Source organism: Haemaphysalis longicornis, unplaced genomic scaffold (genome assembly GCF_048455015.1).
Source record: "Haemaphysalis longicornis isolate Haplotype H1 unplaced genomic scaffold, Haemaphysalis longicornis Haplotype H1 scaffold_8, whole genome shotgun sequence".
Lineage (NCBI taxonomy): Eukaryota > Metazoa > Arthropoda > Arachnida > Ixodida > Ixodidae > Haemaphysalis > Haemaphysalis longicornis.
Window position 1 is genome coordinate 157,893,504 of NW_027526445.1, and position 128,710 is coordinate 158,022,213.

At 48.0% G+C, this 128,710-nt stretch overlaps 4 protein-coding genes, 23 non-coding genes and 2 pseudogenes across 30 annotated transcripts; 26 read left to right on the plus strand and 3 right to left on the minus strand.

Moving 5' to 3' along the window:
• Positions 1-4,808: 4,808 nt before the first annotated feature.
• Gefmeso (Guanine nucleotide exchange factor in mesoderm) lies at positions 4,809-40,509 on the plus strand. Its single transcript, XM_077681923.1, has 14 exons — positions 4,809-5,539; positions 10,096-10,260; positions 16,055-16,219; positions 18,297-18,406; positions 25,221-25,321; positions 26,260-26,376; positions 27,287-27,344; positions 27,591-27,683; positions 30,132-30,545; positions 30,784-30,907; positions 31,886-32,011; positions 32,106-32,116; positions 33,501-33,590; positions 37,192-40,509. Exons 1-14 carry the CDS (start codon positions 5,479-5,481, stop codon positions 39,037-39,039), a joined length of 3,483 nt encoding a protein of 1,160 aa, XP_077538049.1. The 5' UTR covers positions 4,809-5,478; the 3' UTR covers positions 39,040-40,509.
• Positions 40,510-43,180: 2,671 nt separating this feature from the next.
• Positions 43,181-50,975, minus strand: Ype (yippee zinc finger protein). 3 transcript variants are annotated; one of them, XM_077681926.1, is made up of 3 exons: positions 50,873-50,975; positions 50,369-50,538; positions 43,181-49,194 (listed from the first exon to the last, which is right to left on the minus strand). In XM_077681926.1, exons 2-3 carry the CDS (start codon positions 50,527-50,529, stop codon positions 48,999-49,001), a joined length of 357 nt encoding a protein of 118 aa, XP_077538052.1. In that variant the 5' UTR covers positions 50,530-50,538; positions 50,873-50,975; the 3' UTR covers positions 43,181-48,998. The 3 variants fall into 3 exon arrangements, with proteins under 3 accessions (XP_077538052.1, XP_077538051.1, XP_077538053.1); XM_077681925.1 differs by lacking the exon at positions 50,873-50,975 and adding an exon at positions 50,688-50,856; XM_077681927.1 differs by lacking the exon at positions 50,873-50,975 and adding an exon at positions 50,741-50,764.
• A 157-nt stretch (positions 50,976-51,132) lies between these two features.
• On the plus strand, positions 51,133-71,838 carry LOC144150109 (eukaryotic initiation factor 4A-III). Its single transcript, XM_077681924.1, has 10 exons — positions 51,133-51,313; positions 53,447-53,519; positions 53,604-53,866; positions 55,828-55,908; positions 56,405-56,546; positions 57,295-57,433; positions 63,764-63,879; positions 65,338-65,445; positions 71,545-71,672; positions 71,751-71,838. Exons 1-10 carry the CDS (start codon positions 51,169-51,171, stop codon positions 71,765-71,767), a joined length of 1,212 nt encoding a protein of 403 aa, XP_077538050.1. The 5' UTR covers positions 51,133-51,168; the 3' UTR covers positions 71,768-71,838.
• A 4,245-nt stretch (positions 71,839-76,083) lies between these two features.
• Positions 76,084-76,148, plus strand: LOC144150367 (small nucleolar RNA U54). Its single transcript, XR_013318520.1, has one exon. It is a non-coding gene; the product is annotated as a small nucleolar RNA U54 (small nucleolar RNA).
• A 156-nt stretch (positions 76,149-76,304) lies between these two features.
• Positions 76,305-76,369, plus strand: LOC144150369 (small nucleolar RNA U54). The gene has a single exon (XR_013318522.1). It is a non-coding gene; the product is annotated as a small nucleolar RNA U54 (small nucleolar RNA).
• A 156-nt stretch (positions 76,370-76,525) lies between these two features.
• Positions 76,526-76,589, plus strand: LOC144150387 (small nucleolar RNA U54). Its single transcript, XR_013318537.1, has one exon. It is a non-coding gene; the product is annotated as a small nucleolar RNA U54 (small nucleolar RNA).
• A 156-nt stretch (positions 76,590-76,745) lies between these two features.
• LOC144150362 (small nucleolar RNA U54) lies at positions 76,746-76,810 on the plus strand. The gene has a single exon (XR_013318515.1). It is a non-coding gene; the product is annotated as a small nucleolar RNA U54 (small nucleolar RNA).
• A 156-nt stretch (positions 76,811-76,966) lies between these two features.
• LOC144150370 (small nucleolar RNA U54) lies at positions 76,967-77,031 on the plus strand. The gene has a single exon (XR_013318523.1). It is a non-coding gene; the product is annotated as a small nucleolar RNA U54 (small nucleolar RNA).
• A 156-nt stretch (positions 77,032-77,187) lies between these two features.
• LOC144150371 (small nucleolar RNA U54) lies at positions 77,188-77,252 on the plus strand. The gene has a single exon (XR_013318524.1). It is a non-coding gene; the product is annotated as a small nucleolar RNA U54 (small nucleolar RNA).
• Positions 77,253-77,408: 156 nt separating this feature from the next.
• On the plus strand, positions 77,409-77,473 carry LOC144150372 (small nucleolar RNA U54). Its single transcript, XR_013318525.1, has one exon. It is a non-coding gene; the product is annotated as a small nucleolar RNA U54 (small nucleolar RNA).
• Positions 77,474-77,629: 156 nt separating this feature from the next.
• Positions 77,630-77,694, plus strand: LOC144150373 (small nucleolar RNA U54). The gene has a single exon (XR_013318526.1). It is a non-coding gene; the product is annotated as a small nucleolar RNA U54 (small nucleolar RNA).
• Positions 77,695-77,850: 156 nt separating this feature from the next.
• On the plus strand, positions 77,851-77,915 carry LOC144150368 (small nucleolar RNA U54). Its single transcript, XR_013318521.1, has one exon. It is a non-coding gene; the product is annotated as a small nucleolar RNA U54 (small nucleolar RNA).
• A 156-nt stretch (positions 77,916-78,071) lies between these two features.
• On the plus strand, positions 78,072-78,136 carry LOC144150375 (small nucleolar RNA U54). Its single transcript, XR_013318527.1, has one exon. It is a non-coding gene; the product is annotated as a small nucleolar RNA U54 (small nucleolar RNA).
• Positions 78,137-78,292: 156 nt separating this feature from the next.
• LOC144150376 (small nucleolar RNA U54) lies at positions 78,293-78,357 on the plus strand. Its single transcript, XR_013318528.1, has one exon. It is a non-coding gene; the product is annotated as a small nucleolar RNA U54 (small nucleolar RNA).
• A 156-nt stretch (positions 78,358-78,513) lies between these two features.
• Positions 78,514-78,578, plus strand: LOC144150377 (small nucleolar RNA U54). The gene has a single exon (XR_013318529.1). It is a non-coding gene; the product is annotated as a small nucleolar RNA U54 (small nucleolar RNA).
• A 156-nt stretch (positions 78,579-78,734) lies between these two features.
• Positions 78,735-78,799, plus strand: LOC144150364 (small nucleolar RNA U54). The gene has a single exon (XR_013318517.1). It is a non-coding gene; the product is annotated as a small nucleolar RNA U54 (small nucleolar RNA).
• Positions 78,800-78,955: 156 nt separating this feature from the next.
• On the plus strand, positions 78,956-79,020 carry LOC144150378 (small nucleolar RNA U54). Its single transcript, XR_013318530.1, has one exon. It is a non-coding gene; the product is annotated as a small nucleolar RNA U54 (small nucleolar RNA).
• Positions 79,021-79,176: 156 nt separating this feature from the next.
• LOC144150365 (small nucleolar RNA U54) lies at positions 79,177-79,241 on the plus strand. The gene has a single exon (XR_013318518.1). It is a non-coding gene; the product is annotated as a small nucleolar RNA U54 (small nucleolar RNA).
• Positions 79,242-79,397: 156 nt separating this feature from the next.
• Positions 79,398-79,462, plus strand: LOC144150379 (small nucleolar RNA U54). The gene has a single exon (XR_013318531.1). It is a non-coding gene; the product is annotated as a small nucleolar RNA U54 (small nucleolar RNA).
• Positions 79,463-79,618: 156 nt separating this feature from the next.
• LOC144150380 (small nucleolar RNA U54) lies at positions 79,619-79,683 on the plus strand. The gene has a single exon (XR_013318532.1). It is a non-coding gene; the product is annotated as a small nucleolar RNA U54 (small nucleolar RNA).
• Positions 79,684-79,838: 155 nt separating this feature from the next.
• LOC144150381 (small nucleolar RNA U54) lies at positions 79,839-79,903 on the plus strand. The gene has a single exon (XR_013318533.1). It is a non-coding gene; the product is annotated as a small nucleolar RNA U54 (small nucleolar RNA).
• A 156-nt stretch (positions 79,904-80,059) lies between these two features.
• On the plus strand, positions 80,060-80,124 carry LOC144150382 (small nucleolar RNA U54). The gene has a single exon (XR_013318534.1). It is a non-coding gene; the product is annotated as a small nucleolar RNA U54 (small nucleolar RNA).
• Positions 80,125-80,279: 155 nt separating this feature from the next.
• LOC144150383 (small nucleolar RNA U54) lies at positions 80,280-80,344 on the plus strand. Its single transcript, XR_013318535.1, has one exon. It is a non-coding gene; the product is annotated as a small nucleolar RNA U54 (small nucleolar RNA).
• A 156-nt stretch (positions 80,345-80,500) lies between these two features.
• LOC144150388 (small nucleolar RNA U54) lies at positions 80,501-80,565 on the plus strand. The gene has a single exon (XR_013318538.1). It is a non-coding gene; the product is annotated as a small nucleolar RNA U54 (small nucleolar RNA).
• Positions 80,524-108,216, plus strand: LOC144149627 (uncharacterized). Of its 2 annotated transcripts, none has more exons than XM_077681279.1 (3): positions 80,524-80,682; positions 82,275-82,331; positions 82,496-108,216. In XM_077681279.1, exon 3 carries the CDS (start codon positions 105,470-105,472, stop codon positions 107,516-107,518), a length of 2,049 nt encoding a protein of 682 aa, XP_077537405.1. In that variant the 5' UTR covers positions 80,524-80,682; positions 82,275-82,331; positions 82,496-105,469; the 3' UTR covers positions 107,519-108,216. The 2 variants fall into 2 exon arrangements, with proteins under 2 accessions (XP_077537405.1, XP_077537406.1); XM_077681280.1 differs by having other exon boundaries at positions 82,496-101,839.
• Positions 82,151-82,215, plus strand: LOC144150366 (small nucleolar RNA U54). The gene has a single exon (XR_013318519.1). It is a non-coding gene; the product is annotated as a small nucleolar RNA U54 (small nucleolar RNA).
• On the plus strand, positions 82,375-82,437 carry LOC144150385 (small nucleolar RNA U54). The gene has a single exon (XR_013318536.1). It is a non-coding gene; the product is annotated as a small nucleolar RNA U54 (small nucleolar RNA).
• Positions 87,852-88,711, minus strand: LOC144148552 (uncharacterized; annotated as a pseudogene).
• Positions 88,895-91,547, minus strand: LOC144148553 (uncharacterized; annotated as a pseudogene).
• Positions 108,217-128,710: the final 20,494 nt, after the last annotated feature.

Sequence of the window (128,710 nt, forward strand, 5' to 3'; positions counted from 1 at the left end):
CAATCTTGGCCAATCTCCCTAAGTGGGTATGCTTGTCTTTACAAACGGGTTCAAGGGACGCTGGGCCGTCGCCGCGAGGCACGCACACACGCGCGCTCGGTATTTTCTTGTTTTTTTTTTTTTAACTGACGGGCGGTCGCCGCAATCTTGGCCAATCTCCATAAGTGAGTATGCTTGGCTTGAGGAACGTGCACAGGGGACGTTGGGCGGTCATCGCGAGGCACGCACACACGAGTGCTAGGCATTTTCTTGGTTTTGTGAACTGCCGGGCGGTCGTCGCGGGGCCCGCACTCGCGTGCGCGCACTCGTCAATTTCTCGGTATTTTTAACTTAAGACACGAAAAATTACGATTTGCCAAACAGCTTCGCTGTTAGAACTAGAACCGCAGTTTGCTTGGGAACACTTAGACATGTTACCTCGCCGCTGGTACTTTCGATGAACAGAATTCGAAGCAAGTGAAGGGCCATAAAGCCCCAACCACATGGAGCGATTTTGCGAGCGACTTGGGGCGCGACGCGACTAGCGACGAACTACTTTTCGCCGCGCACCAAGTCGCTCATCGAATCGCTCGGTTCTGGGCCGCCAGAAACAGTCGCTCGCCTCCCGGAAGTGGCCTCAGCGACTAGCCAAAAGGAGAGCCCCTATACGTAAGCACGCAACCTCCGGTTTAAAGACAACGGGGGGAAGATCCACGCAGACGACGTTATTTGCGGTGCAGCGGCAAAGAAAGCTTTGCGTGGCAAAGCTTGAGTACACGCTGAAGCAGAAGCAAGAAGGCTCCCGCTCACACTGGGTGAGACCCGTGTGGGAAAAACGACGTCAAGAAAGCGAATTCTTTTCACGGCGTTCATGTTGGAGCCGAGAAACGAGGCGCAGAAGGAAAAGCGTGCGCTATCGCTAACCCAAACTAGTTTTAGAGATGCAATGAAGTGCAAAAAGCAAGGTAGAAAGGCGTAATACTTTTTAGTCATGCTTTTTATGACAAATGAACAAAAAAAATGTTTGCAAACATCCAGCGTACCAAGCGCGTTACTATGCGCAGTGCGGAAACATTGAAATCGCCATCCTCAGTCGCATGCTCAGTCGCTCGAGCCGTCGCTGTCATGTGGTTGCCTCGGCGAGCGACTTCGGTTCGGCGACTGCGGATCCTAGTCGCGTCGCTCGTCGCGTCGCTGGAAAAATCGCTCGGCAACACGGCTACGACTACGGAAACAGACTGCTGAGCCTGTTAGACAACAAAAGAAGTACCGGCACGGTGTCCAAATACGTCTCGTGAACGACACCCCGGACATGCCAAGTATTAAAGCTGGGGCAAAGCATGCCCGTCTTACCGATCCTCAAGTTAATGAGGCTAAATATGATGCGATTCCAATGCATGCTCAAGTATCCATCAATTAATCTTTATTTGTTGCTGTTGCGTTTTTGTTTATTTCATAGCCTCAATGCTTAGTGGATACGAAGATAGTTCCGGATATATCCAGGAAGCTAGTTTAGCATGCAGTCCAGCAAGGAACGGTAGGAAGGACCATGGAGCAACCGATGGTAATAAGTGTCTTGCTGCAAATTTAGACATGCCACCACCAGATGTACTCTTTGAATGTCCTTGGTGTCAGGGCATGTCCATAATTTTTTATTCAGACAGATTCCCTAAAGGCCCTTGCGGGCATTGCAAAGAGGGGGGGGGGGGGGATAAGAACAAGATATTTCAGACATTTAAATGAAATTCGCAGAGAAAGGCAACTTATAACATTGCAGAGGTTACAAACAATGAAAAATAAAAATAAAAGAGATAAAGCAGGAAAAAGAAAGGGTTAGAAAAATAAAAACACCCAATACAAAACCTGTAAATTCACTTCATGTTGTAATAAGCACACAAGTCTGTTTTTGATAGGCATGCGCGTTCAAATCGCGCTTCATTTGGGCAACAAACGAGTCGTGATCACAAATAGCAGCAATTTCTTTCGGCAGCTTGTTCCAGCTAGAGATAAATGGCCAGGAAGAGCGGTTACTGTCGAAGGAGATTTGTACGTGCAAACATGGGGCGGAATTTGAAGGGATGGTCGAGGCGCGGAAAAATTTGATGCGGCTTGATATGGGATGCAGTGAAGGATGATGGGATGTGATACCTTCTTGGAAGTGAGGGAGCAGTGCTAGCAGACGTCGTTTTTCTAGGGAGGGTAATTGGACGGATCCTATGACAGCCGTGATGCTGGATGTTCTGGAGTAGTTCTTGGTAATGAAACGCGCTGCATTATTTTGTAACGACTCGAGCTTGTTTATAAGGTACGTCTGATTTGGATTCCATAATATAGAAGCATTTTCAATCTTTGAACGAACTAAAGCTGTGTAAGCTAATAGTTTAGTTGACTGATTTGCTAAGTTCAAATTACGCCTAATGAATCTCAGTGTTTTATTTCTTTCGAAATTATTTCATCGATGTGATCATTCCATGTAAGGTTAGAGCCTAAATGAACACCTTAATATTTTAAGAATAACATAGAAGTTTGTTGTCGCATTTATTTTCAGCGTCTGAAATAAATGCCAAATCGCATGACGCGCTTCCCTACCACTGCTGGAAACTGGCAAGATTGTAATTACTTCATAAAGTTGGAATTATTTCATAGGTTTTATTACAGATTATCAACCTGTATCTTACCAGATTCCTTTCGTTGCACTGATATTGCACGAATCAAGCCATAGAAATACTGTGCGCATTTGCTATACTATACTAACACGTTTGCACAATAATTTTTATTCATACCACACAAAAACAGAAATATATTCCAACACATGGCACAAATAAAAAAGAAGAAAACTCACACTAACGCGTTAAACTTGAAGGTGGTGAAGCTGTTCGCAAAATTCATGACCATCACGACGGTTTAAGCCCACGATTGCAGCCGATTTGCTTCTTCGCTGCCGCAGCGACCTTTACTCTATCATTGCTGCATGCTATAAGTATGAGATTCCTTCATTTTTTGGAAGTGATAATTATCGGACATCACCTTGGAGGGGCGTACGCTATGACGGGTCTTTCTCGTTCCGAGCAAGCGTTGCCTCGAATAGGGCGAACGCTGGAGTTTTTTTATTTATTTATTTATTTATTTTTTGAGGTGGGGGGGATCTTGGTCAGTCTTCCTAAGGGGGTGCGCTTGGCTTGACAAACGTGCGGCGGCTACGCTGGGCGCTCGCCGCGATGCACGCACACACGAGAGCTCGGCATTTTCTTGGTTTTTTTTAACTGCCGGGGGGTCGCCGCGAGGCACGCGTTCACGTGCTTTCGGCATTTTCTTGCTATGTTTAACTGCGGCCACGAAAAATAACGATTTGCTTCGCTGGTTAATAACTTTGGTGCGTTCAAATCATCTCGCTCAACGCTCGGGATAGCTTGATGTAATTAGTGCCTTTCATTTTTTTTTTCTTTCTCACAGTCAGTTCTGTCCTTGGGATGGTCTACCATGTCTCAATAATTACCTTTTGTGTTTTCTCGTTGCACTTATTCTATCCCAATTTGCTTTTATATTTTTATTGTCCTTCAGTATTTGTTTTTTTGCGTGTATTAAAACTATTGTGCTGTATTTGATGTAATCTGTTGTAAGGCTGATTAGAATATGAATGCAACCATGTTCTGACCATCTATTGTCTTCATTTTTTGTGTTCCGTATTATTTTTTTTTATGCATTGACTGCACCTCGGATCCCCCTCCGTGATTGTAAAGCTTAACCACCCTTCCCGTAACGCCCCCACACCACCTTTGGGGAATGAAAATAAATAAAGAAAATAAGTAACAGTGCGAAAACAACGGGCTACTACGGGCATTCAGTTTCAGCGGACCTGTATTTCACAATAGCGGAACTAACGTACATGACAGCAGTTAACATCATAGAGGCTAACAGAAACACAACAGAGCAGGGTTACAAGTCTACTGTAACCGGTTCTACGCGGTCTAGTAATCTTCCTGATGTCTTTTTGACATCCTACTTTCACTCCACTGATTGTAACGTTCTTTGTTTTATAACTAGACTGGACTGTTTTATAATGAGTCACCAGTGTTTTGCTCTCTGGGCGCAGCTGTTTATTTTGTCAAGCACGTGCGTTGCCCTCCAGACGCCCTAACCAACGGTGCCGGTGCGCGCATCGTTCGCATAGTTTAAATGGTTGCAAACAACGTTGCCAGAGTTTATGGTAAGTCGGTAGTAAAGCGTTCCCTGTGTTTTATGTTGCGCGATGCACGCCATTCTCTGCATGCAAAGGGCACACAGCATTCCGGGATTCACAGCCGTGCTGACGGAATCAAAGATTTAGAACTTCTCACACAGTCGTATGCACCTTTGGAAGTGAAATGAGAGAGTTTGTGTTGATCTGTTCGCTCCCAAATAAACGCCACGGCTGTCCGGCGATAGCTGCTGGAGCGGCTAATACCGGTATGAGAAACTCTACGCTCGGCCGAACCCGACGGTGTTGCGCATGCTCACACTATGCACCCGAGAAGTGCCGAAAACTGCGGTTACTTCTACTAATCTGTACTCTCCGCTTTGGGTTGCGAATACGTTAACAACACAAAAAATTCAAGCCGTCTGTGCCCGAAAATGTTCAAAATGCGCGCCAAGAATTTTAAACGGTGGCTTTGGATCGAGTTGGATTGTTCTGCGTTTTTTTAGTGTGGCCAGACTTCTTTAATTTTTGGTTTGAAAAGTATGAATAAAGAAAAACTATTCTTTGTTAAATGTTCAACCATCTCTTTTTTTTTTAATGTGTGAGTAATTGAGTGAACTGTTACTCGACTTTCTTGCAGTGCTCGCAAAAGTATGCTGGGGTGGCCTTCGCCTCGGGCGCTCGGTCGGCTTGGTGCCTGGCTGCTTGGTGAATGTGGCGAAGACGCGACCGACGTTTGGAAAGTTTCTGCAAGGCCACGCGCTGTTGACGCTGCCCGTGCATGCAGTGTCGTCGTGGGCATTTTTGTCACCTTCCTACTCCGTGCGTGCCGTTCGACCGCCTCGTGTGTCGCTAAAAGCCCCAGCGTTCACGCACATGGCACAGCTGTGCCTGCGTGAGCGCTGCTCCCAAGCTTTCGTTTTTTCTTTTCTTTCTCTCACTCCGCACCCCCGTGCGCGTTGCGCAAGAAAGCGGCGCCTTGCTGTTTCTGTGTTTGCGGCGAGACGAAAACTGCGATGAGGCGCGGCTCGAGCTCTGGCGCGGGGCAGCGAGTGCCGAGAAGTTTCAGCGCACGGACGGAAGAGTTGACCGACGCCTCCACGACTGTGCCGCCGTGCCTTTGTAACAGGCCGTGGAAGGATTACGGCGCACGCATTCCCAACTTTTGCCCCGGCGGCGGCGGACGATGGCGAGGAATGAGGCCGATGGCTCTCGCGGTCTCGGCATCGTCGGGGATGCCTCGGTGACGCGGCGTGGATTTGACCGTGGTGTGACGAGGCTGTTGGCTCGGCGACGGTGACAGGAGTGCGCCCGTCTGGAGTATGGGCCGAGGCGACGCGCGCTCGGACTCGGACGATTCGGTTCAGTGGGAGGACTTTTTCGGTGAGTTTCATCGAGGGTGGAAAGCGCAAAAGCAGCACGCGCTGTTTGCTGAGCCAGCACGCGCAGGGAGCGACGGCCTTTGACAACAACTTCCCGTATCGCCGCGCACGGGGGGCTAGTCGAAAGAATGCAGCGCGGAGCCGGACGCCAGCGTCGTGCACTCGCAAGGCCGCGCAGGGGACCACTTACATTTTCCTCAAAAGGTCCTTGTAACCACTTGAGATGACGCCCGCCTCGCTGGTGCCGAGCGTCGGCCACGCATTTCGGTCCACAAAAGCGGGTTTAAACGTTGACAGTTAAAATGCGTGTCATTTTAATCCGAAATTCCCCCGACCCGGTTTATAAAAAAAACTTTACACGGGAATCGAGAGTGTGGATTTTCGTGGTTAACGTTGATTTAGGACAGCTTCATGCAGTAAGTCGACTGCTACAAGCATTGTTTCTTATTTAAAAGTTGAGCTGGCTCACAACGAACTTGTGTGGGGTTGACATTCAGTGGCAACGCTGGTCAGGCTGCTACTGCCATTCGCGCTGTCAAAAATTTTGCAGCTCGGCACGAAAAGTGACAATGACGCGTGTGCGTGTTCGACGTTGTCAAACAAGGCGGCAGTTTCATTCACTCGTTTCTTGGGAAGGCAGCGAACGAAGCAGTATGCGCACTCAAGGTCGTTTTGTTACCAAGTGGTTGGCACCGTTCCATCGCGTCCTTGTTTTTGCTAGCTAAGCTAGGTTCCGGTCTTGTTAATATTCACCGCTGCACCGCTCTTCATTGTCTCCGACTTCATTAACAAGCGCTTCAAACAAGGGGACAGGTAGTCCTTATGTTTGTGGACACTAGATAAAAGTGGGGTAGGTCATTGGAAGTGAGTTTGGCGGGAACAGTGGAGAGAGAGAGAGAGATGAAAACGTGCGGCACCCAGATAGATAGCCAGTGAAAGGAACAGGGCCAAGCAGATAACCTTTCTAAGTTTGATAAGAAGTCCCCCCTCGAAGTAAACGTTGCCGAGCCCTTGAGTAAAGTTCACTAGAGCGGAAGGGGTTATGTCGGCTGAATGGGATTGTGGATAAGATTCAAGTATGGTTCGTTAAGATTCAAAGATAAACTGAGTCCGACCTGTTAAACTGACCTGGAAGCTTAATTGCTTCTCTTACAACAACAAAAACGGCTCTGGGTTTCCCATCCGGACAAGCTTTGTGCTATATAAGAACTGGCTTGTTATTATTATTGCTGTTATTATTTTGAAGCAGACACATTCATTGCATGAGAAACAGCTGATTGGTGGACATGCTTGCTTCGTGTTTATCGGTTCCTCCTTTCTTGATGGCCTTGGTGGGTTTCCTTGTTGTGCAAATCACCACTTTGTCAGAGCAAGCTATGCAATGGGGAAAAGATTTAATAGCCGATTTTTTTTGTTGTTGTTGCTTCAAGAAGGTTTGGCTTACTTGGCCTGAATATCTCATAGTTAAGCTACTGGCAAAGGATTTGTTCAAGGAGGCATGATTTTAGTCTGAATGTACCCTTTTGTGTTGACAGAAAAAACGCTTGCATACCTCTCACTCTTATTGAGAACAATTTTAGCATTTTAATGCCTAGCTACTGCTTTCCCGCATTGCGACCTTAATTAAGATACGTGACACTGGCTTAGAAAAACCATTCCGACTGTATGTTGTGATTTAAAGAACAGTTGTGCATGAGGGAGCTTTGGTCTAAAGACGATGTAGAGAACAACGAAAAGAGTTTGTTGAGCACTCATTTGGGGCTGCGTTGTCGATATCATCAAAGCATTCTGACGGGCTAGTTGGTCTGACATGATTCAATTCAATTCAATTCAATTTTATTCAGGGATGTATACATATTTACATATGGGTTGTAATACAGACGGAGGTCCCAAGACCGAAGCCGTACGCGGGACCTCCGATGACGATACACAAAATATTACGAGCGACGTTAAAAAAAAATAAAAAGGTATACAGAACTATTGAACCATAAAGAACTACATATACAAAGCCAAACTATAAAACTATACAGAACTATTGAACAATACCTAACTATGTTTTCAGAGACAAAATATAAAACTAAATAGAACTTTAGATACAGTTATAACAAGTAGTAGATTTCAAGCAAAATATAAACAACGAGATACAATAAAAAAATGGAACATTAATATACCACAAGAAATTTAAATGTTAAGCAGGTAGTTCCTAAGTACAGTTTTGAACTTATAGAAAGAATTTGTTTTAATATAGCTGGGTAAAGAATTCCAAAAAGATATCGCTGAAAACTGTATTGTATGCTTACCATAATTAGTTCGAATCTTCGGAAGCAAGAAATTGTTTTGACTCGAAAAACGCGTGTGATTCGTATGATGGAAATAAAATTGCGCTACAAGGACGGGACTTCTTCTGTCGTCCCGTCTTTGTAGCGCAATTTTATTTCCGTCATGTCGATATCAGTCGTGGCAATGTTTCATTTTACAGTGCAGTTCATCTTGAGGTGTAGCTGCATTCTTAAGTGCAGAAGAGGAGGGAATGCCAGATGCTCACAAAGCACTACAGCGACATTTCACAAGTTTTCAGCATTGTTTTATGCCATTGTGATTTCGATAGGCTAAACTTTTGCAGCGTCTGCAAGCCCACAGCCATAGACCGGTTAGGACTTGTTTAATTTCCTTACTTCATGTGTTCTTGCTTTCTCAAACTTGCCTTCTCACTCAGGGGGATTGGCCATAGTTTGGGGTACGAAAGGGTTAACTGAAATAGCTCAAGAAGCAGTATTCCAGGCTAATGCTGGAGTGAGTACCCATACTGTGTAAGAACTTTAACAGCTGAGCAGCGCTGCTTCTTGTTCCTTGTTTTAGAAAAGCTTTGACGCGGTGAAACCCTGCGTACGCTGCGGAGGCGAAGCATCAGTGCAGTGCTCAGGCTGATTGATTGTCCTTCAAACAGTGCCAAACAAGAGCTGAGCTCTGCGAGAGTGTGATAAATGGCTTGGAATGCTGGCTCGCTTGAACGCATTTGTCGTGCACGAGTTTCAGCTAACGAACTTGGTACTCCACTTTCTTTTTCTTTTTTTGAGTTTTCAACATTGTGTAAAAGGACACAAGCCAAACTTGCACTTTTTGTTAGATTTAATTTTTTTTTTCAAGTTGCACCAAGGAATAGATTTCTGAACATTTTTCCTTTTTCTTTTTTTTGACATTTCATTCACATCTATTGTTAGTATGCGGGCTTGCATTGAGTGACCTTTTGGGACACAGCCAAGACTTATGCAGCATTCAATGAAAGCAGGTTGAAGGAAAAAAAGGGAGTCCGATTATCCAGATTTTGGCCTAAGTTTTATTAAAATTAGTCCAATAGTCCGCGAGGTTTTTTGCATTCGTTCTGAAATGGGAGGTGTGGGGTCGAAAACCCTAGTTTAGGCGTCATTTTGTTAAACGTCTTTTCTGCGTGTTTCGGAAAGTCTTCCAATTGACAGAGATGCCCCTTACATGCGAACTCTTGTTGCTTTATGCTAGAGGAAAGTTATTCTAAAAACTACAGCACCAAAAACACGACACACAAGCACAACGGGACAAGTGCTCGCTTTAAAATAAATTTACTGGAAGCATTGCAACATCTAGATCAATTCTCCTTGGAATACCTTAGTTATGTAAATACAATTGTTTATCACAGGAAGGATGCGAAGTTTGACGAAAGAGTTGGAACCACCGACAAAGCTTCAGAAAAGGAAATCTCATTACCACACAGAAGCACTGACGTGTCGTTGATGCAGTGTTCACCCTTTTTCTTGATACGGAATGGAATGGATGACTTTATTAGGAGGAGGCCAGTAGGTCCTGTTGTGGGACATGGAAAAAAGAGGAGGGGAAGATGGTTCACACGAGTCTTTTCCCTGCACTGTGGACGCTCGCCATTTCCCGGTTCAGTGTTCTCACTTCTGCTTTCGCACGTTTCACATTGCACACGTGAACGTGCATGTCTCACTGTTTAGGCATGAATTATTCTGACATGCCCCTTTTAAAAAAAGAAAAAAAAATGACTTGGGGGTAAAAACTACAGTCTGGGTGTTTACCCCTGTTTATTTATTTTTAATTGGTTTTCAACCTACTGTAGCTTGAGTGGGTGTTCATTATTAAGTTGCGCTACCTATACAAAGACAAATGGGAGGCTAATGAGACTGGGCCTCACTCCAGTCCTCTTAGCGTCCCATTTGTCTTTGTATACGTAGTGCAATTTAAAATGAAACATCACCAACTAGCCCCATTCTACGTCCTTTTGGGTATTGTTTCCCAGTTTAATTTTCTTTATTGTTTTGAGGGGATGGGGTACAGGACAGAGAAGCGGAATTCGGTTTAAGAATACCAGTAGCATTAAAACTTAGCGTGGTCTACATTTTCTAGACTCTAAATTGCTGGCGTAATTAGACAGTGCTCTTAATTCTCACCAGTGTCTTTTTAGCTCCCAGTTCCCCGGTATGCTTTTTTCTCTCCTTGCCAAAGTTTTCTTCGATGCGGGATTGAAACACAGGGTAAGGGTTGTTCTTGTTTCTGTTCCAGGCCCATCGCTGGAGATTAGTGGCACCCTGCTGGCCATGTATGATAGCTTGGCCTCCGAGCTGCGCTCGGACCAGGCCCCCTCACGTCCGCCTGCTCGCCGGCCCCTCAGCTCGAGCTCAGACTGCTCGTCGTCCTCGTCTTCGTCCTCGTCTCTCCTGCCTGCAGGTATGTCAAGAGCGTAGTTTAGGCTAGCTTCAGCGACTTCATGCCTGATTCTTTGTGGTCAGGTACAGAATGGTCATTGCACTAACTTGATGCTATCAGTCCGCTGTGCGGTTAAAAAGGAGTACAAGCGTGATCACTCAGATTGTGTTTGTTGGTGTTAGCTTTTTTCAGCAACCGCCAGTCTCGCAAATGAGTCCCCGTGATGTTATAAGAATAGTGTGAGATAGTGGCCATTGAGTTGCCACTGTTTCATTTTTTTTTCTTTACAAAAGTTTGACTGAAATTTGCTGGAATGTTGTTTTGATGGAGCAGTCCTTGAAATTATTGATTGATTGATTGTAGGGTTTAACGCGCCGACGCAACATAGGCGATGAGGCGCGCCGTAGTGGAGGGCACCGGTTTAATTTTGACCACCTGGGGATGTTTAACGTGCGCCGAAATCTTGTACACACGGGCGTTTTTGCTTTTTTTGCTTTTTGCCTCCATCAGAAAAGCGGCCGCCGTGGCCGGGAATCGAACCTGCGACCTCACAGTCAGCAGCGCAGCGCCTAGTCCTTGAAATGAGCCTAACCTGCATTGTGTCGTGACTGTCCCTTTAAAGGCCAACTGCACTCAAATTTCACCCTGGCTAAATGCCTTCGAAATGTGTAGTAGGGACCATGAGAACTACTGCGACGCGACCGGTATCTCTGTGCAATGCGTGGTTATTCAGTTTCAGGCACTCAAAATACCGTCCTTGCAGACGGCAGAGCACCTGCCGGCGTGTCGCGCAAACAGCCATTTAGCGGAAGTGACATGCCAGCCGTCCAGGCCGATCAGCCTGCCTCGCAGCGGGAGAATCCAGGAAACTCTTATTTCACGCCGCCGGTACGCCTGGCTTTCATGGCTCCGAAGAGGCTTCGTTAACCGTACGGTTCTCTCCTTTTCGAGTGTCGTCGCGACATCATGCCTGCGCGGTGTGCTGCTGTCGGAGCGCACAAATAGTGTTGTGCTTGCGGGACAAAAGCTCGCTTTTCCGCGCGCCTCCCACACCCCCGCACGCGCGCGCTCACATTCTCCTCCTGGCTGACCGAGTCGGCCGCGTCGGCCGGTCCGCACAGCTCACGCCGCCAGGCCAGGCCGTCTGGCCGCTCGCGCCGACGGCTGGTACGTCACTTCCGCCTGTCCATAATGGCCGCGTTTTGCCCAGTTTCGTTTTCAAAATCATCGATTTTTGCTGGTCGCTTGCGGCGTAATTACACACATTTTAGGCGTCATACTTCGTACGTCGCGGTCTTTTTAAACATACTATGCAGGAACAGTGATTTCGCGCGATCAAAATTTTGAGTGCAGTTGGCCTTTAATGTTGAGGCCATGCTGCTTTGTGAATTTGAATTAAATTTTCTTCTTCTAAATTTCGGTCATGTGTTATCTGTGTGTGCTGTTTTCTTTTTGTTTTTGTCTCCTCTGCACGATAGAAGCTATTGAAGCAAACACCTAATGAAGTGTACATAAATATGGAAATAAAGGAAAGCTAACTCTGGCAATACGGTCGAATGCCTTGCCAACCAATGACCGCAAAAAGAAGCTGTCTTTTTAAAAAAAGCCTTCTTATTGCAAAACATTAGGGCCATATGAAATATGAAATTTGATGTTATGAAGTACTATTGTTATGGCCAAATTATACCACATTTTATACTTGTGCTCTGCAAGGGCATAGTTTTATGGGGCTAATATCTGATTGATTAGCTTTCGAATGCAGCAAGAATTATGCTGATCTGGCGAGTACATCCGAAGATACAAATGGCAACACTTGGTTCCACGAGATAAAGTTGCTTTTCTGAAAAGGAGTAAAGAACTCCAGCAATGTGGGCAAAACATGGTCATCTGGAGAAGTGTCACTAAATAAAGGCTTTATTTAGTGGCTCTGCTTTGGAGGACTTTACAGTAAGGTGACACGGCTTTGTGAACGTTTGTGATAGCACTAATAATGTGCAAGTATTTTCTTTAAAACTTGTTGATTATAAATGAGAATTGTACATAAAACTGTCTTTTTGAGAAAGAGAGAGTGGGGGGGGGGGGGGAGTATAGGGAGACGGGACAATTTTTTTTTTCTCTGAAATGGAGCAAATCACACTTACCGAGTGAGCCGAAATTCTCATCGTCAAGCAACTTACGAAATTGAAAAAAAGAATAGCCTGGTCCGGTATTGCACTGCTAGAGTTCCGTACACGTTACATTTCAATAAGGGCACTCGCAAGCATGCGTTAATGGTGGTTCTTCATCACTTCTTGCATGTACGAAGCCAAGTATAAATAGAAGTACGGTTATGCCCTCATGGCTACATCGCATTTTGTCATTGATGGCCTCATTTGGCAATACCAAGAAGTGCATTTTAGCATGATCACCGAGACACTTAGCAGGCTTGTTCTAAACTATGGGTGATGAATGCGTGTTGGCACTTGGGAGTGGGAGGAATATGTTATTCGTGTCTCCTTGATGAAGCACTATAAAAGATGCATGTTGGAGCCAGGCATCCAGGCAGTACTTGTAACTGAGCAAGACACAGAGCAGGCAATCACGACCTGTCATCTGAGCAGTTTATTTTGGAAACACGTTCCTCGGGGATTTGTAGTGCGCTGTCAGAGCTGCGAGTCAGTGAGAAGAGTGAAAGCAGATGAGAGGAAAATTTAAGGCAAGGAGGAAATGAAATGCACGTATGGGTTGGCATGAAGCCACAAGACAAGATGAATCAAGAGCTGTCAAGAAACGAAAAAAAGAACAAAAAAGGAAAATAATCCCACGAGTCATGCTTCTCTGAGCATTGCCCAATGTTTTGAAAATGTTGCTTTTGCCGTAAGAGTTGAATGGATAGCAAATGAATGTCGCCCTTGACTGCGCACGGCTGGGCAGTTTCCACGTGTCTATTTTATGTCCTATACCGTTAAGGGGAGTGGGGTCAAATTTTTTGTTTTGTTGTGAGTTTAATTTTTAGGAAAAAGTTTAATGCAGACATTTTGTAAGTATAGGTGGGTGGAAGGGTGGCAAATGTTTATTGGGAAGGAGTAGGTTTTTCTTTTTATGGTCGTATCAGGCTCAGATCCACAAAAAAATTAAGGTAAAGTAAGAAATTAAAGGGACAAGGATTTTATTTTAAGAATTGCAGGCGAGGAAATGTTTATTTGCTTTACGGGGCTGTGCAAGTCGGCGTACTGAACGGCGCTATATTCCACTGAGCACAACACTCTCCGAACTCCAGTTAGTTAATGGAAACAGAATTGATGACTCAAAGTCTGGAGGCAAATGTTTCGAAGTGCGTCTGAAACTGGGTGCTTAGGCCCACACTATTTAGTTACCTTTCCATCACATTGCCTCTCTTCAATGTAGGTGGTGGCTAAGATTTATGGTAAAGCTCTGTTCTGAAAGGCGTGACTCTGGAATTGTGGTAGATCCATTTTCGATTTGTCTGACGGGGGGAATTTTTCTTCAACTAGACCACTTTTTTTAGATACCTGTGGCATGATTCTGTGGCCTTCTGATTGAATTTTTCGTGACTGGCAATCATTGCTTTTTAAATACTAATCCACCTTGTGACCTTCGATAATTATTTGACTAAACAAAGGAGAAATCTGTAAAGGGCAAATGCAAAGTAGCAAAAACTGTGAGTAGCCAGGGTAAAAGCCCTTCAAACACGCCTGTAATGCAGAGGTTTGCGAGGGCTTGATGTTCAGCAAATATATGCATGTGTTTGTTTTTCTGTTGTTGTCTATTGATGCCCAAACATTGACGTACATTCCATAAGAGTGGCTACTCAAAGCAGAATCCAGAAGCTAAGTTTGAGGTTTGACACGCATAGAGTTGACCACAAGGTGTTCAGAGAGATTGACTAACGGAGATGCAGTGTTATTCATTTCCGTTCGTGAGTGGACCGTCTTCCTGTGCTCTGGGAGGAATGTGGTGGGCATTGAGGTGACAACCAGGCAGCACTAAAGCAATTGTTCCCCATGCTTGAAGAGTGTGCAAGATAGTAGAGGAAAACCAGGAAAGCTGCAGTGATATTTATAACGGCGGAAGTGATGCGTGCGTCAGGTCTGAGATAAAAGGAGCCTTTCTTCACTGCGAATAATCCGGACCTTTGTGCCGTGGCAACCGTGCTCCGTGTGTTTGTTTAGTCTCAACTCGCCTTATCTTTTTCATGGAAATTTATCTGTCTCAGGTGTTTCCTACGTGCCCAGTAAACTTTTTCCTTTCTTCGTCCGTTCTCTTGGATTGCAGAAGTTCTTTTAACTACATCACATTGCTTCACTTCCATTTAAACAGGTTTTCACAAAGTGCTGTGAATAAGGCGGTGATTTTGTGACTGGTGTTGCTGTACTCGTTTGTTTTATGCCGCATTATTATTGTCGTTATTTCTCGTTATTTTAACGAAACAATTAAGGACCGATATGACCTGCGCAAAGGTCACGTGCATAATATTTGTCAGTCAGATGATACTAGAACTTTTGTCCTCCAAGTTTATAACCAATTGCTATTCAATCTAATTCCGGTAAGGGCATTGAGTGCACACCAGATTTAGACCTTGTTATGTTGTATGTGCAAGCTATCAGCGCAAGCGCGTGCAGTTTATCTATTCGCCATTCGTTTCTTTATTTGCCATTATTTGAGGTTTCTTGCCACGATTTGTGTCGAGCTTTGCCCAGTTTCTTTTCTTTTTTCGTTTCTACAAGATCTTCGCAGTAGGAGACACACGATCTTTAGTATGTTTTAAATACCTCTCTAGTATGTCACCTTGCGCTTTGTCAGCATGCTATCATGCACAGAAAGCACGAGTTTGCTACAATAAAAGGCGGAAGGGAGCATTGGATGGTTGATTTTCAAATTGCTGCTAGTTCTAACTTGAGAAACTAATCAATACACTGCTGTGGTCACCACTGTTCCAGTTTTAATTACAGTTGGGCGTGTCACATTGGCGTACAGTTGCAACCAGAAGTGCCGCAACGCCGAAGGCACTATTTATCATCATTTTCTACTGCTGGTGGTGGCTGTTGCATGTTGGGAAGGCTGAGTGCGAGGTAGTTACCAAACTAGGTGACGCCAAACCGACTGTGCTTCCCATTCACTTCATAGACGCTACACATTCTATCAGATGGAACCTTTCTGTGAATAGTCTGGCCAGTCTCCCTTGCAGTCTCGCTTGTGACGTTTGCCTTTATGTCAAAGCGTTGGAAAGGAAATGGGAAAGTGAAACCCTCCCAACATTTCTTTACTCGAGTACGAGTTCAAAAACGGTAGTCGTTATCGTTAATAAGGTATGTCACTCTTCCGAAGTGATGTACCCGAATTACAATGCGTGCACGTTTTGAAAGGAGGTTGCGCTTAATGTGCGATGGCATCTGCTTTTTCTCTCGTAGTTCGTTTTCCGTCACTGCAGTAGTTCATAATCACTGTAAGTCCAAACAGTCACAGAAACGACTCGTGTCACATTCAAAATACCCGTACTAACGCAATGCATTTTTTGCACCGCACGGAGGAATGACCAACTTCGGTGACGAGGCACAAAGGCAAATTCCATTGTCATTCTCAAGTTGTGCTCTAATATAATAATTTATTTTTGAAAAAGTGTAGAGTTGTTTGTTGTTGAAACAGTATTGCGAAACTCTACGAAAGGGTTGATCTTTTTGTTTGAACAAACAGTCAATGAGCATAAGCGTCCTTGTTTTAAGGTTTTTAGGCCCTACAGCTTGCAATCACGCAATGTCAGCCCGCAAAACAGCCGGACTGAAAATGGAGGCCGTTCTCTTCTTCCTCCTCGCAGGCCTGGGTGGCGTGAAGAAGTCCTACCTGGCGAGCGTCGAAAGCCTGGAGGAGGACGATGCACCGTCTGGTGCGCTTCGCGGGAACCGAACCTTGTGTCGCACCGCCGCTTTCGCTGACAGCAACGCTGTGGCCATGCACAGGGGTCTGCTGGGCCACCCACACGGTGAGGGTCCGCCTTCTCCTGGCTTCTTTAGAGGGACAGCCAACCGCTTTTAGGGGCAAAGCCCTTTATGGGCTTGTGCTGTTGGCGTCTCCTGTTGTCGTCGTCGTTTCATGTAGTCATGGTACTAAAACACCAGGACACACGTTTTGCGATTCCTTGCACTAGAATGGAATGTTCACTAAAAGAATTCACCGGGACACTCGTTTTCCGTCTTGCGCTAGAACGTTTCATCTCCGTGGGCGAAAAGGCATACTAAAAAGCACACCAGGACACTTGTTTTCCAATGCCTTGCGCTCGAATGCTCAGTGCCTCAAGCAAAGCTGTGTACCTCTCCTCCCCCTACGGTTTCATCTCCATGGGCAAAAAAATCACCAAGAATGCACTTATACACTGCATGCTTTGCCCCTTGCCAGGTTTCACATTAGTGGAGATGGCCCAATATTTTCTCCAAAATACGTACAATAAAATGAGAGTTCCAGAGCATTTGGGAGAAACTGGTGGCGAAAATTTTTTGTGGACTGCATCTCCTCTAGTTCATATGAAATCCAGCATTTTATATAGTGGGGTAACAACTGGAAATACCTAACCAAATTGCAGAAATGTCTTTAATTTGTCACTAAACTTTCTAAAATCTCAAAGGTGGTGCCACGTGGTGTCTAAAGTTGACACTGCACTTGGTAGTACGCTTTACACTACGCTTGGTCTGAGCACGAGGCCACGGGTTTGATTCCCGGCCGCGGCGGCCGCTCTTCTGATGGAGGCGAAAAGCAAAAACGCCCGTGTGTACGAGATTTTGGCACACGTTAAAGATCCCCAGGTGGTCAAAATTAATCTGGAGTCCTCCACTATGGCGCGTCTCATCGCCAGCGTTGCGTCGGCTCGTTAAACCCTACAATCAATCGACACTACACTTGGTAGCGCTTGTGCCTGTCGCCTCCTTCTGTCCTTGCTTGTTTTTTGTGCTACACGAAGTCATACAGGCAGCTGTACGTGTACATGTAGTCATACGTAGTCATACATAGTCATACGTATTGCTTTTATTCACTGGCGAGGCGCGCATGCAGGCAACCGTGTGAGTGCGCCGTCATCACTGGTTACGTCGGGCTCCGCTGGATGGCGGTACTTGTCCGTGCTAAGCACATGACTGTGTTGCACTCTACCTCACCGAACGCAAAGTATTGCCTAGAGTCCAATGTGAGTGATTAATAACATCTCTGTTGACGCCACTGTTGAGAATCAGGTTGAAACAAAGCAGACGAAGCACTGCGGTGTTTTTTTTTTTTTTTTTCTTCGGCATGCGGGTGCAGTGGCCCAAGCCGCGCCGTGTCTGTGGCACATCGGCCATGTCTGTGGCCATTTCCAGTGTTGCCAAGCGAAGAAATTGACTGCTTAACTATTCAACGAATACCACCTATACGTAGTCATACGTTTACAGGCAGCTCTGTCAGTTCCGATGCGTGATGCGAAAAACGCATAAAGGAATACAAACACTTCACTTCATTACTGTTTAGTTGTTTTTAGATACTGCTTTTCATCTCACGCACAGTTAAAAGTAGGTTGCTTCGGCGGTTACTGTCATGGTTGCCAGCATTTATATTGATATTGTTGTTGATATTGTTACCAGCTTTGATATTAATATTGACATTGATATTGTTGCCACATTATGCCCCTCCTGCTTGGGCCACTGGCCCACCGTGTGTTCTTAAATAAAATTACCAAAAAATAATAGAAGTGACACGAAGAGCTTCGCTGTGGAAAGTCTTGTCCAAGTTGTCCAAGTACAAGAAGCAAGGAACGAAGAAACAGTATCAGTGGGACTCAGGCCTTGGTTTCTTGCTTACAAGTGTCGCGCGTTATTGGAGCAGCATGGAGCTGATCAGCTGGGTCCCTGCTGGGTGCTGTAAAGATGGGCTATATGTTCAAATAACATTACCAGGTGGTGCACCACGTCAGTGCTCTATGCTTTTGACTGGTTGGAAACGCGCTTAAAACTTGCTTAGTACATTGATGATGGCTGGGAATTTGCCTTGGGAACATCAACGTTCACTGACTCCTGGCCGGTCCTGTTGTGCACCAGGGGCAGAGGCACGCTGCGGTCCTGACCAGCCCAGCTACCTCGACCGTGTCCTGCTTGAAGTCGTGGACACCGAGAGGACCTACGTGCGAGACATCGGTGCCATTGTCGAGGTCAGTGCAACCGCACTTTTGCGGCTGGCGGTCTAGTTCTTGCATCCTGCCTTTTTTTTTTTTTTTTTTTTTTTAATCTCACTCCACTAACCCTACTGGCACGCTGATAAGTTTAAGCTCGTCCTGCACGCTTTTGCTCGTCGGTCTTTAAATGGCCACGTGTGGATGAAACCTCCCAAGGGCTAAGGGTCAAGAATTGCTTGATTGGTACTCACTGTTTGCAAAAGGTGTTGCTTAGAACTGAAACTGGATGCGCGCATACACATCAACCATTGGCCTGCATTGTCGGGAAAGTGGATGAAAAAAATGAAAATGAATGGGAAATGTGTGAATTTTATTGCTTCTGGATAGTGTTTATAATTTTTCACTGCCGGTAATATCGCTGAACTCTTTTTCTTTCTGCTGTCTAAGTTAAGCTAAGTGCAAGTATGCCTTTTGCCACAGTTTGGCAATATACCAGCAAGTATGATGAGCTGAAAGGGTACCATGTTGGGCATGTTGATGGTGAGATACCAAGGTACGAGCAGTGCACATTTTGACGAAGGACGGACAGAAAGACACGCCACAAGCGCTGACTGTTAACTGATCGCTTTATTGCAACTTGCAAAAAATAAAATAGCACGCTTAAGAGACAGGCGCGTACAGAAGAGAGGAGAAGATTGCCTAACCTGGCAGACCATTATCACATCACTGAATTCATCGCCACATCCGCTTTTCCCTGGCCTTCAAGAATGCGGTTTCCTTTTGCGCGATAGTTATTGAGGGTGCGCTGACGCAGTTATCAGCTCTTTCAATAAGTTCCGTCGCGGTTTTATTTCTGCTCTTAAAGATTACTGCTCTTATATCAAAATCGGGAAGACGACCAGCACAATGCAGGCAGTCACGTACGTGCTGCTTCACACGGCCTTGTGATAGCTGTCGGAAATTAGTCATGTTCTTTCAGCCGTTCATTTAAGCATCGGCCTGTCTGGCTTATATATTCCTTACCACAGGCCATAGGGATCCGTTACACCACATTGTTTTTACATTCGAAGAATTTTTTTCTTGTGCTTTGTACTGCACTTGTTTGCTGTTTCGCTGTGGGCAGGGTTGCTTCTTTTGTTTAGCTGGGACAATTTGTTTCGCACGGAAAATGCGACGTTGACGTCAACACACTGACCAATCTTCTTAAGACTGTGGGAGAGCTTATGGAAATATGGGATTACCACCACCTTTTTCCTGGGTTCAGTTGTGCCTGCAGGCTCGTCGTGGCAGTTCGTGCTGCGTTTTTTTACTTTACCAATCAGTCCTTCAGCGACTGACACAAGCAGCGGCTGCTGGTACCCAGCATTGCCGAGCCAGCCAATTTGTGAAAGGAAACTTTCCCGGGTCATGTGTTCACATGATTTCGTAAGTGCACTTGCGAGGGAAGAGTGCACTATGCTTATTCTTACAAGTTTAGAATGGCTGAATTAAATGGTAACAAGGGCATTTTTTGCACGAGGCTCATACAGCCAGCACACAAGTTCAATGTGTTCAAGATGGATGGGCGAGTATAAAAAATGGATGCTATCATGTGAAAGCTATTTGTATCTTTCCATGTAAGTGTGCTATTTATTTTTAACAACTTGCGGTGAAGTGATCAGCTGACAGTCAGCGCTTGTGGTGTGGGTTTTTGTCCGTCCCTCGTCAAAATGTGCGCTGTTCGTACCTTTGTATGCTCAGCTGAAAAGTTCTTCTGAAGTTCTTGAACTGCACCTCAACGTGCAGCAGAGAGCCACAAAAGTTGTGACCAAAGGGGAAGATAAGAAACCAAGGGGGATATATAGATAATGGGACACAATAGGCAAGCCGTTAGCTGGCCGTGTGCAAGGCAAGCCACGTAGCCTTTCTGCAAGCATCTGGGCCACCATCAAGAGATGAGACAATGGAGGTCTGAAAAACACTTTCGACTAGGAGCGATGCTTGCGTACTTGGGCTTTCCTTTTTTTTTGCATATGTTGTTCCAATTGCAACAGCGGGACAACACCTGTCGACTCAAGGCTTTTTTTCCATCCCCTGTTATCAAAGTGTCTTTTGACACCATCAAGGTCTTTGCAAGCGTTTTCTGCGGCGTACCACTTCATCAGCGTCAGCTCGGCCATTCTTTGGCCATTTTGACCTGATAGTCACAGGCGACCTAAATTTAACTGTAGCCTTTCATGCTTCATGAACTGGGTCACTGAACTTTGGGTGGCACCAGATTGACCTGTATTGAAAGTGTGTCGTTTGTTGTGGTCTACTGATTGGAACATGTGGAACAGCGAGACCATCAAGAGTAGAGGAAGTGGGGTGCTCTAGAACACTGAGATGATTCGAGCACTAGTGGCGAAGTAGTGCCATTCGATGCAGTCAAGCGCTCTTGCGCTGACCATGGGTAGAGCGTATTATACCCTCTTTCAACTGTGTGAGAGGATTAGTTAAAGCCATGCTCAGAATATTGTACGTTTCACAACTAACTACAATGCCGAGAATTCGTGAAGCTCCCAGCACCTGTGACAACAACCAAAAAACTACCGACTTCTTCCTACTGCGGTATCTGACTCTACCACTGAGCATGTGTGGTGGAAGGGAAGTAATTAGCATCATCTCAACAGCAGTTCTCTAGCTGTAAAGAAAGGCCTCCTGTCTGCCTGCTTACTCTTTGGCCAACACCGCCACCCTTGTGTTCTCTTCTCTCTCATTGGCGACATACTGAGACATCAAGATGAAGGTAATATGAGCATACACTCTTAAAGGGACACTGAAGTGATTTGTAAACATTTCGGGATTGCTTGCGCATATTGTAGTCTGGAGTCTCTAGGTCATGTTTCAACCACTCTTACTGCGTTTGCGTGACTTTAATCAGTAGAAAAATCAATTCGAAAATGCTGTCCTCCCCTCTGCGTCCTCCTTGCTGATTTCCCATGACATTTTGTGTGACGTCAAAACAAGATGGCTTGGCTTGACTGCGCTACTACACAATCTGCCAACCCTTCGACAGAATCAATCGGCCAGACGTGTTTAGTCGGCCGGCTGCCGGAGGATCGTCGCAATTCGTTCGCTCACTTGAAACTAAACCACAGCACGTTTGAGCCAGGAAGAATGCGCCCTTAGTTTGTTCGTTTGTAGAAGGTATCAAGCTCTAAGTTCAAGTCGCCACACACAAGCGCACATGCGACACCCCGCTGACTGGTTCGCCATGGCTAGTGATTGTTATGATTCCAAGCCATGCTGGCAGGCTTATCTGACGCATTTAACAGCTGACAACATGCCAGAAGCGTGGTATGCCAATCACTGAAATATCGAGAATGCCCATCCAACGATAACGTTTGATGCCAAGCATGTTGTTTCACAGAACCGAAACTGGTTAGAATTCTAATCTTGGACATCGTCCAATCATTTAGTACTGTACTTACCCGATTCCAACGCGCACCTTTTTCCGCAAAAATAGGTCGAAAAATCGCATGCGCGTTAGAATCGGATACGAAACCGCAACTGCCGAAACAGCTGAAATTTCGTTCCACCCATCGCCATCTCAAGATGGCGCCAAAGCTTTTAGCAACAATTTTTCGGATCTAGGCGCCCAGGCTTTTCTATTGGCGGTCACAGAAAGCGTCAAATTGCTGCACTTGCACACTTGATAACAGCAATGGCAGCAATGGCAATGAAGGTGCGCCGCTTCCGCGGCTTACGAGCAGCTCCCACGCGTTCACAACGAGCGGGTGGCTGAAGTGTACCGTAAAAACCCGCGTATAATACGAACCCGCGTATAATACGAGGTGTAATTCGGGGACATCAAAATCAGAAAAAAAGTTTTCATCCGCATATAATGCGAGGTAAAGAGCACATAAAACATTTATTTGCACTGCAGTTACCGTTCAGTCTTTGTCAGTTTTCGCTGGCACCGTCTCCCGACGTCCGTTTAGTCATCGTCAGGGTCGCTGCCGCTGTCTGCTGAAGTCGCCTTGTCGGAAATGTCTTCCCACAGAAAGTGGTCCTCAGTGCTATCAAGGGCGTTCGAGATGCCGCATTTCTTAAAAGAGCGACTGACAAGCTCCTCTGGAATGCTGGCCCACGCATCCGCGATCCAGCCACAAAACACCGCTGGAGAAACCCGCGTCAGCCATTCGGTAGCTGTCACTTACGGGTATCCTGTCCTCATCCACTCTTGGTAGCAGGACCCGATGCAGTCTTTGAGAGGCTTGTTGATGCAAATGTCTAGCGGTTGCAGCTGCTGGGATGTCATTCCTCCTGGCATGACAATGAGTTCGGTGCGGGGTTCGTGCAACAACTTCTTCACGGAATCGGCCAGGTGGCAGCGAAAGGCGTCCAACACGAGCACTGACGGGAATCCCCAACAGTGCTCCAGGCCGCCGACACCACACAAACTTTATCCAGTCAAGCACCAGTTGCTTTCTCCACCCACGAATGCTGCCTTCGGTAACGCCGAACTGCCGTCCTGCAGCGCAATTTCTGATGGTCTCGGCACATAAAATAACTTTTCTTTTAATTGCAGCCGAATACTGTTTTAGTGCACCCGACATCTTGATAGACTTGCGGTGAACGTGCCGAGATCCTTGGCGTAGTCAAAACAATCAAAATGGCGCCGGCTGAGAGAAGCAGCAGCCAGGTAACGCCGCAGCAAGATGGCGCTCCCTCCGCTGAAACCGAAAGTGCAAATTCTCGGGGGAAAACTTTGGGATCCACATATAATACGAGGCACAAATTTAACAGAGTAAAATTTGGAAAAAAACCTCGTATTATACGCGGGTTTTTACGGTACACCTCTGGAGAAGCTCGCGGGGTGGGCGTGCGAGGCGTGGGCCACGACCCCATCGAACATGGTTGAACGTTCGCTCAGAAGTGTGGCATCGCGAACGCACTTGACGGCACCAAAGACGAGATGTTGCGGTCAGCGGAAGGCGACAAGGAGCTCTCGGAGAGCGACGAGGAGTGAGATGAGTGAGATTACTTCGGGAAATAAATCGCCCGTTACAGTCGGAGGTGCAAGTTTTTTCTGTTTTTTGCCTGGAAAATTGGGTGCGCGATAGAATTGGGGGGCGCGTTAGAATCTGGTAATTATGGTACCTTGTATTAAAGTCACTTCTGCTAGTTGTTGCAGCCGCCACAGACCGTGCATGGTAGTCTTTCTTCTTTCGGGATTTATAAAATGAATGCTGCCTTATCACCCGTACAAACGATGAAAAGTGTGTTTATGTGAGCCAGCCTTTTCAGTGCAAGTAAGAACAGGAGCTTGACAAATTCACTTCAGTGTCTTTTTAATAAGGCAGCTGATGCAGCATACCGGGTATCAGTTAATGCATTGCTTTTTCGCGCAGTTAGTGCAGGATATCCTTGCTGTTTCCGGTGTTCGGAGCCTTATAAAACACACACAAAAAAAAGGCTAAAAGAAAGGTGCGCTTTGGAACGAAATCTGATTCTTTCCACAGTTCATTCACCTCCTCACGATTGCTGCTAGATGGTTGTGGCACATTGTTGTTCAGTTTGGTGTTCTCCCTTGCAATCCTACAGTTTTGCACCGAAGAAGCTTTTCTCTTTGTTCCTCTGATGCAGTGGAATCAGAAGTGAGCTAGTGAAGTAAATGCATTACTTCATTGCCGTATTCTTTCTGTGCATTGTTGACGTTTACGAAACCTGTTTTCACAATGTGTTTGTGCATCTGCAGAGCCAGAACAGCAGTGGTGCCTCAAGTCTAAAATTCAGCCCATTAGCTGTGGTTTTTGTGTCTTTTGCTTAAAGGGGCCATGAAGAGAAAACACAAGTTTGGTTAATTCATAAGATAACCTCGTTAGAATCATACGGACACCACTTTTAATGTTAAACGTTGTGTCATATAATGAGGAAAAAAGGGAACGGTCATGCGACCCACAAGCTAATTTCCCGCAATCTATGGCGTCATATGTGCCAGCTGTGCGATCGGCTGAGGCCACCAGAAGCAAATGCAAATTAGGCAGGGCTTACAAGCTTGCTGAACGAGCTATTTGCGCTTAAATTTAGGGCACATTCTTTTTATAGCAGTAAGAATGGTGGGACAAAGAGTGGAAGTCACGAAAGCACACGTAAACATTTAGAAGTACCGATGCGTACTGCTGTTGGTACTGTGCGCGCTATGCCTGGTTTAGCTGCACAGGACTGCGAGGCTTTGGGGTTGTCTCAGACAATACCGTACTTGCCGATTGACGCAAGAAAGGGTGTCTTACGTGACCACATTTGTCGAGCGAGCACTGTGTTTCCCAAAAGCATTATTTTCTCCCAGAACAAAAACAGGTCAGGTTTAAATACGGTCAAAGTGGCACAATCTAGGTTCACTAACGGTAAACAAGGCTTCCCAATCGGCTGCAGAGCTGTCGGTTGCTGTGATGTCATTGCTGACCGCGAAAATGCACGATTTAGTGGGAAAATCAAAATTTTAACCTAAATTAATTAATTTCTCAGTGAATAAAGCATCATTTGCATCCGGACAAGCGCTGGGGGCAGTATAAAACATGAAATCTTTCGAATAACACAAACTTGTATTTTGTCTTCATGGCCCCTTTAATTATGGCATCTCTTGTAGAGCTAATTCGTAACGTAAATCCGCTGTACACAGGTTTGGTCATATGAAGCTATTGAACACAGAAAAAAAATTGTAACGCGCGCTACAAGTTTGTACATTCAAGTGCCTTAGTATCCAGGCAGAATTTTGCATACTACCACACCCTGACAACGGACTTCTTAATAAGCATTTTTGCCCAACCAAGGGGAATGTGATTGCCATTGGTCTTTGCTTGAGCATGAGCTTTTACCTTTCTAGGGGTACCTGAAGCCACTCTCACAAATGTCCGACAGCAGACTCAAAAGCTCGGAGCTGAAGAGCCTGTTTGGGAACATTGAGAGCATCTACGTATTCAACAGGTGAGCCTGTTTCTTCACCCCTAGGGAGCAAGCTTTTCTGTCTACCGTACATAATGGGCACATTTTGGAAAGACACTTTGGGGGGGGTGGGGGGGGGGGGGGATATTTTTGTGGCTGCAAACCTCTACCATTGCTGCTGGTTTAAGATGAGTGTTGTGGAGTTATATCTGCTTATTAGAAACCCTGCTCCCCTGTGCCACCTCTACCATTGCTGCTGGTTTAAGATGAGTGTTGTGGAGTTATATCTGCTTATTAGAAACCCTGCTCCCCTGTGCCACCTCTACCATTGCTGCTGGTTTAAGATGAGTGTTGTGGAGTATATCTGCTTATTAGAAACCCTGCTCCCCTGTGGCTGGCACAAAATAACGTAAGAACTCCTGTCTTTCTCTCTTTTTTTTTTTTTTACAGCCAAGCTGTCTTGTGCTAGGCTCTGACCAACGTTGTGTGCATCTATCGCATCATGTCAACAAAGGATCACACGTGCTTGCCCCAGAGCTCTCTATCTAGTATGAAACAAGTCATACTTAAATTGGCTGTAAGGATGACTTTATCATCACGCTGAGTTTAGTTTACCCGAGTTTAGTTTACCCGAGTTTAGTTTACCCGTCATAATTAGTTCACAGTGAAGTTTTGTAAACGTTAAAGAATTCTCATCTGTTGTCAGTAAGTGGCCATCTACGGTGGCGGGGCGAGTATGGTTACAGAGGATGGCTGAAGTGTTTGTTTTATGGAAACTGTCCCGAAACAGATTATATGAGAATTAATTTGAAATTAATTCTGAGAAAGCTAAGTGTATTTGCCTCTATTCGATCAATATAGGAAGTCACCATAGATAACTCAATATGTTTATCCACCAATACAGCCTTGCTGGTCTTACATCCTAACAGTAGTGGAAGGGCTCTAAATTTTTCCCCCTCCCCCTCCCCCGTCCCTCCCAGTGGGTTTCTGGAGCAGCTTGAGAAGTGTGGCTTCGACCCGGTGTCCATTGCCCGCTGCTTCGTGGCCAACAGCAGCGGGTTTGCAGTCTACACGGAGTTCTGCACCAGCTATCCCACGTAAGTGTCGTGTGTGTTGTGATGTTTGGCTGGGCCTGATGAAGTCCCCGAACCAAGTTATTACCATTTCTCTCCCTCTCTTTTCTTTTTCTCATTTTGTGCAGGACAATTTTTCTTGTACATTTTTCAGTGCTTGTGAAACCTTTTCTGCGTGGTTGGGTAGCGCTGTTGGTTTCCAGATTTTGAAACTTGTGGTGGTCAGCGGAAACTTGCATCGATGGGTAAAAAAAAGCATGCGACAGAAGTAAAATGTTGCACCAGAGTAAACAGAACGAAAAGCTGGAACTTGTTTCCTTTTTTTTTTTTCCCCCTTTCCTGTGCTGTTTGTATGAAATATCCAGTGTGGAAGCAGCCGAGAACTTGGCTTTACTTGCCAAGTATTTAGTGCACAGCGTTAAGACAAAGAAAGACTTTGCCCTTTGCCGACCTTGAGGCGTGTTGTTCCCAATTGTGCACAGCAATTTTCCACACTTGGGAAACAGTTCGGAACAAGTGACCCTTGTACATCGCTTTAGAAGCAGAGAGTTCCCACATTTCATGGGGTTTAACTGTGCCCAAGCAATTTTATTCATCATTTCCACAGCATGCTGCAAAAGATGCTCACTGTACTGTGGTAGTGCTGCTGTCCACCTTTACAAGCTCCTTTCCATCTGAGGCGACTAGCATGGTGGCCAAGGTGTGACGTGTGTGCTCATATGCCAAATGTTTGGTGCTTGGCTGTTTCTCTGGTGGGGAAGAAAAGGGCCCTAGTGTACTTTAAAGAATTCAAGGATGTTTAATATAATCTATACATGTCCTTCACCATAGTGTGGCTTGCAGCCTAATTTCTGGCACGTTCAGGCATCAACGTTTAAAACTCTAGAGGTTGCATCAATGGTCGGTTAAAGCTCTTGTATTTTTTTCCTTGCAGGACGGTCTCAACTTTGACGGAGCTGGTGGGAAAAGCAGAGACTGCTGAAATATTCAAAGTAAGCGTGCTCTTGCATACACGTGTGTGATTTCCTGTAGTTGGTGGTTGGCACTACCAGAAACAATGACAAAAGATGTTAGAGGACAAATGGCACAGGTTGTTTCCAGCACTGTAATTGCTCCCATTCCCACATACCTCACGACACTTCGGGGAACTTGCTGTCCAGAGGATGCGGATCGAAGAAGTTGTTTCTGTGCTGCAGCTTATTGGCTACATAGTGGACTTGTGTCGGATTCTTTTGCAGGCACGCCAGGCATCCTTGCACCACAGCCTGCCATTGGGCTCGTACCTGCTCAAGCCCGTACAGAGAATCCTCAAGTACCATCTCCTTCTCCAGGTATACTAGTTGGAAAAAGCAACGAATCATTGCATGCTACGGATGGGCCCTGATTGCATAATGTAGGTGCTCTCTCCAGATGACGAGTGGCTTGTATACGCAGGAACAAGTTAAGAACGGCAATAGCGCATGTACGGTATCACTCCACCTAAGCGACGGACCCGGATGTCAACAAGCGCTCATATTTTGAAAGGAGATTGCTGTGAATGCGTGATATCATCTGCCTTTTCTCAAGTAGTTTGTTGGTCGTCGCTGCAGTAGTTTTAAGCATATTAAATCGAAATACAGTTGAGCCCACATATAATGGCCTTACTTAAAACGAACTTTCGCTTATAACGAACAAAACGCGCGTGACTGTCAAAATATACGTTATTTCAATAGCATAAAATTCCACGTACAACGAACGTCTTTGAGCTCTGCCAATCGGTTACAGCGAACGGCCGGCGCCGCGATGTGGGTTGAAATGACGGCCTCTGCCCAGCTCTGCCGGTGCAGGTCGCTTTCCCGAACCTCCTCGCAGGCAAAACGGGCAAATCGGGATTTTTCCGACTTCTGCCCAGGCAGTGGCTGGCTACATCGCTTCAAGGTGCGGCACGGCATTGTTTTTAAGTTGATTGTCGGCGAGGTGGCGTCCGCAAGTGACCAAGATGTTGCAGCGTGGCTTGAAAAAAACGGAGAAGTTATTTCAAGCTATGCGGAGCACAGCATCTACAACGCAGATGAAACTGCATTATTTTACCAGATGTTGCTGGATAAAACGCACGATATGAAAGACGACACATTTACTGGTGGGAAGCATAGAAAAGCGCGCGTCACAGCTCTTCTGTGCACTAACATGGATGGCAGCGACCGCCGCGTGCCCTTTGTCATCGGAAAGCCGAAAAAGCCGCGTTGCTTTAGGAGCTATGTGCCCATGCGGTACAGGCACAACGGTAAAGCGTGGATGATGCGCGATTTATTCGCGGATTGGCTGAGCGAGTTCGACCGTGACATGCAGAGGCAAGGCAGGCGCGTGCTGCTCGGGATGGATAACTGCTCTGCGCACCACGTGCAAACTTCCCTGACGGCTGTCACCCTGCTTTTCCTGCCACCCACTACCACTTCGAAAGTGCAGCCCCTTGATTTGGGAATAATACGTGCCTTTAAAGCTTCGTATAGGCCCCGCGTTGTGGAGCGCTTGGTCATAGCTGTTGAACGCCCGGCAGCGAACTTGCCGCTTCAAGGTTCGCTGTATTCAGCTGTAGTGATAATCAAGGCTACCTGGTGAGAGGTGACAGCCACTTTCATGCAGAATTGTTTCCGCAAGGCCGGCTTCGTCGACACACAACCTGAAGCCGAGCCTGATGCTTCCAAGGGTCAGTCCGGCGGCGATTTGTGGCAGGGAGTCATCGACTCAGACATAGTGGCCATGACCTCGGCTGGGACGATTTCGTTTATGCCGATGAAGATGCTGACACTGCGGAACCGTGCACGGACGAGGATATCGTTAAGGAAGTTATGCGAAGGAATCGGACACGAACGACGATGAAACTATTGAGCCTGCGCCTATAAGCGCGCCTGTTTCAATAGGCTACGTAGAGGACCTTAAACAACTTGTTTACGCCAAGGCCCTCGACGAAGATCACGCGGCTGCTCCAAATAAACTGGAGACCGCCCTAATCAAGTCTGCACTGCAGAAACAAACAGCCATCACTGACTTGTTTGCGAAAAAATAAATTGTGTTTTGACATTTGTTTACTATGATCCATTGTAAGTTGCTGCTTCCCCATTCTTTGTAAGGCGAGTGGATACCAGCTTGTCCTCAGTAAGTGCTCACCCAAAGTACAGTCTTTGAGCTGTTGGCTAGCAAGTCACAGTTTGGTAACATTTTTTGGTTTTGTTTTGATTGAACTCATTGTGGAGGTGTATCTTGTGCAAAATTCAACCCTTGTGTAAGAAGTTTTGGTTTGTTATATCTGTGCAGGTTTTCCAGGTCTCTCTCTCTCTCTCTCTATCTCTCTCTCTCTCTCTCTCTCTCTCTCTCTCTCTCTCTCTCTCTCTCTCTCTCTGTCTGTTCTTTTTGTTTAGTTTTTTATTAGGCACCAGCTGTATTGGAAGTGTGCAAAATTCTGCGGGAAGTTGAAATTTGTTCGTTGCGGGCGATGTTCATTCATCTGCACACAATTGCACTAAACATTCAACTGCTTGCCTCAGTGCTGTGGAGAACAGGAGATAACACTTATCAATCTCAGCCCGAAACACTCATGGCACTAACATGGCTGCTGGTTTTGTTACTCTGCTTATTCAAGAACTCTGCGCTGCATCATCCATCCTGGTCCCCCGCCGTTTAGTGGAAGAGATTATAACTATGCTGGAGTTCTTTTGATGACAGTGACAAATACTGTGCAGAGTGTGCCTATTCTTTCACTTGCTAACCGCTGTCTGTGTCTTAATGACTTATACTCGCAGAACATTGTGAAGCACGTGGATAAGGAGAGCCCCGGCTACCCCGATGTGAAGAACGCGCTGTCGGTGATGACAGGCATCGCGTACCACATCAACGACATGAAGCGGCGTCACGAGCACGCCGTGCGCGTCCAGGAGATCCAGTCTCTGCTGTACGGGTGGCAGGGGGAGGACCTGACAACGTACGGGGAGCTGCTGGCCGAGGGCTGCCTGCGGCTGGTGGGGGCCAAGGGGACGCGACACCTGCTGCTGTTCGAGCAGCTGCTGCTGGTGGCCAAGCAGCGGGAGGGCGGGGTGCTGCGCTACAAGAGCCACGTGCTGTGTGCCAACCTCATGCTCATCGAGAGCATCCGCGGCCAGCCCCTCTGCTTCCAGGTGGTGCCCTTCAACAGCCCCGACTGCCAGTACTCCTTCCAGGTGGGAAAAAGAAAAGCGGCGGCCATAGGGCGGGTCCTTGCGGGGTACCACTCTGGGCACAATTCAGATTAATAGGTTGACTGAAAAAAAGACGACGAGGACACCATGATCCAGAAATGGATCACAAACACTGTGCCCTCCCTGTCCGTTCTTAATTTTCATTCCTGTACCTATAGTTGTGCTGTCTTCTGTTTGGTTTGGAGATTCCCCTCGTGTGACTGTGTGACCCTGTGTGCAGGCCCGCAGCCTGGAGCAGAAGCGCGAGTGGTGCCTGCAGCTGAAGCGGGCCATCATCGAGAGCTTCAGTGCCGTCATCCCCAGCCACGCCAAGCAGCTGGTGCTGGAGCTCGGGCAAAACGACCGTACGTGCGCTTGCATGTGCGGAGCTTGGAGGCTCTTTCTAGACCATAATGTTGTACACACAATGATGTAGGGCCTTTGGTCCAACTCACAGTTGCAGGGTTTGTATTTGTTACTCAGGGAGGAAACAAAAGAATAGGCCTGGGTTAGATGGTGTACCACCCTTCACACCTTATTGTGGCACGCCTCTTAGCCGAGGTGTAGCTCCGACACATTTAAACGACACTGACGCGACAGCAAGGCCATTTCACGGTGTGAAAGGTGTCTAGCGATTGTGGTTCGACCTCCCAGTTTATCGCATGGACAGGCTAGATAACAAGGTTAGTTCACGGAGGAGGGAGAAGCATCAAAGTGTGCTCATATTTAATTTCTTGTTTATAGCCATGTATGATTCCTGCAGATATCATTCATGGCGGCAAACAGTAAGCGTGAAGTTGGCCACTAGTGTGACATCTTTTGCTCCATGCACTTGCTTTGTTTTTTGTCTGATGCTAGTTAAAGGGGATAAGCTGCCTTTGAATATTGACTCCTTGTTTCTTGCTATATCTGAGTGAAATTGTCAGGGTGGTCCCGTGGCATGCACATGAAAAATTGGCCAAATTTCGTTGCGCTGTGCATGCCAGCACTGAACTTATATCTGCACGAATACATACCTTCCCTTGTCACCAATGCTTCCTTTTCGAAAACCGCACACTTTGTCACACTGGCCACGAAGGCAGTCGGTTGCATGAAAATCTCCTTAACCTTGTAGATACATGACGCTTGCGTTGCCCTAGCTGCAGCAAATGCTCGACGCGCTCCTTCCTGCACGTGGTCCCCCTTGTCAGCTTTCTATACCCTTGTCCTTTCAAGCATAGATGGTATACGAGCACGTATACACAAAAAAAACCTTGGAAGTGTGTGTGTCTCGTAACCGCAAAAAGCATGAATGTTTGGAGTCTGTAACAAACTTCTATCCCTCCCTCCCTCCCTCCCTGTAGGAACCCTGCTGCGCGACCAAGGGCCTGCGAAAAAGGCGCTGGCACCACCGGAGTACCTCAAGAGGCGGAGATACGATCGGCGGAAATCTGAGAGCAGTCTGCACAGGGCTCTCCACCTGTCCAGAGGTGAGGAACCCCTGTCCCCTGCCTTCCACCCTTGTTAGTGTTCACCCGCTCGCCCCAGTGCATTAAGTGCGGTCTTCTTCTGTTCTCTGTGCAGGTCCGAGAAAGGTGAGCTCTGTCGTGTCTGTTTGCAAGGTGCTGTCAGGTTGGTGCACCGAGAAAAGTGTGCCCTGCTTTGTTAAAATCTCTCTTGAAAGCTGTTATGCCTTGAGCTGCACTTAAACCTGTGTGTGGGTATTCATTCCTGCGACGATGCCTGCGACGTCCTCAACGAGTTAGCAATGCATCTGAAACACTCCTAGTTCTTATCTTCTTCTCCTCCTTGTTCTTCTTCTTTTGATCCTTCTTTCACCTTCTCTTCGTTTTCGTCCTCCTTATTCTTTTCCTTAATTTTTTGTTTTGCCATTCCATTTTTGTTTCATCAATAGGCACGCATCGCTAAATTATAGGCAGTACCAACAGCATTGTATGTAGCCTTGAGAAATACTTCAGCTACCTGCATTTGGTGGTCGGGCTTGATATCATGGTATCAAGTGCTAGCCACAGCAGGTGCAAGGTGCTGGTACACTAAGAGTGTTGCTTCTACTAATGCTTCTTTGGCAGAGGGTGTAACTACGCTACGGAATGACAGAAACTGGTGATAGGTGGCGCCACCAGCCACGGCGACAGAAAGTTTCATAGGGAAACATGTGAAGTTGGGCTCATTAATTCGAACACCGTATTGGAACACCGCATTTATTTGATTATGAGGCGAAGTTTCCTTTTTTTTTTTTTTCCCCAAAGTTCGTAGTCTCAAAGTCATACCCCGCCATTTATATTCGAAGCTGAATATATATTGTAGTATATGGCGATTATATCTCAGTATATGGCTATTTTTATGACTCTCCAAACTGCTCCCCCACCTTATAATCATGACCACCTTATAATCGAATAAATACAGTAGTTGGCTTGTAAGGGGGTGCAGTGGAGAAAAGGCTAAGGTGTCAGTTGGCTTAAAAGTTTGCAGACCACTGTAACAAATATCAGCTCAAGTGCAGCCCAGCATTTGGTGTGCATGTAATTTGTTTTATTCAGGAAGCGAAGTCACTTGCATGGACACAGGCTGTGTGGCTGCTGTAGGAGAGAGAACTGCTTTCCATTTGCCCCCCCCACCCCCCCCCCCCCAGGGGCCCATGAACTTTTGCAACTGACTTTGCATGCGAGGTCCGGATTGGTATGATGTCTCGTGTGGACAGTACAGGCATTGGATTCGTGGCTCAATTTGCACTCAAAAGGTGCAAAAGCTCTGGGTTGGGGTCGGGATTTGAAAACGCTATCACATTTCAACCTCATTCTGTTTCACTGACTTCTTTCCGCCCCTCTGATTAAGGTTTTCCTTTGTTTCTATTCTTTGCACTAACCACACTAACCCCGGCTGGCGGCACTCTTGTTGCTCGGGGCTTTGTTGCAGATCAAGAGATTGTGCGCGCTGCGAAACGTTCCCCTTGCACAGGCGCTGCTCCGCAAGTCATGTTCCTGCCAGCCTGTCTCCTACCAGAGGATCAGCACCTCGGAGCCGGCCGAGTTCAAGTGCTGTACAGAGGTACGCTTTCCCACTTTCTGTCTACAGTAGCAAAAAAAAAAAGGGATAGAGTTGCTTTCTCGTCCAAAGAGTACAGTCGAGCCCGACTATATCGAACGTGTTTTTACATCGAATTAACCTGCATATCGAACTATTTCTGGCCACGGTATTTGCAGTGAGAATACGTAGCAAGAATTCCGCCTATATTGAACAAAAATACCAACAACTCCCGATATATCAAACGCCATGTGCCGCAGCGCAGAAGCCCCCCCCCCCCCCCCCCCCCCCCCCCTTTCACCCCGAAGTTGGCTTTCCCTCGCGAATTCCCGCCTGCACACCCCTAAAAGTGGTCTAGCCGGACCAGCAGTCGTCTCTTTCCCCCTTTCCTTCCCCTGACTCTTTCTCAAGTGACTGCGCCGCTGCACTAGACTAGCCATGCTGTGTAGGGTGAGCCGTCGACACCCCCATGCGAAAAATGATCCTGGCCCTCCCGCCGTGCCTTTTCTTTTTTTTCTCTCTTTTTTCGTTCATTTGTTGTGCTTGCGTCATTCGCACTTTCTTTGAAGGATTTATTTCGAAGTGTAGCGGTAGTGGCTAGTGTTAGTGTCACTAAATAAAGGCTTATTTGACAGCTCTAGCTAGCGCGAAGCAGCGAAATTTGCCTTTTGCCATGAAGCTGGCAGTCGTAAATCAAGTCAAATGCAATGAGAAGTCGGACGTACGAGATTGCCAAGAGCACCCTCAGCACAATGGGCAGGGAACCTAGACTAACCTTGTTGAAGTAGGTTCTGCGCGGATGTTACTGAAGAGACCGCCTGAAATTGCTTTTTATCTGCCGCTTCTGCGTGCCAGTGATACCGTCGAAAATTTTTAGGAGTGCAGCGAAGCCACCACAGCTGGTGTAGCCGAAGTGTAGAGCGAGCTGTCGGAATTTCCAGATGCCCTTTCCGGGTCAACAATGGCGAGTTTGTGTGTGTGGATGATGGTGTTGCAGCCATAGGATAGTTTGTAAGGCTACATTGCTGAAATCGTACTGAGCGCAAGCAAAAGCAGGTGCAACGAGAAAAGCAACGGCGATCCTTTGCTCACAACCTCCACGGTAAATTGTGCTACTCACGAGTCCGGAGCTTCCTCACGAATGGGAAAGGTTGCTGCCTCGGCTGCTACGACTCTTTCGACATTGTGGAGAAGTTCATACTGCGTCAGGCAGCGAAGTTGTTAAAGCAGAAGAAGGTGCAGCTGGCTATTTTGTGTGAAAGTAAGGCAGTTTCATCAGTAAGGTGTTTTTATAAATGGTATGTACTTTTATGACGTCCAACTCTTTAGCATGCTTATACTGTATCGAACTGATTGGTGTTTTCTTGCGAGTTTGACTTAATCGGGTTTGACTGTACTGAAAAGATGAGGAGGCTGCTGCTTCCTTTGTGCTTCCTTTTCTGCTTGTATAACAAAATTTTTTGCCTAATTTACTCAGCTAGACAGTGTTTGTAGTTAAATGCCTATGCTTTAGTCAGTAGCCTTACTTCTTGGCATGGTGACCTGTTGATCACAGAGCTTTTTAGGGGTGTGCGAATATCAATTTTTTAATTTCGAAGCGAATTCGAATAATAAAAACAACGTTCGAATCGATTCGAATATTTTTCGAATATTTTTCGAATACGAATACTTATTGTTTTTTGTAAAATTAATGTTTTCACCATCTAGAGACACAAAAACTGCAGCTTTATTGCACAACAAATCACAAAGTAAAATTAGGAAATACACAATACCATTGCACTGAACAGGTTAAGGTCGGCACTCACTTAAATGTTAACATGGAGAAAGGTTAACTGCTCGACATGTTCAGGGAGCGGTGACAACCTCCTGCTCGTCACCACTTTACCAGATACCGAAAACAGCCGCTCACTTGAGAGACTAGTAGCTGGCATGCCCGAGCCCGTGCACATTGCCGCGCGCTGATACAGTAAAATCTTGATGATACTAATCTCGCGAGACTGCGAAAAATATTCGTATCATCCGAAATTCGTATGAACCAACACAGACCAAAAAATTTAGCGCTGAAAAAAATGTTCGTTTATTTCTTTTCCTACTTTCGCGTGAAGAAATTCGTGATTTTTTTCTGCTATTTTTAACCCCCGTGTCGCAAAGCAGTCCTTTCTGGAGCACGTAAAGCTTCGCGCTCGTCTCCTCGCTCGCTGTGGCCAAGCTCGCTACGCGCCGCAACAGCCAAGCGTGAACCGCATGGTGCGTTTTTGCACGCGATTCGCTCGCCTCGGCTCTGCGAGCGCTGTATTTTCACGCCCACATCGACGATTTCGCGCCCGCGGTAGCGCCTACCTCGGTCAGAAAATGACGCACGACGCGCGCGGCAGAATGGAGGAGCCTGACTACTTGCGATGAGATCGAGACAGCCGGCTTGGCTCCGCCGGAGATGGTTAGGCTTAGCACCCCGGCAAATATTTTATGGGCGCTTTCACTCGGCGCGGATGATGTTTTATAGTACCGTTTTCGCATGCATTATCAGCTCCTTTACCGCACAAGCAACTTTGTGTCTCCCTTGAGCCGCATTGTAAAGAGCGCTTAGAAGCGGTCGCACGAGCGCCCGCGCCACTTCGCGGCTGGAGCCGACGCCATGTTGACGCCGCCGGCCGCGCCGCGCGCAGCGTGGGGGTGGTTTCGCGGCGGTGTCAGCGCGTTGGGCGTGCGCAGAGCGTTTTCGCGAGCAGAAAACAACAGCCCGGCCGTTTCTGTAGAAAGAGTGACAAACAGGGGAGCGAGAGCCGTCACTTGCTCGTTCGGCAGTCGGGTGCCTCGCCGGCTCGTTCGTATCTTCCGCCGAGCCGCGCAGGTCCGTTCGTAACAGCCGAAATTTTTCCCATTGCAAACGATGCAATTTAGCCGGGACTTTTCGGAAATTCGTATCATCCCGAAATTCGCACCCCCAGAATCGTATAATCGAGAGTCCACTGTAAATAAACACCGATACAGACACGCTCTGAATTTTTTTTTTTTTTTTTTTTTTTAGTTTTGGGTGGTTCGAATATTTCGAACAATAAAAGTGTCGTTCGAATCGAATCGAATACCAAAAAATTCGAATCGAATATTCGAATTTTCGAATATTCGCACACCCCTACTTTTTAGTCAAAATTCTTGTCAATAAGAGTGATTTTGTTTTGTAGCCTAGGACGACTAGATTAGGCTTAATCGATAGGGTCTCCTTTGCTCGTGAATTATGTGTACACTCTTCCAAAGCAGCAATGTCTACAGTGTGAGATGCACAGTTACAGCTTGTACATGTTTTTAGCTAACGCTTAGTTTCGGTCACGATGTGCGACGTTGGGAGCTGCAGTGCCGATAAAGGTGCCACCAAAGCAACAGTTGAACGAGAGAATGGTATTTGACCATTGATAAACTTTTCATAGCGCGGCCATGAAATTCTGCACTTTCAGGCTTTCAGTCAACAAAATTTGATGCCAATTAGAATCATGGATGCGTTAGAATTAATCTAGCATGGTACCTGAAAGACTTTTATTCCTTGTTATAAGCAACAAAACGCAAATTTATTCAGTGCACCCTTTATAGAACATTTGTTCCTTTTGAATTTCCCGCCCTCGCATTGCAGTGCACTCCACCTGGCTCTCCGACGGTCGCTGACCAAAAATCAGGGTCAAGCCTGGCAACCACATCCAGATCCGAACTGACCCCCGCAGCCAAGCCTGAGACGAGGACGCAGCAAGAGCTCCAGCCCAGAAGTGACGGTGAAAAGATGCGGCATCCACGTTGGAAGGAGCTTTCTGGTAACAGCGTGGACACCAGCGATACGGAAAATGAAGACGGCGGTGCCTGCGTCGTGGACGTTCGACGGCTCCTTCGGTACCGGCCGTCCGTGTACGCCGCCACAGGCCGCCGCTCCGAAGAGGAGATTCCAGGAGAGTACGTGACCTTTGAATTTGCTAGTCGACACATCAGCCAGCAAAACTATAATGATGGCCTTTGCGCTGCTGGCACTGGCAGTGGTGGTGGTGGTGGTGACCTGACAACCTTGTGGGCAAGACTCGGTGCTCGTTGCACAGCTTCCACATCGGGCAGCTTAGTCCAGCGAAGTCACTCATTCACTGAAGTCCTAAAGTGCGGAACGAGCCCTCGTTGTTCCGAAGGAACCAGCTTGGGGCACCCGAAGCAAGTGCGAAGGGAGAACAGTGTACCCGAAGACTGGCTGAACAGTCTGGAAGAACACCTTCCGGCGAACGCCTGCAAGAGGTGCGGCTCGCTGCCGCCGAGTTTCCGTCACGACATCTCGAATTCTGGAGCCGGAGGGACCAAGTCGCATCAGCTCCGGGCTCGCATGGAGCGGCTCGGACTTCCAGGACCAGAACAGCAGCAGCGGCCGTTCACGATAGCGTCAGACCAGCCGTCTCGGGCGGACTTCATCGACGGACCCAGACAGTTTGCACCGCAAAGCGGCGGTGGTGAAAGCCAGTTCAGCAGTCAGGAGTTCAACTCCGGCGTTAGCGTGGAGAACTTGGCATCGTCTTCCGTGGTTCACCCCGAGCACCGGATTTACCGGCGGGACACAGTGCACGGTGGATCGCTGCGAGGCATGCTGTTGGGACTCGGCACGAAGCTGACGCGCGCGCTGTGGTCACCGCCGACGCACGACGACGCCGACGACAACCACTTGAACAACGGGTCCAGCCAGGACAGCGTCCGGAGCACCGAGTCGAAGTTGGCGCAGCTCAAGATCATCGGCTCGCTGAGCAAAGCGTGCGCGAGTGTGATACACTCCAAGACGAGGCAGCTTTCTCGCTCCACGAGCATGGGCGGCGGAGTCCAGGGCAATGCCAGTGCGGCGGCACGGATCGCACGGCAGAAAGAGCCCGACTACTGCATTCCACACACCATTCTCGCTATACTGAACAAGAAAAACCCACAGCCGGAACAGGTCGAGGACCAAGTTTCCAAGCCTCCTTTGCGACCGCTGACACCGCCGTCCGCGCGACCTTTGAACCCACCGGAAGGTGCCGCCATGTTAGAGTTTCTGGATGATGACACCGACTCCGACCACAGCGATTCCTCAGCGGACAGTTACTACGAGCGGACCTTCGAGGCAATCGAAGACGTGTTGGCGGAGGACATGTTCCGCGACTCTGCCATCTACAGCGACCCAGAGGAGGTCAGCGGCAGCGAGCACGAACTTGCCGCCGTGAAAGTGAGCTCGTTGTCGCGCAGGGTCAGTGCCGGTGGTGTCGGCGAATTGGCCGACAAGCCTCCAGTGGGGGATCAACAGTGTAGAGACTTGCTGACGGCCGAAAAGGCAACGCCTGTGGTGGAATCAAAACAACAGCAGCAGCAGCAGCAGCCTAGTTCCTGTGCCTCTTCCCCTGGGGTAGTGCCCAGGTCTTGTCGCCAGAAAGGCTGGGTCAAGCACCTTGTGGACAAATTTCAAGCTGGTATGGGGCCCAACTCCTAGCCCTCTATCCTAGTCTCGTCTCGTGTTGTAACTTTGCGCCCCTCGTAAAGAAGCTTTCTGCGGGAGCTAGTGAAGGCTGGCTCCGATGGGGCAGCGCCAAAGAAGGCAGAAGTTTCGCTTAGGCAGTCTTCCAAAAGCCAGCTCGGTGGGTGTGGCGATCTAGAAGCGCTGTTCACCTTGAGAGTTGACTAGAGCGGCGGCCAGGGTGATCATTTGTTTTTTTTTTTTATTTTTCGCAGCATACCCAGTGTTGTCTAATCATCTGGAAACTTTTCAAGCTCTAGCTAAGCTAACTCATTTTAAGATTTTCTACAAAGAGTGAATATGACCACAGTCGGCAACAGCAGCAGCCTGCATTGAACCCATAGAACCTAAACGGACAAAAACCAGTTCCCTGTAAATTCTATGCAGATAGAATATTTTTTGCTAATGCAACAATGTGCTATGGAAAAGTGTACTAAGGAATTTCACATCAGTGTCTGTTATAGCCGAAAACCAGCTATGATGGACTAGCTTGTCCAGTGCTGTTGTAGATTATGATACCGATTTGGTTTGGTGGTGAAACTTACACCCTAAATAATATGCAACGCCCGGGTGTCAGTGACATTGGGTAGTTCTAGAGTCGAATGCGCTGCAGCTTAGACCTCCTACTCGTGTGTAGATGTCACCCTAGGAGTCCATTTCATTGAAATGGCCGTATCTAGTGCCATTGCGTGTTGCTGGGCGTTAAGCATCTTTGTTTAAATCGTAAGCTATTCATGCTCATTCAGGGGTAACGGACGGCGATCTTGTAGCAGCAGGTACTTGATATATAGAACAGTACTCCGTCGTCAATCAAACAGCGACCATGCCGAATTTGAAGACAGTTTGAGCCAAGCTATTTAGGATAATATACTCTACGTGTTGTATTTACTGAACGCACAACGATTTTAGCTCGGTGCGTTCCTTTTCTAAGCAGATTTTATTTCATACGCTTGGCGAGAGTTGTGCGCGGCGATAAATGCACAATTTGCCGAGTAATTTTCTCACGCAGTCGTCACGGTTTGTGACATAGTAGCAGCTATATTTTTTTATAATCGTGCGGCTTTTGCACGGCGTACAATTTTCTTATACGTCATCTCGTCCAGTTTACATTTCGCTGGGCATTTGATAGAATTAGTAACCCAGGGAGTCAGTCCAGTGCCTGCAGGTGAAACGGGGTTCGGTCCAGTTTCAGTTTGCTTTTCGACATTTTTTTTAACGTATTCGTTCAGCGTTACGCAGAAGTAAGCAACCACAGAGTGCCGTGGACCAAGGTTGCTTGCACGGAGCAAGATATAAAGAGGAGCGCCGACTGTGGCCCAGAAAAAATCTTTTGCTCGGGCAGATAATGTCCACGCGCCGCCGGCCGCCCAGCTTTCCCTTTGCTCTCTTCCTCCTCCGTTCGCCCTCTCGTCGCTGTGCCTCTGTACATGGCTCTTCCCTTCTTCGCTCTCCCCAGAGGCACCTTTTCTTGCGCAGCGACGTCTGTCTTATGCCTGTCCTACTATGCAGGAGGCATGCGTGCACGCGCGGAATTTAAACACCCGTGCGTGGCCGCAATAGACGGCGCAGATAAGCGCACGCCGCCGCATACATGGCGATCGCTTATTCCCGGAACGTTTAGTCTGACATTATGAATATCCACTAAAAATATTGTACTAACCCAGCACATGTAAGACGCAACTGAACGACGACGACTTCAGAAGCACCAAAGAATGAGCAAGAGTAATATGGAACGCCACAACATAGTCTAGCGTGATTCTGCTTACGACGAATCGATGCAGCGCAAAGGTTACCCTCTGTTGTTATCCCGCTCTCCGGCCGCGTGCTTAATTATTTATGCTGCTTCTGCGCACGAACAACGCTTACAAGGGTCGCCCGGAGTCTCCATCGGCAAACGGCAATGAGACACATTTCTGTGCCAATGACTGAATTGGACGGCTGCCCTGTTGTATCAACTGTACAAAAACACTGTCAGCTTCATAAGGAACCCAAGAATATCAAACGCATACTTCATTTTAACTCATGCCGCAACTTACCGCCCGATGTTCACTGTCGCTCTACGGTCGTGTTATCTCGTCGATAACACCGCGGTCTCCAAATAAAATGCTGCGATTTGTATGGCTGCAATTTTTTGGCCTACCAGGGTTCCCGGCGTTTTTTTTTTTTTTTTTTTTTCATTAAGCGACTGACCAGCAAAACAACCGGCTCGTTAAACCTTTTCTTTCGGCGAGTTATCGCGAAATGAAGGCTTGTGAAGAGACCGCACTGTCAGGGACTTGATCTTGAGCAGATTGCTACGTCGCGGGCAGTCGCGGGTGATGTTATCGCATTTCTGTTCTTTTCCGATGAGCGCGTAAGTGCCGGCCCGTGTTTTGGCCCGTGTTTGGCCCGGCCCGTGTTGCCGGCCCGACTCTGTTTTGGACGCAAGTTGCAGAACTGCGAGAAAGCTGAGGGAACTTTTATAATCGCCAGTGATCAGAACCAGTTACTCCTTTCGCCTTTTGTAAAACCTGTTAAAACAGAGCCAAATTGGTATTCCCAAATTTACAAAACGGAGCCACATTTTCGGCAAGCACCGCGCAAAAGGTAGTGTTTGTATAGCAGCCATATGTTTGTATGTGGTCTGTATATTTTGTTTTCCCGCCATGGAAACCAATCCTTAAGGTGTCTTTGCCGTACGGCCACTCAATTCCTTCGGGTCCGGGTTACCCGGAAGGTGCTGTCGAACAAGTTAATCAACTGTGCGAAGGAGGCGCGCAATGAACGCGAAGCGGCGCCAAAGCAGGCCCAAAGCAGTCCGTGCCCAAAACTACCGTCGCCGTAGCAGACGACAGAGCCGACGAAATGCGTTCCGCCAACTCGCCCGCCGGCGCACGGGGAACGCCGGCCGCTTAGCCGCCGCCGGCTAAGGCCCCTTTCGCTGCGCCATCTACATTGTGCTCCGCGAGTTATGGACATTAAGAGCCCGCAGGAGAGAGCGAAGTCGGCGCTCCTGTTTATCTTGCTCCGTGGTTGCTTGCTTGGATTTAATGAGTAGATGTTCAGTAGCTTCCCATGCTGACGATCAATAGCCCAGGTGTAGGTTAATAGTCAAGATAGACCGAAACGTAGGCTAGTGTTGCTTACAGGGGCTCTCTGGGAGCCTCTTTTGGCTTCATTTCTGTTTCTTTCTTTATGCAGCCATAGAGCTGAGACTGAACTAGAGGCAAAGCTGAAATGGGTAGTCGATGCTTTGAACTCGAGAGTGTTTTGTTGAACCAAAGTGCCATTGTCGTGTTGCAGATGTCATGTGTGGAAAGAAGGCGTAGCACTTATTCAGCTACTCTAAGAGCTGCTAGCTAGGCTTAAGTTAGGCTTAGAGCAATCTTGTTTCTTCTTAAGGCAGAGCATTGGGTAAGAGTGCCTTTTCTAGTGGGGACAGTTTCTAATTGCTCAAAGTACTTGTACGAAGGTTTTTTTTTTGTTTGTTTCGAAATGCTAAAAAGCAATGAGCTCAGGATGATTCCCTATTATTTGTATTTTAGATGCCAGTTGGAGTTCAGATCAAGCTTTAGCTTAACTGTGCCTTCAGCAGTGCGAAAGAAATAATTTCCGATGACCAGTCAAATGCTTCGAGCAAAATCGGCACATTAGCTTTACAACATAGCGTCTTGTGAAGTGCAGTACATATGAAATTACTATCGCTAAGTCTGGTAGTAAACAGAATCGTTACCTCCTGGTAGAAATTGTCCGTGTGCCTTTTTTTTTGTTATTGTTTCACTAGACCTCTAAACCTAGCGCCAATTAATGCAAACTCAACAATTTAGCAACGAATGTGGTTCTTGGTCTGTAAGTTGGCGTTCCAAGTTTTTTAATACCACTGCAATTTTCGGACCTCATTTCTGAAATATTTACGTCCATCCTTCATTTCCTTTTTTTTCATGTAAGTCGACTTGATGTTAATAACTGGTTCAGTGACTGGCAGGAATATTCCCCGCAATAATTTTGGTGTATGCTGAAGATTTCATTTCAGCTTTTGTCGCACAATGTCTCAATAAGCAGCTCAGTTTTTGTACAGACTTGCGCTCCACAGTTGATGTTCATATTCCACCACAGTTCATGCAACGAGACATGGGAGAACATTTCTGGCAAATTTTATTTTTGTAAAGCACTTTCGCACAGAGAAAATATCGGGGAAACTACTCTGTATGTTTTGTGAAGTGAAACCGTGTGCAGGGCACAAGTGAAAATAGGAAAACAAAAAATGGTAGAATGTCTTCCTGTCTGACATCGAACATTGATCTCAGTTTCTTGTTGTTTTTTTTTCTGCACTGAGAATGCACAAAAAAAAATTTATACAAACACTCTTCACCTTGTTACATGCTGAGATGCAGTGCACACTACTATTTTTAATCACACACGCGAGTTCGTCGAAGGCTGTTCCCGTGACGGTTTGAAGCACGTGAAAAATCACGTGCGAGTAAGTTCCTGCGTTATGGAAGGAGTTGACTGTGTCCACCTGGTGTCATGGTGCAACGAGACTGAGACTGAATGCACTCTGGAGTCGCCACTTGTTGGCAAACATTGCCTCGGCATTCGGGAAGGCAAACCAAACTGACTGCTTACTCACTTCTGAGGCTTTGGTACTTCTGAATCAACACTTTCTGATGCTGTCTAGGATATAGTTAAAATGTACGTAGCTAGACGATTGTTTTATTGCCCTGTTAAGCCTCAAACAGTCTCCCTTTTTTGGTGTCATTTTCCTTTCCCCTTGTATTGAGTTTGCCAAGATGCCCTCTACGAAACTCTCGTGCTTATTCCGGTGATTAGCCACACAGAGTTGAATGGCGAGAGTCGCTGCTTGCCGGGGTGCAGCAGCTTTAAGACGCGTGATTTTGTAGGTTCTTCCTCTGTATTTATTACATTATCGAGAGAGTATGCCCGAGGTATGGTTTGAGTTTTACAATTTCGTGCATTTGCATTTTGTGTGCGTAAAAAAACGTATAACTAGAGATAGTATCCGCAGTCATTCAAAGTGTAGCTCATCGTTACAAAATGATCAAATATATCTAGGTTGGTAGCGATTGAATGAGGCAACAATACAATCGATTGCGATTTTGTGTTTGTGTGTGTCAATTTTGTGAACCATGCGCATTGAGAGACAAGTTATTGCGCGTAATTTGGGAACAAATCTTTGGCAGCTTGTTCTGCGTGCACTTGTTACACTGCCATGCGTGTCCTCTGCTTAAGCAGGATTTTTTTTTCTACTTTCCCTCTGTTAGTGGAATTGTGTGCCATTAAATACTCATAGAAACCATGTCTCCCTGTCATTGTTTTTTGCAAGAATTGCCTACATCTCCACAGAGACCATGCGCCTGCCCTAAAAATGGTGATCGACACTCCTCAAGCAATTGGAATACCCTTCAATAGCAATTTTTGATACAAGAAGCATTGCAATCTTGGGTGACAATCTCCTGTTTTTAACGTAGCTATGAAGACAAAATGCAAGCTTGGTTCTTACAAAAGACTGCTCTGTACCAATAACGACGATACCAGTTTCATCGCAAACTTCATGCCCCTTGAAACGCCAGTGACAAAGCCTATGTGTGGGTGGTGGTTTGGCTCAACTTGCCTACTGCCTTCTAAATTGACTCGAGCTTGAGTGAGTCACCGCACCAAGCACTTGTTCACTGTGCAAAAACTGACCTTGCAGCTTTTCAATAGCGAAACTCATTAAATCGGAAATAGCATGTTTTTTTCTTGCTGCATGAAGGGTCAAGAGCAGTGTCTTACTTTTACAGCACAAGTGCAAAATGCTAGTGCTGCTGGGTTGTCTCATGCCTGTCATAGGCATCCACAAAAAATGGTCAGAATCGGGACGACCCATTGCTTTCTCGCAAGGAGTACATACAGCACGTTAACGGTGTGCCACAGATGTTACACAAGTGTGCGTTTCACAGTCTTTCTAAACTTGTGATTAACAAGGACTCGAGATAGTGCGGGACATCAACAAACTTTCGTATACAGTAGCCGACAGATTTTTTTGGACCTGGAGGGGAGCTAAAAATAGTCAGAATAAAAGAGCAGTTGGAAAAATCTGAGTCATTGCTCCTATTGGACAACTGGCGAACCTTGGGAAAGTCCAAAATAACCAGCAAGTCCAAATTTTTCGAGTCTGAAAAAAACTGTCGGCTACTGCACACGTGCACGCAGCCTCAATCGGGCTTGTCGCTGCACGCTAAATGTTTCAGACCATAGTTTATCGACTACAACACGCACTCGCAAAACTCTCTGGCCAGGTTGCTAGGCAATGTGCTTGGTTTTCGACATCATGAGGATGGGGAAAGATGAGACGTAAAGTGCAGTGGTTTTGGAACTTCAAATAGAAGCTGTAACATTCAAGGGGTAAATACCTGGCATTTTACCCCCACCAAGGAGACAAAAACTTGCGATAAAAAAGTCGTAGTTGGGAAAAAATTCGACACTCAAGTGAATTTTACACATTTTGAATGCGAAAGCATTAATGTCGACTTGAACCCCGCCAAGTGCTCCTTCAGAACGAGAGTTCGATTCTTGGCTGCAGGGGCGGCTTTTCTGATGGAGGTGAAAAGCAAAAAACACCCATGTGTTCGAGATTTCCGCGCACATTAAAGATCCGAAGATGGTCAAAATTATTCCGGAGCCCTCCACTATGGCGCGCCTTATCGCCTGCGTTGCATCGGCGCATTGAAGCACAGTGTTCAGCACGGTCTTTCTGGATTCCAGAGTGTTTTCACGTGCACGCTGTTTGCTGCAAAGCATGGCCGCTTCCTCAATATGCTGTTCTACGGTGGTGCACTTAGAGAAAGCAATGCTGACTTCGGTGAGGAGGAGAACTGAGTGCCTCCATCAGTACGTGATAACCGTGATTCGACAGAGGCGAGTGACGAAGACCTTGAGGGCTGTAGAGACAGAACCGTGCGGATTATTACTCTGTGAGCTATGCATGTTGTCGAAAGACAATTAAACGGTGGCCAAAGCTTTTTTCTGGCATAGAGAGGTTTTCATTGTCCACAGCTTTATGTAGAGGCGCGCACAGCTGCAAAATCATGGTGAAAAAGAGCAAGGAAACCTGCACTACTTCCTCAGCCTCATCCAACAGCTAGCGGGTGTCCCGAGGGCTTGAGCCGAAAATTGGGCCCTATCTGCAAGTATGGAGTGTGAGTAAAGGTCAGATGGGACGAGCCATTTCATCTACAAGCTCCCAGGGTGAAGCAACAAGGACTGTGCCGTTTTTAGCGACAGAAAAACAAAAGGAGGTAGGAGGGAAACTGTCGTGGTGCAAAACCTGCAATAAAAAATTACACCATCTTCCCGAGGGGAACCCTGAGGTGATGCGAAGCATCGCAGAGTTCCAATCCAATCAAATCAAATCAAATCCAATCCAATCCAATCCAATGCCCCTCGCGAGAGAGTGTTCGCTATCGGAGAGGAGAGGGGGTGAGCGGCGGAGAGCGCAGCTGGCGCGGCGAGGAGAATGGGGGAGGGGCGGACGCCGACAACAACGCCGGCTGGATGCAGGGGCAAGGCGAGTGAATGAGAGGCGTCGCATCTAAGAACCCTGGCCGGCACCGAGGAGCCTGCTTCAAGCGGTCTCACACACTGCTCAAATATTGGTAAAGAAGTTGCAAGCAGAATGCAAAAGAAAAAAATTGGTTCCAATCCACGCTGTGAAGGTGGTTGGAAAGCAAAGCTTTAAACGACACCCACAATAATTGCCCATGTGACGTCAGTTGAATTGACACACGTGGCTCTACAAAGAGTGAAACCAGAGATTCTGCCAGCCGCTACCTAAAATTCGCGGGGGCGGAGTCCCGTACACAGAAGCATCGGCCACAGCCAGGCTAAAGCGGTGGAGGCCACCGCTGTAGCCCGGCCGTGCGTCAGCGGAAAGAAAATGGAGAGGAGCGTCTTTCGAACGGTGAGACAGCAGAACCTAGCCATCCTGATGTGCTAGCTCGAGGCTACACCACCACACAACACAAGCACAGATGCCAAAACAATTTGGCATGCGAGCTCAGTGAGTCCCATTTATACTGAATTAAACTAGTTAGTTTAGCAAGTTTGAGAATCGCGAGAAAGCTTAGGGAACTTTTATAATCGCTATTTATCAGATCCAGTTGCTACTTTTGCCTGTTGTAATACCTCTTAAAACACGACCGAATTGGTATTCACCGATTTAGAAAACGGAGCCTTATTCGTGGCAAGCAGTGCGCAAAAGGTAGCATTTCTCTAGCGGCCAGATGTCTATGTGGTCGCTACATTTTGTTTTCCCACCCTGCAAACCAATCCTTAACGTATCTTCACGTACAACCACTTAATTCTGTCGGGTCCGGGTTACCCAGGAGGTGCTGTTGAACAAGTTCATCAAGCCGTGCGAAGGAAGCGCAATGGACGCGACGCTCAGCCAAAACAGGCCTAAAACAACCGTCACTAAAGCAGACGACAAAGGCGTACCGCCAATGTGCCTGCCAGCGAGCAGGCACCTGCGCACGGGGAACGCTGGGTAAATTCGCCTGAGTGGAACCCTCTGCCTCCCCCCCGCCCCCCAAACGTTGGGAGTTTATTGTCCCGCATGCCGCGAAAGGCCCGTTGGCTGGTAAAGGTAGAAAGTTTTGCTTTAAAAATAAATATCCTGTGAGGCTTTCTTGCGCAGTTTGTGGTTTTCTTCACGGTGCCAGAAACGGGCAAAATAGCTGCAGACCGGAACGACCGGAAATTGGGTAAAAGGTCCGGACTGCAGAGCAGAGGGTTAACAGTGTGTGTTCCTGTGTGTTTAACACAAAGCACGCGCTACACCCCCAATGTGAGGATTTAGAGCCGCCTTACTCCTACAGACGGAATGGGACATTTAACCTGCTGGCAACTGCTGGTCTACACCCCTCTGCAGGTATGCAACACTGCAAATATTGCGACTCGCACGAAACAGAAAATCCTACCAGCATTTATGTGGGTATTCCTGCAAATATTAGCTACATGTCGCAGCCAATGGGAGGTTCAGGAGCCATTTCGCTGCTACAGACGTGGGATGCCAACTTTTTTGCTCAATGTGACAGTTAATGCTTTCGCATTAAACATTTCTGGTACAGCACAGCACTTGATGTGCTACAAGCTTCGTTTTCACAGCAACGTTCCAATTTCAGCAAACAGCATGTCTCCCATGAACTGCAGTCCACACACCTAAACAAGATTTCTTTCACAGAAAATTTGAAAATGTAAAACGACACAGATCTGTGGAAGCTGGCTCAGACAAGGACCAGTGCCGGAGGGAGTCTGGAGGGACAAACACCTGCACCCTCGAAACTATGACGCCGACTCGAGTGCAACAGACTCCCATAAGCCTCCCGTATTTATTCGATTATAAGGCGGTCACAATTATAAGGCGAGGGTGAAGTTTGGAGAGCAAAAAAAAATGCCATATGTATATACTGAGCTTCGAATATAATCTACCGATTTTGGAGAAAACATCGCCTTATATTCGAATAAATACGGTAGTTCTCGCACCAGACTCAGCCAAAATTGAAACTTTTAAATTTTAATCCACAACTTGCAAGCGGGCTTTTTTAAAATGCCATTCCCAATGCCCGACACCTCGCTCCGAATCCCCAACTTCAAAGCAACCGAGCAGCAGAGAATCACTGAACATCTAAAAAGCACCGTGCAGCTTCAGTGATTGGTATTGTGCGTGAACCTTGCTCGACAATCAAGGATGACATTCCTCTAACTCGAGGGCCCTGGCGATCCACTAAGCGGCATTCAGTTCCCTTTGTGATGACAGTCTGGGAATTATCAATGCAGCGATCAAGTGGGCAGAGCTGGCCCTGCAGAGGACCGTAGAAACAAGGTCAAGGCGAACAGTCTCTCGCACTGTGGGGGTAGTTGTGTCTCTTCTTGTCGGGTGCGGCACTGTGGTCGGGTCAGTTCCCCACGTGCTCCTCGATGCCGTCGCTCTCGGTGACGAGCGCCCGTTCGAGGATCACACGCCCCTCCTTGTACCGCTGGCTCTCCTCGGTGGCGAACTCGTACACCCAGCCTAGCTTGGTGTCGCAGTTCTTGCACGAAACGTCGCGCACCATGTGGCGCCCCGTCAGCATCACCCGGTCTTGCACCTCACTGGGCAGGGGAAGCGGGGTAGGACGGGACAGAGTCATAAATATCTAATAGACGGCACATACTGCCACGGAGCTGAAGATGACACAGTTGTCTTGAAGGAAAAACAAGTTTATTGGAGCGAACTTGTGCTCTCCCTAACGACTCAAAAAACACACAGGCGGCGAAGCAGCCGTCAACAAAGTGATGTGCGCAGGCAAGTGTCGGCGAACCGATTGCCATGGCGTCGGCTCTACGGGCATTTACCTTTCGGCGCGAGTGTTTCTCGAAATTTCGAAGTACATCAAGAACACTCTACATCAAAGAAGAGTATTATATATAGGGTGGTGATGTTAGGGCGAAACACTCTCCCTATCAAATGAAATAACTCGTGCAGCATAAAAAATAAAGAATGGAACAAGCGCTTCACTTGGCACACAGATAACACAGCCCGGCGCAACCGGGCGGTAAAAACGAAACATAAACAAACAAACAAACCCAATACAAGGTTCGTGTCAATATGTCTAGTCCCTGACATCCACAGTTCGCAACCATGACTCTTGAAAGCTATACCAGGAAGATGCCACCTTGACCTTGCATTGGATAGAGTGGGTTTTCTTCAGCTGCAAAGTTTCTGAGAAAGCTGTATAGCTTTCCTCTGAAGCTGTACAGCTGAATTTCAGGTGGTTCCTTCGCAGAAACGTAGTGCACCCCAGGACTAGTTGTAACTACAGCTGCAAGTAGCTTACAATGACCTGAAAGTGTTATAACAAACGACAACGCCCTTCGTTTCCCAAATGGAAGGCACTGTTAACTATGAGGCCGAGAACATGGATGCTTATCTAAGCCCTGAGTCACTGCTTCATTTGAAAAGCTGCACCAAAAGGACTGCAATTTGGTAAGCTAGAAAGTAGCTTACTGTTTGATTATGGTAAACTGTATTCTCATGTGCGCATAGTTATGTAACCGCATTACGGCGTTGCCATTGCACTGCATCTACTTACCAGCCTACTTAAACCACGTATTTCTTTGTGTTTTACTTTGAGTAAGCTTCAATGAGTCGCCCGTACAAATGCTAAGTAGCTCTTCGATCCCTCCCTCAGACCGCGCACGTTACCTTCGCGCCCAATGAGAGAGAGAGAAACAACTTTATAGGGGGCCAGGGAGACGAACGTCGCAAGCCAGTTTCGAGCGTTACCTGAAGTTGAGGTTGACCACCTTGTTGAAGAGGAACGCTCTTCCCGTGGCTCCTGTGAACCGCGTGCTGATCAGCTCGCTGCGATTCGTCAGGATGGTGTCGCAGCTTGCGCAAGAGAAGAGCCGGGAGCCCCCAATGTGCTCTAGAAATATGCGGCCCATGTCTGCGGCCTGCGAGGCGAGAACGAGGAAAGAAGCGAAGTGATGTGACGAACCACGCGCAAAACCCGCTGTTGTCAACTGCACGTGGACCAAGCTGATATATTTTCTGAACGAAACAAGCACTCATAACTTAAATGTGGTACGTGAAAACAATATACCTAGAAACATGCGTTACAAACACGCAATCATGCCAGGCAAGTGCGTAGCCCACCCGGTTGCTACACGGTGGCAGCCGATGACCGCAATGGTGACACCAAGACGTCAATACAGTGTGAATACAACCGCTGGAAAGTTTAGGCGCCAGGTATACGCTGTTCGGCAGAAAACGCAGTATCGCACGCACCGGTCAGTGCTGTAATGATGAATCAAGTACCACTGGAGTGCTGGTTAAAGTGCCTCGTTCTGCCAACAGCTGTAGTGGCTGTAGTTCCACAACAAACGGTGATTACGTCACGAATACGTCATAAAATACTAGTAGTTTTTATGTTGTCGCTTTATGTCTTATGACTACTGAAAATGTTCATTCTTTAATGTTTTTGCTGAACAAATTTATACGCTTTATTTTATTCCGAAGTTCTGTTCTGTGGTATTAGTCGCATCGTCATCACAGCAGCGTGCGTCCCATTCGATTCATCCAAAATGGCCGCGCCTGCACGTCGCCGCGTTGTGCAGGCTGAGGATTTATCGAATGTTGAGTTTGAAACAAGTGAAGATGTGGAAGTGATACCAACGTTTGACGCCGTCGGCCTACGAGAAGACCTCCTCCGAGGCATTTATTCATATGGTAAGTGCATAAGCCAACTGCGCTGTGTTCCAATGCTGGGCCTAACCCGCTGGCACTCGTTCGTAGTACCCGCTAAAATCCGCTTATGCGGGCGTTTTTGGCGCGGAAGCATGGATCTAGCGGTTTTATAATTGCACCGGAAAGTGTGTCAAGCTTTGGGTCGGTGTTTGCGTCATAACCTTTGTGGTTAACTTATGTACCGATCTGCGTAGCCTTCAAACGTTCTTCAATGGGCATGGCCAGCCTTGGTTGCGGTCTGTTTCGTGCGTTGTGCTAGCTTTGGCCACTGTTAGTCACGCTTCATTGATTTTAATCTTAAAATATCGTTTACCGTGTAAACGGAGTGTCAATGTTTCCTCTGCTTGTTTTTATAATCAAACCTGGACTACGCGAAGTTCAAGTCAACTCCCGACTCTAATATGCCCCGCGTGGCGTCCTTCGTTGATTTTCATTTTTTAATCTGTTTCTTTGTGAACACGTAGCACAAGGAATCGGACGCGAATGTTTAAGGCGTTGGCGATACTAACTTGGCTCTACACAGCAGGGTTTGGAGACGGCTAGAACTAGCGTCACGAGCGTAGCTTATTTAGTGACGCTAGCTAGAACGTGCCGGAGCCGATGCCTGTGACGCAGTTATATGACAGTTGTTAGGCAAGACGAATCTTTTACCAAAACGCTGTTTGTTCAGTGGGAGGTTTAACGAGAATACAAAAGGCGAGCTTCAGAAAACACCATTTTTTTTTTTTCCTTTCAAAATAATCGTCCGCATTCAGAAATGCGTGCACGCAGCAAAAGCCGAAATGGTTGTTCATTGCAGCATCCATACAGCGTATCAGCAAAATGAAACTTGTATCTTTGGAGTTTTTTTTTTACCTTTTTAGCGGCTTAATAAAGCAACAGCTGGTTTCACAGAGAACGGGATTTCATAAGTGCAGCAGCACACTGGGCAAAAGATGGGCTCTTTTGAAAGAACTTCGCTCTTCCAAACTCCTAGCACTATCTAGTCTTGTTTCAAAGTAGCTATTTACAGCAGACGAGCTATATTTCCAAGATACTATTAAAATTACCCTGCCATGGCCTCGTGTCTGCCGAGCATACGGAAAGATTCAGGGGGCATATTGGTTGCAGTTCGTGTTGGGCGTGCTGCTGTGGGAAACGAAAAACATTGCTGACAGACACTGGAGTATTCACAACCCCACTCTTTTTTTTATCCTACACTGCCCATGAAGTATGTGGTCTGGGCTGACCTTTGTTAGGGCTACGTGGGCTTTGGCCATGTTTCGGTGCCAGGTGTGTAGTAGCAGACGTGATAAAAAGCCCCTGGACCAGCGCAACATGTAGGGGTGAATGAAACACACGCCTTGTAATTACGAGAACAGGGATGTGTCGTATGGGCGGTTGGTCTTTTGCTGTAATTTGCAACTTAGAGGGTTAAAAAGTGACATTGCATTCTCAGATGGGTGCAAGCTTAGCACTTTCTGTGTATACCTGGCACCATCTATTGGTTTTCTTGGGCATTCCCTCCATTCTGTTGAACTGAACTAAAGGAAGCCCGCTGTTCAAGTTCTGTGGCCTAGGGGCAGGCACTTGTTCCCACGCTAACGGCATGGGTTCGCAAAACACCAATGTAGGTTAGAAGGAGCATAATGTATTCGAAGTGTGTAGTGCAAAAGCTTTAAGGCAAGAAATATTTCTCGTTTTTGTGGCAGCTTACAGCATACTGTATCTAAGGGCTTAACTTCCCAACAAGATCTTTTCCCCGGAGGTCGGGAAGAGAGTGGCTAGATGAAAGTAGAACCTTTTTACAGAACTTTATATGCAGTTGCTTGAAATAGCCAGCTGGGTGGCGGAGGAAATTAAAAGTTGCGAAGGTTTATCTCAGAGTCCTAATACTAACTTGTTACAAAGTGCATCAGACCTGTAAAATTTTCACTTATTATAACCGGGCCATATGCCGTGACACAAGTTTGCGGGACAGGATTTCACGCTGCCTATTGTTCCATGAAGTAATCTGCTTTTGTCTACATTCTCTTCTTCCTTCCAGGTCGTATATATACATTATGTGTGTGTGTGTGTGTTTATATTGCAGTGGATTTGTAGACTCAAGCTTACTTTTTTTTCCCTCCTCCTCAGGCTTTGAGAAGCCATCGGCCATCCAGCAGCGCTCCATCAAGCCTGTCATCAAAGGCAGGGATGTCATTGCTCAGTGAGTAGTGTTCCCACAACAACACCCCCTTCCCCTACTCTTGCTTTTTCCTTACCTATATGATGTTTTCTCCCCGGACAACAGGGCCCAGTCGGGCACGGGCAAGACGGCCACCTTCTCCATCGGGGTGCTGCAGAGCATCGACGTGCAGACGCGGGAAACGCAGGCGCTGATCCTGTCGCCCACCCGCGAGCTGGCCGTCCAGATCCAGAAGGTGATCCTGGCCCTGGGCGACTACATGAACGTCCAGTGCCACGCCTGCATCGGCGGCACCAACCTGGGCGAGGACATCCGCAAACTCGACTACGGACAGCACGTCGTCTCGGGCACCCCCGGGCGCGTCTTCGGTGAGACCCACATGGCTGCACGTTCTGAATGTACTCTAACCTCGGGGCATAGAGTTTCGTACTAATACAGTCAAGCCCGGTTATATCGAACTCGCAAAAAAACGCCCGCGAGTTCGATATATGGCATAATTCGATATATGCATGCTGAAGAATTGGACAGCATAAAAGCACCTGCCGTTTATGAAAGCACTTTATTAATGAAACAAACTCACTTCCGCACGAAGTAGTCCTGAATTTTCTTCGGTTTAGCTTCGCTGCCTAAACCGAAGGCAACGACGGCCTTCTTCTCACCACGTTCCACTCTGTTTATAATTTCCAGCTTCACGGCGAAAGGCAGGTTCTGCCGCTTCGCGCTAGCCATCACGGCTACACAGTACAAGTCCAACACACGCCAACAATTCGAACACTCCGAACGCAAAAACAGCAAAAAGAACAACGCGCGCCTCTCCAGCGACGAGAGAACTGGAGTGGCAACAGCCTGTGACTGGCTGTCTGAGCAAACGGGGCGGCAGGGCCAGGATAATTTTGTGTTGGCGGTCGACGGCGGCTTCCCGACGCGGAAACAGCCAAAGAGAGAGAGAGGGAAAAAGAGCGAGGTGAAGGAGCTGCACAGGAACCGCCGGGCTAAACCACTTTTCGAGATTGTCGGCGGGTTTCTCCTCTGCGCGAGGGAAAGCCAACTTGGGGGGGCACTTTTGCGCCGCTGGCGTTCGATATATCGGTAGTTGCTGCTATTTCTGTTCTATATAAGCGTAATTTTTGCTATACATTCTCATTGAATACATTCCGTGCACAGAAATAGTTCGATATAGAGGATAATTCGATGTAAACGGGTTCGATATAGTCGGGTTTGTCTGTATATCTATACTAGAAGGAAACCTTGCACCACTGTCTAGGGGGGCCGTGTCTCAGCGAGTGTACCACCATGTACCGGGCGGGCACGTTTCACTTGTCCTTGGCATGGCTCATGAACAGGCGGAAAAGTTGGCTCTGGCTGCAAAAAAGCAACAATATTACTGTAAAAGATTATTTAATTTTGCTTTGTTGTTATGAAATTGAAGCTCCGAAAAATTTATTTGTCGGTGAATATTTAGAAGCTTCATGCAAGATGAACAAGAAAAAAATGTTCCCCTTCTTTATTGATTTTGGCTCGGCGACTAAAGAGAAACCATGTGGCTAGCTAGGCCAAGTAGGTGAGGAACGTCGCTAGCTGCAATGGTGCCACCCACAGCGGCCCGTGACTACAGCGCCAGATTTCCCTCTAGAATATATTAGTAGGAAACTATGCCCTGAGGGTTGCCAATTCAGATTGTTGGAGGACCAGTTGGTGCAAATCTGAACACAAAAGAGTGTGAAAAAAAGACAACTTGAGAGCGTATGGACACTATGCTGTTCTGTTCTTTTTTTTTTTCCCCGCTGTTTTTCATGCTTATTTGCTAATTCACTCAGAAGAGGAGTTCATCCCTTCAACTTTTTCTGATCCCAGCAGTTCTCAGTCATCCTTTTGTGAGCGCACATTGTAGTGTTGCTTCAGGCGGTTGCCATCTTCCTTGGCAGTTGTTTATGTTGTTTGTAGGTCATCGCAGTGTTGTTGAACGAAATGCCGCATCGAAGCTGGAACTTCAGTACTTGAAACTTTGTCCTAGGTGTTCATACGTGTCGGGGGGTACTGTAAGAGTTTTTAAATAAGCTTGTAGATTTATCGATAGCAGGCTGTTGATGCTCAGTGGAGGGGAATAGCTGACTCAAACTCGCCCATGCATCTGAACATTGCTAACAAAATTTCAGCTGAGTTGCCTTGTCTGGAATAGATTGGTGTACATGTCTAGTGGTGGTGCGACGGTGCACAGCCAATATATGAATAATCGGCCGTGGGGGTGTGTAGAGAGGGGGTCTGGTGCTTGCAGCTGTCCCCAGTCCAAGTACCGTATGCATTCCTCATACCAACAATTTCATTGCAGACATGATCAAGAGGAGGAACTTGCGCACACGTGCCATCAAGATGTTGGTCCTGGACGAGGCTGACGAAATGCTGAACAAAGGTGCGTCTGCATTGCCATTGGTTTCCGAATGCCAGTAAGCAGCTATACTTTTAGAGGGGTGTGCAGGTCTTGTTGGGAATGATTATTCGAGTGCACTGATATTTTGTGGAAAGTGGGTCACTGTGACAGAAACTGTCATGCAATAGAGTCAAGTACAAATTGAAACCGTGCTAGTGATGACCTGTCGTTACTGACCGTGTAGGGCAACCATAGTTGCACTTGCCCAAGCAAAGGGTCGATTACTCCAGTCTTTCCTCACACCAAAAGGCCTGGGAGGCAACTGTATTTTTGTGCACACACTTGGGTAGAAGAAGCTGTGATCCGAGACTTCTGAAGATATGCTGTTGTGCAGCTTGTGCCTGTGCTAAAAGATTTTGCTGTTCCCTTTTTTCTGTGAGAATCACACGTGCATTAGTAATAAAGTCAGCACGGTGTTTGTGCGTTTTGAGACTGGGAGTACGTCCAGCACTGAGACACCACCTTTGTGTGCGTGCAGGCTTCAAGGAGCAGATCTACGACGTGTACCGGTACTTGCCGCCGTGCACCCAAGTGGTGCTCATCTCGGCCACCCTCCCCCACGAGATCCTGGAGATGACCAGCAAGTTCATGACTGACCCGGTGCGGATCCTCGTCAAACGGTCAGTCTGGGGGAACCTTGGAACAGTTTCTATGCATTGCTTTGCAGCGAGGTACACGCATGCATGTTTTTAGTGGTGTCAGAGAGAAATGTTATGCACTAGAAATAGAGGAAAAGGAGCAGGCCACAAGGAATGGGTGAATGGGATTGGCTTACTTCTCTTGTGGACACGGGTTCTGAGGCCTGGATACGCAGTACAAGTAGCTGACATACTGAATCGGGACTGCCCCAGGCAAGTGTGATCGCTGCTGAGGAGAGAAGGCAGTCAACTGACAGAGTTGCACTTAGCAGCTTGCTCTGGCCATGACTACCTCCTTGGTGGTTACTCAAGTTGCAAGTTTTCATGAAGATTTCCCGAATGTTTTCACTGACTTTCATGAGATTGTTCTTACTGTCTTTATCTCGGTTTCAACTGCACCAAATAATCCCATTTTTAGCAAGCAGAGCGTGTGCTGCTGTTAACACTGCTAAAGCTCCTAGCGATACATTGGGTTCAGTAAACATTGTACAACTCTGCTCGAGGTATAAGTGCAGTGCTTGTACAGTTGACTCTAAGTGGTCCATCAAAATAACCCCAATGTGTGGCTTTATGCTATAACACAAGAGTCTTCAAATTCGATCAAATTGATTAGGGTCGACTTTATGTGCGGGGGGGGGGGGGGGGGGGGGGGGTAGTTTTGGGCACACTTTTTTCATCATTAGCAAGTGCGGGGAGCTGGGTTCTAACGGCGTGTCTCTCGTTCTCCCAGTGATGAGTTGACGCTGGAAGGCATCAAGCAGTTCTTTGTGGCCGTGGAACGTGAGGAGTGGAAGTTTGACACCCTGTGCGACCTGTACGACACCCTCACCATCACCCAGGCGGTCATCTTCTGCAACACCAAGAGGAAGGTGGGTGCGCGGTCTCCTCCCCCTGCATTGTAGATCTTTCGTCATTTCATTCGAAGCACGCTCCACAGTGAACTGTGCCTAAAGAAGCGCATGATGCGTGGCAGTGGGATCACACTCGGTGCCCACGAAAAGTCCTGCATCAGGGCAAGGAGCAAAAGTAACATGGTAACAATGGGATTTGAGTTTAGAGAATGTCCCAATCTGGGGCATCATCTTTGCTCTACAAGAATCCCTAACCCTGGGAGGGTCGATTTTTTTTTTTTTTAAACTTTACCAGATGGTCAAATTACTTCATTGCGGATTTTGAATGCACAGAAGGTGTGAAGTCGGCAATAAATTGTAAAAAAAAAAAAAAAACCAGGAACAGTAAACCAGAGTGAGAATACCTCGTGAGCACCGGTGATAAACAAGCTCCAGTATAAATAAAAATCAACTTTGCCAAAGCCCCTGCAAGGGAGTGCTGATTAAGATAAAAATCAAATTTTGCGCACCTCCGTTGCGATCACGCGGCAAAACTGAAACCACAAAAGGGTGTTGGCACAGACCGTGTGGTGTGCTGACGCTAGAGAGTTCTGTTCATCTACGTAAGAAGGAAGTACAATCGAATTTCAAATGCTTCTTTAAAATCCCAGGAGGTGGCAGCACCTCCCGTGAGCATGCATCGTAATTATGGCGCAAAATTTCAAATGGAGGGTCGAAACCGCACCCGTATGGCAAAGACTTTGGAGGACAAAAAATTGCCGTCGTACACAAATGGCTAAAAACCTCAAAGGGTTTAGAGGTGGCCTTTACCTCCGGTCACCAGGGCAATCTTCGTAAGTTTGGAGTGGAGCTCTGCTAAGTTGCTCTAACATTGCATGCTTCTCTCATATTCTCCAGTTGCTCTAGCAATATTTGATCTCTTCTGTTCTTCTTGTTTATGATAAGTTAGGTGCTGTAAGAGAATACTCACGCCCAGCTACCCTGCGCCTCTTGTGGTGAGGTCAGGGTCGTTTCAAGCGTGAAAGATCAAGCTTTGTCGTCCCAAAACTCTGCATTTGCCCTCTTTTTGTTGGGCACCTGCAAACCAGGGGCGGGACATTTCCTTGCCTCACTTGTCAAAAGCCAAGCTGCAGGAAGGGTTTTCAATCACATTGAGCAGGCTAGGCCAGCTCATTTGATCGCACATGCAGGCTCACACCCACTCATTATACCGTGCATACCTGCCAACTCTCCTTAATTGTCCGGGAGACTCCCGAATTTTGACCTAATCTCCCGATTGTATGAAAGCTATCTCAAATCTCCCGAAAAGTGGCCGCCACAGTAGAGGTGTTTCTTTTTTTTTTTTAATTATTATACATATCACGCGCGTACGTCAGTCTTTCCTGCTGCAACAGTTGGGGTGCTGCGGGTGAGCACTCGCCACTATACTTCTAGTGTATTGTAACCTTACCGTAGAGTACCGCTAAGTATATTCTAGGCACTATAGACTGCTATAAAGTACCGCGCGTCTGAGTGAAGGACGGCCGCGAGACGCGCTCGCCACCGTACCCAAAGAAGGCGAGGGAAATGGTACCACAACTTTCGCATCTGTCTGTCATAGCCAACGTTCCACGCATAGTTTTGGCACCAAGCGTTGCTGCGAGTACTTCGAGAGTCCCTGCGTTAATGCGGCGTGTTGTCAAGTTGAAATTTGTAGCAACGCCGGCCACTTCGGATCACCAACTGCCAATGGAGATCGGTTGGTTCGGTGGAAGGGGGGCATGCGCGCCACGGCGGCGGTGCGATCAAGGTAGCTGTGGCCGTGTGTGCAGAAATCTGTTGCGAGCGACCTCCACAAGGATCGCTAGCTAGCACCACCGAAAACAGGTCTTTCATGAATGCGGCAGGCAGGCATCTTGCTATAGGAGTCGTTGTTTAGAGCACGACCGGGTTTGGAGGACGTGTGAGTGCATTTTGTACGCTAGGCCTACGCTGCCTGCCTAGGCGTCAGTTGCATGTTTTCCTGAGTTCAGTTGTAAGATCGATGGCGCTGTCAAAAGCAAAGAAGTAGTACTCGCAAGTATTTCTGGACTCGTACACAGCTGAGTGCGGAAAGAACAAAGCAGCTCAAAATAAACATCCTTACCCCTTTCTGATGTCAATCTCCAGTCTATCCCTCCCGCCCCCCCCCCCCTCGCTGAAGTCTCCCAAATTTTCTTGTTGCTAGGTTGGCAGGTATGTATAATACGGGTCGTGGTTGCCAAGTGATTGAACAATACCTGTTGAGTGTGGGGGTTGCTGTCTTTGTGCTCTGTTGGTCTACTCCAATTTTGGTCTTGATTTTTTTCACCCTGTTACTTAATCTGGCCGAGTTGCGGAAGCATATGGGTCTATAAAGATGTGCATTTCAAAGTGTTTAACTTGCTGTACCTGATGTAAACATAAGGTCAAAAATGCTGGCTTTGTGTGACAGATTTGTAGGTGCCTGGAAAGCCTTAGCCAAGGTTCAGTATAAAGTTGCAGGTGTGGCTCTACACTTGATGTGCCAGAATTACACTGAATGAGTTGTCATTGTTTGCAAGGAAAACCCGTTTTATGTTGTAGTTAAAATTGTGCAAAAACAGCAAACGTGTACAAGCTGTATTTACCTCAGTTGCATGCAAGAAGCACAATCTTTGATTAAAGCCTAAAGGCCAACTGCAACGAAATTTTTGCCTCCGTAAATGCACTATTTTCCGGTAGTATAACTTTAAAAGTTGCTACCTGCAAAATTTGGAGGCCCAAATGTGCTTCGCTGCATTGTAAACGAAAATCAAAAACGCTCTTTTCAAACCGAAACTGGAAAAAAAGGGGCGGCCATTACGGACGGCCGGAAGTGACGTTACACTCAGGAATCGAGTTGGCGCAGACGGCGGATTCTCGCACGGCTGCCTGTGAGAAAATGGCGCGCATTCGATGTGTTTCGGGTCGTCTGTTGCCTTAGACATTTAAAACATGCGCGAAAAGGGGTTGGGAAGTTCGTGCAACCATTGTTACTTCGTTGTGAGCTGCGGAGACGTGCCTGTAGGCGTTCAGTAAAATGAAAACGCAGGCATCGCGAGACGTCGTGGCGAAGCTGGGTGCACAAAAGGCAGTGGTTTAGCACTAGATGGGCGCCGGCACAGCTAATATGCCCTGTGCCGATCGAACCATCCTGTGTTTGTGAGAGAAAAAAAAAATAGCTACCGTGGGAGGGAAGTGTAGAAACATGCCGGCTAGGGTGTAGGTTTCAGCGCATGTTGTGAAAGTTCAAATCCAGAATTTTATTATTTTTGTTTACGCGGGCAGTTTTGTTCCTGTTAGCAGGGTGCCCGCGCCAAATCTTTAGATAATGATGCCACGCAGCGATGAAAGCACTGCAGTGTCTTCACTCGTGAAGCAGTGACCTTCCCCGAGGCTCAGTACTGCGAAATGGGGCCTCGTTTTTTGTTTTTCTAACTGGCGAGAGAAATGTAGCCAACAGCGGCTAGTATTTATTTGTTTTTTGACGAAGTAGTTTGAGCTGAATCGATTCCGTGTAGTGCGCCGCATGCTGTACTCGTCCGCGCCCCGACCGGCGCGACGAAGTGACAACAGCGTATCACCTCGCCTCGGCGGAGAGCTCTTCGATGCCGTCGGCGTACTCGCGCTCTCGAAGAGTCCACCGGCTGCGATCGGGCATTGGGCCGCACAGCTAGCTGCAGTACTCGTTCACGCCCCGACCGGCCGCGACAACAGCGTATTGTATCGCGCCGGCCGTTCTGCTCGTCGAGACGCCCGGCCGCGAGCTTGCAGCGCGCCGCACAGCCGCCGTAGTTGTTCACGCGCCGACGCACCGAGCGGCCGCAACAACAGCGTATCGTCTCGCGTCAACCGTTCTACGTATTGCGCACTCGTAAAGATGCCCGGCCGCGAGCTTGCAGTGCGCCGCACAGCTGCCATAGTCGTTCGACCACTGCCGCACCGACTAGCCGCGCCAACAGCGTATCGCCTCACGTAGGCCGTACACGCGTTTCGCGTGCTCATCGAGTCGACCGAGAGCCTCCTGCCGCCGTCGCGACCACGAAATCGGTCGCTGCGCTACTGCCGTATTTGCTCTTTATGTATCGGCAACCCAGAGTTTCTTCAGCTTCTCGCATTATGGAAACCAATTATTCATGCAAGAGGCACGAAATTATACTGCTCACTCGCTTGAGGCCGCACGTAAAAAGGCTACAGAGGAGAGGCGACGGCCGCACGGGAGTCCTGACTGGCACGTCACATCCGGAAGTCCGCCGCAGTGGCGACTAGTTGCGGCGACACTCCGCTAGCTGCTGCGGCGGCTGAAGTGGCGTGTTTGTGAACGGCTTTAATAAAAAAAATTCCCCCGCATTTCCCCGAGGGGGAGAATGTGAAAGTGCGAATGCACGGTTGTCGGCCCGCTTGCGGCGCTTGCGCTCGGCCCCCGCAGCCCACCGCCTCGCCGCCTTCTCTTCCATCTCTTCCATCGGGTTTGTAGTATCACGTGTACACCACGCAGTTATCAAGCCGCTATAACGCCGCTGAGTCGCCAACGCACGCCGCTGACGACGTAGTTTGAATGCGTTAAAGATATAAGGCGCGTTACTGACAATATCAGCGTCGCGTCCGTGGCTTATTCGGTAGAGCGTCGGGCTGCGGCCCGCAAAGTCCTCGGATCGAAACCTGGCGCCGGATGCTGTTTCTTCTTTAAAGAGCACTGCGGACGCCGCCGCCGCCGACGCCGGCGGTGGATGGTTTGGGGTCGCTTATAAAGTGCATTGCACTTAAAAACTGCGTGTTTGTGGAGTTTAAAATTGGGTTACATGGGACTTTAGAGGTGCATCCCACACATTGAAGCACAATTTAGGGCAGGTAAATTTTCGTTGCAGTTGGCCTTTCCGGTCACCAAGGCAGTCTCCGTAAGTTTGGAATGGAGCTCTGCTAAGTTGCTCTAACATTGAGGAGAGCTACACATGGGCTTGCATGCTTCTCTCATATTCTCAGTTGCTCTAGCAATATTTGATCTCTTTTGTTCTTGTTTATGATAAGTTTGGTGCTGTAAGAGAATACTCACGCCCAGCTACCCTGCGCCTCTTGTGGTGAGGTCAGGGTCGTTTCAAGCGTGAAAGATCAAGCTTTGTCGTCCCAAAACTCTGCATTTGCCCTCTTTTTGTTGGGCACCTGCAAACCAGGGGCGGGACATTTCCTTGCCTCACTTGTCAAAAGCCAAGCTGCAGGAAGGGTTTTCAATCACATTGAGCAGGCTAGGCCAGCTCATTTGATCGCATATGCCATTGAAAAGATGTGCGGGCTCACACCCACTCATTATACGGGTCGTGGTTGCCAAGTGATTGAAACCCGTTGAGTGTGGGGGTTGCTGTCTTTGCGCTTATTGGTCTACTCCAATTTTGGTCTTGATTGTTTTCACCCTGTTACTTAATCTGGCCGAGTTGCGGAAGCATATGGGTCTATGCAGCCGTGCATTTCAAAGTGTTTAACTTGTGCCTGATGTAAACATAGGGTCAAAAGTGCTGGCATTGTGTGACAGATTTATAGACATCAAGGCACTTGAAAAGCCTTAGCCAAGGTTCAGGATAAAGTTGTGGGTGTGGCTCCACACTTGATGTGGTAGGGTTACACTGAATGAGTTGTCATTGTTTGCAAGAAAAACCCGTTTTATGTAGTAGTTAAAATTGTGTAGAAACAGCAAATGTGTGCAAGCTGTATTTACCTCAGTTGCGTGCAAGAAGCACAATCTTTGACATGGCTGTAATGCAGTACTGTACTGTTACTGGAGAAAGGGCCAGGAAATCTTTATTGCAACCTTCTGGTTGCGGCCATGTTCACCAGTATGAGAAATCAAGTATCCCGGGTTTGCAAATTCAAATAAAAAAAAATCTGCTCCCGACTAGAATTCACCACAGTAGGCGCATTCTCAAACTGATGTGGAGGGTTAAATGTGTGGTGGATTCTGCTCTAGGCTTTTTTACAAACTTTTAGTTGTTGCCACGTGTGAAAGAAGGCATGTAATAATGGCTGTTTGTGCTTTTCATATACCGCCTTGGTAATGCCAAGAGTCGATGGCATATGCTGTGGTTGGGGTGCTGCCTGGTCTATTTTAGAAAGCACTTTTTTATGGTTCCAGGCCAGGCCAGTTATGTCGTAACTACAAATCTCTACTCTTCCCATCGCTCTAGCACTGGCTGTGAGGTGCCCTGTAAGCGAGCAATGTTGACACACGCCTTTCTAGTAGGTGTTTGAGAGGAACTCCTTGCCACCAAGAAACAGACTGCGCATGCGTTCCTGTTTTCACTCACTCGGCCACTGTCCTCCTCTCTTCTCATCCCGCAGGTTGACTGGCTGAGTGAGAAGATGCGAGAGGCCAACTTCACCGTGTCCTCCATGCACGGCGACATGCCGCAGAAGGAGAGGGACGCCATCATGAAGGAGTTCCGCTCAGGCTCCAGGTGAGGGCGCCGCTCTGTTCACCCAATGAGGGAGGCCTTGTAGAACACTGAAATGGAACAGAGAGAGTGGGCAGAATGGCCTTGTCTGAGGGGGCATGAATGCCCGAGTGGGGAAGGAGAGGAACACAGCAAGAGGAAAGAGTGATGGAAGAGATGTCACTGTTCGGGTTACATGGTCCATGCAGGGCTTGTAAGGTCACAAATCACTAGTGATCATTTCGTAGTCTATGGGTTCAGTGTTGTGTCGTAACAGAATGTTTTGGGTCTTGCAATCACGCCCAGCTACCCTGCGACTCTTGCAGTGAGCTCAGGGTCGTTTCAAGCGTGAAAGATAAAGCGTTCTTTGTCGTCCCAAAACTCTGCATTTGCCCTCTTTTTGTTGGGCACCTGCAAACCAGGGGCGAGACATTGTCTTTGCATGTTTTTCAAACTGCAAAAAGGGTTAACATTTAACTACACATTGCAGTCGCCAATAGCAGTTTGATAAATACACCTCAGCATCCCACCCAGAAAAAAAAAACGGTTATGGCAGTTTGAGTTTGAGCTGATTGGTCACAGCAGCCCCCTCGCTCCCCTTTTTTTTTTCTATCAGTGGCACTGTTGACTGGAGGCTCGCAGCAAGCATTTTGCCACCCCCATTTCTGTTATATTCGCAGTGCTCAGTATTGCAGGACAATTTCCACACTGAACATATTGAAGGGGGCATGTAGTAATATGTTGTCTACAGTTAAACCTCGGTAACGAAATTAGACTGAAGTTCACTTTGGTATAAGTGTTTTTCTTTTTTCTTGTACTCTCACTGAAAGACTGATTGCTACGGAGGGAAGGTGGCAGCCTGTCGCACAATTTAAACCCTGTACAAAATCGTCGGTGAATGGTTCATTACTTCTGTTAAGCCAAATTTTGCTCTAGTACTGTGAGATCGGGTGTCTATGGGAATTTCTAGTGGAGTTGCTATTGCTTCTTTATACTGAACAGTTTGTAATCTGCCTCATAATTGAAATAAAGTCTTACTGTGCGTGAGAAAAACACGGTTGCCGGTTGACCCGTGATCAGGACTGGCATTCCCTTAGTGCTGACTTATCAAGCAGTGCCTTGAGAAAGAGAATGGAGTGTGGTATTTGTGACGAGGATATCTACATCGTGCTAGAACACCTTCATTAGATAAAAATAACTACTTGCACGTGATTACACACTGAACACGTGTGCTGGCCGCCATCATTCTCTTGTACCCCAGTCAGCGCCAACTTGTTTTTCGGTAGGGAATAGCGTTTCAACAAACTACACCTTATTTTTCATTTAATTGCCCGTGTGAAGTGAGAACTATTTTGCATTGCGTCGCTTTTTCTGTTAGGCTTCCTTTGAGGCTGCTCATTGATTCGTGTTGCTTTTGTTCAACCCGTACGTTTATTTGGTGCCCTCGACTGAGCTCTCTCTCTCTCCCCTTCTCTCGCATAGCCGCGTGCTCATCACGACTGACATCTGGGCTCGAGGCATTGACGTCCAGCAGGTGTCTCTGGTCATCAACTACGACCTGCCCAACAACCGAGAGTTGTACATCCACAGGTATGTGTTGCGTACCACCACTTGCGCTGCGCCCTTTCCCTCTTTGAGGGCATCTTGGTTTCTCGGAGAAGCGCCATTCCTGCATGCGCTAAGTTTGCTTGGGATGCTCCTTTTAAGTGCAGAGCACTTTTGGGGCTCGCCTTGTCGTCGTAGCTTGCTCGCTGGACCCAAGTGATTAGAGCCACACAGCATTCTGTCGTCGTGGCGTCCCACAGGGGCTTCGAAAGCCAAGCGGTTCATATAGTCATAAGCTTTCGAAACTCGTGAGCAGCTGGCACTTGTCATACATCTCCCCGCTGTTTAGCGCCAAGAAAACTGCAGGTACATTTGGGGCAAAATATGCGTAATTAACTGGCAGCCCCTGCATTCTTTAAGTTATAAACGCTCGTTGAGTTAGTTTAAGCAAAAAAAAGTGGCAGTGCATTGCTGGCACATATGGGAGGAAAAGCAAGCACAAAAAGAACAGAACTCCCGCTGGTGCAGTTTCAGGCATGGGGAACGCGAGCACTGCAAAGGCGGGAAATTTGAATTGCATTGGGTGGCAGCAGTGAGCGGACATTGGCGCTGCAGCCTGTTATGGCGAACCACTGCTTTGCACTTCCAACAGCTTTCACATTGAGGGGAACGGCTTTAGTTTTTATTCTTTTATGCAGCTGCTGAAAAGCTTTGCTTTTCTGCTGCGGTAGCCTCGGGGTAGAATCGTGGCTTTTGGAATGAACACTCCGGGTTCGAGCTCCAGCAGTGTGGCTCTATCCCAAGACCCATGATATTTTTATCGTAAATTGTTCTGTTAGCTCAGTTTTGTGGAATTTTTTTTGTAAGTAAGGGTGGTGTGGTGTGTTTGAGGCAAGTTTAACAGTGAGGCACAGCATATCAACACATTTAATTAATGTTTCGCATCGTACCGGAAGTTCCAGGCTTGTGCCAATCTTGGAGCGGAATATCGCCTCAGAGAGACAGGGCAGTGCGTCAGCCTGACCTTCAAGCCTTGCATAAGTGGGTGCCTCACATTGTGACGTAATCAGTATTGACTAAATGATGGGTGCCTTCACGCAGTATTTACAGTGTGTATTCTTAAAAGCGGCACATTGACTACAGGTCACAAAAATTTCAGAGCAAGGAGCAACCATTACCGACTTCGTTTTCTGATGTCACTGTAAAACCTTCTTAAACACTGTTACAAGAGACACTTCGTTATAAGAGACGTTTGAATGAAGATGGTTTGGTTGATTTTCTATGTTTGCCATGTTAGCAGCATTGCATACAAGAGACCTTGGTTACAAGCGACATGTTTCTTGGCTCCCTTGAGTGTCTTTTGTAACGAGGTTTATCTGTAATTAAAAAAAAAGCAGAGAGAACTCCAAAGCTTCATTTTCAGTTCTCAGACTATGCCACCACGACTTTTCAGACGTTTAAGGGGGGACGCGGGGATCAGATGGCGAAAAGTGACCAAAAAATCGTTTTTTCGGAAGTCACATTTTCGGATTGCACGTTTTATATTCTATGCGTCTGCAAAGTTTCCCCGTCGAAAACGATCGCGAAGTGCCAAAGAAAAATATTTACGTCAGCTGAGGTGACAAATTATTTCCGCAAAATGACGAAAAAACGGCAATTTTCGCAGCGCTGTATCTCCGGAACGACGGCACCGGGCGCCGCCATCTTGGTCGCGTTAGATTGGCAGAGTCTTCAACTTCCGATTTCCTGTCGCTGCTTTCATTGTCGCTCATTCACAAACGCACAAACGGCGGAAAATGAGAGACGGTGAAACGAAGCAACCGATAGAATCTAACACGCGATTGGCTCTCCGGCCGCGTTAGCTAAGACGGCTCTCCGGATTGGGTGCCGCCATGGCCACAACAAGATGGCCGCCGGGCGTTTTGGCTGACGCGCAGTTCGCACGCACTCCGTGTCGCTCGGTTTCGCGGTCGGCTCGGTTCCCGTTCAGTGGTTTCATGCTTTGCGATTCCGTGCAGTGACGCTATCGTTATCGCGGCGATAATGCTTGAGATCGTGCGCCAGATAGGGAAGTGCGCGGCTCGAAAGACGCATCGAAAACGTGCCCGCGACATCGCCGTGGTGCGTCCTTGAGTGGGAAACTCGGTGCGTCCGTGTACAATTGGTGTTCGTGAAGTGAACTTTTGGACGCATTGCCGTGTTATAAAACGCTTAGTTATTGCTGTGTTTTACAGCGAGCTCGCGAGCTTCAGGAATGGAATGACCGGCTCGCCAGAAGTTGCGGCGCGCGCTGCATTGGCGCGACGTGTTCGGGCAGCGGCCGATAGCGGGATCAGTTGCTATTGCGCGCGAGTACTAATAATTGATGTACGCAAAGTGTAATTTAATGGCAAAAGTAAAGTTGCTAAACATAGTAAGGTTACCTAAATTACGATCGTGGTGAACGTGCGCGTCGGGGATTGTAGGGAAGGGGGGGGGGGGGGGGGTGCAATGAACCACGTAACCCGGCTTATTTGAGAAACTTTTTCCGTGGCTCTAAACTAGTTCGTACAACCAAGTCTGGGATTACACAATTATATTTTCAGTATTAAATTAATTAGAGAAGATGCCGTAATGTTACTGCGTTTAAAAAAAATTTAGTGTCACTATTTTTTTTCTATTTTTGCAATGTTTGCAATTATAATGTCCATTTTGCAATGCTTTTTTCGCCTGAAGAAGAGCATGGCATTCTTATAATATTAATGTTGTAATTATGTAAAACAAATGTATATTCTGCCTTCAAATAGCTCATCTTATGCGTGTGATGCCCTGATATAATTTTTGACACTGAACAGCCTCATGTACTAAGCTGTAGCTTCATCAAGGTTATGACACCCAGAAATAAGCTGAAAGTCTGCTGGCACATTAATAAAAAAAAACCATGCCTTACTCTTCATTTTGGAGACAGCTATGCATTAGGCATACATGAAGTAAAATATAGGTACCCTAGTAGCCCATAGTAAACTTTTTGGTACACTCTGCGTAAAACTGGTGCTTCTGCCATCTAAAGGCCTACACATAGAAACCTCCAATGAGCCAGGAAGGCATCCCAGATGCACCAAATCAAAGGGCAAAGGTATGCGAGGTTGTCCCCAAGCAACGACAGCAAGGACTATGCTGCTGGTGCAGTTTGAAAATTGTGACATCATCGTAAACTTTAAGAGCCGTTTTCTCAAAAGTGCATTTTACGAGTTCTTCGTTGCTCGTGGAAAGGATAGCGTGGCAATCACTGGGCAGATTTTGACCCTGTCTGTTTTATTTCGATCCTTGAAGAGTTCTGCAGGGCGAGACAGTCTTGGATTTTCATTTTAGGGCCTCGTTATTTTTTAATGTGGAATTTATGGCTAGGTCAATTATGTCCTATAGGTTACAAGTGAAATTATTCTTTTCTGTAAAAAAAATGAAGGGTGTAAAAAAAATTTGAAGACTGTCTTGCCCTGTAGTGTTCTTTTGACTATAATTGAGAAGTATTCAGAACTTCCTAGCATGTGTCAATACCTTGCTAGGCTTTCCACGAGCGGGCAACATGTAAACCTCTGTAACACAAGAACTACTGAAGGTATCATCATGAAATTTTAAATTTCACCATTTGGAGTGCTTTCCAATGTGCTTGCCGAATTTCATCACTCTACGCCAAAAAACAAAAAAGTTCACTCCGATCCCCACGTCCCCCCTTAACTTGAATGGTAGCACACCAAGCCGAAGAAATTTTCTGCGCTGCATCTTTCTCTTTTCCATTTGAAGCTGTAATTAGATGCATGTGGACGCTTGCCTCATGTCAGATCACAGCAACTTGGTATTTGCACAACTTTCATCTCAACGAAATATTGCACGTTGTACAGTGTAGACCATTTATAACGTAACCGCTTATATTGCGGGACCGGATATAACGCGGGTTTTCGTGACCACCGGTTTGCCTCCCATAGAACTCAATGCATAAGCATACCGCTTAAGATGCGGTTGGCCGAAGCACAATACCGTTTATAGTGCGGTTTTTCGGCGGGTCTGCTCATCGACCGGCGCAGCTGGGGCATCGTTTTAGGGTAGCAAAAGAAAAAAAGAAATGATGAAATCGGCCATCTGACGCAGCGCGCACCCCTTGCGCTCCTCTAACTTCGACACAGAAGCAAAAAATAGGCACCCTTTAGTTCGCGCGTACGTGATAACCACAGCTGCCCTTGCTTGATGCACCTCGGAAGATAGCGACCGGCTCCCCGTCCGCGTGTGGCAAGTTGTTTCTATTAATCGTGAGCCGCATGGCCCGTTTTCGCACACAAATTGTGCACGTCAGCGTTGCGCGTGCGTTTTTTTCATGCTCGCGTCTACGATTCCGCGCTCGCGGTGGCTTCTTCGCGTGGCAGTGGGAGGAGCCTGACGACTTGCACCGATGGAAAGACGCGCACCTAATGGCGGGAGATTCGAAGCGCTCCGAGCCGGCTAGCCGCGCCAGAGGTGTTTAGGCTAAAGTCCCTCGATCAGATGAAGGGACTTTAGTTTAGGTTTACCGCCGCGGTATTTTTTGATGGGCGCTTTCACAAGCAGCATGGATGGCAGTTTATATTCCACTTTGCGGTCACATTATCAGCTCTTTTCTTGCACGAGCATCTTCGCTTGCGCCTCGTGCGGCATTTCAGCGAGCGGTTGGATGTGGTCGCTGGAGTTGCCTGCACCGCTTCACGGCCAGTGCCGACGCCATGTTGCCGCCTCTTACCGCGCCGCACACATTACGTCAGTTGTATCCGCGCCGGCGTCGCCGCGCCTGCGGCGTGCGCTGCACGTTTTCGCGAGAAATCGCTCCATGCGGTTCACGCTTTAGAACGTTGTGCAGATAAGCCACCGCTCTCCCCAAACAAGCGAGCCGCGCGAAGATTTCCACCACCAGTACGTTGCGCTGATAAGCAGCCGCCTTCGGCATCGTGAACGCAAGGTGGGGTAAAAAAAAATCCCGCTGGCCTTTCTTATCATGTCCTGCGGCATCTTCATAGACGCAAAAAACGCAGCCATGGTCCTTCAAAACACATACACAACGGAAGTTAAAGCCGCACTCGCCGTTTGTAAGACCGCGCTTTTGCAATGTGTGAGACCCGGCAGCAGCGGCTGATGTTAAAAATAATACGAAATAAAGACCCTTCCTTCGTTTTTAGGCGCTGTGCGTTTGGGTGATAAAAAATTTAGGATGACTTGAGAGGTACGGGGCGATTTGGTTGAATTCGCGCACGTTTTGGTTATAGTGCGGTACCGCTTATAGTGCGGATTTTCGCGGCTCCCGCGACATACGTTATAAGCGGTCTACACTGTACTCACTGATTTCACCATCTTGCAGATTAGGCTGTGTTATTTCAAATGGGATGTGGCAGCTTGACGCATTGGTGCAAAAATGCTGGTCAAGAACTGAACGTATAGATATTGTTTCTTAATTACACATCGTTCATGACTGAGCCTGCAAAGCTTTTTTTCTTCTCTGAATACCTTTGGTATCTATTTCTGTTGCAATAATTGCTCAACCGTAATATTTTAGTACATGTTATCTGGCCAATGAAAGCACCTGCCTTGTGCTGTGTGCCAGTGCATCACTAGCCGTTTGTCTATAGGAGCCTGAGCAGGAGCTGGCAGCTGGCATGCCAGCCAACACCCTTGGTGTTCTCGAAATATAAAGGTTTCGAAGCAAACTTTTGCCTTCTCATGAAGCAGCACATGGGAATAATGTGATCAACAGATAAAGATGTCATTGCAACTATCTTTGCAGTTAAATATAACCTAGTTAATGGCTAAATGTTGCAGTAGCAGATACTTGGCTGGCGCTGTGCATCATTTTTGTAGCAACTAAAAAGAAATGGAAAGAGAATGATGCCTAACCTCTTGTCATACCTTATTCGCTTTCATTCTGTTTTCAAAACTTGGCAAGCACTGTTATGCTGTTAAGCAGTAATAAACAAACTCAGCAGAGAGAAATATTTGTAACGTGTAGGTACGCCACACTGTTTTTTGGTAAGTTGGTGTGCTATCTATAAGGTGCAATTTAGAGCTGCTGTATTCTAACAGTATAATGCTAAGCTTATTGAAAAGGGGTATATGACGTTCTTGCCTGCTGCATTTGACTTTCAGAATTGGACGATCAGGCCGTTTTGGACGGAAAGGTGTCGCCATCAACTTTGTGAAGAACGACGACATCCGCATCCTGAGAGACATTGAGCAGTACTACAGTACCCAAATTGATGAAATGCCCATGAATGGTGAGCGAATGGAGCTCTGCGACTTTTCCCATTCTTCCACGCCTTCAGTGTGCTGATCATTTGTACTTTCATTTTCAGTTGCCGACCTGATCTGAAACCATCCCCTCCAAGTGAAGCAATTCATTAACTCATGTACAAAGTCAAATAAACATTTCCTGGCCCTAAATTTTTCGACTGGCATCCAATTAATATGTGGAGTGCATGTCTGTCATTCATCAATATGAATACTAGCCATAGTTTGCTAATTAGTGTTTGATATCGCAGAGTGTGGTGTACTTGTGATCCTCGCTTGTAAGAGCTGAGCTGAAATGGCCTTTTGTACAGCAACTTGTCTGAAATGAATTACCTTATTCATAAATTTCAGAACCATTTTAGCCTTTTTGGAACTTCGAACTTTGGCTCTGGAACTTGTGATTATAGGGTTGACCCAAATTTTCAATGCATCATACAATAAATGACATTTGTTGCTACTGCAAGCTCCAGATGACAATGTTCTCAAGTTGCACTCACATTCAGATGAAATGAGGCTGATTTTTTAACTTCCAGCAATGTAGTGGATAATCGTGGAGTGCACCACTAGTATAGTCCCTTGCGTGCTGTGTTCATATGAAAAGCAAAATAAACCCGAATCAATTTCTAAATTGCCTATATGAACTATAGTACCTTCAATGTGCAAAATTTACTTGCATTGAGCCGAGTAGCAATTTTGATGAGTGACCTGCAAGGGGCCACTTTCATCAATCACTGGAAAATTTGTAAATCTCTTTAGATGTGTTAAGTGTTAAGCATTGGTGTAGGCTGTTTATTTTTGTTCTTTTCAAGAGGCGTTTGTTAACCAAATGTCTCATAAGCTCATGACTTTGAGACAGTCCTAACATTACCAGCAGAAGTTCTCGTAACACTTCGAAAGTAAAACAGGCAAGTATAAAAATCTATTAAAACCCTTGCTTATGTGTAAGAAATGATTTTTAAATGAAGGTTATCTGTGAAAATACTGTAGGTGGTGCAAAAATTTGCATTTTCTGCTGGGTAAGCTGCAATTTAATGGCTAGTGGGCTCATTGCGATTGGCGCAGGACAGCCAACTCAAGGATCATGCATCTGAAAGGTGGTTATCTACTGAAGCTTCAGAAGGTGAATCCCATATCAGCAGTGACAATATTCCAACGTTCTAGTCACCTCCATTCACGATAATGTTGATTTGATGGCACTAACCATTTTATTGTGGAAAGATAGTCATCCTCGTCACAAGTGGTAGATGAGCCCTGGTGCAATTGTTGCAGCAACGGTTGCAGCCGGCATCTCCGCTCGGACAGTTTCTTCATTCATGGTAAGGTTGCATGCTGATAACTCGCGGATTTCTTTTGCTAAAAACGAGCTGGAAATGATCTTTTATTATAAGTGCTTCTCAAGCAAAATAAAACCATTCTGTTACTAGAAGTGGATTGAACGTGGAAATTCTCGGCAGGAATAGCAAAGAATAAGCCACTTTGTCTTCATTTAAGTGGTGGTGCATGTTCATGGCTTCTCTTTTTTTTTTTTCAAATTTTGGTAATCCTGGATTTAATTTCATTGTGATTTTTCACTAATCTGAGAAACCAAATGCCAAATATTCCCATGCGGAAAGGGGGTTGGTATTGGCCTTATTGTTCTTTGCAGGACTTGCGGACGACAGCCCCCCCACAAGAGCAGCTATTCCTGTCATTCTAGGTAAGCCTGGTTCATACCTTCCAACTCTCCCGATTTACCCGGGTGACGCCCGATTTCTTACCTATTCCAATTGTACGCGCAGAGCCATAAATCTTCCGATAAACGGCCCCACCCCCATCTTGAAAACAAAAAAACTGCGTTATGCAGCACAGCCGCATTGCGATTGCGATCACGAGCTGGGTAGCTAGCCGAAGGCGCATGGGAATCCAAGCCGTTGGTGTGCACGAAATGTACAAGCCTAACTTTGTTCACTGTGGTCAGGACAATGCGTTGAGGAATGAACATAGTAGTAATCTGCTTTTCACAGCTGTCTTGGCATCATGGCGTCGTTGACACCCAAGAATAAGCATTTACAATATGTCTTGGAAGTGTTACCAGTATTCCTGTGTTTCGTGCCGTCCAGGCAAGGTGAACAGTTCGAATTTTGCACAACTTGCGCATGCAACATAACCGTGGCCCACGGTGGTAAGGGATACTTAAAACTGAATTGCCAACTACAGTTAAACCTCGATATAACGAAGTCGTACTTGGGGCCGCAAATTTCGTTAAATCGAGAATTTCATAAAATCGAGGTTTCGATTTTACAGTTCATTTAACCAGTTATTGGGGTTTTAACACTTTGGCCCTCGCCAGGCAACAACTGCTATGTAGTTACCTCTCCAATTAAAGCGAAATTTGTACTAAAACTGGCCGCGAAAATTGTGTGAATTAAGAGTTTCAACACTTGGGCAATGGAATTCGGATAGCCGACGGTAGTTCATGTGTCATCGTAAAACCGGTGCTTTTTCCGCAACGCCTCATTAAATATGATAGCAAACTAGGTTTCCACTTTTTCTTTTTTCATTTCGGTCACTACTAAATGCCGCTGTTAGTCAATTGAACCCGCGTCCATGTCCCGTGAACTTCACCCCGCCGAGGTGCTCGTTCGAAGTTACGCCTCTTTTCGTCCATTCAGTGGTAGGCTTAGGCGCGGCGGGCCAATAGCGGAAGGCTGCTATGAAACTTTCGAAAGACTTTTTTCATGTACAAGGGCTCCGCAGTATGGGCGCGTGATTCAACCACAACACTCGAGATAAAACCATGATTGCGAGTTGAGCGGAGTACACGCGGACCGCTTCACTGTGTGGAGCAGCGCTTACGTGATCCGGAAAGCGGAAAGCTTACATTAAAAATCTTCCGGCCAAATTCGATTAAGCAATTACTTTTATGCCCACTGAGCCCTTACGAAACTGATTTCTCCGCACCGCAGCTGTCTAATGAACGCTGGTGAAACGAAGATGACCACGTTCAAAGAGAGCAATTTATTGCCACCAGCACTCGATGTTCAAGCCATAGTGAAGAAGTCCGTAAGCAGTGCTTGGCGTTTCTTGACCAGGGCGGGCTTTACGTGACGCTCGTATGCTGACAGCGCTAACAAGGTCTTAAACATTCGTGTGCACCTGCGTGCCTCCGCAGAACATCGATGGCATCCATCACACTTCGGTGGCTGTCAGTTTCACCGAGCTTCCTCAGGCTCTTGTTCGGAACACTTTTCTTTCTCTTGGAGTGCTCATGCTGCTTACAAGACTCACCTAACGATGCACGAACAAAATATTAATTTGGTTATCAGCGAGCACAACCTAGCGCAGCAGCACCGTGAGCAATGACGCGTAGAAAAAAAAAAGCTTGAAGTAGGCTTCGGTAGCCTAAGCATAGAGGGCGCTGGCGTAGGCAACGATGGAGACGTCAAAATAGTGGGTGCACTATTAAACCGTCTATGACCGCTAGCGGTTTGTGCAGCTTCGTTCTTCGCTTTTAATTGTTGTTAACCGTAGATTTCACTGCTTTTCTTTCATTTTAGCCTTCAAGAGTCAATTTGAGTACTGAATTTTTTCAATGTAGGGCCTGAGAGGCAAAATAAAACGTGCCTCGACCGGAATTTCGTTCTTCCTTTCTTGCCGTGACTTCGTTAAATCGAAAGCGCCGCACAAAATTACTTCGTAAAATCGAGACAAAAATACATGCATTTAGCAAAATTTTGCTAGAAAACTTGAAAAAATTCGTTATATCGCGAATTTCGTTAAATCGAGGTTCGTTATATCGAGGTTCAACTGTACTAAGCACCAAAGCTTCATTCGTGCTGCTGAGAAGCCGAGGACTGTAAGCAACTTATTTGGCAACAGTAATGAAGACCGTGTTGTGCGTGCGGAGTGCCTCAGTTCACTGGATTTGTTATTGAGCACAATTTGCCGCTGAGCGCGAGTGATCACGTTGGGCCACTTCTGCGCAAGATGCTTCCCAAGTGCGAAGAGGCGAAGTGCCATGGGTGCGGCAGAACGAAGACAACTGCCATTGTCAGTGAGATGGCTACAGAGGTACAAGGTGCAATGGTGGAAAGCTTGAAGCGTCGTGTTTTCCCGCTTGCAGTTGATGGCAGCAATGACACCTCATCACAGCTTTACCCCGTGGTGGCAACCTACTACGTAGAGAAATGCGGGCGGGTTGAAAGTAAGATGTTGTGCATGCAAGAACTTCCAGGAGAGGCTACTGGCCGAAAAATTGGCAACGTCGTGTTAGTGCTTGGCAACCTCGTATGTAGACTAGACATCGCATGTGCTGCACTGAAAAAAAAAAGCCCCCCCCACTGTGAACCTCCCGGTAGGATTTTCGAAGTCCCAAGGTTGGCAGGTATGCTGGTTAGTTGCTTAGTATTGTTTTGTTTTTTCCAATGAGGATATATCTGGAGTTGACGTCACTGTGATTAATTATACGCTATTCTGAGCAATTGCGTGCCAACAATTCCTGTAACCGAAGTGGGCAGGTCCTGATGCGGTGGTTATTTTGCAGGAGTTGCAGACTACATCTCCCGGCCCACCCCGAAGAGCGGCAATGCCTGTCATTCTAGGTAAGCCTGATTGTTAGTTGCTTAGTATTGTTTTGTTTTTTCCAATGAGGATATATCTGGAGTTGACTTCACTGTGATTAATTATACGCTATTCTGAGCGATTGCGTGCCAACAATTCCTGTAACCGAAGTGGGCAGGTCCTGATGCGGTGGTTATTTTGCAGGAGTTGCAGACTACATCTCCCGGCCCAACCCGAAGAGTGGCAATGCCTGTCATTCTAGGTAAGCCTGGTTGTTAGTTGCTTAGTATTGTTTTGTTTTTTCCAATGAGGATATATCGGAGTTGACTTCACTGTGATTAATTATACGCTATTCTGAGCAATTGCGTGCCAACAATTCCTGTAACCAAAGTGGGCAGGTCCTGATGCGGTGGTTATTTTGCAGGAGTTGCAGACTACAGCTCCCGGCCCACCCCGAAGAGCGGCAATGCCTGTCATTCTAGGTAAGCCTGGTTGTTAGTTGCTTAGTATTGTTTTGTTTTTTCCAATGAGGATATATCTGGAGTTGACTTCACTGTGATTAATTATACGCTATTCTGAGCAATTGCGTGCCAACAATTCCTGTAACCGAAGCGGGCAGGTCCTGATGCGGTGGTTATTTTGCAGGAGTTGCAGACTACACCTCCCGGCCCACCCCGAAGAGCGGCAATGCCTGTCATTCTAGGTAAGCCTGGTTGTTAGTTGCTTAGTATTGTTTTGTTTTTTCCAATGAGGATATATCTGGAGTTGACTTCACTGTGATTAATTATACGCTATTCTGAGCGATTGCGTGCCAACAATTCCTGTAACCGAAGTGGGCAGGTCCTGATGCGGTGGTTATTTTGCAGGAGTTGCAGACTACACCTCCCGGCCCACCCCGAAGAGCGGCAATGCCTGTCATTCTAGGTAAGCCTGATTGTTAGTTGCTTAGTATTGTTTTGTTTTTTCCAATGAGGATATATCTGGAGTTGACTTCACTGTGATTAATTATACGCTATTCTGAGCGATTGCGTGCCAACAATTCCTGTAACCGAAGCGGGCAGGTCCTGATGCGGTGGTTATTTTGCAGGAGTTGCAGACTACACCTCCCGGCCCACCCCGAAGAGCGGCAATGCCTGTCATTCTAGGTAAGCCTGATTGTTAGTTGCTTAGTATTGTTTTGTTTTTTCCAATGAGGATATATCTGGAGTTGACTTCACTGTGATTAATTATACGCTATTCTGAGCGATTGCGTGCCAACAATTCCTGTAACCGAAGCGGGCAGGTCCTGATGCGGTGGTTATTTTGCAGGAGTTGCAGACTACACCTCCCGGCCCACCCCGAAGAGCGGCAATGCCTGTCATTCTAGGTAAGCCTGATTGTTAGTTGCTTAGTATTGTTTTGTTTTTTCCAATGAGGATATATCTGGAGTTGACTTCACTGTGATTAATTATACGCTATTCTGAGCGATTGCGTGCCAACAATTCCTGTAACCGAAGCGGGCAGGTCCTGATGCGGTGGTTATTTTTCAGGAGTTGCAGACTACACCTCCCGGCCCACCCCGAAGAGCGGCAATGCCTGTCATTCTAGGTAAGCCTGGTTGTTAGTTGCTTAGTATTGTTTTGTTTTTTCCAATGAGGATATATCTGGAGTTGACTGCACTGTGATTAATTATACGCTATTCTGAGCAATTGCGTGCCAACAATTCCTGTAACCGAAGCGGGCAGGTCCTGATGCGGTGGTTATTTTGCAGGAGTTGCAGACTACACCTCCCGGCCCACCCCGAAGAGCGGCAATGCCTGTCATTCTAGGTAAGCCTGATTGTTAGTTGCTTAGTATTGTTTTGTTTTTTCCAATGAGGATATATCTGGAGTTGACTTCACTGTGATTAATTATACGCTATTCTGAGCGATTGCGTGCCAACAATTCCTGTAACTGAAGCGGGCAGGTCCTGATGCGGTGGTTATTTTGCAGGAGTTGCAGACTACACCTCCCGGCCCACCCCGAAGAGCGGCAATGCCTGTCATTCTAGGTAAGCCTGGTTGTTAGTTGCTTAGTATTGTTTTGTTTTTTCCAATGAGGATATATCTGGAGTTGACTTCACTGTGATTAATTATACGCTATTCTGAGCGATTGCGTGCCAACAATTCCTGTAACCGAAGCGGGCAGGTCCTGATGCGGTGGTTATTTTGCAGGAGTTGCAGACTACACCTCCCGGCCCACCCCGAAGAGCGGCAATGCCTGTCATTCTAGGTAAGCCTGGTTGTTAGTTGCTTAGTATTGTTTTGTTTTTTCCAATGAGGATATATCTGGAGTTGACTTCACTGTGATTAATTATACGCTATTCTGAGCGATTGCGTGCCAACAATTCCTGTAACCGAAGTGGGCAGGTCCTGATGCGGTGGTTATTTTGCAGGAGTTGCAGACTACATCTCCCGGCCCAACCCGAAGAGCGGCAATGTCTGTCATTCTAGGTAAGCCTGGTTGTTAGTTGCTTAGTATTGTTTTGTTTTTTCCAATGAGGATATATCTGGAGTTGACTTCACTGTGATTAATTATACGCTATTCTGAGCAATTGCGTGCCAACAATTCCTGTAACCGAAGCGGGCAGGTCCTGATGCGGGGGTTATTTTGCAGGAGTTGCAGACTACACCTCCCGGCCCACCCCGAAGAGCGGCAATGCCTGTCATTCTAGGTAAGCCTGGTTGTTAGTTGCTTAGTATTGTTTTGTTTTTTCCAATGAGGATATATCTGGAGTTGACTTCACTGTGATTAATTATACGCTATTCTGAGCGATTGCGTGCCAACAATTCCTGTAACCGAAGCGGGCAGGTCCTGATGCGGTGGTTATTTTGCAGGAGTTGCAGACTACACCTCCCGGCCCACCCCGAAGAGCGGCAATGCCTGTCATTCTAGGTAAGCCTGGTTGTTAGTTGCTTAGTATTGTTTTGTTTTTTCCAATGAGGATATATCTGGAGTTGACTTCACTGTGATTAATTATACGCTATTCTGAGCAATTGCGTGCCAACAATTCCTGTAACCGAAGCGGGCAGGTCCTGATGCGGTGGTTATTTTGCAGGAGTTGCAGACTACACCTCCCGGCCCACCCCGAAGAGCGGCAATGCCTGTCATTCTAGGTAAGCCTGGTTGTTAGTTGCTTAGTATTGTTTTGTTTTTTCCAATGAGGATATATCTGGAGTTGACTTCACTGTGATTAATTATACGCTATTCTGAGCGATTGCGTGCCAACAATTCCTGTAACCGAAGCGGGCAGGTCCTGATGCGGTGGTTATTTTGCAGGAGTTGCAGACTACATCTCCCGGCCCAACCCGAAGAGCGGCAATGCCTGTCATTCTAGGTAAGCCTGGTTGTTAGTTGCTTAGTATTGTTTTGTTTTTTCCAATGAGGATATATCTGGAGTTGACTTCACTGTGATTAATTATACGCTATTCTGAGCGATTGCGTGCCAACAATTCCTGTAACCGAAGTGGGCAGGTCCTGATGCGGTGGTTATTTTGCAGGAGTTGCAGACGACAGCCCCCGCCCACCCCGAAGAGCGGCAATGCCTGTCATTCTAGGTAAGCCTGGTTGTTAGTTGCTTAGTATTGTTTTGTTTTTTCCAATGAGGATATATCTGGAGTTGACTTCACTGTGATTAATTATACGCTATTCTGAGCGATTGCGTGCCAACAATTCCTGTAACCGAAGCGGGCAGGTCCTGATGCGGTGGTTATTTTGCAGGAGTTGCAGACTACATCTCCCGGCCCAACCCGAAGAGCGGCAATGCCTGTCATTCTAGGTAAGCCTGGTTGTTAGTTGCTCAGTATTGTTTTGTTTTTTCCAATGAGGATATATCTGGAGTTGACTTCACTGTGATTAATTATACGCTATTCTGAGCGATTGCGTGCCAACAATTCCTGTAACCGAAGTGGGCAGGTCCTGATGCGGTGGTTATTTTGCAGGAGTTGCAGACGACAGCCCCCGCCCACCCCGAAGAGCGGCAATGCCTGTCATTCTAGGTAAGCCTGGTTGTTAGTTGCTTAGTATTGTTTTGTTTTTTCCAATGAGGATATATCTGGAGTTGACTTCACTGTGATTAATTATACGCTATTCTGAGCGATTGCGTGCCAACAATTCCTGTAACCGAAGTGGGCAGGTCCTGATGCGGTGGTTATTTTGCAGGAGTTGCAGACTACATCTCCCGGCCCAACCCGAAGAGCGGCAATGCCTGTCATTCTAGGTAAGCCTGGTTGTTAGTTGCTTAGTATTGTTTTGTTTTTTCCAATGAGGGTATATCTGGAGTTGACTTCACTGTGATTAATTATACGCTATTCTGAGCAATTGCGTGCCAACAATTCCTGTAACCGAAGTGGGCAGGTCCTGATGCGGTGGTTATTTTGCAGGAGTTGCAGACGACAGCTCCCGGCCCACCCCGAAGAGCGGCAATGCCTGTCATTCTAGGTAAGCCTGGTTGTTAGTTGCTTAGTACAGTGTAGACCATTTATAACGTAACCGCTTATAGTGCGGGACCGGATATAACGCAGGTTTTTGCGACCACCGGTTTGCCTCCCGTGGAACTCAATGCATAAGCATACCGCTTAAGATGCGGTTGGCCGAAGCACAATACCGTTTATAGTGCGATTTTTCGGCGGGTCTGCTGATCGACCGGCGCAGCTGAGGCATCATTTTAGGGTAGCAAAAGAAAAAAAGAAAGGATGAAATCGGCCATCTGACGCAGCGGGTACCCCTTGCCCTCCTCTAACGTAGACACCCAAAGAAAAAAAAAATAGGCGCCCTTTAATTCGTGCGTACCTGATAACCACAACTGACCTTGCTTGATACACCTCGGAAGATAGCGACAGACTCCCCATCTGCGCGCGGCAAGTTGATTTTATTAATTGTGAACCGCATGGCCCGTTTTCGCGCACGAATCGTGCACATCAGCGTTGCGCGTGAGTTTTTTTGTTTTGTTTTGTTTTTTTCGTGCTCGTGTCGACGATTCCGCGCGCGCGGTGGCTTCTTCGCGTGGCAGTGGGAGGAGCCTGACGACTTGCACCAATGGGGAGACACGTACCTAGTGGCGGGAGATTCGAAGCGCTCCGAGCCGGCTAGCCGCGCCAGAGATGTTTAGGCTTACCACCGCGGTATTTTTTGATGGGCGCTTTCACAAGCAGCGTGGATGGCAGTTTATATTCCACTTTTCGCCCACATTATTAGCTCCTTTCTTGCATGAGCATCTTCGCTTGCGCCCCGTGCGGCATTTCAGCGAGCGGTTAGAAGCGGTCGCTGGAACTTGCTGGAACTGCCTGCACCGCTTTCTTGGCCAGTGCCGACGCCATGTTGCCGCCTTTTACCGCGCCGCCCACACCACGCCAGTTGTATCCGCGCTGGCGTGCACTGCACGTTTTCGCGATACCAAATCTACCACGCGGTTCACGCTTTAGAACGTTGTTGCTGATAAGCCACCGCTCTTTCCCTTTCCGAACATTCGAGCCGCGCGAAGCCGAAGATTTCCGTTGCGCTGATAAGCAGCCGCCTTCGGCATCGTGAACACAAGGTGGGGTAAAAAAAAAAAATCTCGCTGGCGTTCTTATCACGTCTTGCGGCATCTGTTCATAGACGCTAAAAACGCAGCCATGGTCTCAAAACAAACACAACAGAAGTTAGAGCCGCGCTCGCCGTTTGTGAGACTGCGCTTTTGCCCTGCAGCAGCGGCTGATGTTAAAAATAACACGAAATATAGACCGTGCCTTCGTTTTTAAGTGCTGTGCGTTTGAGTGATGATAAATATAGGTTGGCTTGAGAGATAGGTGGCGATGTGGTTGAATTCGCGCGTGTTTTGGTTAAAGTGCGGTACTGCTTATAGTGCGGATTTTTGCGGCTGCCGCGACATACGTTATAAGCGGTCTACACTGTATTGTTTTGTTTTTTCCAATGAGGATATATCTGGAGTTGACTTCACTGTGATTAATTATACGCTATTCTGAGCAATTGCGTGCCAACAATTCCTGTAACCGAAGTGGGCAGGTCCTGATGCGGTGGTTATTTTGCAGGAGTTGCAGACGACCGCCTCCGGCCACCCCGAAGACCGGCAATGCTTGTCATTCTAGGTAAGCATGGTTGTTTTGTTAGTTGCTTAGTATTGTTTTGTTTTTCCAATGAGGATATATCTGGAGCTGACTTCACTGTGATTAATTATACGCTATTCTGAGAACTTGAATGACAATTTTTTTAACCTAAGTTGGCATGTCTTGATGTTGTGGTACTTTTGCAGGAGTTGCAGACGACAGCTTCCAAAAGAGCGGCAATGCCTGTCATTCTATGTAAGCCTGCTTGTTAGCATAGCATAGTTTCATTTTGCTGACATCAGCACATCGTGACTTCCTGCATGCCTATTCCTGCATACCTGTGCCCTTGATCACCGTCTACCTTTTCCAGTAATCACCCACCTGTGCCCTTCTTCTGTTGGCCTCATGTGGCAGCATCTCCGAAAGCTTGGAAACTTTGCCACTTCACTTCCACACTCTTGTACCTTGCTTATGACTACTGGACCACGAGTCAATTTCCAGAACTCAAGCTTGTGCTTATTTATTCGGTACCAAATCCCAACAAAGATCCCTCTAACATACTAAATCTTCGAGCGATATCCCTCGCCATGAACTTTCTTTAGTTCTTCGAACACCTTATTAATAGTATCACTAGGCATCAAGTACATCTCACGGTGGTTTCATCTGGATCATGGTATTTCCCCCAGATCTCGGTACTGAAGACTTTTTGGCTTCTACGCAAAGTCCTGAATCTCACCTTCTGGATAGGTAATCCTGACTACATCCTTGCAATTGACGTGCACATAGTGCTTGATCGTGTTAGTGAGGCTGCTGTTCTTGAAGTCTCAGGTGGTCGCAAATCAGCAAGTCTGTAACTTAGTACATAATTTTCTTGAAAACCATCCCATTCATCTTATCAGCATGTACCTTGGATGGAGCCACAGCACCTAAACTTGGGTAGGGGCGCTCCCTAGGGCTCTATTCTTGGACCCATGCTTTTCTATTTAACCACTGCCGTGTCACTCGTACCGTTTTTACTTGAATCTAGGCCGACCTCCAAAATTCGGAAGGTCAGAAAGTAAAGCAAGCTTACCTCGAGTGTAAGCTGATTGAAACATGACATTGCACTGGGACTGGAACATGCATTTATTTATGCTTGTCCTTGTCGTAGCATGTTCAGGGCTCACTCGTCTGTCGCTGGCCTCCGCCCACAGCGCACTGTCCTCGCTTTGTCGAGTGTGTTTGAGATGCTGCACTTTACAGAAGGCCCGCACAATTAGCGGTCAGAATTTGATCGTATGCTGCGGCGACCCAGTTCGCCACTTGGCTGAGTGAAATGCGCTTGATGCGCTCGGTCAGTGCTGGTTGGTGGTCTTTCAGTGTCAGGCAGTCTTTGTGATGCTTCTGCAGCCTGTCCTAAAAGGGGCACATGGGTTCACCTTATTTGCCTAAGATAATTTTTTATGCTGATTTCAAACCTGTAATTAGTTTTTAAATGCTGCAGCAGATCAGAGCAGAGGTCTGAAATCGAATCAGTTTCATGCTCGTTACGGTGCTTTATTAAAATTTTGTCTTTCTAAACCGAAAAATAAATGCGTGACATGCTAAAGATCTACTGTAGGTAGTGATGCTATTTGCGTTCATTTGGAGACATTTTACGTGTAAGAAAAATATCATGCACTTACTATGAACACTTTTTTCTAATTGGCAGCCAGTGCTGTACATAAATGTGGTTGTATGGTGGTGCAAGAGTAATAAAAGTAGCATCATCCCCGAGATCATTTTAAGGGGAGATGCTCCTCGAAAACACTTTTTCTTTAATATTATGCCTAAAGTTATGAAACTTTATTCATAGATTGAGCTTTTAAGGGGGGGCGCGGCAAGTAAAGTGCTGTTTTTGGTCAAAATATACGATTTTCCAATTTATTTTTTTTTCGTAATCTTCAGACCTTCAACTTCCTTGTTCTAAAATATTACAGCGAAACGTGCGCTATAAATCCTGCAAATAGTGTTTTTGCCGAGGCTAGTCGCAGAAAAGTGCGAAAAAAAAGCCCCCGCAACGGGGTTGTTCACGCCGCGCAAACGCGCCAAGTTGTTGACCGTGAGCCGCCATTTTGGTAGCTTTGGAAAGAGGAGAAAGCCGGCTTCCCCATGGTCGTAGTCTCGTATTTCACCGAGTGAAAATAAAAGCGCAAGGAGCAAGTAAAAAAAAGAAAACGAAGACCGGCAATTGGCTGCGCGGGTCACGTGGTATCATGTGCGACCTCTTACTGGTCAAAGCTGCGCCGCGCACCTTGGCAACCTTGGAAGCGTGAGCGCATCTGCGGCCGCCGCGCCGAGTATCATCCGGCGTGCGCTTTGTTTTTTGCCAGCTTGCTGTTTTTGTGATAGTTCGCGTGCTTTTTTACCAAGCTTTGTTTACATCGGTGGTCTCTTCTGAGTGCTTGCTCATACTGCGGTGTTATGTTGCCGCAAAAAAAGTTCCGGAGCGTCCACAAGTACGGCAAGCGTCGGAAAGCTTGGAACTAAGGGCAGACGACTGCGGCTGCCGTCCCAGTCGCAGTTCCGGACGGAGCATGCTCTTCAAGCGTCACGGAGCCCCTACTCAGGCCCTTCGCTGATTGTTGTGAAGCCGAGAGTGTGGAAAGTACGACATCGTCGTATGTCGGACCGCTGGTTGCCGGCGACCGTGATGGACGCTCTCGCGAACCCGCTTGCGGTGGCACCGCGTCGGCAGCCGTTGCAACTCCGGGCGTTCGCGCATCGAACATTCTATCGCGAGTTTCGGCCCAGATTCCGAGCAGTGAAGAAATCGCGCAGCGGGCGCAGACAAGGTTTTTTTGGATGCCGTAGCATCGAAGTCCGCTTCAAAGCGGAAGCTCGAGCTTCTGAACGAAGGCTGCGACGAAAATGACGGCAGTAAGGACTCCACATTCTTCATTGTAAATAAGAAGATGCTGAACGGTCTGCTTTTGTCAGCAAAGTGCAACAAGTGCGACGAAGGATCGATACGCCTCGAGACTACGCACTGCCTTGGACTCGCGGCGAGGATGGAACTTTTTTGTGACAATTGTGGCATAGTGAACAGTGCGTGGTCGTCCCCGAGGTGCTCTGGGCAACAAAAAACGAACCCCTTTGAGGTAAACGTGCGTGCTTTGAGAGCTGTGCAGTCAGTTGGCAGAAAACAATCTGCCATAAATGACATTTTTTCTGCGATGGACATTTCCCATCGAGCACTGCACCACAAATCCTACCAGAGACTGCAAAGGAAGTACAGCCACCCTGCCACCACATCAGCTGCCACCCGCATTAAAGCAGAAAGTGCACAGAAGGTTCATGAGATTTACAAGGACCTAGGTGGAGTGCCAGGCAACATTGACGTCATTTACGACGGCACGTGGATGACGAGGGGGCACAGAAGTCATATTGTCGTGGGCTGTGTAATCGAGCTGTACACAGGCTTGGTCTTGGACCACTGTGTCCTGTCCAACTACTGCCAAGGCTGTGCTGTTGGCCCCAAGCCTGGTGACGACAACTATGAGGAGTGGCTTGAGAAACACAAGCCACAGTGCCAAAAGAACACTGATGCTAATGCAGGCCAAATGGAAGTGGAAGCAGCTAGGATCATGTTTGAAAGATCATTTACCAAGCACAAGCTTCGATACATCAATGTGCTCTGCGGCGGTGACAGCCGTACATACCTTGCCCTCACGCAAGACAAGGTGTACATGGCGATCAAAAAACAGGAGTGTGTGAATCATGTGAAAAAAAGAATGGGTGCTTCCTTGCGCAACCGTCTTGATGAGCACAAGTCCAAAGGCCGAGGACTGAGCATGGGTGGCAAAGGCCGGCTGACTCAGGGCCTGATAAAGAAGTTAACTAATTATTATGGCTGGGCCATTAAGAGCCACCCCAACGATGTTCCTGGCATGGAGAGGGCCATCATGGCCACTTATTACCATGTGATATCGACAGACCAGGAGCCACACCACGACCTGTGCCCAAGTGGGACCGACTCCTGGTGCCCGCACAATCGTGCATTGGCCATGGGAGAGCCACTGCCGCCTCACAAACATAAACTGCCCCCTCACGTGCGAGTGGCACTGCTGCCGATCTACAAGCGCCTCTCGAACAAAGAGCTCCTCGAAAGGTGTGCGCAGGGAAAAACCCAGAACGCCGTGGAGAGCATGAATAGCGTCATCTGGTCACTCCAGTCCAAGAGCCAGTTCGCCTCCCTTCGGAGTGTGGAAAGTGCAGTTGCAGATGCAGTCTGCCGTTTCAATGGTGGCTGCAAAAGGTCACGGCTCAACTGGGCTTCAATCCAGGAGACTGCTCTTTGCGGCGAGCAGCCGAAAAGGATGCCCGAAGGGTAAAGAGGGCTCAAAAGGCGCATTGTTCCACGACAAAGAAACGCAAAACTGGGTTGCCCTCTACAAAGGCCAAGGCCACAGCATCTCCGGATTACCGCGCAGGAGGATTCTGAGTGTTTCAGGCGTTGTGTGGACTTGCAAACAAGAGTAAACTTTCAAAGTCAGTTTTCTCAACACTTGATTTTTGCCTATGTGCCTTCGTTAGAACATCTGTAATTTTTTAACAAATACTGATAAAGTCTTTCCGCTTTTTGCATTAGGCTCAGGAGGCCTTTAGCAGTGTAATAAAGCTTTATATCTCTTACTCATCATTTAAAATTTTTAGAACACTTTTTATAATTACTGCGATGTGTAGGCAAAACAACATCCATGTTTCGGAAATTTTATTTATGGTTACAAGAACTAGAAAAATCAATGGCTTCTTTGCACAAGTTGATGCTTTGAGAACATAATAATACGAAAAAATAATTTCAGTTAGCAATAATTAGCTGTTTAATTGTGAAGTGCATTAATTAGTATAATTATGCCTGTAACTCAAAGTACAAGAGGTATTTGATAACGGTTTTTATATTTGGAATCCTCACAATTAATTATCCACATACACACACCAAATTTCATCACAAACAATACATTAATAAAAAATTAGTTTTACTTGCCACGTCCCCCCTTAATACTGATTCCAAATATGTGCTTAGTTCTTCTGTAGCTTTATTAGTTTTTGTGTGAGACAGCCCTCAAGAGCAAAATATAGGGCTTTTTGTGCATATCTTTTTTTCATAATAAATGTTTGTTTAGAGCAGCCTGCAATAGCTCATTTTGCTGCTTAGGTGAAGTAGTATGTTAGATACTACTTAAAATTTATTCACATAATTCCTATATTTGTAAAGAAAATCAGGAACACCAAAAGTATATATTTTGTGTGCTGTGAGTCAACATTTTAATTTTTTGCAAAAAATGTATAAGAGATATTGAAAATGCATATAGATATTCACATTCTACACACTTTGAAGAGGCTGTGTGCAAAATTTCATCCAGATCTGACCATTTGAAGTACCTGAAATGTGTTGCACAACACGTAAAAAATGCTGAGAAGTACAAATGGAGAAAAATGCTTTTGAAATTTTCAAACATCTGTATTTTTCAAAAACAGGATGAAAGCACGTGAAATTTTTTGTAAAAATAGAGCAATGTGTCTCAAACACAGCACAGCTGTTCAGAACTCCCCTGGCCCGTACGTTTGCCCCTCAGCACCCTCCCGAACGGAGTCCGTGAGACGTGCTCCCTTCACCTGGTTTCGGCGATGGGCTCGAGCTTCACTGCTTTGGCGGACGGGCATTTTCTTCATTCTCCTCTGGTCACGGGAGCTTCCCAGGACAACAAGCTCTTCCGGTGGCAGAATACCAGGTTCCTGAAGCACTTGCTCAAAGCTGCCATGCCCGCAGTTTTTCCACAAAACGGCGATGGCAGTTGCAGTTTCCACTACAGTCTTGGACGCAAACTTCATCTTCGGGCATAGCAGCCAGATCTTACTGTTGAGGGACTCTGCTGCATTTTGAGTCTTCCCTTGTAAGCAGCGGATGAGAGGCTTCTTTTCCGTGAGACGCCCGTATTTAGGCAGCAGAGCCTGCCCCTGTGCCTTTGTCAGAAGTGGAGTGTGGTCTGGCGCGCATTTTCCTAGGGCTTCCGCCCGCCGGTGCTTGCACTCCTTCGGGGCAGAATTCATAGCTCTTGGCCGCACTCGTTGAACTTGAGTGAAAAAGTGATGCCCAAATGGCACGATACATTTCCCGGACATTGTCCCTGTTGCTGGTGATGGCTATGCGGCAGTAGTTTTGCAACTTCTGTATTTGCCTGTCCTTCAACTCCTCGCCATGTGGAAGAGGAGTCTTGAGCTTGCGAATTGAAGTGCCCAGGCGCTTGGCCACGTGGTTGGTGCAATCTTCCTTCACGATGGACGTTTCACCGTTGTTGTGAGGTAGGCCAGACTGCGGACCGGTGGCGATGAACGGACGTTTATTCCGGGCTACATCCTAACGAAGGCGGCCCCAGGCCTTTTGTCGTTTGGACGAGCATTCCGTGGACAGCCGTTCTCTACCGCTGCCCAAAGATGACTCTTCCGTTGCTCTCTGCTCCGGAGGTCAAGAGTCGCTGGCACCGCCCTGGCCCCGCGGTTCCGAGAAGCCGGCCTTCGGTCTCCTCTGAAGCCGCGACCCGCTGTCCCCCCCGATTCCGCCGGAGCGCACACGTGTTCCTGTTTTACGACCGGCCACTCAGCCGACGGTCTAAACACTTGCTTCTGTTCGGCCTTGGGGAGGGCTCCCCTCCCAGAGTCCCGCACGCAACACCGTACACTTTGGCCTCAAAGACGGCATTGAAAGCTTTACTGTCCCCATCACTGTCCCTCAGTTTCCATAGCATGAGAGGAGCAGTCAACATTCTTCTCACAAACTGGGCCATGGTACGCCTGCCACACTTGCTCTTCGCTCCCGATGTCTTTGTGCCGGCTGCACGCAAGGCAGAAGTTTGAGAGAACCTCAAAATCGAGGCACAAACCAGTGTCTACAGACACGGCTGTGCCAACGCCGCTATGGCTCTTGTGGCCCCACTTTTGCCACATACCATCAAACATCACAGCAACATCACGGCCGCCGACCATCTCTTTCGTGTGAACTCTCGCTTTCTCCATGTTTTCCCCCACGGCTTTCACGGCCCCAGCATGAACTTTCTTGCCGATCGCAATAAAGTTCTTATGATGTAACGGCGTCGGCAAGCCAAGAATGGCACAGAAACGCGAAAGCTGTTCGTGCCCGATGCCAATCGCGCGCGCAGCCACCACCGCCTTGACGTTCACGGCGAAGCTGTCGCGGGAGCTCCTACTCCGATATTCCCGGCTTCCGCTAGCACCGTTCGCAAGGTCACCAGGCACAACACGGCTCAAGGTGTGAACAGAAGAAAGTACCGATTCAGGGCATTCACTATTCGCACAATACAACTCAAGAAACGCCGAGAGGCCCCTTTCGTTTGTCGACCGGTTCGCGTTCCGCGAGGGTACAGGTGTGGCACGCTGGGCAAGCAGCTCCACTTATCAGCACCGTAAGCGCACTCTGATATCGCATATCACAGCACTCGCAGAGTTCCAATCGCTTGCTGATCTATCTTTCTCGAAGAGTCAAATCTTCACCTCCGAAGCGCCCACAAAGTTCAGCGCGGCGTCGATTTCGTCCGAGCGGGCGTTGTGCTGGTTAGGACTAGCCGGAGGCGTCGGGCGATTGCCTCCCGCTGTCACTTTCTGTAGAGGTTTGCGACGCCGTCCTCAGTACGGGTCTTTGTCCGAGCCTTCCGAGCTCGGAAATCGCGCTTTTTCGGTTTGTTCTTAACGAAATAACTAAAAAAAACGCAGAAAAAGTGCCACAGAGTTCGATCGAGTCGCCGTACTCAGTCGAGGACGGATGCAGGCTTCGGTGTTTCGCCGCAGCAACGTCTCCGTGTAGGCGAATGGCGGCCTCGCTAGAGCACCACGTGATTTAAATGTCCACTAGAAGCGCTCGAAACAAGCGCCACAACGTGCCTTTTATTATTTTGGGCCGAAATGCGAAACTGTCGGAGGTGCTGTAGGCTAAAGGAAGGCTTTCTCAACCTCTCCAGGCAAACAGCAATGGGGGGAGACACCGCATTCTCGAGATACAGACGATTGAAAGTCGCTCATTTGCGACGAAACTAGCACTTTCTCGAGCCACCGTGGCTGAATAAAATAGATTTTTTACTAACTTTTCGTTCGAATTTTGCCTTGATCTTTTGCGGAGTTGTAGCTGAATGTACAAAGATAATTTTACAGGTAAAATCTCAAAACTGAAAAATTTCGCGGGAAACACGATTTTTCGACTCGCATCTCCCCTTAATACAATTAAAATGATACCACTCTTGTCATTTTTGCTCAGATATAACAAATATACTTCGTTATACCAAGAGATTACTGTATATCGAAGCTTATGCTTCTCGAGTGACCGCTGGAATAATTGTAGGGCTGCTCCTTCTTCCATTCGGCCAGCCTTACACTCAATATTGAAAGCATTGTCGTATATCGAAGCTTATGCTTGTCGAGTGACCGCTGGAATAATTGTAGGACTGCTCCTTCTTCCATTTGGCCAGCCTTACACTCAATATTTCTTTGGCACACAGGTGCATGTTCGACGAGCCAGGCATCGTATCCTTCGTCGTTTTCTTTAGGTCCTGTGGTGCACCCCAGGCAAAAGTTCGACAAGACAACGTGGTCTATTGCTAATCCTGTATACATTTCGATGATGCAACCGACGCCTATATGTGAACTGTGCCTGCGGGTCAACCAGGTGCCTTCGTAGATCACGGCGACGTTCCTGGGTGCGTTGCCCAACTCCACATACAAGTCCTTGATGCAAGCAATACTAGCAGCTTTGCCTTCGGCGGCAGTCGCCCTGCAGGCTTTCTGCGTTGTCTTCACGTGGCCTTAGCTGTTGCCCCCTTCCCGATACTGTTGATCGCATTCATGGCACGGAAATTGACTTCAACCGGCCTTATCTTGGCGTCACTATCACCGGCTACTTTTGGGGACGAAAAATGTTCCTCGCAGAAGTCACAATGACTGCACAAGAGCACAAGCTTGGAACAGAGCCCATGGTCTTTTTTTTTTTCCCCTCGGGAAAGTCATGTTTTTCGCCCCAGACTGTGGGCACACAGCAAGCCCGAACAACGAGTTTATCACATCTGTATCGATGATTGAGCACTCCATGCCAATTTCTTGGCTGTCATTCTCCAGATCAACGTCCAGTATCTTCAACTTCTGTTCAGTCGCTTACTGTGAAGCCAAGGTCTCCTTCGAGTCCGCTGCATTTCTAACACGCTTGGCTGTCTCCTCCGCACTGAAGAATACCATGTCAACGTGGTCATGAATATTGCTGGAAGCACGAAGTGACCCGATGACAGGATTGTACGAGAAAGTGCTGCAGCTAGGACCAGGCGGGAGCAACACCACTGGCACCGCTTCGGCTACAACAGGTAGTCGCGGCATCTCACCGTTGTCAGAATGAACTGCCTTGGTAGCATCAGGAGATCTTGGCAGCACGATATCGTCAGGTTTCTTTCGTTGCGCGTTCCATGCATGCTTCGGTGTCTCGCCATATGCTTAACACGTCTTCTTTTTTAGCGAAATGTCTACGCTCACATCGGCCACAGCAGTGGAGGGAAAGGGAAAAGCAGACGAGCACCACACGTGCGCACGACAGCTGCCGCGACAACCAGCGGGCGGGAAGCAAGAAAACAAATGGCGGGTGGCCTCGGCCACGCCAGCCAATGGGAGGCGCGAGACGGGGGCTCGCCTTGCGAGCACACACGCCAGCTAATTGGCGGTCCAGAAGCGGCTTTTGGAAAAGAAGCGCGAGCTGTCAAGGTCGTCTGCAGTTGTGGCATAATTGCATCGAGAAATTCTGCTCTTGAGGTATCCCCAGACATTCTCAATGATATTCAAATCAGCCCCTTTAGGTGTCCACTCCAGCAACCGTACAGCTCGTTCTTCTAGCAAGGCTTTTACCTTACGCATAGTGTGGACGGGGCTGTAATCTTGCTGAAGCAAAAAAAATGCCATCTTTAAAAGGCCCGTCCAGCACATAAGGGAGCAGATAGTGTTCAAGCAGGTCGCAGTAGCTGTCAGCGTTGAAGTTCGGTGGCAGACGGACCAGTGGACCGAGGCCTTCTGCACTGACAGCTCCCCAGACGTTCACGCAATGACGACCGCTGCTGAAGACTTGCGTCATGAAGGCCGGCAGGTATCTCATGAGGAAACAAAATATTTAGTGGTACTGAGACCCGTTCCAACAAAGTATATAATTTAAAAGGATGCTTAACTTTGTAGGTGACCTCGGCCTTGTAACCTCGACCTTTCCAATTACCCATGTGTCAGTCCTCGTTTATTCTCCGTTTATTCTCCGTTTATTCTCTTTATTCACGTTTATTCTCCGTTGGGTCCTCCGGGTGCGAGGACGACCTCGTCGAGTTCGGCCGCGGCCGAAGCGGGCGTGGCGAACACCCGCGCCGCGATGGCCGCGACGAAAGCCTGGCTTGAAGCTAGGGCCTCCACGATGGCCGCGACTTGAGCCGGAGGAAGGCCAGGGGCGGGCAGTCCAGGTGTAGGCACCGGGGGGCCAGGCGGGCCCAGGGCGACCAGTGGAGCCTGACCCTCTGGAAGGCTGACATCCATCGGCGTGGGGCCCACGTGTGCCGGGGCCGCGGGTAGGGTGCGCCCCCGGAACGCCGCCGGCAGCTCCTCTTCCGCGACGCCGACCTCGCCTTTCCTTTGATGCCTCCACTTCATGGTCGACGAGTACATGGCCGGCTCGTCGGTAGGCCCCGCGTAAGCAGCAGTAGCAAGTTTCGTGCGGTGACTGAAAGGGAAGTTCGGCTGGGCGCTAGGGCGCATCAGTTTTTAAAAAGCTGCTGAGATAGAAACATCGAAATCGAGGTAGAAACATGGCTTCAAGAAAGAAATCAAACAGTTAGCAGGAGTTGCTACATTAGTGCGGCACTTACGTGAACGTGTTCCCCTGGTTTTCAATCTTTTTGACCTCTTTCACAGTCTCTTCTGTGCTGGGGGCAAGGAGTCGCTCGGCGATACGGCCGTACACATTGTAGTTCCGTTTCACGCAACGCAAGTCTGGCATGTGGTCTTGCCACAGTTTGATTACTGCGCGTCTCATCGTCCGTCCACTTTGTGCGATCCTTGGCAGAGTTCGAAGGCAGAGTCATTCGTGTTTGTTGCCATGGGAAAATGCCCATGCACGAAGGACGAGAAACAAGCGCACGAGCATGCAATAGTTCGTCCCACAACTTCGCACACGGCAGAGAGAAAGGAGAGATGGCCCGATGCGTGACCAGCAGGTTCACTTTAGGAAAATGGCCGCGGTAAAAAAAAAAGGAACAGGTGATCGAAAAAGGGGGGAAAGATTAAGAGTATTTACAAAACAAAATAAATGTTCATGAAAAAACAATTTTTTAGTCAAAAGCAGGTCAACAGTAGAGCTTCATATGTCTGTCATCGGGAAGCTTTGGGGGGTTTAGGAAGCTCTTTAGCTCCCCGATGTACATAGGGATCGTTACGTTCAGCCGCTTACACGGTCATTGTCTGGGCTGTCATAATGACAGGCATCAGCAAAATGGGGCTAATTATTCTGTACTTAGCTGCTTACTTAGCCAGCGGTAAAGGTTTTTCATGAACATAATTGGTGGGTGGTGGCTGCCATGCCCTGCTTGTTCCTTCAGGAATTCCAGAGCTGAAGTGACATCCGGGGTGAGAACCTCCACTGCTCTTTTCATGTTCATTTTCTCTACATTGTTCAGGTAGGCATGTTGTCGTATAAAGTTTCACACTGTCTTAACAATCCACCCTTTCTGCAATTTGTAGTGTCTTCATGTAAGTGAAAGACTATTCACCGTTTTTTCCTAGTTCCTGGGCAAGGAACTGAGATCGGATATTTTTAAGCTTGTGATTGTAGTCATAGCTTAAGAAGAGGATCCTCTGAGGGTCACAAAGGTGCTCTATTCAGTGAGTTAAGAATATACCACACCGGTTTGTCATAGCACTCACTTCATGGTGGTTACTGACGAAGTGCACTATGGTGAAACCAGCTTTTTCAACTTTGTTCATCTAGCCAATGAGTGTGGACAGTGGCTTTCCATTTAGCCCCTTAGTAAAAAAAAGTAGGAAACTGGGATCCTGTAAACTGAAAAGGCCATTTATAATAAAGCAAAGCAACAACTTTGCCAACACGGGCTCAGCCCCTGTCTCATTTGCAGCACCCATATCCATGTGACCAACAAAACAATCTCGCTGCTTATTGTACTGTAACTTAGGCTTGATCCTCATTTCATCAATTATCAGGGAGCCAATGCAGGGAGCCAAATCTAGACTGACTACTCCAGCTTGTCGACCTCTGCTTTCAAATGAGCTTGAATCAAATCACTAGAATGCATAGGCCTCTGCTAGCCTCTTTTGCTGACAGAATCGCCTTGTATCCATGTAACAAAACGTCTTCTGCAGCAGAAGTATATCTGGTTCTTGTTCACTGTTCTCAATATACTGTTGTAGCGCTGTCGACTTCCTCTCGAGGCCGCGACAGTTCCATTGCCACACAATCACTGTTGTACTTAATCCATTGTTGTTCCGTTGGTATCTCCCTCTTGAGGAATCTTTTGCCGTGGATTTTGTTGATGACCATCTGGATCGTCTCGAACATCTGGTCTACTCGCGCTTGCATGCTTTACAGAGCCATGCTTTTCAGAGCCACCGCCAAATCGTCCGTCTGGGCCTCACTGCTGGTGATCTCTATCGCACCGTGTGTCGCCGTTACTCGTTTCTTGATGGCCGATTCTTTGTCTTCTTGCTTGTTCATTTCTTGCATCAGTGGCTGCCGTGAAGGAGTGTCTTCGGCACGTTCTGGGAGAGTCGCATGCTTTCCAGTGCCTCGTGCAGCTCCTTGTTTTCATTGCGAAGAGCTGTCATGGCATCGCTTTCTTTTTGTTTCTTGGAGCATTGCCTCCCGGTCGCCTACTCACCACAGTTTGCGACCGCTCCCTTGGCTCTGTCTGCCTGGGTCGTGCGACGACGACTGTCCCCGCCTTATGGCACTGGGGCTCCTGCTCTTGTTGCGCGCTATACTCTCCCTCGAAGGTGACCTTCCCTTCGACTCCGTTCTTTCTTGGGATAATGGCTATCTTATCCTGTTGTTGGCTGCAGCGCCAGGTAATCTAGGTCAAGTGGCAGCTGTTACGGCTGCCTTTCTTCTTTGGCTGAAATGTGCCACTCCCATTGTCTCCGCCGTACCATGTACGGCGTCATGAACCGTGCCTTGCACACTCTGTTGCCAGTCATGGGATCACCCCCACACAGCTTGCACCTGGGCGCGCACGGGTGATCCGTTGCTGGATTTGGCTTATCGTAGCCTGGGCACCATCGCTCATTGGAGTTGGTACGCACGTCTCTTCGGTTACCTACGCGGCCACATTGGTTGCATACATGGATTTTTTTTTTTTTTTCAGTACAGCGAGCACTTCAGTAGCACCGACTCATACCCGACGTAATGTGGCACCCTCATTATTGTACCAATTCTTTTTGCACTGAGTGTCACGGTTGTTGCGGTTGACTCTCTTGGGGTGAATTTCCTCTGGGGTCCCGCTGATTGGTATTTTCCTTGTTACATTTTAGCATTGTCATGGGGGGTGGTGACGTACACCCGCACTTCGTATTGCTGTCCTCTTATTGTAAATTCTTTGACTTGTTTGTATCGGCTGGCCCGTTCATCCAGCGCCGTGCAAATCACAATGATATTCTGCCGCGCACTGACGCACAGAATGTCCGCGGTTCTTGCCTTGCAGGTGGATCTTACGGCTGCGTGAACTGCCGCGGCAACTAGGCATAACTTGGCCATGTTAGGTTCGCCTCGCGGTCTCGCTGCAATCAATGGAAAGGGGCGGCTGCAAAAATGCAGGAACTTTTTCCGCACTAGCCCCCCGCTTCCGTTTGACAGTGAAATTCCACATTTTCAGCCACAATGCATGCAGCGCGTGGCTGTGGCCACTGCGGCACGGCCAGCCTTTCCAAACTCAGCACGTGCCATGTTTTGCCCCGACTTTCAGGTAGGGTACCGACCGTTGGCTGTGCGGGTGGGCCATCTACCCAAGCGGGTCGGCTGTGCAGCGGCTACCCAAGCTGCTCGCGGTTGAAGGTAAAATGTTCGTTGAAGATGGGAACTCGTAGCGAGACTTCCTCTTTGATAGTGCTGTACGCCATCCTGGGCAGTTCACCTCTTCAGGGGAAATATCCACCCCCTCTACCATTTCCACCTCGGGTCTCCAAGCGCTGCCGGTTAGGCCTAGGAGCGGCCGTCGGTGTTAGGCTTAAGTACGCTGCGGCATGGCCTCGTCGAAAAACAGTCGTAAACAGCTCGAAAGTCCACTCACCGACAAAAAGTTGATCTCTGTGTGGACCTGAACGGCTTCTGCATTTGATGAGCGCTAAATCTGCATGGAATTGCTGAATATTCTACTCCGGAACCATCAAGGCGGCCCCTCTCTGAAGATTAAAGCTACGGCAAAGCTGCAACAGAAGCAGATTTCGTACCTGGAGGCCCTTGAAGTATTTTTCCACTCAGGTCCAATTTAAGAAAATAAAGATGTTCTAGGATATCCCTGGTTAATGCAATTGTTCCTGACGCACTTCAAGAGAGGTACAGTATCGACAACATAGAAAAGAGGGCGAGCATTATCCGCTGGATGGGGATAAAAAACGCTGACTTGAGGGCTTTCAGCAAGGACATCACCTTGCAGTTTAGGGCATTGTTTTCATATTACAGCGATAACTTTAAGCCCTATTTTCTCAACACTTCGGATTATGTGTTTCGCATGCTCGTGCAAAATTTCTGTGCCCAGTTAGCTCACACGGAGTATGTGGATGACGTCCTTGTTTGGAGAAGGAGCGACTGTATCATGAACACATGGGCTGTCGTCTGTTTCCATGGACTGGACTGATGGTCCCACTAATGTGCTCCCTTGTAGTTTAAGTATGGTTTTATATAGATCTGGACGATCACCAGGGTCACTTTCGCCTTGTGATCATTCATTGACTTCACTGTTCTCAGATGTAGGAAAAGCAGAGTTCGATTTTTTCTCCAGAAGAGGGTCAGCTTTGTAATTTGAGCAAACACGATATAATGTGGAAGGATGGGGCAAAATCATCCTTGATGCAGCTCTGAATGCATAATCCTGGCGGACACCAGCACTTCTGCATTATACATGGGCTGTTTCGCAAGAAGGTCTATCTGCTCAACGAGAAATTTCAGCAAAGCTGTGTTCTTTTGGCATAAAGTCTCCTTTTGACTCTTGTCAGTCCAGGTATATCACAAGTGTTTCTCAAGCTCCTCAAGCAGCAAGGATGGGCTGAAAGAGTCGCATACATGAACTGGCAGAGCGCTGCCCGAAGGAAGCGATTGAAACACCTGGGCAGCACCACAGAAACCGTACATGCACTCACTTATGGCTGAACATTTAGGTCGACCTCTCCGCACGAGGCCACCACGTCACCATTCACAGCACACACACCAGCACAGATGGCCGCACGGTCCTGCCCAGTTTGGTGGCCAGGTCTTCTGAACTCGCGTTCACCGTCGCTATTGTGTCCATTATCACCTGCACATTTTGTCCATCTATCACGGCTGGGAGGCCGATGAGCTGGGTCTGCTGGACAGTAGCATAGAGTCCCATAGTTTAAATAAGGGCCTGATATGTTGCAGGCTCTGGACATAGGCGCATTGTGTGCCTAGCCCGATGGCAACAATGGAAGATATCTTGCCCCTCTGGTTCTTGGCCCTCGTAGTGGGGTTTGTCGACAGACCCACTGGCTAAGCTGGATCTACGGCAGCCGTCAACGCCCATAGAGTCTCCTGCATGGCACCGAGAACTGCAGCCATCGAAGTGCTACTCCATTTCTGAATGGTGCAATTTCTAGGAACATTTTCAAACGCTATCATAACCTGTTCTACTTTTTGTTCTCAGACTGTTGACTTCGGCGGCTCTTGCTCGGTTTGTCTGGCGGGGTCTTGCCTTGACGTTCCTTGCTCGAGTCAACTAGCCGACTGCCACCCCAGGCTTTGGGGCGTCTAGAAACAGGAGAGCTTATCATAGGTGGAAAGTTTTCGTTTTCTTGGGGGGTAGAGGGGGGAGGACTGGGCCCTGCCCCCCGGCCTATATACAGTAGGTTTCTCCGCACGTTAATAATCAGAGATGCTTCCATTCATGCACAAGGCTTTAATGGCGAAGCTATTGTAGGTCAGCATTGCCGGACACATAATTAAGTTTCAGTATCATTTTTTAGTTGCATTAGAGGTGGTCATGTTATTCGCGGCAAGTGGTAGATGCAAAGTCATCCTCAGCATTGTAGACTTCCACCAGCTTTACTGGCCAAGCTTGCACGAAGTCGCGCAAGGCTTGACCTGTAGCGAAGCAGGATTTCTTTCTACTTGATCACTGAAGGACACATCACCACGCATTTGTACAAGTTTGAAATTGCTTGCTTACATGTTCTGTTGTTGCTTTGCACTATGGTGGTAGTAGTCATCATCAAAAGGTGCATCGATATCGTCATGTTCCTCATGTCAAGCAGCACATGCGCGGTAGGCGCTTGACGACAGCGCTCCCTTGACGAGTGAGTGTTGCCGCTGGCAGTCCGAAGCGGTCTCAAAGTGCTGTGGTGCTCTTCATCCACTTTGTTGGCTGGCTGGGATGAGCATCTGGTAAGCCACGTCTTGTCACAGGCAAGCAAAGTAGCCTGTTCTCGTAGCTCGCTTTCGCCACCGCTTCCCTCGCTCTGAAAGTGGACCAGCCCATGCACTGTGCACCGCCTCCGTCATACACTGCCCGTGGGTGCCCAGTGCCAGTCACCCCACCAATCGCTGGCAACGTTCCAGGAACTCGCGAGTGCCCGAGGACAGACAGAGCATGGCGTTCCTGTAGGTGATCCCCAGCATGACTACCAACTTCCACGGTGCCCTAGTCACCTCATACCTGTTGAAAGACCACCACCAACTGCCACCTTGTACAGCAGTGGGGTCACAGCAGTGGGCCTGTCGTTCATCTGGTCCATCTTGTCCCAAGCTCCTTTGTAGAGTGGTCTCAACGGACTCCTCGATCATTCCTCAGGGATGTCAGCTTCCTTCAAGGTCTCAGTCAGGAGATGCCCACTCGTCTGCACGTCTGAGAGCCGAGCACCTTCACCTAACTCTTTGGGATGCCATCACAGCCAGGTGCTGTTAGTGAGCCCACCTTCTTGACTGCGTATTCCAGTTCCCTCTCTGTTGGAGGAAACTGAAGCTCCGTCTTACACTGGGACAACTCCTCGCTGCTGTAGTGTATCCACAGCTTCCTGCATCCACTCTGCTGCTCGGGGGCGGCAGAGTGGATGCAAGGAGCTGTGTTTGCAGTGACTGCAGCCACCTGTTCCAAACTGGTAAACAGTCCTTTTGTTCCAGTGTTGCGACCTGGTGCCCACAAAGATGTGCCCATTGCCTACCATCTGTCCCTCTTGATCTTCCTCCAGAAATGCTGAGGTGTTTGACGGCCAGCCACTTTCCTCCATGAACTATAAACGCTTGTTTGCCCTTCTGATGCTGGTCTGCACCGGGACTGCAGTGGTGCGTTGGCAGTTTAGGAAGGTCTCCCATGCTCTGTGGGTAGCCTCAGCATTCCCTGCCTTGTTCATGCGTTGATGTATTCTTTGTTCTATTGCAGCAGCCACCTCAGCATTCCACCATGCCTTTGGGCAGCGTGACCACGCTCTCAAGGGCACCTGCTTGTGCAGCTCATCACGCACTGCCCCCATCTCTGCTGCCCTGGTTTCCGGCCAATCCGCCACCTCCTGGAGCTGCCGTTCATATGTTTCGAGTGACTGTGGGGCCCTCGGAACGTTAGCAAGATGCGGTTGTGGTTACTGCCCCAAATTCCCTTCACCTTCCTCATATTGAGTCCAACACTGCATACAGGTCCTCAGATATCACACAGTAACCAATGCATGACTAGGTCACATACAGCTTACCCTTACCTTACCCTGCTAACAGTCACCCAGCCAACACATTTGCCTGTGAGGTTGCCTGTTACTAGGCCCTCATATTCTGCCAACCCAAGTTGCCATTGGCATCAAAGCGGTCACCAAGATCCTGTATGTGCGCTTTTAAATGATCCACTATGAGGATCTCGTGCCCCTCTCACCAGCTTTGGATGTCCCTCTGCAGACAGGTACTCATTTCCACGTTGTGCTCTTATGAGTTGCCTGTCCACCAGCAGCCAGGGCGACTGGTTTACCTGCAATAGTCCCCCTCATTTACATGTGTTCTCGGCATGTTGTGAGCTTTCTCTTCTGCCTCCCACCTGGCTAAGTCAGAGGGGCCTCCTCTTCCCACAGAGGGGCCTCCTCTCTGCCACTGCAAACACAGCGATGCGTTTATCGTGCACTTGCTTGGCCAACCCTCCCACCTCTGTTCTCTTCTTGCTCCATGCAAATTGAGAGAAGACATCGTCATCGCCTGAGCCTGCTTTCGACGGGGCCTCCTGCGTTCGGCGGTGATGCTCCTCACAAGTCCCTTCCCCCTCCACCTGCAGCCTGGGTTCACGGCCTCCACCCACTGTTGATGGGCCATGGTGCCCTAGATCCACGTGCCCAGCTTCCTCAGGATCTGGCCAAACTGGTGGACCCATTGCACGCACACATCTGCGCAGTGTGACCGGGTTGACCTCACGTGTAGCCCACATCGTTTCGTCCCTCGAATAACAAACACAGGAAGGACCATGCAGATCCCGAACATGACGTGGCACACTCATTCTGTCGAAAAGTAGCACCGCCGTCTGCGATGTCTTGATTCCATTGACTTACAAGGTGGTCGGATTCTGTTCGTTCAGATACAGTTCCTGTAGTTGAGTTGCACTGAGGCTCGCGTCGATGTCGCGATTCCCTTGCTGGTGTTGTTGGGGGTCACAATGTATGCAGCCACCATGTGACTCTTGCCTTCGAGTTGTATGTGTTTAACTTCAAGTGTGCTTCGGCTTTTCCCTCTGATGGCGAGTCACTTGAGTGGCACTGGCATCTGCATGAATGTTGCTTCGTGTGCAAATGCTTCCACCTGTAACTTTTGCCCTGTTGCTGGCACCCTATACCACGTGGTATGGGAGTGCCAACGGACTCCCACTCTAACTCCAAATACCAATCCTACATATGAGCAGTGGGTGGAGCAGCTGACCAGCTCCGAGCTCTCGGACCAGCGCCAACTGGTGGAACGGGCCCGGACGGCCAGCCAGCTCCAAGACATCTTGGAATAAGGATGCCTCTCACTGGGTGGAGGCCCTAAGAACATCCTCCTGCTCATTACTAAAATAAATGTTTGTCTCTCTCTCTCTCTCTTCCACCAAACTTATGAAGCATTCAGGCGTGTCATCGTTTCTAGTTAATGTAATTAAACCATATTACTACTTGTTCAGAAAACTGTTTCCAAATTGTTTGCAATATTGCTAACACTTCCCTTTTATTTTTAGGTGTTCTGAGTGAAGAAGCCTGCAATGCCGTTCAAGCCCTATGCGGCCTTGGCAGGCCTAATCTCTTTACTGCCAACAATAAAGTATTGTTTATTCTTTCAATCTCGGTGCTTGTACTGCTCATGGCTTTTTTTTTACTTGAAAATAGCGGGGGGAAAACACTGAAATTGCACCGTTGCTTGGCCTAGCTGCAGCAGACCTTGACCCATACACATTCCTAAGTGATTGCTCTGCTCACCACGCAACAAGGGTAAAAGTCACTTTTGCAAATTGATCTGTGACAACTTTACATCAGAAGGAAGATGAATAAATGTGTTGTGGAAGATGTGCAGTCATGGGCAGCCTAAGCTGAAACCAAATAGCAGCCGGCGCTGCCCAGCCATGAGCAAAAAGATATGGCGAGATAAAAAGTATTTGAGCATGCCCTTCCCTGCTGTCATGAGAGTCAGCCGGTTTCGTGAGCAACTGTTACGCATGTGTTTTCTGCAATCTACCTTATCTCAAAACATTTTGTCATGTCAAACCAATCTTTCTATGTGACTATAATATCTAAACACATTTGCTAGCTAAGCTGTAAACAGCAGTTGCTAATTTTTTTTCAAGCAGCACACAATCTTGCGCATACCTAAAAGTCATTTCTAGATAGGAAGTGAAATGGGACAAAATGCGCACATGCGAGCAGAAAGATTCATTGTGCAGCATATGACATGGGCAGACACGTACGGCAGCAGCGGAGGGCGCTCTGAGTGCTCTGAACACCTTTTATTTCGTTACAGCTTCCCATTCTCGCGGCTGGGCCATACCGCAGGTATCAGTCTGCTGTTACTGTTTCAGCTTAGACTGTCCATGACTGTACAGGTCTAATAGTATAATTGTAGATTCAACGACCCAAAATTACCCATACAGGCCAGTTATGTGCTGCGCTTCAGTTCTGCTTGCTAGGGGATATCCAGGGTAAATGTGGAAATGTAAAATTTATTGGATTTGTTCCAGTCGAATCTCCTACTATTGAGCACCTTGCAACATGCAAGGCCTGCTTGCATCAAGGACAACAACCCTTTGGCCACTTATATGCCATGCTCCGTCGAGGCAGTGAAGTTCTTTAGCCTAACGCAAAAGTGTCGCACTTCACTATTTGCATTACAACACTGGAGCTGCTTTCTAAATAGCCTCAACCACGGCAGACACCATTCTGTTGTGAGAAGTTGAACACTAGGTGCTCCTGGGGTGGAAATCAAATTGCCACAATTTTCAATGCATCAAGACTTGTCCGCATTCGTTGGCTTACAAGGAGTTGGGGACTAGATATTCACATTGAAGCACTGTCTCTTCTAAAGAAGTTGTCTCAGCTGGAATTGGCACTTGTGGCAGATGTTTGGATGTCTGACACAGTGAATGTTGCACTCAAGAACACCTGTCAAGAGCTATGAATTTATGAATTCTTTGGACGTGTTTGTGAGATCTCTGCCACCGCACTTTAAATTTTTAAAGCAAAGCTTTCTATGCCTCAGTGATCCGTTATTGTGGGGTTTCCCATGTCGCAAGCGTAGTGGAGGGGATCCGTTATTGTGGGGTTTCCCATGTCACAACCGTAGTGGAGGGCTCTGGATTAATTTCCATTGAAACTGCACCGAAATATTGACACATTGTCTCACTGATTTGTCCGTGAGCGCTGATAACGCACCACACGAAAGCCAATCTCCACTGATGATGACCATGGAAGCGCCTAAAAAAAAAACTCCTACCATGGTCAGAATCGAACCTGGATATATCAGATTCCGCCATTCCAGCAAGCCCAAAGCATTTTAGAGTAGGAGAGGGGCATGCAAACTTAGAAAAATTATGCACCCCTCCATCTAATGAAAACTAAAGTTGCACTCAAAGCTTTCTTTATGCAAAATATAGTGCAAGGTGAAGGTAAAAGGTCAACGAGTCACGGTCTGAGTCAGTCCAAATTCTAAGCGACAACCAAGGAATCCCTCAAAAGAAAGCTTCGCATTCAACTATAGTCTTTAGACTGGGGTGCATGACTTATGCTAAGCCAGCCATGAGCACTGCCCACGGGCTGTACACGCTGCTCGCAGGCTACGCTGATGGCCATGATGCATCTGGAGGGCTAGGATCTCACACTAGTGCAGTGTGTGACGCCTTGGCGTTTGGGCCATGCCAAGATGCACTGGGGCACCGCCCGGGTCACCCTGGTGCGGCCCGTGGCACACTGGGTCACCACTAGAGGAAACACCATCATTAGCAGAACCTGCAAGATTCAATGATGGAAACTGCGTTACTTCTCGTATTCCTTCTCTTTGCACCTCTGTTTCAAACAAACCTGTGTATTAATGAAGACAACTACTTAAAGGTGGAACAGGATATGCATTGCCAAGTTCACCACGCCATAACCGGAGTGCATATATACAGATAGAGGAGTTCTGTTAGTAAATATAACATGCACTGCCACCTGTTTGAAAAACGTACAGAACGTGTTTGTTTTTTTATGCAGTGCCCTCGTTTTGTAGATCCCGCCACGGCATATAGTTCCGGACTACCTCACCTAAGTGGAATCTGTCGCTGTTGTCAAAACGACTGCATAAAAAAACGAGGTTCGTTTACGGCCCTCTCCACTCGGCAAGTTTAGCTTCTACCTAGCTGGTACAATGACAAAACGCCTTGAAACCGCAACATACCCTGTCTTAACAGTTGGCCAGAAGTTATTTGCTAGTCTAATGCTCAAACAAGAACGTTAAAGACGCGCTTGAAGCCTGGCAGCTACAGTATCAAAAAATTGACCACATCTTTCCGCGGGGGAAACCATGGGGTGATGCGACGCATCTGGGCGGTGCTTGTTACGGTTGCGCCGACCATCGCGGTAGCAGACCTGTTAGTATCCATTCAAATCATCGGTGGTCATCGGATGTCATCGGAGCGGCGGCGGTGGAGCGACTGAGCGGAGCGGCGCAGTTATCGCGTTTATGTGTACCGCGCGTTAACGGTGAGGGGAATGAGAGAGAGTAGCGCATGCGCATGTGTTAACCGAGCGCTGACGCACAGCTGGCATGGCGAGGGGAGCGAGCACTAACGCAAGATGGCGCTGCGGTGAAAGCGGCGTTACCGCGCAGCTGGCGTGGCGAGGAGAATGGGGGAGAGGCGTGCGGACTACGGATGGATGGAGGGACAAGGCGAGTCAAAGAGATGCGTCGCATCTAAAAAAGATCACGTTCGCTGTTCGAACACCGTGGTGCAAGCTCTGGCAGCTGCTTGCAAAGTAGGAGTTTTATTTTCCATGAATTAACGGCTCATTAACATAAAACGCGCTTTGCAAACCTCCAGCAAGGCGTTCAGTTAGAGTAGCAACAAACTGACGTGCCAAAAGTACTACAAAACAGCAGTGTCACAAATGAAAAATCCTTCCACGGAAGTGTTGTGTCGTGGGCGACGGCGAGCGGCCTCGGCAGCGACGGGAGCGAAGGCGCACCTCGCCGGCCCACGCACAGCATCTTTTGGCGACGAGGATGGGATCCTCTTCTTCTGCTGCGACATCGACATCGTCGACGGTTCCGGCAGAATGAAAGAGTGCGTTTGTTTGACCTCGCTCGAGTGTGACTATCTGGCGCGTCTGGCGTCGCGAGGCCTAGCGTTCTTTCGTGCTGACGCTCGTCGAACCGTCGCTTAGGCCTCGCCCTACTTCGTTCTTCTGCTTCTGCTCCTGCGTCTCTCTCCTTCCTGCTTGGCAGCATGGGCCTCTTCGATAACCTGCCCGTTTTCCTCGAATTGCCGGTGCCCCCTCCAATTCCATGGCATAACTGGAGAAAATTGTTTCAGGCCCATCTCGAGGCGGCTGGCGGCAGCGAGTGGAGCGACGGACGACGCGCGTCGGCGCTCGTCAGTGTTTTTGGTAGAGAGGGGCAACGGAGGTATTTTGTCGAGACGGAGCAGGAGGAAGCAAGGAGGGACGCCAGTAACGTGACCGACTCTAATGTGATCAACCCTAACGTGACAAACTCCGCCGCCGACTCTAGTGTGACCGCATCATCGGCTTCGGCTATTTTGAAATTCGACCAACTCGTGGAGCAGCTAGACCGGCTCTTCTCCGCGTCCATAAACACTTTTGTTGAACGACACGAGTTCACAAGCCGTCGTCAATTACAGGGGGAAAGTTTTTTAGAATACGTGGCCGTTGTAAAGGAGAAAGCCGTACGTTGCAAGTTTGGTCTGACGTACGTGGAGCGTGTCCGAGATCAAATTATTCATGGAACGTCTAACCCCCAAGTTAGAGAAAAGCTGCTCGCGCATGGTGAAAAGTTGTCTTTGGAGAAAGCTGAAGAGATTGGTCGGAGGTTTGAGTCGTTGTTGGCGAATCAAGCCTTCGGTTCCCATCATCATCAAGTACAAGCGGTAGGACGGCGCGGAGAATATGGCGTCGCAGAAGATGGCAGTCGGGGAAGCCAGCGCGCTCAAGATGGCGGCGTGGAGAATCAAGATGGCATGGGCCGCAGGGGAAGCCGGTGCGCTCAAGATGGCGGCATAGGAATTCAAGATGGCCTGGCCAGCCGGGGAGGCCGTGACGTCATTCCACCGGGTTTGGGAAGACAAGATGGTGGCCCCCAAGATGGACGTTTCCATTCGCAGTCAGCTGCAGAGTTTCGTGGTACAGTCCAGCCGAAGAAGTTTGCAGGCAAGCTTCAGTTGTGCGAACGATGCGGAAATAAATGGCATAATTCAGCATATCAAAATTGTCCAGCTCGAAATCGGAGCTGCAACTCTTGTAACAAGTGGGGACATTTCGCGTCGATGTGCCGCAAGCCGGCACCAGTGCATCGAGTTTCTTCGAAGGAAGCTACGGGCTCTGCTCCGACACCGGAACCTGTACAGCATTCAACATCCACGGAGATCAACTCATCTTCGAGATCTTCCGTCTTAACAGTCAGCACTTCTTCGAGGAAGGACTTAGTCGTCCAAGCGGAAGTCAGCGTCAACAGTCCTCCGAGAAAGGACTTAGTCGTACAAGCCGAAGTCAGCGGAGTGACCATGCAACTCTTGGTCGATACCGGAGCATCCGTGTCGTTTATGACTGCCGAAGACTTCAAGCGTCATTTCAGTAAACTGTATGTCCTGTCGAAGGCATCTGTCTACTTGTGGAATTTTTCCAAGCAGCGTATCGGCATCCGCGGCTCATTCCAAGCTCCTGTTCAAGTCTTGCAACGGTCTTGCTCCGTCACATTCTACGTCACAGACAAAGGGACATCGCTTTTGGGACTCGACGCCATCCAGCAATTGGGTATTCAGATCGACGGTGCGCCTCTTACGTGTCGACTAGCATCGGTGTGTGCAGTGCAGTGTCCCGTGAACGTGCCCCCGGGTTTCGAACATCTCTTCAACGGCGAGTTGGGTCTTGTCAAAGACGCCTCGCATAAGATCCAACGGCGGCCAGGTGTGACTCCAGTTGCATCTAAGCTACGACGATTGCCTCTTGCTCTCCGTGATCCAGTGTCCAGCGAGCTGCGACGCCTGGAGGACAATGATGTCATTGAACGTGTCGACGCCTCGGAGTGGGTTTCGCCACTCGTCGTCGTCCGGAAAAAGGACGGTGACATTCGGCTTCGTGTGGACCTCCGGGAACTGAATAAGGCAATTATCATTGATGGGTATCCTTTGCCGCATGTCGAGGAGCTGTTGCAGATGTTTCATGGGGCTGTTTGTTTTTCTAAGCTCGACTTAGCGTCGGCTTATCATCAGTTGTTGCTGGAAGAGGGAAGGGGACTTAACTACCTTTGTGACTCATGAAGGCTTATTCAGGTTTAAGAGGGTGTGTTTTGGTCTGGCGTCGGCGAAAGAACTTTTTCGGCCAAAGAACTTGACTTTTTGAGTCAGGATTTCGGCTGAGGGCATCTCACCTTTGGAAAACAAAGTAAAAGCTATAGTACATGCTCCGGCTCCTACGGATATAAAGTAACTGCAATCATTTTTAGGTCTTGAAGGATACTGTGCCAAGTTCATAAAGAACTATGCAGAGATAGTTGAACCACTGCGCCTCATGCTCAGGAAGGGTCAGACGTTTTGTTGGTCTGATGATGCTCAGCGCAGTTCTGATCAGTTGAAAGCGTGCCTCACTTGTTCTCCTGTCGTGAAGGTCTTTAATCCTGACTTCCTGTAGTAGTTGCTACCGACGCATCTGATGTGGGAATTGGCGCGGTACTACAGCAACGGTATGGTTCTAGGCTTGAAACCGTAGCCTTTGCGTCTGAACTTTGTCGGAGACTGAGAGGAAATACTCTGTGGGAGAGCGCGAAGCGTTGGCTTGCTTGTTCGCGTGTGAAAAGTGGCACATTTTTCTTTGGGGTAGACGGTTCACGCTTAGAACTGACCATCAGGCTGTAGTTGCTTTGTTAGCCGCAGGAGATGCAGGTCGGAGACCTTTAAGGATTTCAAGGTGGTCAGCTCGTCAGCTGTACTACAATTTCGACATCAAGTACTGCAAAGGATCAGAATCAAATCAAATCAAATCAAATCATATTTATTCAACATCTTTCACCAAGATGTTGGGAGCACGGACAAAAAGCCTTTGCAGGATCGGCTTGACTGGGTCCGCACTGGTGGCTGATGCTCTATCTGGTGGCTGAGGCTCTATCGAGATTACCCATTCAGACCGGTCAAGAACTCACGGGGGAATGATGTGGAGTAGGTGTTTCACAGAGTGTGCGGACTTCTTTTGCACGGGGAGATGATGTGGTGTAGTGGCGCCCTCTTTGGAGCGCCCGCGCACTGTGTGCGTTTGTGCACGGCCGGACTGGAGGAGCGGCGAGCGCGCACTTTCATAGTTTGTGTTGTATTAGGTTGTTACTAGATGTCGTTGCGGTGGGACGCACGTGATGTTAATGCTCCAATCACGTGCGTATGCGTGTCTGGTGGTGCTGTTGTGATGTGAAATAAATCATTCTTTGTCTGGGGTTGTTACAGCGAGGTCGCACTCTTTCTTGCGGGCTTGTGCGTGGGCCGGCGCGGTGCGCCTTCGCTCCCGTCGCTGCCGAGGCCGCTCGCCGTCGCCCACGACACAACAGGAAGTAGACGACGATCTGTAAGCAAGCAAGCGGCGCAAAACTACGTTGAAAGGGTTGCGACGGCCTGCCTTCGAACGAAACGTTTTAAAATGAATTTACTGGCGCCAGCCCTCAAATGTCACAAAAAAACGTTTTTTGATTGAGAAGGAAAAAACACGCGCGCACTGACGTCACGGGTCCGGCGCTTTGGCGGAGTGAATTGCGAACCTGTCTTGCACCTGTTGAGAAGCAGAGCGCAGGAGTTATAGAAACTGTACACAAAGCGGCCGCGTCGGCGGATTGCCTCGAAAGCGCGTCATCCCTATGTCATATTTGCCGCGCTTTCGAGGCGCTTTTTCAAAGAAAGTGCTACGAGTTGTGCCGCGCCTCCGCCAGATGGCGCCACGGGTCCCGCGACCGAGAGAAGACGCAGTGAAACATCCCCCTCGCGAGGGGCACGATCAAATGCAGAGCATTTCCGGGGGCGCACGACGTTAAGTAGTTTGCGTTACGTTAATGTTGTTGCACTTGTGGCAACTGCTGACGAGAGAGCGCTCGTCAGGAGTAATTCGAATCAGTCAACGATATAAGGCGCGTTCGTAGCGTCCCATTCTGTGTCGGCTTTGTGGCGCAGTGGGTAGAGCACCATGTACATTGCGTTCCGCCCGCAGGGTCGAGGGATCGAAACCGGGCGCCGGATAGTATTTTTTTATATAGTAGGGAGGGGTGCGGTGCGGACTACGGACGTCAACGCGGGTGACATCGTGAGTTACTGAAATGCTCTGCATTTAAAAAGTGCTATGCGTAGTTTGACGCACTTAAACAATTTATCATTAGATTACGATGGATTGTGTACGGCTGTTGACATACCTTGCAAAGGAGGTAAAACACCACGATTCGACACGAGGCTCGGTTGGAACGCAGGTTTAACATTGACGGTGGCTACAGCACGCAGTTTGAACGCTGATTCGCAGAATGAAAACGAATGTGGCGCGCGGATATCCAATTTATAAAGTCCCAACTTCGACTGAAGCACACATAGCGGCCTTCACTGAAAGGGACTAAAGTGGCTAATGCAAATAGCTTCTTCTTCACCAAATTATTTGTGGAAATGCTGTAATATTTTTTACGATAACACTAAAAAATTATTTATGCACGCGCCTCAAAGGAAGCTCTGAAACATGTAAGTTGGCGCGGTGTTTCGGGATCAAAATCTTTTGTGCACACCATATGAATGCTGGCCTGACAAAAATTATTGCTTGATTATTAGATTTATAACCCATTGAACACTAGCTATAGCGAAAAACAAAAAAAATATCAAAATTTGATCCACAAATACCTTTGGCCATTGGTTTCGATCACCGGTTTTTCACAAGAAACCGGCGTACAAGATGCATGCGCCGGCACATTGTGTTTGCTCTTGATCAGCTGTTCAAAGCGGCCACGGAATTCTTTTATGGCTTTGTGCCCGCGCACAAGAGGGCGAGCGCTGAATTATCTCTTCCGGGCTCCCACATGGCGTTAATTTTCACTAGTCCACGCCTTAGCGACTGTGTCACTTTGGCCTACAAGGTTGGGCAAACCGCCCAACATTTCAAACCACGGGTCGAACCGTCTCGAGCGTTAAGTGGCCGAACAATTTTATTTTCATGTGACATGTTCCCTTCCTATTGTTCATATATATATAGAGAGAGAAGAAGCATTTATTAGAGCAGACGGTGGTGGTTGAGCCGTCACTCGGTTGGGTGGGTTCACCTCAGTCCAGGTACCCTTGGGCCTTGGCTGCAGCCCTGGCACGGGTGACCAGAAAGATCTGGTCAGCGTGACGGGAGCTGGTCAGCAGGCCCTCCCACTGCTCTGGGGAAGGTCTGGGATGGGGGGTAAGTGATGGGGTGTTTTGACAGGCCCACACCATGTGGTAGGTAGTATTAAGAGAGGGGCAGAATTGGCAGGTGAGGGTGTATTGGGTAGGGGAGATAGCGTGGAGGATGGGTGCGTTGTAATATGTGTTTGTTTGTAATCGACGCCAGATGACTATAACAATCTTTTTTTTGAGGGGGGGCGACATCATTATCATCATAATAATCATTATCATCACTATAGCCACGCAGGTCGCGCGGTTGCACGTGGTCCATGAATGCCCATTCTTTTTTAGGCCCAGGTTGCATCGCTGAATGAAACAAGCAGCCTACTGCGAAGCAGCCCTCGCGAACGTGATCGCCCAACGCGAAACCAGCGCTACATCGCTCCATGCACGGCAGGGGCCCTGCACGAAGATGCCAACAGCGCTGCTCCTCGCGGCGCATTGATGTCCTCAGGGGCGCGAAAGTTGAGGCCACGACGAACGAGTTTGACCGGCGTGCGTCCACGACTCGGGAGTCCAAGCTGACAGCCTGCGTTTGCAAAGAGGACTGCGCGATCGCCCTTTCAACCCCAGACTCAAGGTGCCTCCTCTGCATCGCCCTCATAAGACCAAAACGGCGCCCCTAAGACCAAAACGACACGGTACCTTCTCATGTACTTCAGCTTCTTTTTTCCCAACAACGTATCTATGGTGCCCCACGCACCACCTTTGGCACCTGGTGCGTTTCATGGTGCCCGCCTTATGGAGCCTGGTGCCATGTGGACTTGCCTGGCCAGAAGCGTCCTGAATGGATGGAGGATTGGCGCGCTGGTTTTCCTTGATTTCGTTTTGAGCACTACATGGACCCAGCCCATGTTTACCGCGCCCTTGTGGGACATAAAGATAACGCTTTAGGGAGGAAGGACAGTAAGTCGAAGCGACTGCTGGCCTCTGCCGAAGACCTGCAGGTGAGGGATGCGCAAGATTTCGGATTGATTCTCGAGAGTTTTGGGGTGCCGTACGCTTCAAGTGCTGCCTTTGAACGTCTAGCTGGCCACATACCAAGGCCATTGAAGTTCTAGTGATCTCAGTGGTTATTGACAGGGTGTCACAGGCCGGAAAGACGGTGTCTCCTTCCGACGGCGCCTATGTCCAGCTGGTCGCGGTTACGTTGCGGGAGCGAGGCTTCGTGGCGGCGCGACACCGTCAAGGCTGGCGCGACCAGCCCATGGCAAGATCTGCAACGTTTCTTGCTTTACACCCATAGACTACTGGCAGACATGAAGGGAAGCATTGGACGGGCTCTTCCATCACACCATCCGCGCCCTGGTAACTTGGCCGGTACGGAAGGGTTGAAACTTGCCTACCATGACAGCCTCGAAAACCTATGCGGTACAAACACGAGTTGTAATTCGACAAAGCGAGAGGGACGGATTATTGCTACTGAAGTTGGCGTGCGGGTTCCTTTTTTTACTATTCAAGCGTTTCATGTGAAATTAAAGGTACCGCAGTCTACGAGCACCTGAACCGAGTTGTCTTGTTCAACGTTCTTTCATGCTGTTTTCCTTATATAGGATGTCTTTTGCAACACGAATTACTGCACCGACTGCCTCTCGGACGCTCCATTTTTCTTTTCACTTCCGCAAAAGTGTAGACGCTTTCTTAGAATAGTTGCGCGCAGTTATACTTTTTACTCATGCTGGTCTCAGCTGCAAAGACTTGCCCTCACCCGCACAGGCCGTCAGGTTCTTCATAATATAGGCCGAACCCCGCCCCCTGCTCGTCTTAACCTACGCATCCCCCTTTCCATTCGGCAACAATTCAGAACAGCGCCCATACCCAGGCACATGCACCCCATTTACAACCGGGCGCGAAGAGAAGCTCGAGTACGCCACCTCGAGAAGCATTACGTCAATGACCCGCAGACCCGCTAGACGGATGTTGCATATCCCTCCCCCAATTCTCCGGCTACGCTTGTCACCCTGGACAGTTCTGGCAACACCCTTACTGCGGCAACTTACCGAAATATGCCTACACCCGAAGCCGAAGCCCTGGTCATCGCCCATGCCATTACTACACATCGAAATCAGCCTTATCTCACCATCATTCCCGGTTCACAGCAAGCCTGCCGCCTTTACCAGGCCGGTCTCGCCCCACAGCAAGCCTTACCCATGCTACGCTGTGTGCCTCCGGACCTAGAACTGACCATTGTATGGACTCCTGGCCATGCAGGCCTGGTTGGGAATGAAGCGGCTCATGCCGCAGCCCGCGATCTGCACTACCGGGCACTCCCAACTTCAAGAACCGAGATCGGGTGCTACCCTTCCACCACTGAAGACACGCTCCCTCCCCTTGATTCCACCTTCTGTTCCATACTGCCCCACTACGTGCACACACGAAGAATATACCCCCCGCCCCACCCCTCCCTTCCAACACACCACACCACCCTTTACCGCCGACTGCAAACTGAAACCTTCTATAATCACCCCATCCTACACCACATCTCGCCGTCCCTTTTCCCCTACAACTGCCCGCACTGTCACATACCTCTCACCACTTAACACCTTGTTTTCTCTTGTCCTCACCACCCTAATATCCCCCAACCCTGAGCAGTGGGAGTCCGAGCTGACCAGCTCAGCACCAGAACGACAGCAAGCCCTGGTGCAACGAGCTCTGGACGCAGCTCGGACTCGCGGCCTCCTGGACTTGGGATGCTGAGAACATCGTGGTGTGCACAATAAAAGTTTATTTCTCCTCCTCCTCCTCATGTTGGTTAAATCTCACCGTATACTACTAAACCAAAAATATGACGTTCTACTTGTTTTTTAATTACCTCAGCCTCTTGGAACAGCAATCAGAGTGAGACTTATTCAGCGCTTTTAGGAATATTGTGATTTTGTTCTGGTGATGAGCATTTCGCCTACAAGGTTCAATCATGGAAGGCCCATTGATGGATCCGAAAAAGGCATTACCATCGTATTTCTATACACACACGCGCACGCACGCACGCACGCACGCACGCGCGCACACACACACACACACACACACACACACACACACGCACACGCACGCACGCACGCACGCACACACACACACACACACACACACACACACACACACACACACACACACACACACACACACACACACACACACACACACGCTCGCTCGCTCGCTCGCTGGTTGCCGGAACCATATATCCTATCAGGCGACCTTAATGCGCACAACTCTCTTTGGGGCTCTTCACGCACGGATGCCCGAGGTCGCCTGTTAGAGAAATTCCTTACATCTTCAGGAGCATGCCTCTTCAACAAAAATAAGCCCACATACGTTTATACAGGACACAACACACACTCATATCTTGACTTGGCTGTTGGCTCGGCAGTTCTTTTTCCTCTTCTCTGGTGGGGTGTAGGCACTGACCCATATGGCAATGACCACTTCCCCACCTCACTAACATATATAGGTAAAGGCCCATGCGGTCCGTGTTCAACGGAGCAAGACCTAACTGGAATACATTTACAGAGACATCCAAACTACACCACACATACATAGGACACCTACACTTTGAAGAAGCTACCCAACTGCTCACGGCGCACATCCTCGACGCTGCCGAAAAAGGCGGGGAGGGCGATCTACATGTGCTGGCATATTCTACAAATGACCAACTTGTCGCCCTTGAATGATACATCAAGGACGCTTTCATTCACAAACAGTTTTGCGTAACGGTGTTTTTTGACCTTGAGAAGGCCTATGACACCGCTTGGCGTTACGCGATCCTCAGTGACCTTAAGTCTTTCGGTGTTTTGGGCCATATGCTCAACACCCTTGCAAGTTATTTGTCCGAAAGAACGTTTCGCGTGAGAGTTGGTAGCGCACTCTCAAGAGTTCGTGTGCAAGAAAACGGCGTTCCGCAAGGTGGAGTTCTTAGCTGCACTCTATTCATAGTTAAGATGAACTCCCTTGGGAAGGCATTGCCACCTACAATTTCTTATTCAATGTATGTAGACGACGTCCAGGTATCTTTTAAATCATGCAATATGTCCATCTGTGAGCGTCAAGTCCAGTCAAAAAACTTGCCAGCTGGGCAGACAAGAACGGTTTTAAACTTAACCCAGAAAAAAGCACCTGTGTTGTCTTTTCCATGAAGCGTGGGATCCATCCGGACCGAGACATTACCCTTAATGGCGTATCGATTCCTGTGAGGAAGGAACACAAGTTTTTAGGTGTGGTGTTGGATGAAAAGCTTACGTTCATCCCTCACATTAAACAATTGAAAGATAAATGTCTAAAGGCTCTCAACATTCTTAAAATCTTGTCCCACCAGTCCTATGGAACGGACAAGCAACTCCTGTTACGTATTTTCACAAGCCTAGTGGGGTCTAGATTGGACTATGGGAGTGTTGTGTATGGGTCAGCCACTAAAACAGCACTTAAAATGCTCGACCCAGTGTTTCACTTGGGGCTTCGCCTCTCTTGTGGCGCATTCCGTACGAGCCCTGTACAGAGTCTTTACGCAGAGTGTGACAAATGGTGCTTATCACACCAGCGAACCTATGTTGACTTGTTATATGCCTCTAAAATTTCATCAATGAACAACCATCCTTTTAAACCGTTTTAATGATACATCCACATCAATGCTCTTTTTAAATCGCCCATCCATTCCTGTTCCCTTCTCTCATAGAGTGAGGGACGAGGTCAATATATTCATGAGGTCTCCTTTGTAGACACATTCAAGTCATCTAACACTGATCTTGTAGCACCATGGCATCTTCGTCCTGTTGCATGTGACTTGTCTTTCTTAAAATACAATAAGAACAGGACACCAAGAAGTGGGATTTTGCAGCATTTCATGTATCTGCAGGATAAATACAAGGCTGCAGAGTTTTTCAGCGATGCATCGAAAACGTTCACTGCAGTGTCTTGTGCGGCGCATGGGCCCAATTTTGAAGCATATAGAACAATGAATGTAAAGACAAGTATTTTTACGGCGAGGCATATGGCATTTTTCTGGTTGTAAGTCACATACTTGAACATTATATTCCTAAATCCATCATCTATACAGATTCGCTGAGTGTCGTCCGTACATTGTCATCCGGAGAGTCCTCGAAAAATCATGTAGTTAACCTTGTCTTGAAATCAATTGTGCTGGCATATTCTTCAAACCTTGAGGTGACTGTGTGTCAGGTGCCAGGCCACTCTGGCATCAGCGGAAATGAACTGGCGGATGAAATGGCCGCCAATGCTGCACTCCGAAACACAGTAGACATAACAACACTACCTTACACAGACCTCAAGCCACACATAAGACAGCAACTCCGTAAAACTTGGCAAGCAGACTGAAGCGAACAGACAGACAACAAACTACGCGTAATAAAACCACACTTGGGACAATACACTACTGACTCACACAACAGGCACATTGAAGTTACCTTAGCTAGATTACGGATAGGCCATACACATTTAACGCACTCACACCTGCTCACGGGATCTCCAGGACCCCTGTGTAGTAGGTGTGGGGAGAGCCTATCCGTGGTCCATATACTCATACAATGCAAGGCACTTGAGACAACACGACACAAACACTTCAGAGAACTCTACAGACCAGTGATCTCCCTACACCCCCCCTAGGGGGTGTGTTGAGCCCCCCTAGTTTTTCTGGACACCCCCCCTTCCCTTGAATCCCCAAATTTCACTCTTGTCAGTCCTTGTATGGACTTTTTTCAGTATCGATCTGTGCAAGCGCGAGCTGCCCGTCTGCTATTCATGGCAGTAGCCTGAGAAATGGCCTGATAAATGGCGAGAAATTTAAAAAAATCTGAATACGGACCTTTCAATGTAAAAAATGAATTTCTATAAATTTGTTTTTTTCTTAGATTGAATAGAAAGCACCGCCTCTCAGGTGTGTGTATATATATATATATATATATATATATATATATATATATATATATATATATATATATATATATAGAAAATGAAAAACGTACATCACGGGGATGAGCGTTTGGTTAACAGACGTCTATTATTTAACTAGTGGGATAAAAAAACAGCTTTTCTAGTTTATGAACCCCCCCCCCCCCCCCGAGCCATTGACACACCCCCCCTTGATTCGATGCCTGGGGAAACCCCTGCTACAGACAACATATTCCCTTACACCATCGTTGTTTCTGGGGGACGATGCCATGATTTCTGTGGAACGCGTGTTTAAGTATTTGTCAGACATTAAGTTTTTAAACCTCATTTCCTATCATGCATAATCAAATCTGGCCCTATACACCAGCCATCACCATTCTCTTTCGTTGATTTTACAATGTCCAGTTTGCACGTTTTTATACCTACCTTTTTGTGGTAATCACTTCTCTTCATTAAATAACTTCTTCTCTGGCGCTCTTTGCCCTTGTTGGCCTTGCGCCGTTAAACTCCAACCATCATCATCATCATTAAAGAGAGGGCAGGCGAAAAAAAGGGGATAGGAGTGGGGTTCCGCACACACTTTAGTCAGATCTGCAAAGCAGGACGCAGTCCACGGATTGCACGAAACAAAACACCTTTGTTGCAATTTGCGAATGAGCATACTTGCTAGCGAATCAGCTGAATGAACCTCTAAAGGATCAAAGCTTTGTTCTTGCTGACAATCATGGAGCTGCCTGGAGGCAATCATGGAGGCATCTGCATGCCAGGGGAAGCAGAAAATTATCGTGTTCCGACGATATTTGCAGTGCGCATACATGGGACCAGTTTTTAACTTGTGGTGGTTAAATAAACCGTATACTAATAATCGGCACGGCAGCCCGAAGTTGCTTTTATTTTAGTTTGAATGTTGCATTGATTTTTTTTTTAGATTTCTATTTGTGTTATTTGGGCAGCCCGCTTTTTATTAATTTTTTCCTACTGTCACGTTCTCTCTTTTCGTAGAGAACTTTTCAGCAACAGTATTTTGACCCAAAAATACCAAAAAAAGTTTAGCAGTAACAAAACCTTCCAGCAGATGGCGCGAGCAGCGGAACGCGGGAAAATTGAATTGACTTTAGCAAACCTTCTGCTTGTTATATCGCGGGAGGATCGAAGGGGAGGGAGAGAGCCCGAGAAGTAGGCGGGGGAGACAATAGAGGCATTTACGTGGCACAGACGGCGGAAGGCTATCGGCTTTCGACGACATTCGCAGCGAAGTGAGCATATACGCGGCCAATAATTTGGCCCTTTGAACATCGTTCAATTAAATTTAAAAAAAAAAAACTTCAGTTGAAGGTTGTTCAGAGGACGAAAGTAATCAACTGACTGAAGTGAAGGTCGTTCAGTTGAAGTTACTTGTTTACTAATATTACATTTAAGCGTGTGTGTGCGCGCGAATCTTGATAGCAAGAGAGGAAGCTTTGGGATAAGCAAAATGCACTTTCAGTCAAACGAAAATCGCAAGGTGTGTTAAGGTGCTGTTTAAAGCAACCGTCGTACTTCCGCGGCAGCGATGCACTGGCCCGTTCGCTGCACTGGGACAGGCTCGTCACGCGGAGAAGAATGCAGGCTAACGACGCCTCCCCGACACGAATGTCTTCTACATTACGCCTTATCCTCACCTCTAGGCTACAAGCTAGCTCCCAGTTGCCACCCAGAGGACGTCTGCGCTTTCTTTTTTTTCAACTTTCACTTCCACGTCAACTGAGTATCGGCGCCGAATGAAGAGTCACTTGAGAGGCTTATTTCGGTGGCTTCATCTATACAGATGCGACGGGGGCATAACTGTTGGCCCGGTGCACTGCAGACGGCGGCCAGCGTCTCCCCGGACGAGGAGCCAACCGGTTCGCTTTGCCGTTGCCCTTCTGGCCCGCTCGCCAGGCAACGCGGCCTTGATCGCCGACGGGCCATGTGGGTGCGGTGAACCACATGGCCGACAGACATGCACCTCCATAAATCCCGTCTCGAGAGATGATACCCGCATGACAGGCTGAGAACGCTTGCAGGGTTGAAGTTATTGTGTTTCTTGTGTCTGTAAGTTCAGACTCTGGGACGGTTGAAACAACAGCAGATGTAATTTTGACGTAATAAAATGTTGCTGGTTGCAACTAGTTAAAATGGGGGGAGGCCTAAAAAACATTTTTAATTAGTTGCTTGTGGAGCGATGTCGTAAAAAGAGAATTTTTTTTATAATCCACTTATCAGGGCGCAGCGGCTAGTGGTAACAGCGCTGCCCTAAAAACAGAAGATTATCCAATCACTTTCCATGTAACCTGTTCATTCAACACACTGCACAACAAATGTATGGGATGGCCAGCAAGCCACTACAAAATCAACTCACAAAAAGTTCACCAGCGTTCAAAGAAAGTGTTCCGACTATGCTGAACTCAACACGGCGCTAGAGAAACGATCAGATTTCACGCAACACATATCACAAAGCGCGTACTCCGTTGGCGGAAGCGGGCTTCTTTGGAAGCGGTAGTCTCGAACAATTAATGTTGAAAACCAAGTTGTGTTCGTAAGGCAGACGGGAACGGCAGCACCGCGTTCCCGTCTGCCTTAGTGCTGTCCGCGCTTTTACAGCGAAGCTATTATATATAGGCTCGGTTCTGACCAAAACTGCATGCGTTGACAGTGTATGTAGAAGAATTTTGTATCGACAAAATGAAATCTTGTGGCAAAGCCAACTTCAGGTGAATGTTCTGTACGTCCCGATCTAACGTAGGCTAAGTATCTTGAGAAAAAATTTGAAATGGGCCTACAATTGCGCCGAGGTTCATTTACTTGGGGTGATTAGTTGAGAGCGAATCTGCAAATGTTACAGAATTCCCGTCTGCTATTACACATCGCCGTCTATTAGGGAGTATGGTTGCAAGAAAACGGCTGTAACTGTCGCTTTATCTAAACTATCCGGCACAATTTGTATGCGACAACTGGCCATTAAGGCGACTTGATCATTAAGCCGAGTTTAATATACTCTCCTTAATCAATTAATTCACATTGAAGATTTCAATATTGTGTAATTCCGCTCGCTGTCAATACGTAGGCTTCTACGCGAGGAAAACGTTCAGCCTAATGTTTGTCCGCTAGAATAAAGCTCTTGTCCTTCCAACTTTTATTCAGCTACTTGGCGAGGAATTACAGACTTGATTTGTTTCGGGCACTTCTCGGACTGCGGCCAGCTCCGCTAGTCATCCTTCTTCATGGAGCGGAACGGCACTGAATCTATTTTATTTCTACCTGCCAGAGTTTGAGTTGATACTACTGCGTCACGTGATAATGCTGCGCAGACGTGGTACTGCTGCGTCACGAGCGGTTCAACAGTTACTGACGCGCGCGCTGCCCGTATGGCGTCATGTGAGTACTAGGTACTCATATGACGCCATACATGTGAGGCTTAGGTACTATACCCTCTGGGCGCCTCCAGACAGTGGGGTAATATTTTTCAGGCGTTGTTATGCACCGACGGTAAAAAATAAAAACAAACATTTGTTGCGCCCAAACAATATCTTAGTACTTTTTGCTTCAATAAAGGCAGCGAGTTAGCTCTTTCGTTCATATATCTGCCTAAAAATACGAATGCACCCAGAAATGCGAGGCCTTGACTAGTAAAGAACATTTGTTCTCTCGCAAAAAAAAAGAAACCATCTTACGAAAAAAAACTGTAGTCGATTCCTCTGTCATAGGAGTCGTTAAAACACGAAAGTGAAATGTGCCGCGAAATCTGCAGCTGAGCAAGATGTGCGGGTCGGCGCTGTCTTGTGGGAGTGCTTGGCGAGCGACGTCCTGCTGGCGGGTCGCCTCGGCAAACGTGTACTGGCGTCATATTACGTCAGTGAAATCTTGGAGTATCCCGGTATGAAACACTTTCGCGTTAAAATATAAAACCTGAAAACGAACCTGAAGTATAACGTACTTTTTGTACTAAAGGTTGCTTTCCCGCAAGAAGATCCTGTGTGAGGGGGTGCACCCTTTACAGGCCGCTTGCTTCTTTGTACTGACGTCACTTCCGTGACGGATATGACGTAAGTAAAACCTTCGTGAATCCGGGAATGAAACACTTTCGTGCTAAAAGAATACATCGATGTGGTATGTAAACAGCATACACAAAGAAAGGTCTAAAAGATGGTGAAAGGCGGTATACAGCACTCAAAATGCTTTTGGGGGTGTTCTCACACCGAAACAGCCCTCCTCCTCCTGGCTACGCCCCTGCCTCAAGCGATGGCGCATGTCGCGCACACAGGTCAACTTGTCTATAACGCTGATTTTAAGTGCGAATGCACTTTATAAGCGACCCCAAACCTTCCACCGCCGGCGGCGGCGGCGGCGGCGGCGTCCGCAGTCCTCCTCTCCCTAGCAACGGCGTGGAGCGGAGAGGAGCGTCGGTAGCAACGGCGCGGTGACGTCACTTCACCACGTGACCGCGCTCGCTCCGCCTCCTCGCCGTGGCTGCGCGGGTGCGCGCCGCTCCCCGCACCGCTCCTCGCGCCGTGACGTCATGGTATGACGTCACAGCGCGCCTCCTCTCCTCAGCAGCTGCCGCGCGCCTCTCTCTCCACCGTGACGTCACACTCTCTCCTCTCCCCCTCGCTCGGCTGCAGCTGCCGTGCGCCGCTGTCCCTCTCCCCTTGCGCTCGCCTCCTCTCTCAGCCACCTGGCTCGGCGCGCTCGGCGCGGCGTACCCCCCTATATATGCAGCGATAAACTGCCAGACCTCCGTGGGTCGGCTCGCGCGCGCTCACGGGCGAATGCCAACGGATTTTAACTTTACTCCCCCTCATAGCATCACCCCGTGCATTCGCACTTAACCATGTTCACCCTCGGGGAAATGCTTGGGAGTTTTTTTATGTTTGTTTTTCCTGCTTTCTATTGTGTTGGCCCTAAGGTAGATTAGCGGGGACTACAGTGTTAGTTGACGACTACTTTTGGTTAAAGCAATTGCGGCAACAGTTTTTGTATTAAAGTAGGACTTACTGTTGTAGTCAACAGTGTTGCTTGCAACGCTGTTACACTGATAGCGGACCAAGCCTTATGGCCCAACGCTTCGGCCCATCAGGAAGAACGTATTGTTCTTACTGGAGCTAAGAGCAGTGGAACAGGTGGTGAAAGTGCGTGGTGCGCTAATCCCCTACGAAGGCTGCTGGTGAAAACGCCAGTAATGGAGGGATAGCACGAAAAGAAGGGGAAAAGAGCGGGGCCGGGGGGTCGGTGCAGAGGTAGAACACTGACACTGAGAGAATGTTAGGAATGATCGATATAGAAACGTGCAACTTTTGACTGAGAAAACATGCCTGGGGCACGCACTAAGACGACATCAATGCTCGTTCGCGTCACGCTGCAGTAAAATCCATTCTATCATTAAGCGTCAAACCTTTCAAAGACTTTATGAGGGCTTATCAAGCGCGAGGAAGCAATTCTGCATAGACTACGCTTGAATGCGGTTTACACAAGACATTACCGCTACAAAATCGAGCAAGCATCTTCACCTTTTTGCTCCACATGTGACACACGCGAATATATCTAAGATGCTATATGCGTATGCTCAAAGTACATCGTGCCTAGGCAGAAACTCGTATTATCTTTGTGCAGGTCGCTTGGTGCGGGCGTCCTTGGACAGGCCCCAGTCAGGCTGCACACGCAGCCAAACTCCAATTCGGAGCATAAAACTCCAAAGAGTTTTGTGAAAGACTTTTTGTTTGTGACATAGAATTTTGGGCGCATCATCCGTCATCTCTCCATTTCTATAATTATTGTTGTCTGTTTTATTTTAATCTATCATCTGGCATAGCAAGCCATGGCATCGCCATTTTATATTAAACGTATTATCTCTCTCTCTCTCTCTCTCTCTCTCTCTCTCTCTCTCTCTCTCTCTCTCTCTCTCTCTCTCTCTCTCTCACACACACACACACACACACACACACACACGCGCACACACACACACAAACACATGCACGCACAATAGGAAACGCTTGAATTTTTTTTTATTAGAGCTATTTTTCTCACCTTCTAACAAGTGTGGAACAAGTGTGGAACGATGTACCTATTCAAGTAAAAACTACGAGGAACTTCAAATTGTCTTGCAAGATGTTTCACTTGGCTAAACAGAATGAAGTTGAATGAAGCGATTGTAATTATCGTGGATGTTTTTACTGCTTTCTGTGTTTCATTTTTGTTTTCTTTCGCCTTTTTCTGTTCATTTTCTTTATTTACGACCCTCGGTGAATACCTGCGACTCATCTGTATGTCTAGTTTTGTATTGAACCGGAAACTAGGCCCCTTGTCATCGGTCTAAATAGTATGTAAATATTTTTCCTGTCTTGGGACGAGAAGTGTATCCCTAACCTGTACCATTTGATATGGCACTGTGAGCACTTCAAGACCGATCGCGAGCCACTATTGGACCTCGGTTCCCCACCCGGAGATGAAGAAGCGCACCTGCAACGCGTTCGAGAGGACCCCTCAGTGCTTGAGAAAGTTATTGAATACGCACTAACCAAGGGTCTTTACAAGCTGGTGTAATAACCTGGACCGACACCTCTAAAAATCGTCGCACCTATCTCTTCACGGTTTCTGCGATCTATATGTTCACAGACTTTACAATGCTACCCACCATTTAAGGTGATTGAACCTCGAACATTGTTCTTTTTTTTTCGATTATTCCCTCCCTTCCTTCATGTCCCTTTCCTTCCCCAACAGGGCATTCATGCCCCCTCTGATAACAAAGGCATTCCTCCTTCCTCCTCCTGTCTTGTGATAATAAAGCTCTTTATTGATTGATTGATTGATTGATTGATTGATTGATTGATTGATTGATTGATTGATTGATTGATTGATTGATTGATTGATTGATTGATTGATTGATTGATTGATTGATTGATTGATTGATTGATTGATTGATTGATTGCCGTAGAGGTGTGGGGGGGTTGGCCTGAGTTCGGGTATAGGACAACCTACTTTTCAAATGAATAAAGAAGCACTTGATAGAAGATTAACGCCACAGACGATAGTCGTAGTTTCGCGTCACAATACAGCATTGCTTAGCAATTTCGTGCTGCAAAAACGGGCCTCTATGTATACTACTCGGTCAATCCCCTCGCTGAGCGTACAATGTTTCATGTTGCAGCAGGATGCACGTCTGTCGGTAGAAGAAGAAGGTGGATCACAGGGAAGCCACACGTACACATATTTTCATCATAATTCCCGCTCATTGCTGTGTTTTCAGCCGTCGTCATTTTTAGAACCTATTAGTTATTTTCGTTTTCAGGTTCCTGGGAATGTGTGCGTGGAGTACGATGGAGTATGGCAACGCCCAACCTGCCGTGTCTCTGAAACCGCAAAGCTATACCACTGTCCTTTGACGAATCGGAAGGCTCTGCTTATAATGTAGAATCCGAACAGCGCAGTGCCGCTATAGTTGCCTGATCTGCGTCTCTTGTAGCGTTAAGGTGTGGTAGTTCTTGTGAAACTTCTTAAACTTCGCCTGCATGTAACGTCTGGATATTTTGCTGGTCTGCGCATACTCAGGTGCTGCCGCTGAGTACGGGACTGTTCACGAGGCTGGGACGGTTATTAGGACCATCGCTGAATCAAAGCCGCTTACGAGTACACGCGAGGCGCCCACAGAGTGGACAGGTGAGCACCGGGACCTTACCACATGCTATTAGGGGCAAAACCCCTTAGGAACTGGGGCTGTTGGCGTCTCCTGTCGTCGTCGTAATCGTGGTCTCATGTAGTCATAACACTAAAGCACCGGGAAGCTCGTTTACACCTTGCGCTAGAACGTAACGCGTTGAAAAGAAAAACACCGGGACACGCGTTTACGCCTCGCGCTGGAGCGCTTCGTGAGAGAGAGAGAGAGAGAGAGAGAGAGAGAGAGAGAGAGAGAGATGGGGGAGGGGGAGGGAGGGAGAGAGAGAAAGAAAGAGGGGGAGGGAGGGAGAAAGGGAGGGAGGGAGGGAGGGAGGGAGGGAGGGAGGGAGGGAGAAAACTTATATTGCCGCAAGGGCTGATTCGGGGGAGGCGTGGTGACCCAGGGAGGAAGATCCCCGGTGACTTTGGCAGCCTGAGAGACGATGGCTTCTTGCACCTCCGAATCCGAGCTGCCCAACGCCCTCGCCCAGTGCTCACCGTCTCGATATGAGGGAATGGGTTGTGGGGACATTGCCAGAGAAGGATCCATGGTGTAACGCGAACTAAAAAAACACCGCGACTCTCGTCTACGCCTCACGCTATAGAGCTTCGTGCTTCAAAGACAAGGGACTTTTACAGCCAAGCTGTGTACCGTATACCTTCCAACGGTTTCATCTCCGTTGGCAAAAACGCCAAGGCGCCAAGAAGGCACTTATAGACTGCATGCTTCGCCCCTCCGCAGGTTTCACATTAGTGGAGATGGCCCGGGATTTTTTAGCGAAATTTGAAAAGCGATGCGAAGTTTATTCACGCCTGATGAAGGCAGAGGCAGAGTTTTCAACACTCCCGCCATCGACATAGGGGGTCGCGGCACGCCCCAGGGAGCGGTCATATCACCACTTCTGTTTAATCTGGCCATTCTAACAATACCACAAAAACTTAGCCAAATCCCAGGATTTTACCATAACCTATACGCTGGTGACATTACGCTCTGGGCAAACCGAGGCAGTGACGCGCATATAGAAGAAGTCCTTCAACAAGGCATACAGGTAATGGTCGAAGAAGCCGCCAAAGCAAAACTTTAATGCTCACCTTCTAAGTCAGAGTTACTTTTGCTATCACCACAAACCCGTAAACCGGAGATGCCAAACATCAAGCTACACATTCACGAACACCCTATCCCAGAGGTCTCGCGCATCTGGGTACTTGGTTTACTTATTCAAAATGACCGAAAAAATGGAGAGTTCCTCAATATAACGGAAAGAAACGCTACCCAAACAGCCAAATTAATTCGCAAAATCACAAATCGTCATCAATGCGTGAAATAAAATGAAAATTTCCGCATTCTACAGGCGTTCATTTTAAGCCGACTCATGTACTCTCTCCCTTACCTTCGCTTGACTAGGCAAGATATGAAACTGGTCGATGTACTTATTAGGCGAACGTATAAACTTGCACTTGGCATCATCCCCGGCACATCCACTGCCCGCATTGAAGGCTTAGGCCTCCACAATACAGTCAGGGAACTTATCGAGGCCCACCTAACGAGCCAGTGCGAAAGACTAACACGATCAGCCGCAGGGAGACACATACTCCAAGAGCAGTCTATCGGACACCACACCAACTATACACACCTCTACCTTATACCCCCACACATCCACGCAAGGCTAATAATAAAACCACTGCCACGCAACATGCACCCCGAACATCCCATAGCCACAAAAAAAAAAAAAAAACGGCTGAAGCACTCCACAAAATACAGAGCCATAACCCAAATACCGTCTACAGTAAAACCCCGCTGTTACGTTCCTCACTGTTGCGTTTTCCTGTCTGTTACGTCGTTACGTTGTTTGTCATCGGTCCCGGCATAGCTCCCATAGGATATAATGTATTGCGAACCCCGCTGTAACGTCGCAATTGTGGGCTCGTTCCCATATGATGCGTAGCAACCTGACACTCCAAAGCCGCTTGGGCACCGCCATATTGGCTTTCAAGGCTTGGCCAGTCTTCGTTACTTAACTGGCTGCACGAAGCCGCAAGCGAGGTCGTCACTAGATGGCCATTAGTCAAAAGTGCTATCACCACCATCACTGTGCTTACAACAGAAGTTTCACTTCGGAACGCCAGAAGTGCGGGATGTTAGCGCCGCCGCACTGTTGTAATGGTGCGGTCCAGCGTTTTTAGATCAGGTCAGTTGGCAAAGTGCGCGGACTTCCAGAACCGCGGCACGGGCCGGTGCTGCCGCCAACCAGGCGGTGGCGCTGCGAATAGCGTTGAGACTTTAGGGGCCTTAGTTGAAATCGGTCTCGGTGCGTTGTCTGCTGCTCGGTCCTTCTACTCTCGACGCTTTCTACACCACCCATACTTGCACCAGTTTTGTCGCACAAAGGCCCATTATTTTGGCAGGACGAAACACTCCCTTTGGGTGGTTTTCTTCATGACTTCGACGTCTTCGTTTCGACAGGTTCTCAGATATGTTAGGGTGAACACGGCGCACCGCGCTTTCCCTCAGGGCCCACCTGCCTCGCGGAATCCTTGGTTTGACCGTTCACGATGTGTTCGCAACAGTTGACGATGTTTGAAGGCTCTCAATGAATGTCACAGCCGTAAGTTTGGGACGTAATCTTGAAGTTTTTCCGCGGAATGGCGCTTTCCCACGCCATCAAGCCGTCAGAATCCTACGGCGCCTTGAAGAAATGACGCGGCACGGACTTTGCCGCTGCCGAAGCAACCCCGAACGGCAGCCCGGCGGGCAGCACCTCAAAAAATCGCACCAACACTTCACAGATCCACTAAAATATGTACGCACGATGACTGCACAGAGTTAATACGTTAATACAGACGTGATGGCAATAATAGAGCTCTAGATAGGGGGTGATTTAACGACGCCAGTTAGACGCCGGCCCATTTTCGCGGCTTTCCTCACTCTTATGTTTTCCCGGCTGTTATGTTTTGTTTTCCCGGTCCGGTGAAAAACGTATCAACGGGGTTCCACTGTGTGTGGACGCAGCAGAATACAGGCACCACGATGCGTACGCAGTCGCTATAACGGACCTCTCTAAAAGACTTCTGAACTCGGCAACTATACGAGCCATCCGCCCAGAAACGGCGGAAGAGGCAGCCATAGCCTTAGCCATAATGCGCAATCCCACCCCCCAGACAATCATTTTTGATTCAAAGACTGCAATTCAAAATTTCGCCACTGGCCGATTATCACGTGTGTCACTCAAAATTCTAGAAAAATGTCCACCCATATCCCCAGGCCAGACAATTCACTTGACTTGGGAACCCGCACACTCCGGCCTTGAGGGAAACGAGACGGCCCACGAACACGCCCGAGGGCTCACGATCCGGGCAGGGCCTAATCTCTATCCCTATCACGGTGTGCGGTCTGCGAGGGATCGCCTGGTCACGTTTAATGATATCACCACACGCTACCGCCTCTCCCGCCGGATCTACCCACCGGCGGACCACCAATTAGATAACAGCAAAGCTCACATTCGGCGTTTGCTACAAACGAACACTTTCCCCAACCCAGCCCGTCTCACCCACGTACACCCAAGTGTGCACCCAACCTCAGCCTGCCACCTGTGCGGTGAACACGCCACCCTATCACACATAATATTGGCATGCCCCTAGGATGCGTTCCCACTAATCACCACTGAGGAGCACTGGGAGGCCGCGCTCCGCAGCTCCGATCCGGACCTTCAGGTCCGGCTAATCGACAGGGCTGAGGAGGTCGCTTGTGAGTGGATGCCATCGGCTGCAAGCGCGAACTGAATGGCATTAACCGAAATAAAGTTTTTCTGTCTGTCAGGATCCCGTCCACAGCGCCTTGACTTTCCTGCTTCCTTTTCAAATGAATGAATGAATGAATGAATGAATGAATGAATGAATGAATGAATGAATGAATGAACATACGTTTATTGGAAAAATAGAAGCCCCCTCGACATGACCCGAGGCCTCAGTCCAGAGTAGGAAATGGGATAGGAATTAAGGAGCGTGGGATGGCAGGAAAAGAAAAGCAGCTAAAAGCAGTTCTCAACGCCTGCTTCTCTGATGAAGGTCAGCAGAGGGTAAAGCAGGTGATTTTGTGAGAGCCGCCGCCTGAAGACACTTGGCTCGCTTCGAACCGGCAGACTGCGAGTTTTCAATCAGTCCACTGAGAGAGGGGGCGAATTTTAATCGCGGTGGTCTCTGGAGAAATTATTTTTCGTGCAACGAAGTTACAGGGACACTGAAGGCTGGTGGCTGCATTTATTTAAAGCGAAGCTTTCTTTGGCTCTTCGTCGGTTTTGTGGGAGTTGCTGCTGCTTTCTGGCAGGGTGCGCCGCTGGGTTTTATCTTCCGCCATACAACGCTAGCCTCTGCGTAGCGCGCCCGCGGGGCTAAGGCGACTGGCTGTGGGAAACGCCCAGTTTATGTCACTATCTCTGCGCTTGCAGTATCTTCTAAACAGCGGGCTGGCAAGCGGGCGCGTCATCTGTGCGCAAACCGCTAATGAAAGCTTGA

Excerpts from the sequence above, each read along its gene's own strand:
- Gefmeso (XM_077681923.1), top strand. The coding sequence starts at position 5,479 with ATGGGCCGAGGCGACGCGCGCTCGGACTCGGACGATTCGGTTCAGTGG. Across the intron at positions 10,261-16,054 it reads CTCGTCTCTCCTGCCTGCAG|GCCTGGGTGGCGTGAAGAAG; the intron begins GTATGTCAAGAG and ends TCCTCCTCGCAG. Across the intron at positions 27,345-27,590 it reads AGACTGCTGAAATATTCAAA|GCACGCCAGGCATCCTTGCA; the intron begins GTAAGCGTGCTC and ends ATTCTTTTGCAG.
- Ype (XM_077681926.1), bottom strand. The coding sequence starts at position 50,529 with ATGGGCCGCATATTTCTAGAGCACATTGGGGGCTCCCGGCTCTTCTCT. Across the intron at positions 49,195-50,368 it reads GTGGTCAACCTCAACTTCAG|TGAGGTGCAAGACCGGGTGA; the intron begins GTAACGCTCGAA and ends TCCCCTGCCCAG.
- LOC144150109 (XM_077681924.1), top strand. The coding sequence starts at position 51,169 with ATGGCCGCGCCTGCACGTCGCCGCGTTGTGCAGGCTGAGGATTTATCG. Across the intron at positions 53,520-53,603 it reads GGCAGGGATGTCATTGCTCA|GGCCCAGTCGGGCACGGGCA; the intron begins GTGAGTAGTGTT and ends CCCGGACAACAG. Across the intron at positions 53,867-55,827 it reads CACCCCCGGGCGCGTCTTCG|ACATGATCAAGAGGAGGAAC; the intron begins GTGAGACCCACA and ends ATTTCATTGCAG.
- LOC144149627 (XM_077681279.1), top strand. The coding sequence starts at position 105,470 with ATGGGCCTCTTCGATAACCTGCCCGTTTTCCTCGAATTGCCGGTGCCC.